This window comes from Xyrauchen texanus, chromosome 3, assembly GCF_025860055.1.
Source record: "Xyrauchen texanus isolate HMW12.3.18 chromosome 3, RBS_HiC_50CHRs, whole genome shotgun sequence".
In the NCBI taxonomy this organism is placed as follows: domain Eukaryota; kingdom Metazoa; phylum Chordata; class Actinopteri; order Cypriniformes; family Catostomidae; genus Xyrauchen; species Xyrauchen texanus.
Window position 1 is genome coordinate 27,657,787 of NC_068278.1, and position 119,673 is coordinate 27,777,459.

The window sequence follows — 119,673 nt, forward strand, 5'->3', positions numbered from 1 at the left end:
TCCGCTATTCCCCCCACGTTGGCGAGTCCGCCTCCACGAGTGCGGAAGGAAGACCTGGGCCGGTCTGCTGGAGCTGCGGGGAAGTCGGACATAGCCAGGAGTGGTGGGGACACTGGTTTGGATCCCCGACGCTCCACAGGCCGCCCCCGATCGGGCAGGAATGTATCGCATACTGGTAAGGGTGAAGGGGGATACACATCAAGCTTTGGTGGATACAGGTTGTTCTCAAACCTCGATCCAGCAACGCTTGGTGCAAGGCGGGGCATTGGATAAAAATAAAGGGTGAGGTGTGTGAATGGGGACATTCACAAGTATCCAGTGGTTACCGTTGAGATACGATTCAAGGGGAAAAGGCATAGTTGAGGCCACGGTTAATTCCCGCCTCACCCATCCACTAATCCTCGGAACCAATTGGCCCGGTTTTAAAAATGTACTGAGGGTAATGTGTGTGGATGGGTCCTGCAGAGTGGTGGCACGGGGTGTGGCGTGTGATACTATGGCTGGGGAGGCGGTGCCGGGCCGTAAACGCCGGCTCCGCGTCAAGATGACGCAGACGAGGGAGTTCCCGTCCTCAGGGGCTTCCCTTAGGGGGATTTTCCTCTGGAGCAGTTGCGTGACGAGTCCCTCAGGCACGCCTTCAACCAAGTGAAAGTAATTGATCGTCAACAGCTCCAGCCCGGTCTTGCGCTCACATACCCGTACTTTTCTATTATCAAAGAGCGGTTGTATCGAGTGACGCAGGACACTCGATACAAAGAGATTACAACTCAGCTGTTAGTACCGAAGAGCCGTCGGGAAACACTCTTCCAGGCAGCTCACTATAATCTAATGGCCGGCCACTTAGGTCACGAAAAGTCTTTGAACCGTATAATTGCCCGTTTCTTTTGGCCTGGCATTCACGGGGACGTTCGCAAGTGGTTTGCAACGTGCCGGTAATGTCAGTTGGTGAACCCACCGGCCACCCCAAAAGCGCCACTGTGCCCGCTGCCATTGATCGAGATCCCCTTCGACAGAATTGGAATGGATCTCGTCGGGCCATTAGAAAAGACTGCACGCGGCCATCGCTTTGTGTTAGTTCTGGTGGACTATGCAACGCGATATACGGAAGCAGTGCCTCTACGCAACATCTCAGCATGCAGTGTTGCGGAGGCACTCTTCAAAATGATCTTCTGAGTGGGGATTCCAAAGGAAATCCTCACGGATCAAGGCACAACATTCATGTCACGTACACTTCGTGAACTATATGAATTATTAGGCATTAAGTCGATTCGTACCAGCGTCTACCACCCACAGACCGATGGACTGGTTGAACGATTTAATAAGACCTTGAAAAACATGATTCATAAGTTCGTACACAAAGATGCTAAAAACTGGGATAAGTGGCTCGAACCCCTGCTGTTTGCAGTACGAGAGGTCCCGCAAGCCTCCACCGGCTTTTCCCCGTTTGAACTGCTGTACAGGCGCCAGCCACGGGGTGTGCTTGAAGGACCTTCGGATAGCAAAAATCAAATTCAATACGTTCTTGACCTTCGAGCAAAACTCCACACTTTGGGACGGGTAACACAGGAGAATTTGCTCTAAGCGCAAGAACACCAATGCCGACTTTACGACGGGCACTCGGCTACAGGAATTTTCACAGGGAGATAAAGTACTTGAGCTGCTCTCCACGTCGAGCTCCAAATTACTCGCCAAGTGGCAAGGACCCTTTGAGGTCACGCGACGAGTTGGAGATCTCGATTATGAGGTTAAGCAAATGGATAGGAGAGGGTCACGTCAAACCTACCACCTCAACCTCCTCAAACCATGGAGGGAGGCTGCACCTGTAGCCTTGGCAACGGCGGTTCCGGAGAAGGCGGAGCTAGGACCGGAGGTATCTCTCAAAGCAATTTGTTTACCCCGGTCCCTTGCGGAGACCACTTCTCGCTGTCAGAGCTTACAGATGTTGCGAGGCTGCAAGCGGAGTTCGCAGATGTGTTTTCTCCCCTGCCCGGTCACACTAACCTCATAGAACACCATATAGAGACCACCCTGGGTGTGGTGGTTCGTAGCCGGCCCTATTGTCTCCCTGAGCACAAGAAAAATGTTGTTAGGGAGGAATTAGAGGCAATGCTCGAAATGGGCGTAATACAGGAGTCGCACAGTGATTGGGCCAGCCCGGTAGTTCTGGTACCGTTTCTGTGTTGACTATCGGAAAGTGAACGTGGTGTCCAAATTTGACGCTTATCCAATGCCGTGAATTAATGAGCTACTCGATTGGTTGGGCTCGGCTCAATTTTACTCAACGTTGGACTTAACAAAGGGGTATTGGCAGATCCCTTTAACTCCAATGTCCTGAGAAAAAAATGCTTTTTCCACACCGTTCGGATTACACCAATTTGTGACACTTCCGTTCGGTTTGTTTGGAGCCCCGGCCACGTTTCAGTGCCTTATGGGCAAGATCCTCAGACCGCACACGGTGTATGCCGGCGCATATCTGGATGACATTATAATTTACATTAATGACTGGCGGCGACATATGCAACATCTGAGGGCTGTCCTGAGAGCGCTGAGGCGGGCGGGACTCACGGCAAACCCGAAGAAGTGTGCACTTTGGCGGGTGGAAGTTAGGCATCTGGGGTTCCACTTGGGTCATGGGCAGGTGCGTCCACAGGTTGACAAAACTGCAGTGATCGCAGCCTGCCCGACACCCAAGACCAAAAAGGGGGTAAGGCAGTTTTTGGGGCTGGCTGGCTACTACCGAAGCTTTGTGCCTAGTTATTCTGATGTCACCAGCCCGCTGACTGACCTTACTAAAAAGGTCCAGTGGACAGAGTCGTGCCAACAGGCCTTCCTTAAGGTAAAATCTGCACTGTGTGGGGGACCGCTTTTACATGCACCTGATTTCTCTCTCCCCTTTATTTTGCAGACTGATGCATCTGACAGGGGGCTGGGCACAGTGCTCTCACAGGTGGTCGGAGGGGAGGAACGGCCAGTGCTTTTATTAGTCGCAAGCTCTCCTTCAGGGAGACAAACTATAGCACCATCGAGAAGGAGTGTCTTGCGATTAAGTGGGCGGTTCTGACGCTCTGCTACTACCTGCTGGGGCGGGCCTTCAACCTCTGTTCCGATCATGCCCCTCTGCAGTGGCACCACCGCATGAAGGATACTAATGCGCAGATCACCTGTTAGTATCTGGCTCTCCAGCTCTTTAAATTCAAGGTGTCCACAGGCCAGGGGCGCAGATGGTTGTGGCTGACTTTCTTTCCAGAAATGGGGGGGGAGTAGGCAGGCCGGATGTTGCCCCGGCCTGAGTCAGCGGTGGGGGCATGTGACATGGGGGGCTTGGTCGTGTGTCGGTCTGCGGTAGAGAGAGAGAGCGCGGTAAGGCTTGTCACCTGGTTTTTAATTATCTCTAACACCTGTGTCTTGTTATAGTGATACGGAGAGAGACATTTAAGGAACGGCAAGTGTCGAGAGGGAGAGAGAGGGTGTCCAGAAAGCACGACAGCCTGAGTGTGCTATTTTTATGTTAATATTTCATTCTAACGGCGGTTACCGTCATATGTACCGAAAACCCCAAATTAAAAGTACTGACCTCAAAACCTGCTTCGCTGTCTCCTGACTCCTCCATTGTTCAAACCAACCAGTTGACAGATATGTTTTTGGAACAACATGAAGGAGGTGAACAATCGCTTAAGGGCAAAATAGTTACAGTTAGATTGGGCTTGTTCATTTTTAGAAGCTTGTCAAGTCATGTCAAGTGGTTTTTATTGTGATGATGAATGTAAAGACTCCTTCAGTTTCATTGTTAGGGAGCTCATTGATACTGTCAATTTGACAGTATGACATGTGCTCTAAAAAACTGAGCCATTCATGATATTTTAAACACAATCTTTATATCTGGCTTAACAAACGAAAGGCCTTTCACTCTCCCTTTATCTCATATAAATGCACCTGTTCTGAGTTCCCTAACAGCATTAACAGTCCTAACAGTCAGATCAAGTCAAGTCATATACACAGAAAAACAGGTTCACTATACAATGAAATTCTTCTTTGTGCTTTCTCCAGGTTTATTTTGGACTTTGTTAACAATATCTGTAATATTTCCCTAATGGCTTAAATAAAGCTTCCATTTCTTAATCAATCAAATGTAGTGTGAATAAACATTTAGGATCTGAAAGACCTAAAATGAGGTTTCAGTAATCTGTGGCCATATGGTCTCCAGGAGGCTGGAGGGCTGTGTTGGCCAATAGCTGTTAGTACTGTTCAGATATTGCACTTGTCTTGTTGTATGTTGGAAATAGTAGAACTGTAGTGGTTATAAATCTAACCTTGTGACCTAAAGGTCCTAGGTACAAAGTTACCGACAAATCCTGACAACATGAGATCTATTGGTCGTAGTTTAAGGTCCAGAAGTCTATCCAGTTATAGAGTGTAGTGTTTAGCCCAAGTGTGGAGAATTGTTTGGGTAATGATGGTGTATATTGCTGAACTGCCAGCATTTATGTGTTAACTAATTTAATGAGACTGCCTGGACAGAGACAGGCTTTAATCTCATTTATTCATCAATTGCTGCTGAGGAGTGTCATACTGTTGTCAGCTGATGATTGTTTGTTTGTTAAATCTTCCTCGTCTGAATTGCTCCCTTGTTACAGTGTTTTTTATGCTGTTGCTCACTGTAGTTTAGCTCCAGTTCTACTTTTTGGGCTAGGGGTTATGCTGTCTATTAAAGGAATGCTCCGGTTCAGTATAAGTTAAGCTTAATCAACAACATTTGTGGTATAATGACGATTACCACAAAAATGTATTTCGACTAGACCCTCCTTTTCTTAAAAGCAAAAAGGTACTGCTACAAAGATTGTTGTGTTAAAGGGAAGAACACAGAAAAAGCATGATGATAAGAGGGACATATCTTACTATTGGCAGATGTTTGAATGGCTTTTGCTGCAGATGGCACAAGAGTGAATGTACACTTATGAGTATTTGAGTAGATTTTGATTTCGTTCTTCGATTTCGTATGAAGTATATAAGGGGCTTTATTTGTTCTTCATCTGTGTTCTTCTTTCTCTTTCTAAATCTCTCTCTCACAATCTCTCTGTCACTTTCACTAATGCAATAATAACTATAGACAGACCAATACCTCTATTAATCAAACAATGGATGAATGAGAATGTTGCTTTGAATGGGTCAAGTATACCTTTTGTAAGCTTTTTCTGCAATAAATAATTGTTCACAAAAGTGATGTTAGTTGTACAATGCCAAATATGTTGTTAGCTTTGGACACCAAATTAAAATAACGTTTCATTAGTTTCATTGATATGCTGTTATGAACAGCACTAATCAGACATAAGTCACACACACTCGCACACAGAACACTAGTAGCATCTGATTCATGTATAGTGTTGAGTCTATTGTGCACAACATAGATTTGTATTTTGTGAAAGAATTTAATCAAAGTACTTCTTGCGAATGTAGTATATAGCTCTGTGTTTTGTCACTTTCAGCCTTGTGTGTCCAAGGCAGGAAGAAATAAAAAATAAAAATCTCTGCATTTTACATTTGTTTTAATATACCGATAGGGATATACACTCACTGAGCACTTTATTAGAAAAACGTGTACACCTACTTATTCATGTGATTATCTAATCAACCAATCATGTGGCAGCAGTGCAATACATAAAATCATTCGGATATGGGTCACGAGCTTCAGTTAATGTTCACATCAACCATCATAATGGGGAAAAAGAGTGTAAAAAATTAATAAATGCATAAACATTGCTTTTAACCTCTAATGCCATAGCATTAGTTCAGATTTAAAATTTCCCAGGTAATGGGAAAAAACAGTGGTCAAAGCTTGCCTTGTTTCCACCTACAGTACTTTCCACCTGCAGCCCTCCCCCGATTTGAGTCAATCCTTGGGTTACCCCTCCACCCACGGTCCAGGATTAGAGCTCCATGCCCTGAGCAGATTGTACTCAATATTGTCCATCTGCATTCACAGTATTACAGTATTAGCCAACCAACCAACATTGGGTTTCCTCTGGACCCATCATGCATCTCTGTCAGCAAATAGACTATAAATTACACCATGATGTGTACGCATAAAACGAGTGGTTCAAATAGGATCTGATGCCACTAGTTGCCGACCCAGTTTGTTACAGCCACTTTGAAGCAGCGATTTGTTGCTCTATTAACCAGTCTTTGTTGGCGATCTGCCAATAGTGTGCGTAAACTAGGGTGCGATCACACCAAATACATTTTTCTGTGCCCCTAGTGCCTCATTAACTAACAAAACATACTCACAACTAGCTCGATTCCACTCATGAATAGATTTGTTGAGCAAAGTCTATTTTTTTTTTTGGCAACTCCAGTATTTTTGTCTGTAATGGCATAAAGAATCACATTTGTCAGATCAAAAAGGAGGTGAAATCAAAGCTTGATCCAACCCATAATCGATGAGTATAGATGATATAGCATTGGCGGGTTGCACTGAGGGCAGAACCTCATGCTGGAGAGAGTCTGTTTATGGCTACTCTCAGCACGCTGTCTGTGATTAGTGGCAGTATGGTCTTTCTTTAGAAAACTCAACCTAAATTCATGTTTCCTCAGTTGGCATCCAGCTTTATTATTTGTCAGTCAGTGTTCTCCAACTGCTTTCTCTTCCTATTTTTCAGGAATAACTTCTGAGCATGAGCTTGTTTGATTTGTATCTTAAGTATGCAAATGTGAAATGAAGGGAAGTTTCAGTATTAAAACATCCATATCCATGGTAAGATCATTTTGTAAATGGCAAGAAAGTGCAGTAATGTGATTCTAACGGATTAAACAAAGAAGAGTTGAAAGACCACCCTTACAGATTGACAAATGCTTGTTTATTCTGGACTTGTGTTTCTCTTTAAATTTGTCCTTCATTTCTTTATCTTTTTTAGAACTCTGAGCTCAGGCCGTTCAGCTACCATTACATCATTGTTTGAGCTATATGCTGGAGATGTGTATTGTTCTAGTATAAAATCTAAGTAATAAAAAAGTTGCCATTTTAATTAATCCAAGAGACCCAAGCACAAACATTAATGAACCTGATTATCCATACAAGGCCCATTCTTTAATTATTAATATAATATATTTAATATATTTTTTTCTTTTTCCCCTTAGGGGAAATTAGGCATTGACATGATACAATGCCTAATTTTCTTGAAAAGTCTATCATTATGTACACATCATGCCATTCCAAATATTTAAAACTTGAAGTCATAAAAGGTTTGAAATTATATGAAGGTGAGTAAATGATGACAGAAATTGAATTATTGGGTGAACTAACCATTTCATATTTCTCAATTCCAGATGTGCAATCCATATTTTTTACAGCAATATTCATGCAGTGAAAAGAAGTATTGGTACCTGTTTGTAGAGCTAAAGCCCATTTGTCTTTATTTTTGCAAGTGAGACATGGTTTCCTTTGTAAACTTTAAAATGCAACACTTTACTGTTGCGTTTCTGCAGTGGATAAAGCTGTGTCCATGTCATGAACATCAAAGAAATGTGTCCTCTTTTGCGTTAATCCCTTTTCTTGGGCTTAAAATATGGGTCAATGCAATGGAAAATAACAGATTTCTTTATCATGAGTCTGTTCATGGGATGTTTTCATTGGCATAAGCTCTTCTGAGTGCCATTGACTTGAGGATGCTGCAAACACTTTGTAAACATGTCTTTGAACTGAATAAGTTTTTGTCAGCTAAAACACATAGCAAACTTAAAGGAATAGTTCACCCAAAACTGAAAATTCCGTAATTGTTTACTCACCCCTGTGTTGTTATAACCACATATGACGTTCTTTCATTTTCTAAACACAAAGGGAGAAATTGTAAAAATGTTGTTCTCAGTAATGTCATGCAGTGGCAGTTTATGGCGACCACCTCTTCAAGCTTCAAAAGGACACACAAGTATAATTCAGAAGTCTAATAAATGATTCCATGAGACTCATGATTGCTATGAAAGCATATGCTAAGGTTTGATTCGAAACAAACCAAAATCGAATGTAATATTTAATAAAAATGTTCACTGATGGTTGATCTGCTGTGTGCTTTCATGAGTCTGCACACAAGCTTTAGAGCTCTTTGAACAAGCTCAACAGAGTGCGCAAGATGGGGCGTTCAAAGGAAAACATGTTTTGTACTATTATTTAGTCAAATTCTTACTAAATAATACTTTATATTTCAGTTTATTTCACACCAAACCTTATAATTTGCTTTCATAACAATCATGAGTCATATGGAATAATTTTTTAGACTTCCGAATTATACTTTTGTATGAAGCTTCAAGAGGTGGTCACCATAAACTAGCTTTGTATGACATCGAGATCACAATTGTTTTCACAATTTCTCCCTTTGTGTTAAGAAAAAGAAAGAATGTCATATGGGGTTATAACATCACAAGGGTGAGTAAACAATAACTGAATTTTCATTTTTGGATGAACTAATATCGGAAGGAATTCCAGGCTCAACACGAGCTCAGTAAACAGCGTTTGTAGCATAATGTTGAGCAGCAAAAAATTTTTTGACTCGTCCTAATATAAAAAACAACAACAAACATTGTGGTTAAAGTGAGGCACTTACAATGGAAGGGAATTGTGCCAGTCCATAAACATTAAGATACACAGTTTCAAAAGTATAGCCACAAGACCTAAACATTTTATGTTAATATGATTTTAGTGTGATAAAATCAGTGATTAACCGGTATTACAGCATTTACCAGATACATGGTTTACTATCGTTTAGGGCAACTAACGATTATTTTGATAATCCATTAATCTATTAGAACGATTATTAGACTATTCGCAGATTATCGCAAAGATTAATCGTTGGCTCTTAACCGATTATTCAGCCTGTGCCCGATTTAAAAGGTTGCATTAAACATGCTTATTAACAATAAGGAAAAAAATCTTTTAAAAATACCCCTAAAATTAACGGGAAAAAATACTTTTTATTAAGTTTAATTCAGTAAAGAATTTACTGCAAAAACACCTATTGTTATCAAGTTTTAATATTTAAAATGGTCTAAACAACTAAATACATTTACTTGAGAAACAACATATAAATATTTAGACTTGCTTTAAGAAGTTTAAATGTATCTTAAATATAAGTGTATTTTGCATATAAGTGTATTTTTTCACTTGATTATACTTCTGCGAGTGCAGTAAAGACAAAGTATACTTCTATTCAAGATAAATTCTCTAAAAGCAAGTATAAATATCAAATATAAATATGCTTCTCAGATGAATGCATCTTTTTTTAAAGGATTTTTAGATATTTAAACATATTTGTATTTGTATTATATATGTAATATTATATTCAACATTCTCAGATAACAAATTTTTTCTTCTGCAGTATAGCTGCTAAAGTAAATGTACATTGTTTTAAAGGAGTTTTAGATATTTTTATTGGAAAACAAGCCAAAACAAAAAACAAATCATAAACGTATTTATGTATAATGGGGCAAAGACTTCCTCTCTCACCTTTCTGTTCACTTCAATCCATCTTTAACTCACAAAAACAAACTCCCTCTTATTAATAAAGCTGCATGTTGCCAATTTTCTTCACGATAAGAAATGCACAGTGACACATATATTATGATTCAATAAGTCACGAGCCATCATGTTATAATCTAGCTGCATTAAGCGTGCATGCTCAAGAGATGAGTGTGCATCAGCCGGATGCATTTTCAGTCTCCCCCCTTCAGATCGGGACATTCGCGCAACTCATAGAAGAGGCACTGACTGCACAGAGAAATTACAGTTTCGGAGTTTGAAGTTATTTACATAATCTGCTGCCGTATTATTTGAACTTTAGCTATAACGCATTAAAAAGAACTGCATTTATGATTTAACACCGGGGTGTTTCCTTTAAAGATCTCCAGCTCCGCTTATTCCACAACAACAGTGCTTCTGAATTTACTTTTTTTAAATTTTTTATAATTCCCTCATAATTTGCGATCCACATAAGCTGAAGCTGTTTGGAAGGTTTAGAGTGCATCTGGACTGTGATCTGTGTAATTCTTCTTCTCCTCAGTCAGGTGCGAACTGCAGTGCTGCTCTCGCACGTCATCATTATAGTTTCATATGATCTCATGTTACGTTTAATGAGATCAAACACGACTATTTGTCAATTTTTTATTGTCAGTGTTGCCGATAATGTCGACTAATTGTTTCAGCCCTAATACCATTACTATGTCATGACAACAACATTGTAATATTACATATATCTTTACACAGATCAGGTTACACTAAAGCACTGTTTTACTAATTACATTGTTTTATCACTACAATCATGTTAACACTTAAAATATTTGCATCTTGGAACTATATTTTTGAAAGTGTGTATTTTAATGTTTATGGATTGGCCTCATTTACTTCCCATGATAAATGCTTTACAGTTAAAATTATGTTTTTCTTTTTTTTAACGAGGAACGAGACACAATATCTTTTGTGTGTTAATAATCATTATGTCACAGATGCCGTCAATTAAGTCTAATTCGTATTTAACCTGGAATATTTGTTCAACAATAGATAATTTGTAAATTAACATTAACCAAGTTTCATACATGCTGTAAAAATAGTGTTCATTGTTAGTTCATGATACCTAATGCATTAACTTTATTATAATATACCATTCTGTGTGTGTGTTTTATATATCTGCATCTGCTTTGTTAAATGAGTTATTCTTATTTGATGAACAAAGACATCAATAATCATGAATGGCATGATGGCAGAAAAATAAACACTTGAATTGGCCATTCAGTGACTCGAGCATAGAGAAAATGGGATGTCATTGTGTTTCTAAGTAGCACAAGAGAGGGGTGAGACTAATCCTATTGCATGTGAGTCTGGGGTCTGCAGACCTTCAGGACTGGGAACGCACGCTGTAGCACGGCATGGATGTACTTAAACAAAAGGAGAGAGGAAAGGACTATAGAAACTAAAGATAGTAAAAGGTAGGAGGAGTATGTTGATAAATGTGTTTTAAGGGCAACACCTTTTTGGATTTAATTTGGAAATTGTGGGGGAACTGTTGTACTGTGAATTTAAGGGAACACTGGTATTGCTATTAAACAGACAAATATGTATGTCACATTCCTTTTGAAAGACAAAGCTTTGATGTACACATGCTTGTATATGCATATCATTGAAATGATTGCATATTGAATGCTTGGTTGCAGATAGATATGATAGATGTGTTTTCTGAATTGTTTGTGACTTATTGAGGTTAAACTCTTGAAAGGGATGGAGGCTGTCCTCTGGTATTAGCTGTCAATTTACTCTTAGTCTGATCCATATAAGACTTCAGTTGACAGTTGGTTAGGCACCCCCCTTTTGTTTGTATTGCTGTGCTAAGTAATCTTCTCACAGTTTAATCTCTTTTTCCTGGTAATGGACATTAATGTAAAGTTGATGTATTGTTTAACATAAGTGCTTTTCAAACACCCAACTACTCGCATTACTGCTCCATTATCTGACATATGAAAGTAGTATATAAGCAAATCTCGAATGGGAACCCTAATAGTTTGTGTGATGCTAAGTAGAGTAATGAATCTGGTAAAACTTCACCTATAAGTGCATGGATAAGACAAAGAACAATCGAAGAGGATAAGTCCAGCAACACTTGTTGAAGGGAGAGATTTATCAGATAAAAACCAACATGTTTCGGCACTCAGCCTTCATCAGGGTTTACAAAGTTAGAACAGTGCAGATACATAGCACTTATTTAAATACATAAAAGATTATCATTCAGGGCTGGACTGCGAAGAGAAATCTGCCTGGTATTTTATATAGAAACTGGCCCAAAAGTGTTGTGCCTTCTTACCAATCCCGTCCTGGTATCATCCAGCAAATAAAATGGACAGGACAATCTCATCTGTCAATCAGGAAAGGCAGTTTCACTAATTAGGCTAAAGAGTAGGTCAACAACAAAATCACACACATCAAATATACATCATGGAGATAATTCACCACAAACAACTTAATACAAGATGTGTAAATATAAAACCTATACATTTCAAAACACATCTGCCAAAGGTGATATGGATCAGACTAGAAAAAGATGGGAGGCATTTAGGATTTTTAATTAAAAATTTTTATTAAAAAATTGTAATTATCCTCTAGGATTGAATGAAGAGTTTGTGATAAATTAATTTTTTATAATTTTCATCATTTTATGTATTATGTCTTTTCCTTTGTATTTTGGTTTTGTATTTGCGGATAGTCTATTAAGTTGTTTCTTGTGAATTGTCTCCATGATGTGTAATTTGATGGGTGTGGTTAAATAACTGCTATATATCTGTTCTGTTCTGTTCTAACTTTGTAAACACTGATGAAGGCTTGTGTGCTGAAACTTGTCGCTTTTTTGTCTAATAAATCTCTCCCTTCAACAAGTATTGCTGGACTTATCCTCTTAGTTTGTGTGATGCACACAGAGGCCAAAATCTCACGTTGTTTTGAGAAAAAAACAAAAAACAAAACAAAAACAAAGTAGCAGTTTGACTGTGGTCTTTGCCTACCACAGTATATATAGTTAAATATGTCAAAAATGTTCTCTACAAGTCCATGGTGCAAGAGTTCTAGCTACCCCATCACATCATCTGGCTGGCAGTTTGAACATTTATTGTCAAGTTACATTCCACATGGTTAAGGTGAAAAAGAACAGAAAGGAAGTTTGCTTTGCCTTTTTGTCTGCTCACTGTGCATCAACTAATCATAACTGCATTTACTCTGCCCAACTGATGTTAAGGCTTGCATGAATGTCTGTATAAACGGCCAAATAACATACATGTAATAGGTGCTCACAAGTCTATTTGGAGCCTTTTCCAGTTCATGAATTGTGTCGTTCAAATAAATCAGCTGGTACATGAGAAGCTTTCTTTGTTGTCATATTAATTCCAATTTCTGTTCCTGTCCTTTTCATAAATGAGGCATGACATGAGGCAAGGCAAGCTTTAACACCATGTTATATATGTGCCTTTAAATGGAGTTCATGCTTGCTAACTTTCTTTGTAATGGCATTTCTCTTTATTTTCTTTTTTATTAGGTGAAGGGTCTGTAGTGCCTGTGAGTCAGGATAGAGCTCAGCAGTCCACTGTTTTCCACTTTAATATTAATGGAATTGAATGGAAATCAGATTTGACATATGCCGAGAAGACCAGCTAATGGCACACATTCTCTTGTTACTCCTCAAAGCATAACCGTGCCCTACTTCCTCGAACTCCCTTATTATCCTTTGTTTCTACAGATGACATCATGGATCTTTGTGGTTTAAGCGTAACATCGGTGGACGCCAGCACTCTGGATCTAAAGTCAGCAAGGCACCGTTTCATTTAGAGATACATACATAAACATAAAGCCTTTTAAATGTGTCTGATTACATCCACCACTGGAAGCCCTGGTATTGGGGGAGAACCTTAACCCAACATGCAGGGGAGGCCCAGGCAGGCCAAGCACGTGCAACTAGGATGCCTATCACCCAAGAAAATGCCCTGAGCCATCTCCCCCTTTTGGAGGACTGGCTCTGGGCTCAAGAGAAATACCAAGATGAGGATGATGAGCCACAGAAGAGCACAGGCAGTCAGGCTCTTTGCCAGGCTGCTATCCGTAAGCTTGTGGAATACATCCAGCTGAACTTTGCTGAAGCTGAGAGCCCTTCGTTCAGTAGTAGCTTATTCAGAGAGGAAATTGATGCTGTGGTGAGTGCGGTCTGCCTTCATAAGTCTGAGGGAGATGGCTCTGAGTTTGGTCTCAGCTTTGGAAATATTCCAATTTTTGGCGACCCCGAGGGGAAGATGAAAGGGGTCAGGAGGAGGCGCAGGAAGGGTGATAAAGGCCCTGTATTGGATGTTGGGTGTATTTGGGTGACTGAAGTGAAAAAGAACAGCCCAGCAGCCCATTGTGGAGATATTAAACTGCGAGATGAACTGCTGTCGCTTAACGGACAGCTGATGGTGGGAGTTGATGTCACTGGAGCCAGGTACGATTTCTGGATTTGTTTACAGTCACCATATACAAGCTTGAGCTGTATGTCATGTGCTATGATGGATAGATAAAAAAGTTTTATGGTGAATGTTTAAGCTAGTACTTTTTTGTATTTCTCTGATAATGACATGCTGTTGATCCGAATCAGTTATTTTTTACCTGAAACTGAACCCTCCCTAGCTTTGATTTGATTCCAGTTAACAAGCTCTTAATCTCTATTTTGATACAATTTTATTTGATTCTGTTTAATTTGGGTATAATTCTGTTGTAATGTCTATTTTGCTTACATATGAAAGCAATCCTCTCAGCCAATGCTGTAAATTATACAGGGAACCTTCTTACTTTGTACATTATGAAAATATTCATGTAAAAAATTAACAATAGGGCCAAACTATGCAGTTAACTTGTTATTTATTTAACAGATTTAAACACAACCAAAATTGAAGTAAACGTTTAAGTAAAAGTAAAAGATTGATCTGTGGACATTAAAAATCAATATTGTGATCATTCATAATAAATTACCCTGCACTAGTCCTGTCCTCTATGAAAAGCAATTGCATACTTTCTGCTTTGTTATACTACAGATTAAATTAATACTTTAGGTTATTTATAGTGCTGGGTAGATTACTTCTGAAATGAAATCAGGTATTTTTTGCAAATTGCACAATTTAAATCCACTGTGTAATCTTTTAGATTACACTTTTTTGGTAATATAATCTGATTACTTTTATATTACCCATTTCACATTTGTTGCAAATCTAATTATTAATTTTAAATGTATTACGTTCCAATTAACACTCCTTTCATTAAACAGTAGTAAACATGAAATCAATATTTATTTGTGCATTGATTAAGAAACTAAATTCAGAATAATACCAAATGCTCTGTATTTGTTGATTGTATTAAGCACTTTGAATGCAGTATGTTCATTTCGGTAGATACAGTACATGGACACATGGCTATATATTACATAAAATTTGCAGTCTACTCAGACCTTTATTTTAAAATTTTGGATCATAATTAGTAAATTACACACTAGTTACTGCCTTTGGTGATATAATCAAGAATGTAATCTGTAAATATGTATCTGTAATCTGATTATGAAAATTATAAAATCTAATTTAATCTAATTACAAGCACTCAATTTTGTTGATGTGAACTTTGAACATGTAGAGCTGGGCGATAAAACAATATAGACATTTTTTTTTTTAAAAATGTAAAAATGATTTCCGATAGCGATGATAAACTTTTGAGTCATTTTCTATATTTAGCCTATGTTCTATATGTAGACGATTGAATCAGGTACGTAGTACTGGGCGGATTACTTGTGAATTGTAATCAGGTACTGATTACAAATTACATGATACAAATTCAATCAGTAACATAATCTCATAGATTAAATATTTGGGGGTAATCTAATATGATTACTTTTAGATTACTTTAAACAATTCTATTTTATTATATGTCACATGCATTTGAGTAGGATAATCATTTTAACATAAAAATACAAAGAGGAAGAAAATGTATTCCATTCTTTATTACTAACAAAAATATCCTAAAAAAAGAGCTCCTTGTGACATTTTTAAAAAGTGCATTAAACATTACATAAATGAAATAAACATTAAATCTAACAGCAATGACAGTGCATGGCCAAAGTTTATAATTCAAAACACTGAGACATCAAGTTAATTTTAAGTGCATAAAACAATAGCAGCATTAAACAATCATAAAATGAACAACAATTAATGACCATAAAATCATCAGCAATGACATTGCCTAGGTCGAAGCTTTCATCTAAAAACACTGAAACATTTTTAACCCTTACTGCTTACTGATAGTGAGCAGTAAGTGTTGCAAGATATGATCTTTTGATCAGCAACAATATTCTAAAAGAGCAGAACATTTTAAAACAGCAGAGTTCCACCGAGTCACACAAGGAACAATTGTGTCAAGTTTTATGTCAAGTTTCATGCAGTGGACTCTGCATCAGCAGCAACTGTAGAACAATGGGATTTGTTCTCTTTGAGATGGCATCTTTGAAGCAATTAAGTTCAATGTGTGAGCTGCACACTATTGGTGATGTAGAAAGACATAATAAAAATAAAACATCTAGTTCAGTTTAAGTGCATAAAACTATAGAGACATTACATGAACAATCAGTAATGAACCTGAAATCAACAGCAGTGACATTGCTTGGTCAAACTTACACACTTACACTTACTTTTAACCTTACTACTTTTTAGTCCATTATCTGGGGTACCTGGGTAGCTCAGCGAGTATTGACGCTGACTATCACCCCTGGAGTTGAATCCAGGGTGTGCTGAGTGACTCCAGCCAGGCCTCCTATGCAACCAAATTGGCCCGGTTGCTAGGGAGGGTAGAGTCAAATGGGGTAACCTCTTCATGGTCGCAATTAGTGGTTCTTGCTCTCAATAGGGCACATGGTAAATTGTGGGTGGATCGTGAAGAATAGCATGAGCCCCCACGTGCGTTGTCTCTGCTGTGTCATGCACAGCGAGCCACGTGATAAAATGCGCGGATTGACAGTCTCAGAAGCAACTGAGACTTGTCCTCTGCCACCCGGATTGAGGTGATGAACCGCACCATCACAAGGACATACTAAGTAGTGGGAATTGGGCATTCCAAATTGGGGAGAAAAGGGGATAAAAAAAAATAGTCCATCACTATTCCTTTGCAGAGGTGAATATATTACTGCTGTAATGTAAAAGGAGCACATTCTCAAAATGTTAATCTGTGAGACATTTGTGCTTCGGAATAAGAATGTGATGCTATTGATATGAAAATGATCAATAAATTATTAACAATTTACTGCCATTGCCGTGTTAATTTGTAATCATGTACTCTATAAAGAAGTAACTGTAGTCTAATTATGAGTATAGTCCTTGAATTTTTTAATCTGATAACGTAATACAATGAAAATGAATGGGTTGAATGGGTTTGTAGCAGGCAAGCAGGCAGCTTGGCAAATAAATCTTTAATATATGCAACTATCCTGCTGTTTTTGAAGTATACCATTTAAACAACGCATTGCATGTCTTAGTGTGAGTCTAAACATTTTCTGCGGTAATCTAAATTAACCACAGATGAAATGACCCTGAATATTCCTTTAAACTGACTGAAGACCCATTCCTAACAAATTGGATGTACAACTATGTAAAATGTTATCTCAGTTTAGGCCTTATCATTTCCAAAATTGAAAGCACATTGAACAATGATGTCACTGGTCTGCAAACAGAGGAAGATAAGTCAGTAATCTATAGGAGGTTTAGAAAATTAAGTAAAAGTAAAAATTGTTTAACATAAAAACAAAAATTAATCCCCTTTGCGTGATAAGAGAACATGTACTCCGCAAGATTTAATCATCAGTTGGTTTCAGTTCATACATCTTCTCTTCAATATAGCTCTGCATCTGTCTTGGTGGCAGCTGGTTGTTTAGATATCAGGGTCACAGCTGGCCTGAGAGAACAGGATCTCCTGTCCGCATCTTTTTGTTTAAATTTCTTTAGAGCTAGTGCTCCCCTGTGTTTATGTACACGTGTGCCCCTTGGTCGGCTGGTTTGTCCCAGGGCATGGGGCTTGGATCATGGCCAGAGAGCCTTTTCCTCATTTGCTTCACCATGTTGACAGCTCTGAGAGATGGCTGCATGTGTTAGTGGACAGCCTTGTATTGTTCCTCGTTCAGGCAACACCTGAACAGGCTGGCACTCAGCTTTCATTTAGACAGCCAAATGTCTGGTCTGTGTCCAACCAAAACAAAGGATAGACCTACGCTGCAAAGTTAAATCCTAAAATGAACAGCTCATACTTAGCATTGCCATTTGTAATGCGGTTCAAGATGGGCAAGGAGGAGGCGGGAATCGGCTGAACAGTCAACAAAGTTTAATGATATAAATTAACATAAAGCAACATAAAACATAAACATAAAACATAACACACATGCATTTCTCTCTCTCGAACCGGCATCTCTGGCTGCCCTGTATCTCGCTCTCCCGCTGATCAGCTGATTCAGCGCTGGCCATGCTCCCTCACGGCCCGGCCACGCCCTCCTCCTCACACCAATCTGCAAGGCCATGCTTTTTTGCCTTTGCCTTCCGTGGCAAAAATAACTGTAGAAAATGTGCTACATTACTTGTAAGTTTGTGTCCCTGTCATGCCAATGACTTAAAAAATAAACCTGATGGAATGCACATTTGCTCTTTTTCCTTCAAAAGCCACTATAGTTTAGCAGTAGTGTTACCTTTAAACTTGGTTTCTTTAATTTATTGATCACTTAATGAACTATACATGTTTCACTGTATTACACTTTACATAAACTATGTTATTTCAAAAAGTCTAATTTCAAAACCCACTGAAAAGTGTTGACCAAATCAGAATTTTTCTCTGTGACAATCGCTTAGTGAATTGAAAGATGTAAAACCAAAAGAACTGTCACAATTATTCTTAACTGGCAACTTAAGTACTGTGCAAATGTATAATTTGTCCAGTTGGCTACTCTATGTCCAGTATAGCATCCAATAGAACTGTTAACTAAGATATCAGAGTGCCAGAACACATATAATAGTCAGTATGTTTACAAGCACTTTAAAAGATATAAAACAACAATTAAAACAATTTGTCTTTTAAAAATGTAATGTAAATTCAGTAAGACTGAAAGTATCCAATTTTTTGAAGATTAATGCCATTTTATCTCTTGTTTGTCCATCTCGACTTTGCAGAAACCCACGGTAGCTTGATTATAACTGTCTATGCAAACATACTCAGTGTCTCAGACTTATATTTTATATAGCCTAGTCCTATGTTAACGTAAAATGTAGACTGCATCCTTCAAATGTTTGTGAGAGTTTAATCTGTCCCTGTAACTTGAGCTCTATAACTAGGCATTGTATTGTGTAACTGATAAATGAAGGGAAGTTTTGCAGTGTTCACACAGAATCTGCTTTGGGACAACTGTCTCCCGTGCGGATGGATGAGAGGATACAGAAAGGGAGGAGGTTCCTGGGAGTGGCATATGGTTTTGACACAAACATATTATTTTCTCAAGCTAAAGAAAAGCTGTTGATGTCAAGACATCTCTTGGAGAGAAACAAAGGCTATATTTATGCTTGTTATTCTGATATGAGAGCCCTGATTTTTTTCCCTGTTGTTATAAGCTACTTACACTTTGTAAGACCTGCAAAACAATTGAAAGCCTTAGTTCTTTATTTTGTTTGTTTTTGTTATGTTAATTCATCTGGGTAACTATATAAAGGGTAACTTTATTGCTGATTACTGGCAGGAAAGAATATTGTGAGCCATTCTGTTGTTGTAGTGGATGAGATGGAGTTGGTTGCTTGCTTACTTTTTGCTTAATTTCCACGGAAGTTTCTTTAAAGCTCAATTATAGCCCTACAAATACAAGTGGCTGAGATCTTGAAATTCAAAGCGCAAATTAGTCAGATTAACTTGAATCTAGGACAGGTTTATGTGTGTGAAAATGTTGTACAACAAAGTAGCATTCCAGAAGACTTAACAGAGCAACATCATTTGTTTGAAGAAGGGACTAATAACAATAATCTTTTGCAAAATGTAACCGAAAATGGGGGTCCCTATCAGTTAGGGCTGCACGATTTGGACAAAAATGTATATTGCGATTATTTTGAAAAATATTGCGATTGCGATTTGAACTGCGATTATGATGGTTATGTTTTCCACATGTTCAACTGCAAAAAGGCTGCTAGGGTTTTCACACTTGAACCCTCTTAAAAAGACCCAAACTGAGACCTTTTTTCAGTTCACCCACAAACAAATAAATATATAAACAATGAAACAAAGTCTTCTTCATAGCCAAATGTTACCATCCACCATGTACCTGTTTTTGTCCATTTTATGATGGGGTCTCAGCCCACTAATCATCATCATTAGTTTTTGAAACACAGTCAACTTGAATATCAGGGATGCTCCAATCAGAATTTTAACATCCGATACCGATCTCCAATTTTCTTTTCATCTCATCAATCGATGCTGATCATTTAACTTTTTCTCAGCAGCTGTCAAAACTGGTTATATGTAAGCTTTCTGCTCAATGTCACTGTTAACTACATTTCCCTGTAGGTAAAACCATATTTGTTGCCTAGTTTTTGCTGTCAAATATAATGTTAATTGATTGAATAATTCAGTATACACAAAATATAAATGTTACTCTTTATTCTAGGCCTTAAAAACTAGTCGGCTTATACAAATGATTCTTTACTGTATATAAGATAGTCCTAAAGAATCAGGCTTAATGTCAAAAGTTGAATTTAAAGTGAAAATTTGGGTTAGTTTGTCACCATTTAATTTAATTATTTTATTGTATTACAGTTTGCAATGCATTATATCATAGTAACTAAACATTTTATATAGATTTATTATATGTATGTTCCTTCCATTTAATTTTGTTGGATGTTGGTAATATTAGTTCCGCTTTCACTTGTTTCCGCGGGGAGTGTAATAACTGCGACGCACGCTCTCTCCTGAGGGAAACAAATGACAGGAGAATGAAGAGAAGTTTCTGGACTCTACAGGTGTTTCTGTTAATGCTGTTTGCTCAGCAATCATTTGATAAAGATGTTTGAGTTATACCCCATCTTGTATTCTGCATTAGTGTGATAATAATGATAGATACCTTGTGGAGACTGAGATGAAAAAACGCTTCACGCAGGACGCGCCAGTTTAGTGCAAATAAAGCGTTTAGCGCACGCAAGTAAACAGAACCAAACTGTGATCACTTCTGTTACTCCAAGCATGAGAGGGAGTTGTGGAGCACTGAACCGCTGTGAAAACACCAACAATACTCTAACTTAATATACACTGGACAGAGCAGCGCAAATAATCTTTGAAGGGAGCAGATTATTTATTTTATTAAATCGCAGCCCTTCCAGTTTAATAATCATACAAGGTCATATCGCGGTTTCGATTTTATTTCAATTAATTGCAGTCCTACTTTCAATTGTTCCAGAGTGAAAATATTATTTTTAAATGCTGGTAGAAACCATTTAATAACTGGTTAATTTTGCAATATTAATATTTTTTTATATATAATACAAAAGACCAAAGGGTTTATCACAGTAGTATTAATGGATTTAGATGACCAGATGTATATTTGAAATATTTATGGGGATATATTTAATGTTAAGAATGTTTATAGAAAAGACAATTTTATATGGGATATACACTGCCTGGCCAAAAAATCTGATCTTAAGTGTACCTTAAGGCAGTGTTATGATCTGTGGTTGCTTCAGTTGGTCTAGGCTCAGCAATGTTATGCAGCAATAAAATGAAGTCAGCTGACTACCTGAATCTACTGAATGACCAGGTTATCCCATCAATGGATTTTTTCTTCCCTGAAGGCACAGGCATATTTCAGAATGACAATTCATCTGGCTCAAATTTTGAAAGTGGTTCAGGGAGCATGAGGAATTATTTTTACACATGAATTGGCCACCACAGAGTCCTGGCCTTAACCCCTCTGAAAGTCTTTGAGATGCTGGAGAAGACTTTACGGAGTGGTTTGGCTCCCCCATTGTCAATACTGCCTTTAGCTCTGATAACGGCACACATTAGTCATGGCATTGTTTCGCCAACCATATGCAATGTCACAACATTTATTTCCATCACTTTCACTTTTGTTTCGAGCATGCTTGCGTGAGATTGAGGTTCTGTCTGTACAGTAGTGTCAGGTGAACTACCGCACAAGCTAACTATGTTGATGTAAGTGTGTAAATGTATGTGGGTCTGTAAAACAAGCATTAAAATGTAGCGTTTTTCAAATGATGCATGAAAGTGAATAAATCTCACAGTTGTTGTAGCGCCGCTAGTGTTTATTTCACCAGGAAACATACAGCAAAACATAGAACTCAGTTTGCAAAATATATAGTGACGTTCATTCTATGAGACTAGGTTGTGAAAGTCCCTTATTTTTAGATTGTTTTTCTTGACCAGGTCCCTTGTTTCAGCCACCTTAGCACAGAGTACTTTCATTTTAAAAAGAACAATATTAACCATGATTTTATTTAATTCAAACTGGTTATCATTTGGAAAGGTATGCCATAACTAAAATTAAAAAAATACAGTTACTGCTCAGAATGAATTGAAATTAAAAACATTTAGTTTTTAGTCTCTGATTTTAAGTATTTAATATGAGAGAGTGTTCTCTGCTGAAAAGACCATCTTGGCTAGTCATCCCTAACATGTTATTCTGGTGTGTTGGTGTCCCAACAAGCTTTTTTACTAGCTTCATTACTAGCAAGACTTCCACCGTCGACCAATTTCACCAGAAAGAAGGGTTGGAGACCCTTGTATCACCAGACCCAAAAAGCAATGAGCTGTAGCCTTCAAACACAAAAAGAGACACATTATGGAAATGTTTTTTGTCATGTTAATGGTTTCAGTGCAAAACCTCTGGGCCCAAATGGAGCTCACCACAAAAAGCCTTCTAGTTTTAATGTGTCTTCTTGTAATTTCGGTCCCTCTGTATTTTTTTCCTTTAACAGCCTGGCCCAGCATCTGTCTGTGGGGAACATGGAAAATAGCTTAGTGGCACTGCTCCAAACAGCCTGTGCAAGTGTTTTCCACGTGGTCAGTGAGAGAGTAGTGAGAAAACAAGATTAAGAATGATACACTTTCAAAAATTACTTACTGGCTGTCTGATCTTATGTTCATCTTGAAAGCTACTTTCAGCGGATTGGCCCTTATACATTAATCTCAGCTATATAAATCAAATGAAAGTAATTTTCCAGAGATTTTAACAAAACAGAAGCCACAAATATCTGGCAGTTTAGAACAGAGGTGTGAAGACATTAAGTTATACCCAAAATAAATTTTTAGCCATACATTTTCCACTGTTTTTAAATACATATACTGTGTTAAAGTGATTAATCGTATTACATTATCCATCTGTCTTCTCAAAACCACAATGAAACATTACAAATTAGTATTTAAACTTGTAATGCACTGTATCCTATATAGTCTGTAGTTCCTGACAGTGTTAAAAATCAAAGCGATTTACTCTTCCCACTCAAAGTCCTATATTTGTGAGCCAGCTGTCTGTGGTTAGTTAACTTGCCACTTGGATGAATGAGACTGCCATCTTTTCCCTGGCATTAACTTTTTCTGAGTTTTGCACTTTTCTCATAAGCGAGAGAAGGCATCAGCTCTCTCTTCTTTGGGGAACAGACTGGTGAGTATTTGTGTGGTGGCCCACAGTATAGCCAACATTTCAAATTAGGGACTGTGGTCTTGTTAAAACATACAAGCTTGTTCTTTGATTGAAAATAGCTTGTAATTATCAGCTCAAATGAAGGTTCTCTTTTGTTTTCTTAATTCTAATGAGAGGAGTTCAAGGATGTAGGGTGTGAATAAAATATGCAATAGGGGCCTGGGTAGCTCAGCGATTTAAGACGCTGACTACCACCCCTGGAGTTCACAAGTTCGAATCCCAGGGTGTGCTGAATGACTCCAGCCAGGTCTTCTAAGCAATCAAATTGGCCCGGTTGCTTGGGAGGGTAGAGTCACATGGGGTAATCTCCTCGTGGTGAGTTGTGCGTGGATGCCGCAGAGAATAGCGCAAAGCCTCCACATGCACTAGGTCTCCACGGTAACATGCAGATTGACGCAGAGGCAACTGAGATTTGTCCTCCGCCACCTGGATTGAGTAACTATGCCACATGAGGACTTAGACTGCATTGGGAATTCCAAATTGGGGAGAAAAAAAAGAATCAAACACTATAACTCACAGAAAGTCTTGAAAAGATGAATAATTATACTGCTCAGAAATCATAATTTTTAACAGATTACATACAGTATTAGCCTACTCTTATGTACAGGCAGGGTTGGGGAGTAATGGAGTACTTGTTATAGGATTACATATTTAAAATACTAAATATTAGTAACTGTAATATCACAGTTGCAGTTTACACCGTTGGTAATCAGAATACAGTTACATTCAAAAAGTATTTTTATTACTGAAGAGATTACTTTGCCTTTTAATGTAATTTGTATCATTTCATATTTAGTCTATTCAGTTGGAAAACATTTATGCATATAAATGATGCGATCTGAGGAGCTTTTGAACAGCATTACATCCCTTGTCAATATTTTTATGTGTATAAGGTTTTTTTTTTTTTTACAAGAAATACTAACCAGTGTAGCCTTTAACAGTGTAGAAAGCTACAAATAATATATTTTCAGCCTCATTCTATGAACAGAATCCACATACGATCAAAAAAGGATGTCATTGTTTATCATCGTTTGGAGCAGCAAAAATAGTTAACCTTGTGTAAAGCTATAAGGATTAGCTCTGTGCAATCCGGATATTCAGGTAATACTGTCTGGTTAGGGAACTAACCATTTGAAGCCCCTCAGATTACATTCCACCATGTCTGGCTCTGTGGTTTAAAATTATGCCCATGGCGACTTTGCTTTTGAAAAGTGATGGCTGAGATTGTAACATTCAAGGTAGTGTTGATGATAGAATTAGGTTGAACGATGATGATTTGCAAGCACACAATGCCAAATGCATGCACAGGACAGTACTGCTAGTTACTGATTTAACATATATATATATATATAACATTACATGGCTACATTTTAATGCATTAATGTGAGTGATCCTGTTTCTTTTTTAATCCTGTTACACATTCCAGAATCAAGTTGGGGCTGTGCAGTTGTGGAATTGTCCATAAGAGGGCAGTGGTGCAAAACTTTCCAGTTACACCTGATAAAATTCCTTTTATCTGCACTTTAGAATTCATTAACTTCATGAAATGGGAAAAGGACAAAATTAAATGGAACTCTGCCATGCCATGAGGCCTCCTATATTTTGTTATTTAACTTTGCATGCTGCTGTACATTTTATGTACAAAATAATCTGGTGGAAAAAAATGATTAATTCCAGCTATATTGTAGTACTTTTTCTCATACCTTGGAAGTAAAAGAAAACTAAAACAGGAATTAATTTGTAAAATTGATAGGGCAATTGACTAGGCAGCAACTAGTAACAACAGTTATATGGACATGATTGAGGTTTTATAAATGTTAGAGATAAAATAATGCAAATGTATTTTAATTAAACATATGATGAGAACAACAGCAACAATACGAGAGCAACTATTGGATGCATGTCCATTTCAAGTGCATGAATATGGTTGTGTTTTGTGAATGATGCTACTGTCTTTGGAAGACCCACAAACCACTCAGTTATGTTAAGAATGTGTGCCCAGAAGGCAGCCCCCGACCGGATGTCCTTCATGATGAAAACCGGTTTTATGAGGAGACACCCAGCCAGTGCACAATCAGGTGCAGGTCTATGGATCACCTTTCAAAGGAGATTCCATTGAGACTTACAGTTGAAGTCAGAGGTTTACATACACCATAGCCAAATACATTTAAACTCAGTTTTTCACAATTCCTGACATTTAATTATAGAAAACATTCCCTATCTTAGGTCAGTTAGGATCGCTACTTTATTTTAAGAATGTGAAATGTCAGATTAATAGTAGAGAGAATTTCAGCTTTTATTTATTTCATCACATTCCCAGTGGGTCAGAAGTTTACATACACTTTGTTAGTATTTGGTAGCATTGCCTTTAAATTGTTTAACTTAGTCAAACATTTTGGGTCGCCTTCCACAAGCTTCTCATAATAAGTTGCTGGAATTTTGGCCCATTCCTCCAGACAGAACTAGAACTCCCCAAAACCCCAGTGTAGGAGAGAGAGAGAGAGAGAGAGAGACGCAAGCACGTGGCCGTGTTGTGTGCGTCTGTTTGTCTTATGTTTAAGTTGAGTTTTACATTAAACCTTACATTTACTGTTCAGTCGGTTCCCGCCTCCTCCTTGCCAGTCCTTGAACTGACACAGTGGTGCCGCAACCCGGGAGGGAGGAGTCGTCGTGGAGTCCTCGCCGCTGCCGTCCGCCAGAGGAGCACAACGCTTAAAGTCAGGAAAGAGAGGAAAGCACAGTGAGGCAGCTTTTCCAAATCTGCTGAATTTTATGTGAAAGGATTGAAAACAGTGACTTCACAGAATATTCTGGGTTCAATACAAGTTAAGCTCAATTGACAGCATTTAATTGAGTCTTTTCCTTCCTTTAAAAAAAAGAAACAAATAAATAAACTAATAAAAAATCTGGGTTCCAGTGAGGCAATTACAATGGAAGTGAATGGGGCCAATACGTAAACGTTAAAATACTCACTGTTTCAAAAGTATAGCCACAAGACATAAACCACATGTGTGTTAACATGATTTTAGTGTGATACAATTGCTTACTAAACATTTCTGTGTAAATTTATAGCCAATTTTATAAATTCATTGCCATGGCGATGTAATGTCATCAAATTAAAACCCTAAAATGACCACAAAAATGAATATTTAAACAATGTTACAGCTCAAAATAATAAAGTTTTAACAGAATTTAACAGCACAAAGTTTCACATTTCTGCCTTTAAACCTCTCTAAACTCTTCTATTGTAAGTGCCTCAATAACCTCAATTTTTGCTTATTTTTTTTTTTTTTTAAAGAAAAGGATGGACAAATCTTTTTGGAACATATAAATAATAAAAAAGGCATGTCATAACCCCTTTAAACTCTGTCCATCAGAATGAATGGCACTGCTATCACCAAACTAGAAAAGTTGTTTATTGTAGTTTCCAAATTATCACATGATGACTACACAACTCCCAGAGTCTGCTACTTTCCATTTCAGTAAAATATTAAAATATAGGCTACTTCCCTTTTACCGGATTGCAGAGGCCAAGTAAAATTAGATATACTGTACAACTTGTGTTATTTACAAATGACACACCAAAGCCTGCATAGTAAAATCCATCCATAAACCTGAAAACATGGCATTCATTCAGAAATCTCGACCGTGAAAACGTTTTTAATCAAGTGACTTCGTTTTCTCAATCTGTACATTATTTTAAAGGTAGATAGCCCTGTAGAAAGTAGTTTAACTAGGTGTAGGTCTGTACAGCTGCTTATCCATTCATCCCACCTCGTGTATACTATACTAAAAGTTATATATCACTTTTACGTTATAATTTAGAAGCGGATTATGTCACGTAAAAGCTGAACTGGTAAAGAGCACCACGTTTCCACCTGATATCATTTTTAGCACCCATTGTAATGTTCACGGTATGGTTATCTAACTATTGCCTCAGGTCAAACCGTATTCTCATGATCTATTTGTTGAACTGAAACTGGCTGTATCTGCTGCACCTGGTCATCGTAACCGCGTGCAGCACTTTTGGAAATAAAAGACACGTTCAAAGTGCTGATGCTGTCTTAGGGCTTTAAAAATAAAAAAAATCTTGTCGCAGCGTAATGAATAGCAGGTCTCGACACGCGTTTTAAAAGCTGATGTTCCTGATACGACGTCTAAAAAACGCGGCAGGTAAACAGTAAAAGTACTGTTAAAAAAAACTGCGAATCTGTAACTGAGATTTATTCTTAGTGTCCTGTTTCGTGAAGGGGCGGGACGTCAAGAAATATCTCACTCGCTAGGGTTTAGATATAAGGCGCTGGATAATGGATCCTAGACGCTCGTGCAAAGCATATGAATGTCAAACCGAGGGGTATTTTCATTTGACTACCTCAGAGCCGTGATAACTGCCCGTATGTCCACTGAGACTGTCCCATGGATAAAAGAGAGCAGCCATGGACTTTAATCAAGCGCTGAACAAGATCACATGAAACGGGCGAGTCGTTGGAGTTATTAAACGTTTTCATGAACACACAGTAAAGTCGCTCAGGGACTTTATGGAAGCAAGCAGCTGATTGGAATTAATATTGAACTCACGAGAGCCAAAACGGCGCGCGCCAGCTGTTGGATAGTTCCTTCACTGCTGGAATTATGATAAGCGGGATCAAGTGAACGTTTCAGGTATGATGAGCTCCTTTTTAATTCGAAGCATTGGTGTGTTCCACCTGTTATTTGTCTGGAGACTAGCTATTGACTGCCTGGAGGAATACAAATCGTACTGGTTATAGATATTTTACAATTTTGTTCATATATTGCAAGTTTTAATAGCAAGCGTTTTGTTGCATGGTTGACAGATGTCAGGCGGTTAGAATTAGACTATATATAAGGGTGAATTGCAGTTCTGTGACTTTGTCATTCTTGTCGAGTGCTCTTGATCAGAAGGTTCTCGTGTTTCTTTTATTGTTATTTTTTCTTTTCTAACAAACATCTAAATGTCCCAGAGTGCAAGTCCTCCCACGTTTGTTGCAGAAATGGACATGCAGGTTAGACACATAAGCCATTTAACAGCATCCTTTTCCCTAAAAATCTGGATTAAAGGAATATTCCAGGTTCAATACAAATTAAGCTCAATTGTCAGCCTTTGTGGCATAACGTAAATTACTATAAAATATCATTTTGACACAGTTACATTGAGGCACTTGAATGGGGCCAATTTTTGGAGTGATTAAATGCAGAAATGTGAATCTTATAATTTTTGTAAACGCGTTTACATTAATTCTTCTGTTAAAACGCATATTTTATTTGTGCTATAAAGTTGTTTAAATCATTGTTACAACCATTTTAGGGTTTTACGTTTGTTGGAATTACACTGTCATGACAATAAAGTTGTAAAATTGGATATAACTTTACACAGAAAAGGTTAGTAAGCGATTATGACACTGAAATCATGTTAACATGCATATTGTTAATGTCTTGTAGCTAAACCTTTGAAACGGTGAGTATTTAAATGTTTACTGATTGGCCCCATTCACTTCCATTGTAAGTGCCTCACTGTAACCCAGATTTGTGCTTTTTTAAAAGAAAAAAGTCAAAATTAATTTATCTGGTAATCAATATTATTTCACAAATGCTGTCGATTGATCTTAACTTGAATTGAATCCTGAATATTCCTTTAAGAATTTGCCAATAGTATTTGATATGTGCCTTGATCCAGTATAGATCTTTAAGAGGAGTGAAACACAGTCAAAGGGAAATATAGGCTGAAGACACATTTACAAGGAAACATATTGCTTGAAATAAGTGTTGTTGCTTCATAAGGTATTTCAGACATTGGTTTGCCTTTAATGTGGTTCTAAAGCTCTTTTAAGTCTGTTCAGTGTTTAAAAGTACTGCCTAATTGAGTATTCTTGAGGTGAATTGACTCAATTTGTTGTTGCTTTTTCATCATTGTAATTGGGTTTTATTATTTTCATGTATCCTAGTGGTCTCTTCTGAGCTCATAGTGGATGAAATCAAAGGGAAATCATCAGATACTCCAAGTGCTGCTTTGTGAATGGAAGTGTTCTATTTCCAAGGGAGCTCCTGCGTAAATAGAGACTATATAAATCTACTTCTCTCTGAATCAAATAAGATCCCAAGCAGCACTACATAAAGAAGTATACACTCCTGTCCTCTCATGGCTTTAACTGCTTTTTGAAACTCGCTTGACAAGGGCTTGAATTTATGAATGAACAAAAGTGCTTTGGTCAATGTTCACAGAATATTTCCTCTGCAAAATTAGGTGCTGCAAGGGGTGATAAGGGGTCTGCTAAACATTTCAAACAAATAAATATAAAAATGTGAAAGAAAAGTCTGACATTACTGAATTTGACATTATTACATTTTTATTGTGCTTTCTAATTATCATTTTAGATTATTCTATTGACAGCCATAGTGGTTAACCGTAAGAAATAAAAAATACAAATTTGTATATAGGCTTGTGATTCTAGGCCTGTCGCGATTTATTAAATAACCGTCTGATCGCGGTTATTTTACCACGATTATTGTGCACTTCAAATCCCAATCACGTTAGTTGAGACTTCTTGTTACTATAACTTACACTAATCAACATTCCCTGGCACTGGGTATTTGTGGACAGATGAGAAGTCTTTAAAATGAGGAGCACATTATACAGCTGTTGTGAATTCTGCTACACAGGAACTTTACATGCAGTCTGCAAAAATAAAAGCTCCATGGTTTAACCCCGTGCAAGTTAAGATTTTATTACAGAAATATTTTGCTATTGTATAATAATGCTAATAATGATAATGATGTCACCAAGTGGACCACATCACAGTGGATGGGTACAATGTGAATATGAAGAAGATTATAATTTTTTTTTCTCACTGTTTTGTTTTTTATTTTTTTATTTTTTTTGTGGCTGAAGTGAAAGAGTTTATTTTATTAAATTTTTCATAAGAGGAATCAAGTGTGAACCCTCAAAGAGGGTATGGGCAAAATGTAAAAATGTTTTGGTCAAAATATATATTTTTGTTTATATTGCAGTTTAAATAACTGTAAACTAAAATAATCGACATGTGAATTTTTGTCAAAATCTTGCAGCCATATCTAGCAGTTACGTATTTTCCCAGAGGTCTGAGTGTTGACATTCTCTTTGTCATTTAGAAATGTTACTGTACGACACATTTGGACTTTTTGACTAAAAGCAAGCACGTATGAGATTTGACACATATGAGAGAAGGGAAGAGTTTTCCCTTTTTTTCCTCCTTTTTGGAGCATTACAGAACCATTGCATTAAAAGAGTAGTTCACCCAAAAATGAAAATTCTCATCATTTACTCACCCTTCATCCAATCCCAGATGTGTATGACTTTCTGCAGAACACAAATGAGTATTTTATAAGAATATTTCTGATAGGTCAATATTTAAGTCAATTCTTGCTAGAAATTCTTCTCCCTACCTAGTAGGGGCCGAACTATTCCTTCAAAGGGGAAAGTACAGTCTGCACTACATTTTGCTAAATGTAGAATATAGAAAAACCTTATGACCAGATGAGTTAATTCAGGCTTTATGAATAACATTTAATTAACTTTTTTATATTTTGTTGGACGTTTTATTAACACAACTGATGTAATGGCATATTTGAAATGTTTGATCATGCCTTACCATGGTGCTTCTTCCAGTGAACAATTTGAAACTTTAAGTTTACATTTATGATTCAACAACATGCTGTTACCTGAATCTAAGGCAATTGTGTAAAGTTTTTTCTTGAGTATTTTTCCACACATTAATTACTTGAGCTCACAGAATAAGATAGAGATTTGCTATGTTAATTTAATCATTTTTCAATAGCTTTTTGCTATGTCTATTTCTTCAGTTAATTATAAGGCACTGAGCCAAATCTTAATCCTGTTTTCTCTAGCACTTGTTATTAATGTGAGTACTCATTCACATGCTGTTCCCTTCAGGTTAATCATGTTCTGACACTTTATTTAGATATTAGGTTGTAGATTGTTTCTGACTTGCATTTGCTTGTGCACTGAGCAATGGTCCTTGTCTATTTCAAAAGAGTTTTAGAGCATTACATAGGTTTTTGCTTGGACCCACACCCATACTTTGCTTTGATATCTTAAATGTATATTTAACCCAAAAATGATAATTCTCTCATCATTTACTTTCTGTTATGCCTTCTCAAAGTCATATGACTTTTTATTCTGCGGAACACAAATAAAGATATTTTGATGGAGAGATTATGTAAATGTATCCATGCAATGCAAGTCAATGGGGACCAACACGTTCAAGCTCCAAAAAAGACATAAAGGCAGCATAAAGTAATCCAAATGACTCAACTGGTTTAATCCATGTCTTCTGAAGCGATGTCCAGTGGCATAATGCGAGGAAGTGTAATCAAGCTTCAAAACATGACCGCATGTCTGTTGGAAGTGTTGGACACCATAGACTTGCATATTTACATCATATCTCCGTCAAAATACTTTGTTCCGCAGAAAATAGAAAGTCATGTGAGTTTGAGGCGGCATAAGGTTGAGTAAATGATGAGAGAATTATAATTTTAGGGTGAACTATGCCTTCAAAGCAGAAGTGAAAGTGTGAGAGAAAGACTGAATTTCCATGACCTGCATCAAAGGTTGTTGACCTTTAACTCTGCTAACATCTTTAAGCATCCGCTTTTCCCAACAAACATCAATCAATAAATATAAAACTGGAATTCAGAAACTCCTTTTATCTTTATTAGAATCACTTATTTAATAATACTTTTCATCACACAGCACTCTGGATTTCTTTATTCTGATTGGTCAGTGGCTGCATACATTCATTAAATATTTCTGAATAATGAGTGTTGTTCATAGCAACTCTGTATAACTGACCGTGCTCATCCAGGTGGTTCCTATTCACCTTATTTAACCCGCCCCTTTTCCACACTCCACTCTTCCGAATTTTGTCATCTAACTTCCTGTTTGTATTGAAGCTACTAAGAAGAGTCAATCAAAATTGATTACGTGTGGCAGCACAAAGTATTTTTCAGCTTGTTCGATAGTGTGTCTACAGCACTCCTTTACGAAGTGAAAATGCTATTGTGGTGTTTTTTCTGTCATTCACGGAGGTAATTGGAACTACCAGATCACATTCAGACAGCTATGATACGCTGCTCTTTTTCATAACACAAGCATTTAATTGTTATACGTGTAATTCTCAATACTGTTTATAATTTCTGTTAAAATGTGTAGTTGATATGAAATTTCCAACAGTGGCAGCTCGTATAATTACACATGCAAGTTCAACATGAAAGAAAATTACAATTGTAGTGTCACCATATCATTTTAAGAGGCTTAAATGTGATTTAAAATAGTTGTAAACGGAATATAAAATAAAATATACACTTTCACATATGTATGTGTGTATATAGTAGCACCCATTTCCCACTTTGCTAGCTAATTGCACTTTGTCATCAATACCATAGATATCTATATAGAGCTGCTAGAACGGAAGTTCAGAGACAAAATTTTCAAGATGGCTGCATGCTATTTTCTCTGGTGCACGAATACTTTGCTTGCATTTGTCTATTGTATCACTCAGTCCTCCTATGAAATAAAATAATTTAAACTGAATAATAGTTCAATTCAGTATTTAATATCCAAGTATTTATTTATAAATACTAGTGCTGTCAGTTGATTCAAATTTGTAATCATGATTAATTGCAGATTTTGAAAGTGCTGAAAATTGACACTATAATTATTTTCCTGTCAAAATGCATTTATTCTACTGTAATTAAAATGAGCCTTACATGAAAAATACTTAATTTCTATCATAAGTCTGGGCTTGTTTTGTACATGAAATAGCACTAAGAGGTCCTTCCTCTATCATTTTATCACAGAAGCACTGTTGTTTGTGTCCATTTACTTGGATAACAACCTCTGCGGCTCGATCACAGTCAACTAGCTTGTTACAACAGTACTGCCCATGGTATGTCTATAGGACTGCCACATTGTGCTTTTTAATGCTAAGCCTGTAGGCTCACCTTGGTATAAGGGCTCTGATGTGTGGGTGTTTGTGGTGTGTGCGTCAGTGTAATGACTCCGGGCGGACACATTACAAAGATTACAGCCTTTACAGCAGTGTTTATGCTGTATTAGTGGTAAATATGTTAATCGTGATTAAGAAAAATGTGCGCGTTAAGCTTTTTAAATTAATCGTATGTGTTAACGCATTCATTCTGACAGCTCTAATACATATTTATAGTTACAGTGTAATAAGCCAAATATAGTTCAAGCAGCCAGTCATTATTGCAAATGAAGGGTGATAAAAGAACCCTTAGGTTTGCATCAGGGAGTGGTGGTGGCGTAGTGGGCTAAAGCGCTGAGCTGGTAATCAGAAGGTCGCTGGTTTGATCCCCACAGCCACCACCATTGTGTCCTTGAGCAAGGCACTTAACTCCAGGTTGCTCCGGGGGGATTGTCCCTGTAATAAGTGCACTGTAAGTCGCTTTGGATAAAAGCGTCTGCTAAATGCATAAATATAAATGTAATGTAAATGTAGGTTGCTGATCACCCAGTCAGGGTTTATTTGGGGAGAATGACTGACTGACTTTACATTATTTGTTTCATAATTGACTATGATTTTATGATCTCACACCAAGAAAGTAAATCAAATTTCAGATATAGCAATACAAATCATAATAAATGCACAACGACTGTTGGCCAGAGATGGTAGAATGATTTTCTGTCTCTTTGCCTCTCCAGCAGACTGATGGAATTCACTGAACTTGGCAAGAGCTCTAATGTGCATCTGCTTTAAGACTAAAGAATTTTCCTGTCACTGAGCCATTGCTGAGCAATGTCACAAAATATCTCACACATAACTCTCAATGGCATTTTGTGTGGGCGTGTGGCGTTATGGTGAATATGGTGGAGAATTAAAGTAAATCAAACCCAATAAATTGGAATTCCTTGCTAGATCTGTCATAGCATCAGTATATTCTTGAGAGTATCCTTGATCTTTTGCAACATATGATATCCAAGTTCACACTTTCATGCACATCTGTTGTAGGTTGGCTTACAGCCATGGGTAAAGACTTTTCGAGAGGTTTTAGCAATAGATATGGATTAGCGTCTACCCAACCTGATGTCTAGACCTAAAATACAAACCATTCACAGGCGCCAGTTTGAAGTGTTTCAAATCCAAGCTTGCAGAAAAGCAAACATAGTGTTGCTGTGCAAAGGGATAAACACAAAACGAGTTTTGACAAAAAACAGGTCTCTTAGTAAGGCTGTCAAATTCAAATATTTATAGAATCTAAGATTCAAATGCCAACATGAGCATTCAAATTTTGGATGTGTGTCAGTGTTGTCATGATACCAAAATTACAGTAGTTGGTTCTGATACCAGTAACATTTCACGATTCTCAGCACCAATTTCGATACCACAGAAAAAATAGGCACTCTGCAATTGAAAACCTTTAGTCTATTAAAATGTTATATTTCAATGTAAACAATAAATTAAAACAATACTATGTTTCCTTCTAGTGTTTCTCCATTAAGTAAACATTGCTTCAGTTTTTTTTACGTAGGGCCTTATGAAATAAGTTTGTTCTAAATTCAATTTCTTTTTCTTAAATTCTACTATTTAAATTTGTTACTGAATTCCATATTTTATTAAAGATAAATGAAATTTTATCACAAAAATTGTGTCTAATCAAATAAATCCAAACTTTAATCAAATGAAAATAGAATACTTTTCAACAAAATAATAAAAATGTCTTCGTTAAGCAATCACAACATAATCGAAAAGCAACATTGGTCTTTTTTTGTCAAATAAAGTGCTGCACAACAGAGAATTACAGTATAAATTAAAACATTGATAAAAACTTCAGTACAACAGCAGTTTTTCTTGTTATATATAGGTTCAAAATAGTAATAGTAAAATACAATTTACGAAACACTAGTAATATATTTGTAGCAATTTCTTACATTTCACGTGTCAAGCTTTTATTTTGAACCAAACTTTTATTTTGGCATTCCTGATTCAGTGTTTCACACTTCCTGATGAGATGTTGTTTATATGACCCAGTGAGATTATTGAAGCGCAGTATGCTGTGATTTAATTGTATAAATAAATAGTCTGCAGGTGCTGTACACATCACATTGAATGAGCACTCTCTTGTGTCATCTACCTCAATAAGCAAATGTGGTGTTTTGATCAGTCTATAATTTCAACATATGAGCAGTTTCACACATTAACTTTGCAGCTGTATATTAATTATTAATTAAACCACATCCATTTGCACACTCAAATGAGCATGTGAGCATTTGAAACAAACTATTTAGCAGAGACGGGCTACTTCTATTTAAATTAATGGGAGAAATTGGAATGTCCAACGGTCAACAGTTGTAGAAAGGAAGTCCCACTTTACTGGTAAAAGGGCCAGTAACCTGAGCATTAGCTATACAAGCTGATTTCAAATATGTTTTTTGATCATAACCTTGACCAACCATTTTGAAGATTTCTGTCTTTTCCCATCCAAGTAGATAGGAGCAGCACATTCATGACTGGAAATAACTTCCTTAGAGTGTTTCAAAGGTTGCCACCAGTGGACTTTTAAATTGACATAGCATCTAAAAAAAATCCATCATTACTGCACAAGATGCTGGGAAAATAAAAAAAACTGCGAGACACAGTCAAAGACGTCTGTCTAGTGCACGCTTGCATAGTAAACGGTAGTGACCGTCTTTGGCGATTTTGTCTTCACTATGTCTTGCTCTCTTATTAGCGTCTCGCTGCATAAGCATAAGGTACATTCATACAACTGTATTTAAAGAAAAACAATGTGGTATGCCTGGTGTTATAAAGCTTGAGTCCGTGGTAATACTATGGCACTGTTATGCGCAATAAGTTGACATAGAACCATTAATTAAAGTGTTTCCCTTCTTGTTTTTCTTTTTTGAATTTTGGCAATATTTCAGTGAAAAAATAAATGTTTGTTTCTCTATTGCCTGTTGATATTCTTATCTCTTAGATCATTTTCTTAGTGTGAAAATTTCAGCAACTACAAAATCCAAACTGCAGTGTTGGTGTAGTTCTGCATTATTTTGCCAACTTTTTATAGGAAAGGGCATCCTCCACTCCACAACAACAAATCACTCCATGTCCACAGAAAAAGGCAGGCTTTGAGGACTATTCCAACCAATCTGTGTTGGTTGCTATTGTCCTTAAATTGTGCATAGGCTTGGCTTGAATAGATGGATTTCCCTACTGCAGCTGTGGTTTAGTCTGAGAGAGGCAATGAAGGCAGAGCCTGTTGCTGGGTTTCTCTGAGACCCATTAGCTTTTACTGCAGCCTAAATTCCTTGTCAGTGTGCCAGAGCTGAGATCATGGCTTGATTTTATTCTAGTTTGGTCTTTATCAGCCGCTGATTTTGCATGCAAGTTTTCAGAATGTCAGGTTTAAGGAGAGATCTCATTTTTTACTTGAGTATTTTCTCTTAGGTGGTACACTGATGTGGGTGATAGTCATATAGAGCTTCATCAGTGCATGACACACACCTGTCGAGAAAGCAAGCCACGGTTACAGGGCCGCATACGTATTTATTTTTTTCTTCACGTAACTATACATCTCTATCCACATTCCTTCTATCCTCTTTTCTGATCGCTTTCCTTAAGGTCGAAGTGTGCTTTTATGTTAAAAACTTTCATATCCCAGCCTACTATGCAGAGACATTTACAAGTAAGCTTTTGTAGGCTGATTTCCCAGACAATTGTAGAGGTTCTGTGGCGCTGTCAAAACATAGCAACGCTGGCACAACAAATGGCTTGATTTTGGAGAAAGGTTGTCTAGTGGGAGTGTTTGGGAAACCTGTTTGAAAACAATGTTTTGCACTTCTGTTTGGTGGCACACACTTCAGCTTTAAAATTTCTTTGTTACTTCCATCAATATCTTTTTCATTCCCTCCATTTTGCTCTTCGGTTTTCATCCATCATTCTGATTCAGAGACTACTGAACCAGCCATGCCAATTTGCTGAACATTTGACCAGTGACCTGAATGAAAGCAGTTATAAGCATTTGATTGATATGAGTATGATAAGCACTATTAGAGTGTATTGTTATGCAAATTTATTTGATTATATTTATTTGATTTGATTCAGCATGTGTGGTTTGGCAAGTCCGAGTTATTTCATGGACAGAACTTACATGATGGCATCACACATTAATCTTGTTTAGAACAGCTTATTCTCATCAGACAAACCTTTTATTTTTTATTAAATCTAAAGTATGTAAACTTTTCATTGTTAAAATACTTTATTCCATCCCAGCTTAATATGAAGAGACAACTACGAGTTAGCCAATCATAGGTACATTTTCTAAAAAACGGTAAACACTGTGTCTCTGTGGCGCTATCAAATTCCTGTGTTTGAGCAACCCGCTTAGACTCGCCCCAACAATGTAACTCAGCCAATGGTTTGAGTTGGGGGCAGGACTTTCTGACAATTTGATCATCAGCAAACCAGGGGTGTATTCAGAGAGCTGTTCTGAAAACATTGTTTATTTTTGCATTACATACTCCAGCTTTACAGGAAAAGTTCACCCAAAAACTTGACCTCATCCGTAGTTCTCAAATCAAAATAATTATATTTTTCAAAAATTCACCTTTTGTGCTCCATGGAAGAAAGAAAGTCAAATGAATTTGGAATGACATGAGGGTGAGTAAATGATAACAGAATTTGTATTTTTTGTTGAACTATGCCTTTTAAATCTTTTTCTGCTGCTGGCACAATGAAAAGACAGTTAGGCAGGCTAGAGATGTTAGGACTTGTTCTCCAGTAGTTCAAATGTAAAATGTGTTATCTGGGAGTACGTCCTCAGTAGCATTGTAGTCATGTGTTATGTGCTTCAAAGAAGATAATGGCTTTCCAGTATACACTTAGCTTTTTAGGCAATCATCTATCTCACATCTACTGTATCTTCTTACAATTGCATACTTTGGAATGCAGTGTAAAATTTCCAGTCAGCCATTGAGACTGGGGCTGTCAACAAACTCTAAAAAGGAGGAAAGCAGATTTGGATTTTTTCTGTGCTGGTTTTGTTCCAAGATATTTGAAATTATTCACTTGAGCTGTGTTGAGATATTTTTTCCATTGATTTCTAAGTGTCTGGGACAAGTTCAGTTTTGAATCCCACACAAAATAAACTACAAAAAAAAAAAACAATAGGAAAACCGATCATGCCAGAAATGGGTCAGTCACTTTTCATTATCTGCTAGATGACAGAGGGAAACACATTAGCACAATAAAGGAAAACTAGAGGCCCATAGTAAATGTTTCTCCCACTGATCAAAAACGAGATCAGCTGAAGCTTAAAAGCAGCTGCGTTTTACCAAACCGACAAATTCCAGAGCTTTCTTACCTGAACATTTCTGGACCTTCCAAGCAATCGCATTGTCAAATATTGTATAAATACTCTGCCTCCTGCATAAAGAGAATTACGCTCTCCATCGACTTGATATTTCCTGAACATTCCTCACTTTGTTGTATTTTTAACTTGCCATTTTCAGTCCTTGAATCCTTTGTACACCTCGTTGAGAAGGCTAAGAACCATCTTACTGATTCTGATCTCTAGAGTATCAGACTTAGCATGCAACCGTAATTATTTTAAACTGATTTGTCTTTTTTTTTTTTTTTTTATATAATTTATTCTTTTTATTTTAAGAACTGTCCTTGTCATTCCCGATGATGAATTCTTATGGTATGTTTGTATGTTGTTGACTAAGCTCTGTAATCATTTAAGAACAGGTTCAGTTGACCATGCTCTGTCATTAGCAACTGGCCAGAGTCCTTTTTTCTTTAGAGTGTTTCCAATTTGGAACATAGTGCTGTAGATAAAATTTATGATCGCGGTTATTAGGGCTAACTAAAGTAATTTGAGGTATAACCACGATGATTGTGTACTTCAAATTCCAATCACATTTTGCCATCCAAATAAGTTTATTTTAAGCGAAAATGCCTTAACGGCACATTTGTGTGTCTCATTTTTCCAATGTTATTGCCTGTGAAACTACAAATAAACTCAGACCGAAGCGGTCCACATCCAGAGCACATTCTGAAGAGTGTGTGAAGATTCAATGCTTCTAATCTGCTCTGATGCATGTGCCATCTGTGGAGGTTCACACCAAACCCCAGTGAAAACATAAACGTGGATTTCTGATAGTGAACAAAAAGCGCTTTGGTTTCACTTGAATTGAACGATCGTGTTATGGCAAATGTTGCTGTAATGTTATTGTAATTTGGTTGTTGCAGGTTCATACAGTGACACAGAGGAGACACCTGTGTACTCTTTTCTTGAAGATGAAAGAATGTAATTACATAAAGTACATTTTAACAGATTCTCTTTTTTCATGAGAAATATGGGCTTGTGAGTTTAATGGGATAGCTTTAAAATAACGTGTGAAAATGAATTAAGGACATAATTAGTTTACTATTGCATAATATCTTATAATATGATGTAATTGCTATCCTTGAGTTCCAAAAATATCAGAATAAATGTCATATGGATCAAGACTATAGTTTTTCAAAAAGAGAGGCATATTTTATCTATTTGGAAATATTTTGACATTTTAAAATATGATTTTTCATATCATTCATTACTTTTTATAAGCTTTAAAAAAAATCATATATCTGTATTTTACTATATGATTCCAAATATGAATAAATGACTTAAGGTAGATTAAACACGCATATTAAGTATGAGAGTTTATTGACATAATCGTGAAAGCCCAAAAACAGGCAATTAATTACCATAATCATGAAAGTTCTAAAACAGACAATTAATCATTATAGTCATGATTATTTAAAAAAAATCATTAGCTGAATTTCATAATCATTACAGCCTTACCTCCAACATAATTTTAGCATTAGTCATAAATGGCATGGACCGTTTTCACATATCCGGGTTTGGAATGTGGAAGTGAACTACAGTGGGGTAGACTTCTATAGATGTGAATAGGAGACTTTAGCAAATATTATTTTTTGCTTTCCTATTTGCTCCAACTGCGAAAGAAAAATTCCACTATTAGGAAATGTTTTACAACTTTCCAGAAGAGAAAATAATTGAGTGGTGGATTACAACAGTCAGTAGAGAAATATGCCAAATTTCCTCTCCCTTCCTCAGCAGCCGTTCTAGAAACGCCATTTCACCAGTGTTGACTCTTTTTACTGAATGCCATTTAAATAATTAAATTATGGAAAATATAAAAAGCTAGAGTTAGATTTACACTGCTAAATTAATGCAGTGTCTGTGAAAATGGTCCATTGGTTAACGATATTTAAAAAGGACATCTGTAAAATTTAAAATGCAAAGGTTAGCATATATTTATGATATTCATTCATAACAAATCACTCTCTTTTACTATTTCTCTTCAGAAACTGCCTCCTCTTTTGTTTCTTTTATTGGTATCTCCCTCCATTGTCTAGCTTGCTGTTTAGGGGATGTAAGCAAATGCTTTGTTGGTGTTTTGCATCAGCACTGTCAGAATGGCTAGTCAAGAGGACTTTTTCATAGAGAGTCCACATTCCCCCATGCTTGTGTACAGATGTAAGTTTGTAAAACTGGGGAAAAATATCACTCAGCCACAATAAATTAGATGTAAGTGCAGGCATATGGATATAGAGTTTACAGAATAGTGAAGTAAATGTTTAATTATTTGACCTTGGGACCCTGACCACTTTCTTGTGAACAACTTTGTCATCAACTTAAACACAAGGTGTGTGCACTCTTTTGTAACAATTCTTGGCTAGATGGCTGTTTGATGGTTTGACTACATCTACCTTTGGCTAGTTTTAATGGATTAAGGTCACAGGATGTGATGCGTTTAAGTGTTTAAAAGCATTATTTAAGATTTATAAATCCTCCATGCTTTGTGCTCTCATAAGGTCATCTTTTACAGTGCCTGACATCATTAAAACAAACTTTGCAAAACAAGCAGCACAAATGATTAACCATGATGATTTTAACATATTAATGCACAATAACAGATTGCAGGTCCAAACCAGCCGAGATGGTCATGTTCAGAATACAGCTAAATAAGTGAATCCAATCACTCATTACAAGAGTCACATGAGAGAAGACTTAAAATGGTGATAAAATATTAAAATGTGAACATGTTTTGTGCAGCTTACAGTTAGACTTGTTAAAAATCTAGGTTGCTTTGGGAGTGATGTTAAGTTAACATGTTTCTCATGACATGGGCCTGTGTGTGTGTGTGTGTGTGTGTGTGTGTGTGTGTGTGTGTGTGTGTGTGTATATATATATATATATATATATATATAGGGCAGGTGCTGCATCATTGTTGTGTTTAAAAGCCTCTAGGAAACCATCAGGTTCTTTCAAATAGACCGGAAATGTAACACCAGAAACTTAAATTGGAAGTCACTGCTGATGTATACAAGAGATTTAAGACCTTATGATTTCTTACACATTATGCTCCTGATTTTCCAACTGCTCATGGTCGCTCTTCTGCCCATGCGGAGCAACTGGTTGGTTTCCGTAGACCATCGATTGTTTCATTTGGCTGAAACGTCGAGGGAAGCTCATTCCTTCGATGGTTGGATCTCTTTTTCCCGGACTTGTTGTGTGGAAATATCTAGGAATATTTACCCGCTTATCACTACGTGGAGTCAATTCATTATATTCTCTACCATCCTAAACAATGGGCGAGCAGTGATACATCGACAGCTTCGGCATTCGAAAGGATATAATTCATCAATGCTAGACCGAAGGAGATTTGCAAATGTATTTTGCTTTATTCTGTTATTATGCTGAGATATTCAGGTAAATCCGGGGCCTGGAGATCTTCAGCAGGTGAGAGTGAATGGTACTCCATTTGTTCCTCATGGAGCTGCAGCATCGGGTGTTGTGAGTTGCTTTTGTCCAATTACTGAATTGTCAAGAAACATTTAAGTACAAGCAAGTGGAGCGATTAAGTGTATTACCAACTTGAGTTGCAATTCAGAAAATCTTTTGTCTGTGGGTCTCCGTCTCTCTGTATCAAATGCTGTGATTGATGTGCATTCCATGACTGAACTTTCAAACTATGTTATAGCACAAACAAATTAAATGATTAAGGGTCTTACAAGCTTAGACGACAGTGTGGAAATGTGTTGTCAGTTAGTTCATCTTCACATGTACAGGCCAAAGACACCACTTTGGGGCCGACAAAACTGGCAATATTTAAACGGTGAAAAACTAAATTATTTCAAACTGTTAAACATGCACAAATTCTTTGGGAACCAAAAGGGTTTTTTGGATGACATTTAAATATTAGAAGTGTTGTGTCTTAGACTGAGCAAATTGAGCAGTTGTTAATTAACTGAAATCTTGATTATTTTCTGAAACATGGTTGACTCCAGCAACTCCATTAAGTGTGTTTAATGTGCAAGGTTATAATATACATAGATGCAATCGTGAGTCTTGTAGGGGTGGTGGGGTTATGATTTATGTTAAAGAGGCTATTCGGTGTAAGCAAATCGAAGCACTTAGAGACATGCCGGAGTGTGTTGGAATTAAAATCATGCTTTCTCCAGAAATTTTCTTTGCTATAATTGTATTGTATAGACCTCCATTTGCTAAGGAGGATTTTTATGATCAACTCTCTAAGGTTCTTAAAATGTATGATGCTAAAGAAATAATTTTAATGGGAGATTCTAATATTAATTGGCTAGATAAAAGATGTAGAAAATAATTAAAGTTAGTTATTAGTAAGTTTCATTTGACCCAAGTTATAAAAAGGACAACACGTATAACAAAGTTATCTCAAACCTTGATAGACTTAGTTTTTTACAATTTATAAACAGGTTTGTTGGATCACAATCTTACACTAGTTGTAAAAAAGTAGTCTAAAACTCGGTACAAAATCTTAGCCAAAAAAATGTGATGATGTAATTCAAGGTACAAATAGTCAGACATTCTGTGAAGACTTTATTGGAAGTGTTTTAGCAACTTTAAAGTAACAACTATGAAGAATAAACATACACAGTCTTTACCTTGGTTGAAAAAGATTTGTGGCAATTAATGAATTTGAGATATGTAGCTCTAAAAAAATAATTAAAATCTGGTCTTAATAAGGATTGTTTAGTGTATAAGGTTCTTAGAAATAAAGTTACGATGGAAGGCTAAGGCAACCTTTTATCTAGATATTATTAAACAGGTAAAGGGTAATACTAAAGTGATTTGGCAATCTATAGATAAATTAACAGGCAAAGGACATCGAAACCATGGAGTTGCAGAGATTAAGATACATGGGATGCTTCAAAATGATGAAACTATAATAGCAGAGAATTTTAATAATTACTTTGAGTCTGCTAATAAATTAGGTGGGAATTTGAATATCTGAGGATTGGAATAGTAGATGAATATTGAATGATAATTTAATGTTACATTTTAATGAAATAGATGAGACAACAGGTAATAAAATCATTTTATCATTAACAAACTCAAAGGCAAAAGATAGTTGGGGAATAAATAGTGAGGTCATTAAAAAAAACAAGGATAGTTTAATTACTCCTATAACTTATATTATAAACCAGTCAGTGAAAGAGAGCGTATTCCCTATTTTTTAAAATAGCTGTGGTAACTCCATTATTTAAAGCAGGTGATAGATTAGAATTAAGTAATTATAGACCTATCAGTATTCTTGCGATAATCTCAAAATTGTTGGAAAAATTGATTGCTGGGCAGCTTGTAAAGCATCTGAGAAATGCTAATTTATTACATCCAATGCAATTTGGTTTTCGCATGAAGTATTCTAGAGAAACTGCTTTTTTGTTACTTTATAGAAAATATTAAGATTAAATTTGATAAAGGCGGGACTGTGGGGGCAGTGTTTTTAGATCTTCGTAAGGCCTTTGATACAGTTAACCATTCCATATTTATTACTAAATTATTGAATTATGGATTATCTTAAATTGGATATAATCTTATTTGATGGAACGTACTCGGTGTGTTAAGGTTAACAATACATTATCTCCACTCAAATTGTGTAATTTGGAAGTCCCTCAAGGATCAATACTGGGGCCACTGTTATTTAGCCTATATATAAATGATCTTCCTTTTGTGTGTGATGTAGGTTTTTTTTTAATGTATTTAGATGATACTGTCATATGCACATGGTTGTAATGCTGATCAAGTTGCAACAAAGCTCTCATGTATCATGCAAAAAGTTTAACTTTGGCTTAAGTCTTCAGATCTTGCATTGAATACTCCAAAAACTGTAACCGTATATTTTATTAAGACATGTAACCCAAGCGCTTTTCCATATGTTTGTTGACGGTCAGAAGTTAAACAATATACAAGAAGTGAAATATTTAGGGGTTATTCTGGATTCAACTCTTTTAAAAAAACAAAAAAAAACAACACGTATACATTGAAATATAATATAGCGACGTTTAGACATTAGAAAATCTCTACTTAAGATGTATCAAGGGTTTATTTGAATGCAATGATATTTTCTCATAAATACTTATTTCTTGTTGGTCGCAAGCAAACAAAATAACTTTAAAGCCCATTATATCACTTTATAAACAGGTCATTAAAGTATTAGATAGGAGATCTTTGCAGTATCATCATTTATTTATATTAAATAAATACAGGTTATTGTATTTGCTTTGAAAATGTAATTGTTTATTCAAATGTTAGGTTTGTTTTTAAAATAGTTCATAACATTGCTCCTCACCCTTTTAAAAGATTTGTACATCTTTGTTCAGAACAGATGACAAGGGTTTCTAGATCTACTGCACGGAGAGATTGCAGAATTCCTAAAAGAAATTCAGCATTTGCACAATCTGCCATTTCATACAAGGCAATTAAAGAATGGAATAAGCTACCTGATTATCTTAAAATTTGTTTAGATTTGTATACGTTCGCCATAAATGTTAAAAATTGGCTTTTAGTACTTCAAACTTGTCATCATTAATTTTATATGATGTTAGAATTTTACTATTAATGTACATGTGTGTATTTATGTGCATAGTTTTTGTTTATATTGTTTTATTTACCTGCCCAGTGACTGCAGATGGAAATTAGCTAGTAGCTAAAGCTGGTGCAAACTTATGGCATATTGAGAAACTACTTATGGCACATTGAGAAACTCTCTTGTGTGCTTTTTGAATGATACAGGTTAGTGTGGTTTGTGTCAGCTTTCTAAACGTATTTAATTTCATGTCAGTGTATCTTATGTGATACTGAATGTTCAATTTGATGGAGAGCTCTATAATCAACACAAGCAAGGAAATGTTTTTTATTATTTTGTCATCAAACCTGTTGGTTAACAGACCATCATTCCAGTTTACCAGTATATGTTGTGACTTGGATGCTGGTGTGTTGGTGTCCCTTGCGGGCTTCTTAACTAATGTAACTAGCAATTCTTCCTTAGTCAACCAGCTTTACTGGAAAGACAATGCTGGTTGATCAGCTAGACTAGCATCATGTACCGACTAGCATGAACCAGTCTGGAATGGCATGTAGATTAGCAGTTTACTCAACAATGTTTTCTTATTTCTCTACAGTTACTTGGCAGATCAGTGCTGGAACGGAGGCTTCATCTACCTGATCATGTTGCGAAGAATCAAACGCAAGGCTCCTCTCCCTCCATGCAATGGCAGCAGTGGGGACAACGGTGTGGACGTCTCCACCGAGCACCGAAACAATGTCTCCTCCAGCCCCACACAGAATGGCAAGCGAACTCGCAAATTTGGTGTCTTTTCCCGCTCCTCGTTCACTCGCGACAGCAAGGATAGTAAAGATAGCCAGGACATTGAACTTGAGAATGGTTATAGCTCCATAGAGACAGAGGTCACATCCCCAGAGAGCAGCACCCCTCAGGACACACCAACAGATGAGAGTCCAGTTATTGGTTCCTCGGAGCTGACAGCGAATCCTTTGAAGGTGGGGAGCAAGGCCACCCTACCTTGCCGATTACAATCATACCACTCTGAAAGCTCCACGACAGAGTCAATAAGTAGTGAAACTTCCACTCAGGTAAGTTTTTGTTGAACAATAAAATAATTAATTTTTTTTAATATAAAGTTAATTATATAACAAGAACTGGTTGATTTAACTGGTTATTCAGTAGGATAATGGCATCTGAACCGAATGAATGCAAGGATCCGCTATAGCTGTGGAAAAATGCCATAGTTTGTCTAAGGTTGCCAATTAGCACTGAGCGGTTTATATATAGCAATATATGCGTAGCAATATTTACCTACATATATGTTTTACTAAGACATATTCAAACTTCTGTTAACATTTTTGAATGATGATGCAAACTAATCGTTTTTAAAAGGTGATATTTAAAAAGGCTATATATGTGTGTGTGTGTGTGTGTGTGTGTGTGTGTGTGTGTGTGTGTGTGTGTGTGTGTGTGTGTGTGTGTGTGTGTGTGTGTGTGTGTGTGTGTGTGTGTGTGTGTGTGTGTGTGTGTGTGTTTTATTTAAAATTGTATAATACATTGAAAATGCCACAAAGACATTCACATTTCTGAACTCAAAACTTAATCCCCAATGGAATAAAATAATTGATTGATGCCAAGCAGCCTACACCACTAGGGGGCTTATTAATTCATAATCACCTTTACTGCAAAAACATCAATGCTTACTTTAAATCATTGCACCCTTGGCCCCACCCACTGGTTCTCAGTTCATAAACCGAGAGAGCAGGAGAGACAGACCTGGTGTGGGATAATAACTATTCCTGATCACCAAAGGGGACCCATCTGGACACATTTTTATTGTTCTTGTATATAAATATGCACTAGACAGACTAATTTGACCATTGTCATGTATATCGCACCACTATAATTAGACGCTGTATCAAGTTACAACTGTGAAAAGGAGACTCCATTCGGTTTCTTTCAGCTGCACTGCATCTTGTTCTTTTGAGCACAAATGTGTCCTGGACACGTTCTTGCACCCATATGTGCTATTTTTAATTGTTGTTGTATGTAAACAGGCATTAGATGGGCATCTTTGTTTCCAGCGATTTTATACTATATTTGATACTATATGTGGGTATCTAGTTCACCATTCTTTGGACTATGTATGTGCATTTTTTTCAGCTCCTATCTTTGCTTGCAAACCAGTCATAATGATTCAAGCTTTTAAAGGAACTGTTATTGAAGGATAGGCCAGTTAAAAACACCACTGGACCCGATCGCAAAACCTTGAGTAAACCGTTTCAGTCATGAATATTTCAAATGTCATGACAGTTTGATAGTTTATGGTGATGAGTTATAACTGTTGTGCTCTCTCTCCCGCACCATCCTCCGCAGTCAGCCTTTATCCCTCTTGGAGGCTTAATTAGCCTGATAAGGGACCGGGTCTGTAGAATCACGACCCGGCCCCACCCTCCGCACATGCCCCCGGCATGACGTACACCCCTCTTTCCCTGGGGAGGGGCGTGACTTTCGCCCTGTCTGCCGGCAGGTCATCCCCATCTACCTAGATGAGGGAGGGGACAAGGGGAGGGAAACGAATAATAAAAATGGGGGGGGTATTTCCTGTAACAGTGTAGTACCCCACAAAAAAAACACTAACATTTAAACGAGAGTGAAAAGGCCAACGCGGATCGGCAGTGAGCGAGAGAGGAGAGAGAGATAAAAAAAAAAACACTTACTCGCCAGTTCTCCGATACGCCGTAGCTTGTTCCTCGGCCACTCCTCCACCCTCTAACGGAGGACAGCCTCGCCTCTCTGAGCGGCTCGGAGGCCCTGGTGGACGGAACGCCCCGCCGCATTCTCTGGGAACAGAAGGGGGTTTCCCCCGCTCCTGGCAGTGGTTCTCCCGCTCCAGGCGGTCGGCACCGAGCCCTTCCCTGCTCGCGGTCGGAGGCTGGTAGGGGACGACTCCACCCCTGGCAACGATACTGACCACTCCAGGCGGTCGGTTAGGACCCCCCCTCCCTTCGCGGTCGGCGGCCGTTCCTCCGATTCCAGGCGGCCGGGCTCCTCGTCCCCCGGCAGATGTCCGCGGCTGCTCCATTGGGGTGGACGGTAGTGGCGAGAACTCTACTATGGCGTATCCCTCCTCCTTCTCGGATTTCGGCACCAGTGTAATGCTGTTCAGTGGAAAGGAGGAGGTGAGAACCGGCTTGGCAATATAAATAATAGTTTTAATGATAAACTTCAAAAGACAGATCTCTCTCTCCCGCACCATCCTCCGCTGTCGGCCTTTATCCCTCTCGGAGGCTTGATTAGCCTGATAAGGGACCGGGTGTGTATAATCAAGGCCCCGCCCTCCACCCTGTCACATTCAAAACCAAGCGTTTTAGGCAAAGGGTCAGAGACAGGGTGGAAAATGTCCATATATTACAAAAATGTTCTGTTTGCAAAAACAAAAATAAGTTCACTAACATTATCAGTGGACCACAGGGAAGATGATAAAATTATAAAAAATAAAATAGAGTATGTCATGACCTCTTTAAAAATCAATACAGTGTCCATGATTTTGCTCAATATTGTATTTCCAGCTAAATTATTGTGAATATTCAGTATGTTGCCTTGCCTCTGTATACTGAAAAAGCTAACAGAAAACAGAAGGGCACTTTAATGTCTTTGTCAACGTCCTTGCCATTGGTTTCCCTTTGAGTAAGGATGAGTGGTTGCTTAATGCTCATTTAATTAGTAATTTAGGCCCCACAGTGTGGCTAACTGCATGTGTTACTGATTTGATCCTCCATTGAGACTGCTGTCGTTCCTCGGAGCATGTAAGCCTTGTGACATTAGACCGAGTGGCTCACTTAAAATAACCATAAGGGTTTTTGATTTTATATATATTCATGTGTCTGTGGTTGTCAGAACTGCTTAAAGGGCTCATCCCAAGAAGCTGTGCAAGTCCGATTTTGAAAAATCACAGGGAATTTCAAAGACCAAGATGGACTGGTTTCAGTGTGATTCAACAACATGCCATTTTTGAAAAGCCACATGAGAGGACAAGGGACTGAATCCACATGCTTTTCTATAACTATCTCCTTTCCATTTAAAACAAAATAAAACCTGAAGCGTTCCCATGCAGATTTAGCAAAAACATGTCAAACTCTTTGAAGTTGTTTTTAGATGGCTTATATTTTTACAGACTTTATATATTTAATCTGCAAATGGCCAATGCTTGTCAATTTACTGGGGAATCGTAACAATTTGGTGGGGGGGGTGGGTTGGTTTTATTGATTTTTTGGAAATAAGTTTCTTATTTTTTTTTTTAGGCAAAATTCTGTAGTTCATATATTTCAAGATTACAATAGATTTTTTGCTTGGCATTAAAACATGATTTAAATGACTAGAAACATCAAGTAATAGCACATCTACAAAGTAATCGAAAAATGATTTTAAATTAAACAATAACTTATGAGTCATTAAAATGAGCCACTACCGTGGAGACAAGGAATATCTCTGCTACAAATGTGTATCGGACCATTTTGGCTTGTTACTGTTATCTTGTACCTCACCAACCACAAGCATAATGAATATTTCATTGTGTATATATCTTTGTAGTTTTATACAAACTGATGACTTATGAGTTATGACTGATTTCACAACCATGTAGATAACGGGGAAACTCTTATGTCTCACATCATCTAACCTCTCAAATGCACATCACTGGATATACAGTGAGATCACTATTTGAGTAATTAACAACATTAATATGTTCATGCAGGTGTGATGTGTAGGAACATGCCAGTGGGAGCATGTACATGCTTATTGTGTCATAGAAAAAGCATGAGAATGTGGAGAGATGCGGCAGATTCAGTGTCAGTGATTCATCCTGCCCAAAGGCTTTCGTTATAAACATGCCCCTCTCCTAGACACATTTCAAAAGGAAATGTGAACAAGTGGCAGCAAGCATGTTTACAATTCCAAGGTGCATGCAATCAAACTGCCATGTCGGGAGGGATTGTAAAGGTATTTTTGTTCCACTAGCGGCACCAAATGGAATTGTTCAAATAGTGACTGTCTCCATATAGGTTATTCAAAGACTTATACTGCTCCCTTTCTAGGCCTTTTTTGTAACATGTTGCAAATAAACTAATGCTTATGTTGTATTTTGTTTTATTTTTAGCTAATGCTAATGTTAGCAAACCTGGTAACCAAGCTACTTTGGGCTGTCTTTCAGGATTTCTGTTTCTGATTTAGGCTCTAGTATAATTATACTGTCATTATTATGACAAACTAACCTTTTTCCTACTAAGCAACAGGTAGTGCCACCCCAAATTCATACTATTAGTTGAGCCAGAAGTTGACATGTCAGACCTCTCAAACAAAAAGTCTGTTTGACAGTGCTACTCTTTGGCAGTTTTTAGGCTCCTCAGGGAGTATAGTTGTCTTTGCACATTAAACTGGGATAGGAGAAAGTATTTCAAATACTTTTAAATAATTTTAACTCCGCAAAGACATACATTAGATCTTCTGATGACAGAATTATCAATACGAAGGGTAAGCATTATGTTATGTAATATCAAATTCGTATGCTAAGGGAATATTTTTAGTAATTGTTTGAAAATATATTTTAGTGTAATTTCAGGACACATCTTTGAAATAGTGTTTAAAAATTCATGGGCTTCTATTCCAGCTTATTAGAAAAGCTTTGATATCAGACACAAGAGCATTGAGTAGCTTAGTGGCTGAAGTGAACACGTTTTGTGATACAAGCAGTTAACATCAAATCAAATCCCTTTATTGTCACTCAACCATATACACCAAGAGCACCAGTGGGTGAAAGTAGTTCCGATCAACATAGCAGTCATGACAGTGATGAGACCTATACCAATTTACAAGAAACATCAGATTTACACAACACAATATACAAATAATAATATACAATGTGCAGTATACAATACATACAATATAGAACACACATTCACAATAAAAATATGATAGCGTATATATATATATATAACACACACACACACACACACACACACACAAACTACTGTAGATTTTTTTTGTACGTCATTCTAAAAAGGAGGTCAGGAGGAAGGCCCCTAATTGTCTTGGGCCACATTTTTTATTTGGATGCTTTGTCAAGTTAAAGGTGCTGTTAGCTGTTTTTTTATTTTTATGAAAAGGTATGCAAAAACATTTAATTCTCCCTAAAAAATATTAAATAAATGTTGTAAGATATCTCATCTGTCTCTGTGACCGCACTAGATACTTAACACAGCAAACAAAAATGTGTCCACAGGCTGTGGTCTCTGATGCTTTCTGCCTGCCAATCATTTTGAACATTCTCATAGTATTGTAGTTTCAGTTATTTATTGAGGTGTAATGCCATTTTTATGCCATGTTGCTCATAACAGTTGTCAGTTGAGGGCGCTATTTTGCTGCTGTTGTTTTTTTACTACTGCTTCTGCTAGATGTCGGTCTCAATAAAGCTCATTTGGTATCTTTTGAAGTGTGGGGTTTTGGATAGAGGGTATGTGGCTAATCCAACGTCTCAGCTTGTGTTAATTCTAGAACGGCTAAATTTGATTAAAACACCTTTAAACAGAACTTAAACTGTTTGAAAAACGCATCTTGAGACACCTGCGTTCTGCTCTGTTCGTATCTAACTTTTTTTTAGTGCAGAGACACACCCCTAAGGATAAATATCCCCTCCTTTTCTGTCCTACAGCCCCATGAGGACAGCCGGATCTGGAAGATGCATATGGTGAAGGGTCAGGATGGACTGGGTATCCAGATCACCGGTGGACGAGGTTCCAAACGCTCTCCTCACGGCATCATCGTGGCCCATGTGGAGGAGGGAGGGCCCACACAGAGGTAAAAATCTTGTATTCGCAAAGGTTTTCATTTGCTGCCGTGGCAACAGTAGGTGCCGTGGTGACACTGTTCAATCAGCATCTCATGCAAAAGTCAGGCAGTCTTGAGTGCAGTCCACGATACTCATTAATCTTCAAAGCCATTTTGACGTCCTTGCACAGACACATGAAAAATATGTCTGCTGCTGTATGACCAGTCTACAAGGTATCAAAATCTTAAAGGGATAGTTAAATTCTGTCATCATTTACTCACCCTCATGTTTTTCCAAACCTGCTTGACTTCAGTGTAACTTACAAGATATGTTAGGCTGAATGTTAGTAACTGACAACATCAGTCACTCTTCTCTTTCATTGTATTGAAAAAAAAATACAATGAAAGTCAACGGTGACTGAGGCTGTCATTATGCCTCACGTCTCCTTTTGTTTCACTGAAGAAAGTCATGCAGGTTTGGAACAACAGATGATGAGTATATACTTTGTACTTAGTTGAATTTGTGTCTACTGATTATTTTAACTGTGCAATGTTCAGTAACGTGATACGGAAGCAGATACACATGGACAAAAGTATGTGGGCACCCCCTTCTAATTAACGGGTTTGGCTATTTTAGCTACAGTCATTACTAACAGGTGCATAAAATCAATCATACAGCCATACAATGTCCTTTGGGAAATGTTTTTTGAAGAATGGGGTATACCAAGGACTCTGTACAAACAGTGAGGTCCCTAACCTATCCGCCTCAAGGTTCAACATGTTGGGCATTCTGAGATGCTATTCTGCTCACTACAGTTGTACAGAGAGTTTTGCTGTAGCCTTTCTGTCAGCTTGAACCAGTCTGGCCATTCTCTGTTGACCTCTCATCAACAAGGTGTTTCCGTCCGCAGAACTGCCACTCATTGGATGTTTTTTGCACCATGTTGACTGTTTTTTTCATTCCACCATTTTCAAATTCTACCAGCAATCATGCCACGGTCAATCACTAAGATCAAATTTTTCACTGATGGTTGATGTGAACATTAACTGATGCTCCTGATCCGTAGCTGCATGATTTTATGCATTGTACTGCTGCCACACGATTGGCTGTTTGGGTCATTGCACGAATAAATAGGTGTAGAGGTGTTCCTAATAAAGAGCTCAACAAGTGTAAATCGATATTTTGGCAATTTCTCTCCAACTCTTCTCTTTCTCCACCCGGTTGTGGAACAATTCAGATTAAACATCAAATATGCACTGGTGCTCCTGCCAATGTTCCAGTCATTTTTCCTCTATGATAGAGTATCAATACTTTTGATCCCTGTATCAATATATTTTTATTAATCTAATAAAATTATTCGTGGCGGTCAGAACCTGCAGGTTCACTATTTCAATGGTTGTCTTTCTTGCTCGGCACAGTCCAATCTCAATACAATTACGTATCGTGATTTTATGAAATTGTGACATATGTATTGTGATTGGGATCATATTGAGAGATGGTTAGTGATACCCAGACCTAGTTTGGAGTGGAAGAATTTTAATGGACTGCACAAAGCCCAGACCTGAACCCCTTTGCACACCTGATGGGTTGAATTGCAATGACCTTTTGTGCCTGACCTCACTAATGCCTCCTACACACTACATGACTTTCATAGATGTGGGATTGTGATACCGTTCATATTACACAACTGTCTGTCTTGTCATTGAAGTAGTGGAGTTTTCAAATTACACAAGGAACTGGCGACAGGGGTGAACGCATTACAAAACATTTCTCTATTGACAAATCCTGACGACTCTACCTGAACTTCAAAACAAATTACATGCGAGAAGTGATACAAGATTTCATTTCAGAATATGATGTGCATGTTTTTAATCGCCTAAAGGTATCATATATTTTATTGGTTACAATATGAAAAGTACCTCCTCCTGTAAAATCTAACTATTTGCTTTCCTGACTGTCCAAGAGAATTGGCAATTTCTCTCCAACTTTTCTCTTTCTCCACCCGGTTGTGGTACAGTTCGGATGAAACATCAAATAGGCACTGGTGCTCCTGCCAATGTTCCACAAATTTTTCCTCCATTTCCTCTGTCCAATGAGACTTTCTTGATACAATGAGACGCAGTCATGCTAGTTGATGTTCTATTTCAGAAACATCAGGACTCCTCCCACTGAAACTTCCCGTGCCCCCGTTTCTTGCTCTCTCATTGGCTGTAGGTCATTGGCTGTAGGTCGGGCTGCAGTATTCAGTCAAAACACATTTTACATTGCACGATTTGGAATCGCAGACAGGTCGAAATATTAAACATTCTAGATATTTTGCTGACATCAGCGACGCGTCAGCGCTTCTTTCAAATCACGTCTTTTTGATAATTCATACATTTGCACCAGCTCGCTAATAACTGTACACCCCGTGTTTTCACATTGACTGATTTTGACTGACTAAACAACATAAAATCAGCTGTCAGCCTCAAGGTAGGTGGAGCTCCAGGTCACACCTTCTGATGTTATGAACCAATGACAGTAAGACGTTTAGAAGCCGGCAAGAATTTTTCCTAAAAGTTCACCCCAGCGAGCTGTTATTAACCACCGAAACAAAAACACCTTCTTTTTGGCCAGATTTAATTCTAGATTATGTCACACCCGTTCATTCTTCGATTTCGTAGGAAGTATATCTGGGCCTTTTAGTTTTTATCTCTCTGTCATTAGGCATAATACTTCTAAACTGTGTTTAAAGCTAAAATGTTAGGGAATTTGCTGACTTGCTTCCCTTTGTTATTCATTAATGCACACTTTGGCAAAGTTTGGAGAATGGACAAGGCCTGATGGTAATCAGCCAAAAGCTGAAATTAACCCTCCTTGCTTCAGAACATTGAATTACTCACCCTAGGTGATTTTTTTCAGTTAAATGGATCCATTCAGAGAAAAATGAGTCTTTGTGGCTTTGCCTCGGGATTGTTTAACAGACCGAAAAAATTAATCAATATCAGAATATGAAAAGAAGATATGTTGGAAAATACTGTACATACACAGCTTCCTCAGAACCCCCACTGTCAGAGGCGGCTATTTTTGGAACAGCACTGGGATTTATTTTTGCAATTTAACAGTAAAAACTTTTCTCCCACACAGCTTGTAATGGGGCCATTTCTGAGAAACATATAGACATGAATCATGTACATTAGTCAAATTGGCTGCTTTCCAAACCTTTCTTTCTAGTTAGTGAGGCACAAGAGGGCGGTAAGATCAGGACTATCATTGCAACATGATGTTGATAGTTATGAAGCTTCCTGTTCTTATATAACATATAAAACTGACATAACCTCAGATTAATTCGTCTGTTAGGGAAGCCCTGAGGATTTTGACTTGCAAGAGGCATTATGCATTAAGGTTTTGAATCATTCTCTCTTCACTGCACACTGTTCATCGACTTGATTGTAATGAAGCCTCAATTGAGTGTTTTTAGAATGATTCTAAAAAGTCTAAGCCTATTAGAAAATTAACAGATTTAGCACAGAGACAGAGATGCCTTTGGGTTTTTCATGGCTGTATCTACACTTTATTTCCACTTTTTTATAAAAGTATGGTCAAACGGATGATTTCCTGCTGATGGTTTTTACATCATTTGTGTTTTCGTCTAGACAAATAAATAGTAAAATTGCATGTGTATTATCTGAAAATTATTTTACACTGTTTGATTTAAATCCCAAGAGTAGGTCACCCCTGCTTTCGTTTTGGGGCATCCTGTTTAAATTTTAATGTGGAATAAATTCTGTAGCATTCTCATGATTCATATACATATAATAGGTTTTATTCCTCTGTCCTTTAGGGGGGTATTTACACCCGATTTAATTTACTATCCGATTGAATAAGCACATTCCATTTACACCTGGTCACATAAACGTGTCTCCGGCAAACAGATATAAAACCGTACTTTAATTCCTACGCTGTATGCAAATAAAACAGAGGTCTCTTCCAGGATTATGCTAATGCAGGGCAGCAAATTTAAAAGATTGAATTTATTATTTGATTCCAAGTGACTTTGCCCAGTGCACATGTGTGTTTGTGTGTTTGAGCGTGCTGTGTCGTTATTAGCGTTAGCAGGTTACAACTGCACATGTCTATTTGGCATTTTACTTCACCAAACCTTGAGCTCCAGATGCGTTATTAAACTAGATTAACTGCGGAGCAAATGCTTACCAAAACGTGGTTGGCATACTATACGGTTTGTTTTGTACAGAGAACAGTTACACCCCTAATGGTTATATAATATATATATATATAAAATTTTGTGGTTGAATTCCCAGCAAAAAATGACTATATTTTGATATATACCTCTGGGCTTGTCGTAGGTAAGATGTGTCATGCAGCTGCGGTTATTGTCAGTGAATAGATTTAGTTTCGTCAGTGATCTGTATCCTACAATGTGCATCCATTTCTTGATTTGTTATGTATTGTGAGAAGCGAGCGCTATGCAATTAATCGGTAGCAGCTGTTATGTTTTGCAATTTCCTCATACTGACGTAGCGCTGTTTGGGTGGAGTAAAGTTTACATATTTAGCTTGAACAGCCAGAAGCATTTACACTGTAACGGCTTTAATCTGGATTGAGTGATCAGATTTACACCTACTGAGCACTTTATTAGGAACACCTGTGCACCTACTTATTCATTCAATTAATCAGCCAATCGTATGGCAGCAGTGTAATGCATAAAATCATTCAGATATGGGTCAGGAGTTTCAGTTAATTTTCACATCAACAAAAAAATTTGATTTTAGTGATTTCAACCGTGGTATGATTGTTGATGCCAGATAAGCTGGTTTAGTATTACTGTAACTGCTGATCTCTTGGTTCATGCACAATGGGCTCTAGATACAAAAACATCCAGTGAGCGGCAGTTCTGTGGATGGAAACGCCTTGTTGATGAGAGAGGACAACGGAGAATGGACAGACTGGTTCGAGCTGACAAAGGCTACGTTAACTCAGATATCCACTCAGTACAATTGTAGTGAGAAAAATAGCATCTCCGAATGCAAAGCATGTCGAACCTCAAGGCGGATGGGCTATAATAACAGCAGAAGACCACACCAGGCACTTTATTAGGACCTTGGTGTTCCTAATAAAGTGCTCAGTAAGTGTATAGGTGCCTTTTGTATTTTAGGAAGTGGATCCCTCTTAAGGGTATCATCATATTTGGGGGTCCTTGGCATCAAAATGTTTGAAAACCCCTGAAAACCCATTATCCATCAATTCTCTACCGATAAATGTCCCATCCTACATTTGATCTAGCTGAATATTGTGTTTCGCTCTGAAATACATCACATTGATGAAGAAAAATGGTTTGCGAAGGTCTTTTTGTGTTAACTGAAGTCAGCAATTTCACTTGAATAGCTTCAAGGTAAAATCTGGGGAGTCCACAGCATTTTTTTTAGGAGAGTATAACCTGATCATGATCTTTGTGGTTATTTTTTTTATTTCAGAGATGGACGCCTGAAGGCAGGTGATGAGTTGCTGATGATTAATGGTCACTCGCTTGTTGGGCTCTCACACCAGGAGGCTGTAGCTGTGCTCCGCTCTACTGCTGGACTGGTGCAGCTGGTGGTAGCCAGCAGGGTGAGTTTCAATTCAAGAAAAGAATCATGAGTCTAAGCAAACATAGTTTTAATTCCTTTATTTTATCTTGAAAAACAAGCCTATACATAATCAATAACGGTGTATTATTGTAAGGAAGTGACTTCACACACCGATAATGAGCTGTTCTTCCTCCATTCATTGGAAGAGTTCTACTTCATATAAATTCCGTTAACTATTCCAGCACATAAGGATGTCACGACCGGCAGCTTGTAGCAGCTAAAAAATTGAAGAGTTGAAGAGAAACGTTGATGGGCTTGCTGCTTGGCTTTCTGAGATTAAGTTAAAAATACTCTCTGGCTGTTCAACGGCACACAACATGCGCTCTCCAACTGCTCTTCCTTCCTTTCACAGGATGAATCCGAAGTGGACTTCCACAAGTACCCATCCACCAGCCTGCCCGACTTAGTGAGCACGTCGGGTCCGGATGTCTCACCTTCCCCTGGGGAGGAGAAGGAGAACATAGAGCCGGACATGGAGGACGTGAGGGCCATCAGTCTTTCACTGCCCACCCAGGACTTGGTAAGTACGCATGCTGCCTATCAGCCTGATTATCTGTCGCTTTCATCTTGTGCTGCCTCCACTGCCCTCACATACGCAGCTGCAGCAGACTGCTTTCCTTTGTGTCTGTGTGTTTATGATTAAAAGTCGGTTTTGAGTAAGGGTGGGCAGTATAACCAAAATCTTATAACATAGTTTGAGTAATTTTATATCAAGGTATATATCAAAATATAGTCATTTTTTGCTGGAATTCAACCACAAAATTTTTATATATATATATATATATATATATATATATATATATATATATATATATATATATATATATATATATATATATATATATATTTGTGGTTGAATATTATATAACCATTAGGGGTGTAACTGTTCTCTGTACAAAACAAACCGTATAGTATGCCAACCACGTTTTGGTAAGCATTTGCTCCGCAGTTAATCTAGTTTAATAACGCATCTGGAGCTCAAGGTTTGGTGAAGTAAAATGCCAAATAGACATGTGCAGTTGTAACCTGCTAACGCTAATGCTCCGCTAATGCACCTGTATGGCTGTATGGACACACTCCGCCTGTGTTTCACGTGGGCATGGTTAGGGAGTAAGGGAATACATGTAATGGGTTTACGTATTTAAAATACAAAATATTAGTAACTGTATTCCACTACAGTTTCAATTTAAATAATTGGTAATCAGAATACAGTTACATTCAAAAATAATTTTGATTACTGAAGAGATTATTTTGCTATTTAATGTCATTTGTTTCATTTAATATTTTGTCTATTCAGTTGGAAAAAATGCATCCATATAAACATCCAAAGTGTTTTTGAACAGTTCTTAAGATGTGTGACATTCATTCGAGCAGACAGAGAAGTTTGAAGTATGTTTGGAGCAGCAGAAATAAAAATAAACATTGTGTAAATTTTCTTGTGAATGTGTCATATTTATCTTTGTATATTTAGCTTTGTCATATTTATCTTTGTATATTTAGCTTTGTGCTAAGCAAAATAATTCTAGCAATTTTACATAACCCGTTACTTGACACTATCATATATTTTTATCAAGAAAATCCACATTAGAACATTCATTCTTTATTCTGTAGTTAGACCTTTGATATTAGGGCAAAACTGTTATTCTTGATAATAATTTTTGCATTGTTTTTCTGTAAAAATATAAAAACATCCTTGATTTTCCAATTTGCTTTATCTTGTTTTAGAAAAAACACTGTGTAAGTTTTTTTTTTTTTTTTTTTTTTGTCTTACAGTACAGGCAGATTTTTTGAAGTCAAAACAAGTGAAAAAAATCTACCAGTACTGAAGAAGTAATCCACAGTATTTAGATTATGTTACTGACTTTGAGTAATTTAATGAAATACGTTTCAAATAAAATTTTACACCATGTATTCTGTAATCTGCAGTGGAATACATTTTAAAAGTAACCCTCCCAACCCTGCTCATGGGTTAACTTTCTACAGAGAGAAGCTGTCCTATTAACTGTTAGTATGTTAAACCAGTTGAAGACATCACAGTTTGCATGCATTAGTTGGCAAAACTGAGATAACAAGCCACGAGCGAAGCCCCTGTGTCATTTATGTCTCCTGTTTTTCTATATGCAGTCAATTACAACAGTGATGGTCAAAATGCATTTACAAAACAGGCACTTTTTGCAGACATTGCTTGTCGCAAGCGCCGTATACTGGTAATGCATCGTTTACGCTGACATCACCTGAGGATATATAGTGTGCAGTGCGCATAGAGCCGCAGGTGAGCACGAAATTGCTCACAGACACACAGGGTGTCTTTCTTTAAACAGGCACTCAGTGCTAGTTCAGACAGACATAAAACAAGAACTAAACTGCTTTGAGTGTTCATAGCCAACGTTATGTTGCCCTTACTACGTTGATGAAGATGTGGGATTTGCGCATACGATTAAAATAAGAGTCGTGTTACGACGTCCATTCTCGTGTTTATTTCTTCTATAGTGATGGAGAGATTCTGAACGTTGAATATGCATTGAGTTTGAAATGCACTTTATGTTGATGCATGTCACGTAATAATGCAAGTATTAAGTAAAATCATTTAGTAATTAGAGAACTATTATTTTTTTTTAGTTACGGAACCTAACGAAAATTAACCATGGTTTTACTATAGTAATATTGTAGTAACCATGACTGTAATAAGAAGGACCATTGTCACCATGGTTTTCTTAGACGAAATCATGATTTTAATAGAATTAACCATGATTTTATGTAGTAATACTGTGGTAGCCATATAGTAACCATGGTTTTACTATAGTAATACATTGTAGTAGCCATGACTGAAGTTTGGACTGCTGTCACCATTGTTTTCTTGGCAGAAATCATAATTTTGATACAATTTACCATTGCATACTGTAGTTTCCATATAGTAACCTTGATTTTACTATAGTATTGTAACCATGACAGTAACCATGTTAATTCTGTGGTTGCCTTCACAACTGTTTGTTTTAAAAAAAAAAAAATAATTCTCCCGAATTTGGAATGCCCAATTCCCAATTGGGTCCTCGTTGTGGCGTAGTGACTCGCCTCAATCCGGGTGGCAGAGGACGAATCTCAATTGCCTCCACATCTGAGACCGTAAATCCGTGCATCTTATCACGTGGCTTGAGTCCGTTTATTTGTTTTATCTGTTGTCCATTTATGCATTTATCTGTTGTTTTGCCAAAATATATATACAGGTGAAACTCGAAAAATTTGAATATCGTGCAAAAGTTCATTAATTTCAGTAATTCAACTTAAAAGGTGAAACTAATATATTATATAGACTCATTACAAGCAAAGTAAGATATTTCAAGCCTTTATTTGATATAATTTTGATGATTATGGCTTACAGCTTATGAAAACCCCAAATTCAGAATCTCAGAAAATTAGAATATTGTGAAAAGGTTCAGTATTGTAGGCTCAAAGTGTCACACTCTAATCAGCTAAACACCTGCAAAGGGTTCCTGAGCCTTTAAATGGTCTCTCAGTCTGGTTCAGTTGAATTCACAATCATGGGGAAGACTGCTGACCTGACAGTTGTGCAGAAAACCATCATTGACACCCTCCACAAGGAGGGAAAGCCTCAAAAGGTAATTGCAAATGAAGTTGGATGTTCTCAAAGTGCTGTATCAAAGCATATTAATAGAAAGTTAAGTGGAAGGGAAAAGTGTGGAAGAAAAAGGTGCACAAGCAGCAGGGATGACTGTAGCCTGGAGAGGATTGTCAGGAAAAGGCCATTCAAATGTGTGGGGGAGCTTCACAAGGAGTGGACTGAGGCTGGAGTTACTGCATCAAGAGCCACCACACACAGACGGGTCCTGGACATAGGCTTCAAATGTCAAACGTCTTACCTGGGCTAAAGAAAAAAAGAACTGGTCTGTTGCTCAGTGGTCCAAAGTCCTCTTTTCTGATGAGAGCAAATTTTGCATCTCATTTGGAAACCAAGGTCCCAGAGTCTGGAGGAAGAATGGAGAGGCACACAATCCAAGATGCTTGAAGTCCAGTGTGAAGTTTCCACAGTCTGTGTTGGTTTGGGGAGCCATGTCATCGGCTGGTGTTGGTCCACTGTGCTTTATTAAGTCCAGAGTCAATGCAGCCGTCTAGCGGGACATTTTAGAGCACTTCATGCTTCCTTCAGCAGACAAGCTTTATGGAGATGCTGACTTCATTTTCCAGCAGGACTTGGCACCCGCCCACACTGCCAAAAGTACCAAAACCTGGTTCAATGACCATGGTATTACTGTGCTTGATTGGCCAGCAAACTCGCCTGACCTGAACCCCATAGAGAATCTATGGGGCATTGCCAAGAGAAAGATGAGAGACATGAGACCAAACAATGCAGAAGAGCTGAAGGCCGTTATTGAAGCATCTTGGTCTTCCATAACACCTCAGCAGTGCCACAGGCTGATAGCATCCATGCCACGCCGCATTGAGGCAGTAATTAATGCAAAAGGGGCCCAAACCAAGTACTGAGTACATATGCATGATTATACTTTTCAGAGGGCTGACATTTCTGTATTTAAAAAACTTTTTTTTTTATTGATTTCATGTAATATTCTAATTTTCTGAGATTCTGAATTTGGGGTTTTCATAAGCTGTAATCCATAATCATCAAAATTATATCAAATAAAGGCTTGAAATATCTTACTTTGCTTGTAATGAGTCTATATAATATATTAGTTTCACCTTTTAAGTTGAATTACTGAAATTAATGAACTTTTGCACGATATTCAAATTTTTCGAGTTTCACCTGTATATATATTAATATGAATATAATACACCTATATATATATATAATACACCATGGTCCTGGAGGATTGTTGTCTCCTTTCACTGTGTACTGTACTGACTTGACTAATGCCACTGTTTACTAAGCAGCCATTGGCTCTGCATTTGTCGATCTCATCACAGATAACAAATTATTCAGTTGTTCTGTGCAAGCAGCTGCGCATCAAATCAGTAACACCACAAAGTGTTAATGTTTAATCATACAAGTTATAGCATTGCTATTGTTTGATGATCAGTGATGACATAGCTAATGCTGGTCATTAACTTCAATGGCAATTCAATTGCACTCTGACAGGACCGCCAACCCAACATATTAGGATCATACATTTTAAGTGTTTTGTTTTGTAGAGCATTCCCCATAGTGCTTGGTTTGAGATCTTGTATGGTGCAGAGTAAAGTGGGTCATTCCCCACCACCCCCACCACATCTTTACTGCGCACACGTTCTTTGCATTCAGAACAAAAATGAAAAAGAGCAGCCTTCCCTGCCTGCTATCTAATTACATTTACATTCCACAACTCATGTTGATAGTAGTGAATTTGGGGCTGTAAAGCTTATGTCTGTTTTTCTGTAGAATTTATAACTTTTAACATATGTTTTTTGTTTGTTTGTTTGTTATCTTCCAGTGTCCATTTCAAGTTATTTATTGTCACTTTTCAAGCTTTCATAAAAATAGCAACCAGGGCTATTTACATACTGTATAAGGTTACATTTATTGTACTGACAATTAGCTCAGTTTCAGAATCGAATCAGCTGCCAACAGAGGCTGCATTTTAAGGCACTATAGGCATGCAACTGACTTGAAGGCTATTCCAAAAGGCAGGCAATTTAATTTTGCAGCCTTGCATAAGATACCAAGTTTCTAAGGCAGCATTCATGTATCCTTCATGGAGAAGGCAGTCTCAGGGATAACACATTATGCTGAGTTAAGTGACAAAATCAATCCAAGATGACAGACAAAGCTAAATACATGTTCATTCTAAATATTTTTAATTCCAGACCAAAAAGTATTTGAATAAAATGTACTATTTTACACAATATTTGTACATTCTGTATATATTTTTTGCTTACTATAATATCTTGGTGGTAGCTTAACAACATTCTAACATCAAGCTTTATTGAAATCGAATGTAAGTCGGGTCACCTGTACGCTTTACATGATTTGTGTTGCACTGATGATTTGAGTGGCAGCTATGAGGCCATTCACACCGAAGAGTTTTGCCTCCGTCTGCGCTGTTTAGAATTTTTATTTCTCTCTCTGTTAACAAGTGCTATATGGATGTCTTAACTGCAGTGGCATGTCCCGCTGTTTTTTATTTTAGCACCTCACGCAGGAGCGCTCTTCTTGAGGAGAAAGACACCAGGCTTGTGTGCATCTCAAGCTGTAGAGAAATGCTACACACATTTGACTTTACGTCGGCAGCCAAATGTTTCTGTGCTATGTAAAAAAAAAATATATATATATATATATATTACATTTTATTTTATTTTTTTAAAGAGACACTAATTCCATGACTGACAATATTGTTTAGTTTATGGAAAAGCAGCTATAATGAACAAACGTTTATTGTTTCTTGTGACTTGATTGTGTCATTATTATATAGCATAATATGCATAGTCCATCACATTATAGCGCAAAAGAAACACCAAAATGAGATTTTTCCTATTTGTCCGGTAAACTTTATCATTGCTGGCTACATTGGGAGGAACCAGCATTTCCTAGCTGAAACTCTGGTCTAAAAAGACCATAAGTTGTGTGTTCCAAAACAGTTATTTTTGAGGTTCCATGATGGTTAGGAATATGCCTTAGAAAGCAGTAATCATAAAAAACTCACTAGGTTTTGAATTAATATTAGGGCTGTCGATGTAATGTGTTAATTCAGTGCGATTAATTAATCGTGTTAAAAACTTAACGCATTTAATCGCAATGCCCCCGGATTGTAATAAGGAAGATTCCTGAGAAATGCAAACTTGTAGTACCAACTGTTTACTCCAGAGGGCAGTAATTGAAATTTCAGCTGTGTGGCAATGCACAGTTTATACAGTGAAGAAAACAACCAGAGAGTCAATTTGATCTCTAATATAGTGAACACTTACAGTGAAGAATATGGAAAACTCAGTTTCTCCAAGATTAATCCTTCACTCTATTTGTGATCAGGTGCTCATTCACGGCCTCTAAAGCAGGAGGTGAATTTGAGCAAGGCTTAATGACTGCTCTCCTCTGTATCCAAAAAAGTGTTTCACCTAGCACGATGTGAGAATGGTGGTTGGGCGGTGCTAAATCTAATTTAATCTACACCCTCATTTCCAATTTGATGACATTTATTCAGACATCCCAAGTCTCCCGGAAGTTCCGGGAGTCTCCCGCGTATTGATAGCGGCTCCCTGATGCCCGCAAATTAGTTAAAATCTCTACCGGAATCAAGAGCGAGCGAGCAAGAGCAGTTAGACTGTGCTCCAAATCGTGTTGCGCGCACGGCAGAGAGGGAGAGAGCGAGAGACCTTGCGTGTGTGTGTGCATCAAGAAGTGAAGACAGAGAGCATCCTGATTGGCCTGTTTCGGTAAATCAACCAATCAATTGTCAGTGTGGGCGGGCTTTTATCTCTTCTCCCGAACTTAATTAATCAGGACAGTGTATCTAGACACAGGAGCGCCATGGCAGAGGGAGAGTGCCTCAAAAAGCGAAAATATAAGACACATTTTACACCAGACTACACGAAAGTGTACCCCTGTCTAATAAGAGTGAAACATAATGACAGTCTTGCACGCTGTACAGTTTGTAACAGTGACTTCAGCATTGCCCATGGCGGGTTAAATGATTGTAAAAGACATGTTGAGGTGAGTTAAACAAGTTTCATTTCATGTGCATATTATTCAGGCCGGCTAGTTACCTAGGCTACATGAAAACAATAAACTCCTTAGACCTGTTTAAAGTTGCAATGGAATATAAATAAAAGCAGTTTACATAAATAGTATAAGTATACAAGTAAACTCTTGTTCTGTGGTGATATGTCGGGGGGTCCGGGGGGGTCCGGGATACCTCCCTGAAATGACTTTTTGCAGGTTGGGATGCCTGTTTATTTCAAAAGTCACTGTCATTGGTTCTAAACATCAGTTTTGATAATGCAAATGGAAAAATATATAAATTTTCATAAAATAATTCTAGTTTTATTCACCCCCCAGTTTACATTAGTTTACGTTCTAGTAACCTGGGTTAAAATAGACCATCTTAACCTCATTAAACAACAGGAAGATTTCACTTCGTAAGTAAATAAAGAAACGCTTGCAATTAGAAGCTTATATGAAATTATCAGGTTTAGAGAGCCTTAACACCTTTTTCCTATGTCCTGTGATGCTTCGCGTGAAATGTGGGCATTACTACCATTGTCAAGTAGACACAGCTGTTGTTGCAGCGTTAATCCATTCAACCTTTTATTGCCCTGTTGGGATTTTGAGGAGAGCCTGTATGATTTCATGAGGACATACATAAATCACTATATCAGTGTGTTACTGAACTATAATAAACTACGAATAAAGCGTGAACTGGCACGCTGTTTCTCCCTGATGCAGCTGAGATTTATTCTAAGCACAAATGCAACATTTCAAGCAAAATTAACGAATGTTTTAATGGAGTACCTGTGTTTAGTTAAGCTTCTGATGTGTGTGCTTGTCAGGTTGGGAAATTAGCACCCACCACCAGCCAATGGCGGGTACTTTTTCAAAGTGGCGCGTGACTTTGCCTTGTATACCAGCCACAGTGGCGGGTAGATTGTAAAACATATTTTTATTGGTTACTACTTAAAACATTCCTTGTAATGGATTGGACAGCTTTTGTCAAAGAATGCTGTTGCTAAGTAACAATAATGCACTTTTGTCGAGTAACTAATTTGATTGGTTTTCAGTGACACACATAGCTGAGCTGAGGTAGGCCTACATACAGTACAGACGAAAGGAAAATTAAAAAAATGTGGCGACATATACCCGGTGTTAAGAGGCCGCCCGTGAGTCAGCAGTAGCTGTACAAACTGTTGAGGGCGAAGTAAATAAAAAGAGAAGGTACTTTTCGAACAAGTGGCGCATTGATGACAAAGGGAAAACGAGGGAATGGTTAGCCTACCTTCCCGTTGAACAGTCCATGCACTGTACTTACTGTCGAACCTATGCATCGTCCGAAAATGCAAACAATTCGTTCGTTAGAGGAACAACTAACCTTAAAATAGAGTCAATAAAAGAGCACGAATCATCCAAGTCTCATATCAAGTGCACTGCCATACAGCTGGCGAAGACGGGACCCCAGGAGCAAAGTGTGGCAATAAAGGCTATCTGCTCTATGCAGTCCGCGCAGTTGGACTGAATGAGAATTCTATTCAGAAACGTCCATGCAATCGGCAAAAAGGGCAGACCTTTTCGGGACTACGTTTGGATGTGCAAGTAAGTAACGTTAAATTACTAACTTGAAGTTGTGTGTTTTGTGATGGCTAGATAGCTATCGTTTTTTTAGTTTAGCGATAGTTTTAGCAGCCGCGAGGATAGGAGCCGATAGCCTACCGTGGGTGCTCCGGAGCTCGATTGCATGTCAGTTAAACTTTTCATCTCCAACCCTATCTGTATTTGCTTTATTATCAAGCTTTCATGGAAAGAGGAGCCAAGAAGAGCCAACTTGAAGATGAGAAGGAGACATCTGAAGATGATGATGACTCTGAAGAAGACTAAAGTGACTTTTTTCACATCACTTTTTATTGATTTATTATGTATTAATTTTGTATTAATAATAAAAAAAAATGATTGAAGAAATTCAAAATATGCTAGTGCACTTTCTTTTATAAATTTGAATTCCGGAAAACGTGTCTAGTAAAAAATATAAGTGGCTGGTAAAATTGGGCATCCACCAGCCACTGTGGCTGGTGGGCAAAAAAGTTAATTTCCCACCCTGGTGCTTGCCATCTTGTCACCCTGCATGTTCAAATTAAACAGACACACTATGGAAGAGCCGTGATGTTCATATCCTTGGGTATGTATCGCTTTTTCAAGTTGTCAGATCGGATGGTTATTTTCTTTTAGATCCACACTCAAGTTTAAACTTTTGTTCAGCAGGTGATTGACTGGTGAGAGGTGGTGCTTCGCTGCCATCCGTGACGCATCAGGATGGTGTTTTAAACCTCAAATGCAATGTGGTTTTTGACTACCTCTGTGTGTGTTTTTGTGATCCAATCACAACAATTTTGCACCCCTTCTACAACTATATTTAGCGCTGGCCATTTGCGATCAGATCATCCGAAATGTGTCTTTTTACCAGCTGTAAAAAACAGGGTCCAAAATGACTGCAGACAGAGCTAGGGAATGCTATAGAATGACCAGCGGAAGTCCCTCCCACATTTGTTTCCCCAGTAAGACCCCCAGGAAAAGGTGGATAGAGTTTCCTCTCATCCCATGTGTGTTTGAATGCTTGTGCATTCTCTTGTCTTGGATTATCCCTCCAGGCTCCAATCTCTAATGAATGACAGAGTGGGAGCTCTTATAGAATGATAGAGACTGAAGGAGGAATAACATCATTCACCCGTGTTCCAGTTTCCCATGATTCTCTGATCTGTTACTTATCGGAAGTGGTTCCTGTCATGAGCTGTGTTTGTTTTCATTGTAATCTTCTTGGCCAGAAGAGAAAAATGTGCTGGTAAAAAGCAGACAAACACAGAGGCTGTGATTGCATTATTTTTCAAAGGGCCTGCCTGCCTCTGGCGTGTTCGGCTGTTTTAAGGCATCTCTCTGCTATCACTGTAATGAGAAACAGCTGTTAGAAATTATGTCAACCAGCTTGACGAGCCACCACTCCCTCTCTCCCGCAGACAAACACACAACCATGCCCCATCACCACATAACACCACCACCCGACTCAGGCTGGAGAAACATCCAGAGAAAGTCAGCCACAGCCATCTTCGCCCCCGATCTGTGGATCAGTTGCCAGGTACGAACGGGTGATCTGTGCATTGTTATTGTTCATGCGGTGGAGCCACTGGAGTGGGGTGTAATCTGAAAAGAGGGTGAAGGCCCGTCCCAGCAGATAGAAGCAGAGGGTGAGGACTGCCCACTTGATCGCCAAACACTCCTTTTCAATGATGTTGTACTTAGTTTCAGTCAGCAAGAGTATATGACTAATGTACAGCATCGGTCACTCCTCCCCTTCTACCACCCCTCCATCCGTCTGTAAAATAAACAGGAGACAGAAGTTTGGAGCATATAAGAGTGGTCCCCCACAAAGTGGAGATTTCACTGTACCAGATTGGGAGCCCACTTTCGAGTGAGATCAGTCAGCAGGTTGGTGAGGTCAGAGTAACAAGACACAAACCTTTGGTAGTAGCCAGCCAGCCCAGAAACTGTCTCACATCCTTTTTGTTATTGTGTACCTGCAGTCCTTGATCGCTGCGGATTTGTTAATTTGTGGACGCACCTGCCCATGGCCCAAGTGGAACCTCAGATACCGAACTTCCACCTACCCAATTGCGCAGTTCTTTGGGTTGGCCGTGAGTCCCGCCTGCCAAAGCGATCTCAGGACAGCTCTCAGATGTTGCATGTGCAACATCTTTATCCATGAGACCCTGGAAAGTGGTGGGGGCCATGAACAAACTGAACTGAAGGGTCATGAATTGGTGTAAACCAAACGGTGTGGAAAACACATTTTTATCTTAGGAGATTGGAGTTAAGGGGATCTGCCAATAACCCTTTGATAATCCAGTGTTGACAATCCAGAGACGTTTGTCAATCTGGGGCATTGGGTGTGTGTCAAATTTAGACACAGCATTCACGTTTCGATAGTCCACACAGAATCGGACCATCCCCTTGCTCTTAGGTACAAGAACCACCAGGCTGGCCCAATCGCTGTGTGACTCTTCTATTACTCCCATCTTGAGCATTGCTTATAATTCTTCTTGGACTACCTTTTTTGTGTTCATGAAGACAATGGTGCGGCTACGAATCACCACCCCCGGGGTTGTCTCAATGTGGTGCTCCTATGAAGTTTGTGCGACCAGAGAGAGGTGAGAACACGTCCGCGAATTCCGTTTGCAACTTGGAATTATTATAATTAACCTTTGTGAGCTGCAACGGTGAGAGGTGGTCTCCACACAGGACCTATCACAGGTGAACTGATTAGGTTTCAGCATCATCTCTGGACCAAGCTCTGCCCTCTCAGGAACTACCGTCGCCAAGGCCACATGGACCGCCTCCCTCCATGATTTTAGGATATTGAGATGCTAAACTTGACATGTTCCGCCCCTATCCATTCGCTTAACCTCATAATCTAAATCTCCAACTCGCCGTGTGACCTCAAAGGGCCGTTGCCACTTGGTGAGTAATTAACAGCTTGAGGTGGGTAGACAAGCACTTTTTCTCCTGGTGCAAATACCTGTAGTAGAGTACCCCTGTCATACAGCCGGCTTTGACATTCCTGAGCTTGGGTGTGGAGTTTTGCTTTAAGATCAAGAATTTACTGAATTTAATTTGTACTGTTTGAAGGTCCCTCCTCCCAAGCATCCCAAATTAGGTCGAGCACGCCGCGCGACCGATGCTCATATAGCAGCTCGAATGTTGAAAACCCAGTGTAGGCTTGTGGGAATAACTGGGGAGCATCCTCATGTACGAATTATGGATCATGTTTTTCAGGGTTGTATTGAATCGTTCTTCCAACCCATCAGTTTGTGGGTGGTAAACACCGGTGCAAATCAGTTTAATACCTTATAATTTGTACAGTTTGCGTAGTGTTCATGATACACTAAACGTAGTACCTTGATCAGTGAGGATTTTTTTTGGAATCACCACTCTGGAGATTATTCTGAAGAGTGCCTCCGCAACACTACATGCTGAGATGTTGCGTAGGGGCACTGCTTCCGGGTATCGCATTGCATAGTTCACCAGAACTAATGCAAAGTGATGGCCATGTGCGGTCCATTCTAATGGTCTGATGAGCTCCTTACCAATTCTTTCAAAGGGTACCTCGATTAATAGTAGGCGCAATTGCACTTTTGGGGTGGCTGGTGGATTCACCAACTGACTTTCATGGCACACCACCAGCGATCATCTCTGTGAATGCCTGGCCCAAAAAAATTGGGCTTTATTCGGTTAAGTGTTATTTCCTGTCCTAAATGTCAAAAAGCACTTCCCAACGGCTCTTTGAGACTAATAACTGGGTTGTATTTTCTTTTGTTTTATTATCCTGCTTCACTCGATACAACCTATCTTTGTTAATTGAAAAATACTGGTATGTGAGTGTGACTTCAGGTGGAACTGTTGACCATCGATTACTCTCACTTGGTCAAATGCGTGTTAGAGGGACTCGTCACGTGACTGCTCTAGAGGGAAATCACCTCCCCCCTTGCTTCATCTTGACGCAGAACAGACGTAGACGGCCCTGACACCGCCTCTCCAGCCATAGCATTGCACATCACACATCGAGACATTATTTCACAGGTCCCCAGAAGGATTTCCCTTAATAAATTCTTAAAATCAGGCCAATTTGTCCCCCAAATCAGCGGATTGGTGAGGCAGGAATTAACTGCGGCCACCACTCTGTTTTCTCCCCCTAAATAGTATCTCAATGGTAACCACCAGATACATGTGAATATCCCTGCGCACACACCGCACATTCACCTGATTATTTGTGTCCAATTCCCCATCTTGTACCACCCACTGGTAGATGTAGGTTTGAGAACGGCCAGTATCCACCAAAGTGTGATACGCCCCAGCTTGATTGGGGCATCCTGTAGAGTGTCGGGAATCTGACCAGAGTGCCCACCTCCATTACAGGCAACGTTCCTGGAAATGCCCTGGATCCCCGCAACGCCAACAGACTGGCCCAAGCCCCGCTCCTACACCCGTGGGGATGGACTCGCCAACCTGGGAGGGGTAGCGGAGAGAGGCAGAGTTAGCAGGGGAGATGGTAGGGGGGAGAAGAAGACCTCCTTACATGGGGAGAAAACCTGGGCTTCAGACCGCCCAGCCTCCTGGGGCAGGAACGGAATGGAAAGAGGGGCGGAAGCAAGTTTTGGATTAGGAGAGAGAGAAGACTGAGAGAGAGACTCCAGATCACTGCTTCCCAGAAATGCTGCCATGTAGTCCTCATCCAGCTGGATTGCTTCATCCAGAGATGCTGGACAGTGGCACCGGACCCACTCAGCCATCCCACGGGGCAGCTGGGCGAAAAACTGTTCCAGTACCACTGTCTATGATGTCTTGAGTGCCGCGGGGTTCCCTCACCAGCATTTATTTTTGGCAGGCATCCTGGAGCTACTGTGCAAATGTGAATGGGCGGCCGTGTTTGCCCAGCTTCAGGGTGCGGAAGTGCTGTCGGCTCTGTTCGGGGGTCCGGCCAAACCGTTGCAGAATGGCTCTCTAAGTCTGCATAAACGAGGGGGGTTTGGGTAGCTCAGCATGTAAAGACTACCATCCCTGAAGTCACAAGTTCGAATCCAGGGTTTGCTGAGTGACTCCAGCCAGGTCTCCTAAGCAACCAAATAGGCCCCGTTGCTAGGGACAATACAGGGTAACCTCCTCGTGGTCGCTATAATGTGGTTCTCACTCTGCTCTTGATGGGGCATGCAGTGTGTTGTGCGTGGATGCCGCAGAGAATAGCGTGAAGCCTCCACACGTGCTATTTCTCCGCGGTAACACGCTCGAAAAGCCACGTGATAAGATACGTGGACTGACTGTCTCAGACATGAAGGCAACTGAGATTCGTCCTCCTATACCCAGATTGAGGTGACTCACTACACCACCACGAGGACCTAGAGCGCATTGGGAATTGAGTATTCCAAATTGGGGAGAAAAGGGGAGAAAAAAAGCTTCACTTCCCCGGAGAGTAGTTGTAACAGTCGGGCCGCTCACTGGTCAGGTGGCCATTCCACACCTCGGCTGAATTCTCAAAGAGATCGAGGTGTGCTTCGGGATCGTAGGCCGGACCCATTTTGACAAGGGTGTCCGGTTGGACAACCGGGGTAGGCTTCTGGGCTGATACAGCAATCCCCTCGTGTCTGACCAGGCTCCGGTACGCCTGTCGGTCCTCTGCTTGGGCCTGGAGCAGGAGTTGAAAACTGCTCCTGCTCCAGCCGCAGCTCGACGAGGGTCTGATGTTGGGTCTACTTTGTGTCTCCTAGCTTCCCGGGTTTCAGCACCAGCTAAATTAATCTCCAGGTTTGGGTATGGAAAAGGAGGATACGGGGAGCAGTGACACAATTCAGGTAGCTCTGTTTTCAGTTCGTTTGAGTGCCTTCCTCTCTGGGCTTTCTTATTCCTCAGTTCAAAGCAACAAAACTCTCAAAACTTCAGATTCACATTAATAATAATAATAATAATAATAATAGTAATAAAACGTGCTATAGGGCACGCTAGTCACTGTGCTCTGGTGTTGTTCTCTCTCTGCCTTCCTCTGGCTAGTTTGGCTGTTTTGATGCGTCTTTATGGGTCTCTTTATTGCTTTGCTTCAAGAAAAGTCTTTCAAAACGTCATAAAATTTCAGTTCTCTCGTCACCAGTTTGCTTTTCACTTTTTCTTTAAATAAATCCACTTGGTTTTTTTTTTGTGTGTTTTCTTTTTCATTTAGTATTTATTTTGGAAAAATGCAATTATTTCCTCTCACCACAAGGTGCCTGTCATTAGTCACCACTAAGCAGCATAAGGCCTATTTTTTTATAATGTATATTTTTTAATTCATTAATTAATAACAATTGCAAAAAGAATCATATGAAAAAGTGTTGGACTTTTTATGTAATTAATAACAATTGCAAAACGAATCATATGACAAAGTGTTCGACATCAAACTTTTAAAGTGTATGTAAACGTTCTGACTGGCAGAGCAACTGAGATCAGAGCATTAGAGTTGGCATGTCATAGATAAATCACAGAGATGAAGGTATGTATCTTGACGGGAGTCTCTTTAAACCAAAGTTGTTCCTATCTGTCCCATGATCTAGGGGCATTTATATGGATTTATATTTGTGGCACAATTCTCCAAAATTATATTTTTGGTGCACATAAATGTATTTTGCACTCGCGTGAACTCTGTTTTGTAAAGCTATGTATGTTCTTGCATGAATTCCCTTTGGGCAAATGAAAATTCAGTTTGCGTTTGAATAAGGTTTATTTTAATGTGAATTTGCACAGAATTCAGAAATGTTTTTTGAGTGTGCAAGATCTCACTCGCTCTCTCCACATACCCACTCTGTGTGTGCTCATAGCTTTCACTGCTCACTTGATAGTTTTTAAATGGTGCCGAAACTTTTTTTGCTTTTAGAAATTGCTTGATTATAGTATGTCAGAAATGGTAAAAAACAGTTAAAGCCAAACAGGTTAAACTTGAAATCCATATTTCATGTTTACAGATGCCAAAATGTTGCTTAAGTTATTACTATGTCAATCACCACAGATTTGAGAGTGCCTTCTGTATTCTGTACATATACACTGAACAATAATTTAGAGGATTCATTCATTTAAGTGCAGTTTTCACTTCCAATACTTTGTGTGTACATGGTCATTGTGGTTTTCTGTTTAGTTTGATCTTAAAAGTATTTCAAGTAAAATGAAACGAGGAGAGTGTAAATAGACCAATTACTTTTTCAGTTTGTTTTCACTCTGACATTCTAGAACCAAACACCTGTTCAAACTTTGTTTAACTTTGTTCCCTTTCTGTGGCCTGCAACTGCACAAGAAGGCAATGAACGGTTGATATTATGTGGGTGTCCTGTGCTGACAGCGTTGGGTGTGACTCAAGAACAGGAGCCTGTTCTGAAGTGACAGGCTCAGTGAATTTGATGAGACATTGGAAGGACGGGGGAGGAAATGTAAAAAAAGAGATGCAGTGGAAAGGATCTGGAAAAATGGCACAGCTGTGACTGTCATGTTGAGTCCTGTGAGGCACGGACGTGTGGGGTTTGTGGAGGCCCACAGGCTCACCTGCGACACAAACACACTAGCGTAGCTCACTCATGAAGGAGACAGATCTAATTTCTGTCAACCGAGGGAAGGGCTTCCTGTTTGCATGCCTGAAAAGAGAGCAGTGGAACTTCCCCTACATGTTGCTGTTTAAACTTGTTTCAGGACACAGGAGCTGAAGCTTGTTCCTAAAGCTCAGACAGTTGGAAAAGGAAAACTATTTCATTTTTTTTTTTTTAGAGCAGCCAGGGTGGAGCAAAATTAAGATAGTGCTGATTTTCAAACTAATACAACTTGCTTCTATCTTGCAGTGCCTAGACTATTCTGTAATTCTGTGAGTTTATCTAGGAGAGTTTAGGATCCATTATGTCAGTCAGTTAGGTTAAATTTTACCCATGATCATTAATAACATTAGATATTTTGCTAGTAGGGGTGGGAAGCAGCAGGGATATTTACATTTATGCATTTGGCAGATGCTTTTATCCAAAGCGATTTACAGTGCACTTATTACAGGGACAATCCCCCCGGAGCAACCTGGAGTTAAGTGCCTTGTTCAAGGACACAATGGTGGTGGCTGTGGGGATTGAACCAGCAACCTTCTGATTACCAGTTATGTGCTTTAGCCCACTACGCCACCACCACTCCATAAGTATGGAGATATGGAGTCATGCGTTCTTTTACTCGTTTCTCATTCATCTTTATTGGACTTTGGTGCTTTGTGTAACAAAATACTGAACTTCCTACTTCATCATAGATGTAACGTATAGATTTCCTGTCTTAAATACTAGACAACTGTTACAAAAACAAATGCAATACTATCATTCTTACACTCAATTTATACTTAAAAAGCCCCTAAAAATCTATCTTGCAACTTCATCTCAATAAAAAAAAAAGCCTTCAGTGATAGTTTACATACATGGACACCTGCAAAGTTGGATAAATACGTAATCAATGGTCCTACTAAATTAAGTTAACTTAATTACATTAATATCCAGATTTTCACGCAAGTGATCCACTCTGCGCTAGTCAGTTCTATCTATCTATTTATCTAGTCAGTTGCAGTTTGTTGTATAGTGGACCATCCACATAATTGGTCTGTGCTGCTGCATTTATTTGGTTAGTGTATTTATCAATTCCCATATTAAAGCATAGAGGGCCCTATTTTAAGAGCACTATGCCATACACACAAAGTCAGTTGACATGGGCAGGAAGTTTTGGTATTTTTGTGCATGCATGCATGCGTGAAGTCTATGCACAAGTTGGTTTTGCAAAATGGCACAAAACACACTAATGGGCTAGGTCGAGTGCAATTTAATTCTGAGGTTCTTCTCCGGCACCTTCTACACCTTATTATATAGTCCTTTCCCTGTCAAGCACCAGTGATATAAACAAATATCTCACATTCATAAAAAGTTTGTAGTGGACTGAATGCAATGAATTAGAATAATAGAAACATGGGCTTACATTCTTTTATGCATTAACTGTGTCTCTGTTGAATGTCAGGCATATTTTTATGACAGTGAGACGTTCCTTTTATACACATGGAAATATGGTTCTCGTCAGGAATTGGATTTATGCTCTGTTAAATTATAGAGAATGTAGTATTATTGAATTAAAGTATTATTAATCATTTTCATCTGCTGACACACAAATAATGTCTAGTATTAACAGTGATTGTATCGGTATTCACCTCTACCTGTCGATTTTGAGTTTAGACTTGGAACTGAGTTTAGAGTTTGCTCTGCAAGCAGACCTGCTTTTGAAACATCTTAGCGCAATTACCTATTTCTCAGGGAAATAGAAATTTGCACTTTGCACCACCTTATTTACATACAATATACACCAGTTTGCATGCATACACCCACAGATAAATAACACAAAAACTAGCTTGCACTGGCATGAAAATTGGGTAAGACGTTGTGCACTGTCGTAGCGCTTAACGCTGCACTTTACACACTCGAAAATAGAGCCCAGAATGTGAAATAAATCATCTTGGTGAAAAAGAAAATCTCATAAAATATAATTACATTTGCACATTATAGGCCACAAAAAAAAAATGTATTACAGAAAAAAAACTCATGTTTTTGTTTATTTTAGTTGCAAAGCTGAACAGGATACACATTCATTGGTTCAGTTTAATTAGCATTCCAGATCACTTGAGCAAAGGCAAAATCACACGACACATTTCCATTCAACTTTTCCAAGAAACCTCTATGAGTACATTTCTTTTCACACACACATGATTTTTGATCTCCGTCTGTGAACATTCCTCCAGCCCTGCACAGTGAAGGACAAACAAACAGGTCACAGGAAATGGAAAAATGTGTACTCCATTTACTTTCTCCAATTTGTCTTAAGGCAAGTTCCCTAATTCCCTCTGCCTTCTCTCGTTAAGTTTACAGAGCTTGACAGACTGGAGGAACGTGGCAGGATTGAGGGTCCCAAGGAATATTGCCGTAGCCCCACATCTATGAAATTCCGCAGCAGATCTCAAGGTCAAACATGTCCAATTGTATCATGTCAAAACACTGCTGAGCATGAAAACTTTGTAATTGGATTAATCTGTATTGGACTGTGGCCAAGGGTGGCTGCACCATTTCTAATTGCTTTATTATAGATTCTTGTACCATGTGAGGGTGTACTAAACTTATGTTTTAATTATGCTTGCTTAATCAGCAAAATAATTTAGAACTATAAACATGGTTCCCACAGTCATAGAATTTCTAAAGTGAATATACATTTTTCTAGTTATGCTTGACTATTATGTTTAAAAATCCTTACCATGCAATCCTGACTGACTGAAAAAAAAAAACATTGAAAAGTTTTGGGAATGTTTTATAAAAAGAAAATCTGTTTATCCCTAACAAAAGTTTCTATCATCCATATTGCTTATAATTAATTTTAGATTTATCTTCCACTTTTAATGCAAATAACTGAATAAGATGTCAGTTAATGCATTTACTAAGTTAATGTCTAGATGATTTCATTACGATCAGGTGGAGGGAGTCGTCTGGAGTCTGTCGGCGAAGACGATGAACTAATCGTGGAAAATGGTGATACAGGAAGTGATATGGCAGAAAAGCCAGCGCGAGGAGGACGCAAGCATTCTCTTCCTCAGCAACTGGACACAGTCGGCATCCGACAGGTCACTACTGCATTCAGCTAATTTCTTCACCTATAAGTTACAAGCTAAATGCCCATACAGTGAGTACATTTTTTGGCTTATTTTCCATCAAGCCATGATTCTCTTTGGACTGTCTCACCTTCCAAAGTACCTAGTTCTAATTCCAAAGGTTTCGACTTAAAACATATCACACTTCACCAGTTTTTATTTACATGAGGCTGGAAGGTTCCCTTGGCTGTGCTTTTTTCAAAAGTCTCAACCATTACTCAAGCCCACATATAGCATTACCGGTAGTTTGTAACTGAATCTAATGAAATGGTCCCAATTTGTTGCCCCAACACTGACCGAATGCCAGCACTTACAGCATTTACTGCATTTACATTCATTTAGCAGATGCTTTATCCAAAGTAACTTACAAATGAGGAAAAATGTAATTGCTAAAAATGACTGAACCTGCTAAAGGTAGCTACTTATTTTCTCAGTTATACACAATTTAAATAACTCTTATAATTAAAAAATAATAATTTTATTGCCTCATTGTTTATTCATACCTTTTTTTTATCATCCTCTTCAGGAATATCAAATTGTGAAGAAATCGGCTCGTTCCCTGAGCACTCTTCAAGTGGAGTCTCCATGGCGACTGGCACAGCCATCCATAATCTCCAACATTGTTTTGATGAAAGGACAGGGCAAGGTGAGGGAGGTCCCACAGCTAGGACAATGCATGCACTACAAGGGTTATTTTTCTGTGGATATATAACATATAAATAGATGTAAATCTACAGCTTACATAATTTATAGATCGGATAAAACTAGGTCTTTTGGTATTTGATCTTGATTTAATTTATTTATTTAGTGATAATTCATGATTTTTACTTCCTGGTTCACTGCAAAAAATCATGGTTACATTTTACAATAAGGTTCCACTCGTTAACATATGTTAATGCATTAGGTATCATGAACTAACAATGAAGAATTTATATATTTTTTTACAGCATTTATTTGTTAATGCTAGTAAATAAAAATACAATTGTTTGTTGTGTTAATGCACAATGAACTAACTAATGTTTTACTTTAATATTTTACTAATGTCAACTTTTGATTTAAAAAATGTATTACTTTGTTGAAATTAACATTTAACCAAGATTAATAAATGCTGTATAAGTATTCTTCATTTTTAGTTCATGTCAAATAATGTTGCTAACTAATGTTAAAATAGAACCATATTTTAAATTGTTACCAAAATTTTCTTAACTGATTAATTTTCTTAATCAGTATTTTTGGCTTTTATTCTGGTAAAATTATCTAAACATCCTTAAAACAAGATACATTTAATTAAGAAGCAACATCGTTAATTGTTTATTTGTCTTTAACTTTGCCAATGGTGTAAAAAAAAATATATATAATAATAAAACATATGTGTGTGTGTGTGTGTGTGTGTGTGTGTGTGTGTGTGTGTGTGTGTGTGTGTGTGTGTGTGTGTGTGTGTGTGTGTGTGTGTATATGTGTATGTATGTATGTATGTATTTATGTATGTATGTATGTATGTATGAAAGCAAGTCTTAATATTTTATGGAATTTTCATGTTAATTATATAGTTAATCTTGTTTTAAGGATTTATTTTTATTTTTGCATTGTTCATGTTGTAGTGATATTGATAAGGATATAGATCAGAAAGAGAAATGGAAACCTCTGTGTAAGGACCTTTTTATGTAACAGAAACCGTATACATCAGCACCTGTACTATTGTAAACCCAGGCTCATAGAAATGTATGACTTTGAATGTGTCCAGGGTCTGGGGTTCAGTATTGTCGGGGGGCAGGATTCAGCTAGGGGGAAAATGGGCATATTTGTCAAGACCATTTTCCCCAATGGAGCAGCTGCAGCTGACGGGCGGCTCAAAGAAGGTAGACACACACTCCTGGGCATGATACAGTAGCTCTAATGCATTTGAAACCATTGGCCATCAAAGCAGTTGGACAATGAATCCAAATGGCATGAAAATAATTAGCTTTGCTTTCATAGTCTCTGGCTTTTATCATATGCTTTTCATTGGTGAATATCTCTATTTTCCCTTGTCTTTTTTTTCTTCCTTTTTTCAAAATTAACATTTAGTAATCCCTTTTCAGTTCCATCCCAGTATTTATAAACAGGAGGAGATATTGGCAGAAGTGTATAGTAATTTTAAATGCCAAGCTCCAAAAAAGAAATAAAACACCTGTAAAGAAGTTCAATGGAAAGGAGGAGGTGAGAACCGGCTTGACAATATAAATTGTATTTTAATTATAAACTGAAACAAAAGACACAAACAGACACATGACGGACATGTCCGTAAACGATCTCTCTCTCCCGCACAATCCTCCGCAGTCTGCCTTTATCCCTTTCGGAGGCTTGATTAGCCTAATAAGGGACCGGGTGTGTAGAATCATGACCCGGCCCCGCCCTCTGCCCTACCACAACACCATAAAGGGTATCATAGATGTAGTTGATATGATTGGTGTGCTTTATTCCAAGTCTCCTGAAGTCATACGATACCTTTGTTGAAGGACCAAACCGTTATTCACTGATAAACTTCTGCTCCTCCATCGCTTTGATGAATGGACACATGACATTAGAACCAATGCCATTTGGTGGCATAACGTCTAGACTGAACTGAATTATTGAACAAAATTAACTGGGTGAAATTTTCCTTCAACTCTTGCTTCTTTATTATGTCTCTTTCAGGCGATGAGATATTGGAGGTGAATGGAGAGTCTCTCCAAGGCCTCACGCACCAGCAGGCCATTCAGACCTTCAAGGTAAACTGCAACGGTGCATGAAACCACAGAACAGAAACCTTCATCTAGATAATTGAACTTAATTCCATGCATTTGAATTATAAGCAGTTTGTAAAGAAAGGAATTCCTGGAAGTGCAAATATTTGGCTCTTGCTTTCAATAACATTGATTATTTTAGATTTTCTTTGACCCAACATTGTTGATGTACAGTAAACATATTCAGTGGGGGTTTAAAAGTCTAAGACCATGGAAAAAATCGGGAATTCAAAATCTAATTAAAAATAAAAAAGTTATTAGGATTTTGAGACATTTAAAACAAAGATATTTGGACCCCCACTGTACGCTAAATTTCAGCAGCAGCTGGCTTCTTGGTATATTTTTGGAGTGGTGGCGTAGTGGGCTAAAGCACATAACTGTTAATCAGAAGGTCGTTGGTTCGATCCCCACGGCCACCACCATTGTGTCCTTGAGCAAGGCACTTAACTCCAGGTTGCTCCGGTGGGATTGTCCATGTAATAAGTGCACTGTACTGTAAGTTGCTTTGGATAAAAGCGTCTGCCAAAGGCATAAATGTAAATGTAAATATTTTTCCCATCCATTTTCTCCATTTCAGCAACTGAAGAAGGGAGTGGTTACTCTAACTGTGCGGACCCGTCTGAGAAGCCCCAGTCTTACCCCTTGTCCCACACCTACACTACTCAGCAGATCCAGCTCTCCAAACTCAAATGCCAGTGGTGGGACACCGGCCCCTCCTAGCTTTGATGATGGGGACTCTCGTAAGGGGCCGGGTCCCAAAGATCGCATTATCATGGAGGTTACATTAAACAAAGGTACAATTGTGTGTGGTTATGTCATGGTTCCATTATATGTCCAAATAATCTGTCCTGCCAAACTGAAAACTGTTATTCTTGGATCGTTGTACTTCCAAGAGGCATTCTCATTAGGCTATTTGTGTTTCTTTAACATATTCAATTCAGGCTCACCATATATTTCTTTGAAATGTATTATATTATTTCTTTGTGCATGCACATCTTTTAAATTATGATTTACTTTAGGGCAAGTGAGTAATCTAACCTTTTCACCTCATCAGTTGTGTGAAATATCTCAGGAAAACTTCAAATGTTTAAACACATTTTTTCCAGGATATCTGAAATACCTTTTACTTTTAAACCAGTATATAATAAGAAAAGAGAGTCTTGCATGTAGTGAACTAAACCTTTTGGCAATGTTGTGTTTGTGTGAATCAGAGCCAGGTGTGGGTCTGGGTATTGGTGCCTGCTGTCTAACACTGGAGAACAGCGCTCCTGGGATCTACATCCACAGCTTGGCACCAGGATCTGTTGCCAAAATGGATGGTAGACTCAGGTAGGTTTTTGGTCAGATTGGTGCCCCACACATTTCCACATTTCTCAAATACTGTATATTAGCTAGAGAAAAGTGAAATTTTGCCCAAAGCAAATGTGCCTTTTTATTTTATGAATAGTTATAAACATCAAATATGTTGGCTGTGATTGTGTCACGGCAGGCTGCATTTTGGCTCTCAGTGTGGACAGATAGGGTCGGGAAGGTTACTTTTAAAAAGTATTCCGCTATAGATTACAGAAAACATGCTGTAAAATGTCATTTGTAATATGTTTGATTATTCAAGGTAAGTAACGTAATATTGATACTTTGGATTACCTTTTGTAACACTGGCAGATTTTTTTAAATTGTTTTGATTATAAATAAGTGAATCAAGTAAAGGCTATAAATAGCTAAATGATCATTTAAAGCTAAATGATCACATGACAATTTACACAAGGTTAACACAATGTCAAAACCCCTCAGAGTGTACACGATGACACAATGATATGTGGATTCTGTTCATAAAATGAGGCTGAAAATATATTATTTTTAGCTCTCTATGCAATGTTAAATGGCTGTGCATTTCTTGTAAAAAAATAAATAAAAATACCATAACCGCATATAAACCATTGACGAGGCATGGAATCGTGCATTTAATGGATTAATTTGTCAAAGCATTTCTAACTGTTTTTGTAAAGTTGTAGAAACCCGATGTAGCTATTCTATTAAGCTCCCAAGGGAAAGTTCCTCAGTGACGTCATATCCACCTTTTCACTCCAACTGTGTGAAAGTGCTCATATGAATGAAGCAAATCATAAGAAAGTGTTTCACTGCTGTTCAATAGCTCCTCAGATTGCATCATTTATATGCATAAATGTTTTCCATCTGAATAGACTAAATATTAAATTAAACAAATTACATTAAAAGCGAAAGTAATCTGTTCAGTAATCAAAATGCTTTTTGACTGTTAATGTATGTAACTGAATGTAACGATTTAAATTGTTACTGTAATGGAATACAGTTACTAATATTTAGGATTTGACATGCGTAGTGCCGTTGCATGTATATTCCATTACTCCCCAAACCTGTGGACAGACAAATGAAATGGTTAGGTCATGGTGTTATTCTCCTTGATGGCTATTGCAGTTTCAATGTTTCATACTGCATACAGTATGTTGCCATGTATAAAAAATACATTTACTTAAGAATGAGCGGTGTTGGTTTGTCTGAAGATTTTTCATCTTAAGTTCTTCACTTATAGTTAATTAAGGAAGGGAGAGGCTGGAATAAGACCCCACGGGGGAAAACAATCTCATAGATCTTTATTTTCCCAATAGAGCCCACAATCTGCTTGTGTCTGTGCAAGTGTTTGCATATCCCTCTTCATGTGTAAAACATCCAATAAACCTAATTCTGTCTTGTTTGTTTGTTTGTTTGTATATATGATTTTTGTAATGTGTTTATGCTTCTGCCAGTTAAGATGAAACTTTCTGACTGAAAAAAATGTGCAACAAATCCAGAAGCCCATGCATGGGGCCTCTATGTCAAAAGATAGACTGAGGTCCTGATTGTTGGATCTGGTGGTTGCAGCTGTCTGAAGGGAAAGATAAGGCTACAACCAACTGCAAACATCAGTTTTTACAACAAATGGAATTTGTTTATTTGTTTGTTTGTTTTTTTCACTTGAATTAAACTTTGACACCTTACCTACTTTCACTGAGCACTTTATTAGGAACACTATGGTTCTAATAAAGTGCCCAACGTGGTCTTCTGCTGTTGTAGCCCATCCCCCATCTTGCGCATTCTGACATGCTATTCTGCTCACTACAATTGTACAGTGCGGTTATCTGAGTTACTGTAGCCTTTCTGTGAACTCAAACCAGTCTGGCCATTCTCCATTAACCTCTCTCATCTACAAGGCATTTCAGTCCACAGAACTGCTGCTCACTGGATGTTTTTTGTTTTTGGCACCATTCTGAGTAAACTCTAGACACTGTTGTGTGTGAAAATACCAGGAGATCAGCAGTTACAGAAATACTCAAACCAGCCCGTCTGGACTGAGACCACATTTTTTTCCCCCATTCTGAAGGTTGATGTTATCTGAAACTCCTGACCCATATCTGCATGATTTTATGCCTTACACTGCTGCCACACGATTGGCTGATTAGATAATCGCATGAATAAGTAGGTGTACATGTGTTCCTAATACATTTCTCAGTGATTGTATATCTAGTCTTTATTATGTTATACAGTGGAGATGACATTGAAAATCTGGGATTCAAAATCTAATTTAAACAAGTTTAAGGATGTTATGATGTAAAATGAAATGTTGTGACATTGACCATGTTAACTCCTTTATAGCATAACGTGGATCATCAGGTTTTGCTGAAACTTGTGCAGTCCATGACAGCTTGTGTGCTTGGTGTCCAAATACTAATAAATTCTAAAATTCATGTTTTTATCAAATACTTTATAATAAAGGTGTGTGTGTGTGTGTGTGTGTGTGTGTTTCAGTCGAGGAGACCAGCTCTTAGAGGTGGATTCTGTGAGCCTGAGACACGCAGCCCTGAGTGAAGCCTATGCCATTCTGAGTGAATGTGGACCCGGCCCAGTCAGCCTTATAATTAGCCGACATCCTAACCCCAAAGTAAGAACCAAACATAGGCCTACACACATATGGATCATCATGCTTCCTTGTTTGATCTCAATCCAACTATAACTCTGATCTAACTCTTGTAAAAGATGAGTTTGGGAACCAGCAGGGCTGGACTGGGAAGAGATTCCACAACTACTACAGTCCATGTTCTGAAAGTCTGAAAGTATTAGCTACTTTTCGAGTTACTGTATTCTGTGTTTTAGTTAGTTTAAGATAGTGCATTGAGTGCAAGTGCTTTTTTACAGAAACCGCATATTCACTGTGCAAGTTGCGCATTCGGTCTTGCACGTAACTTGCTTGCTAAATTAACCTGTTCAAGTCTGTGCAGATGTAAGTTGTAATATCGCATAGAGATTAATCTCATGTATTGATAAATAAGATTGAGTGCAGTAATTAATCTTTTTTAAAGCAGTTCCTTTTGCCGTTGTTCAGCTCTTTAGGTTGATGCAGCTCGAGTGGAGAAATATACAACAAAATAAACATTTATTTCTAATCATGAATAGCACTGATGAGATAAAGCCATTTGAGTCTCTCTCGTTAACATGCGCTCATTTACAGAACAGCTGGTTTCCTGAAAGAGTCGTTTTTTTTTAGCACGTGTTCAACACATCCTGGATTATTGGATTCAAATTTTTGCTAGATATTTCTTCTTCTTCAGACGATTCTACTGTTTGTGCACTGTTAAGTAACAGTTTTATTTTTTTCTCGTCAGTATTTTCATGTTTGAATTAAAATAATTTAATTATTGTCATATTATAATAATATGTTTATTTTATATAGCACCTTCAATCTCAAGGTCGCTTTACAGGATGAGAGAAAACACAAAAAAACAATACTTGTCATGTCTTTGTTATTATTGTCAACAAAAAGTGTCATCTGTAACACTGTTTAAGGTGATCTTAAACATTCTTAATCTTCAGCTCTTGTAGCTCATCTAGTTAGTCTTTCAGCCTGGCCAAGCTGAAAAATGTCCAAAACCCCTCCAAAACCAGCAATCAGAACTGCCTGACCAAAGTTTGGAGAACAGCAAAGGCCAGTAAACTAGCTTAGACTTTGCTTTTTTTTTTTTTTTTTTTTTTTTTTCAGCAGGGCAACTACTATAGTTTAGTTTAAAACTAAATAAGCCACAAACATATGTGTGATGATTTGGTCACACTCCCTTCAGTGTGGTTTTTCATTCCTCTCCTCAGTAACTAACACCCTCTCCCTTTGACATACTGGTGCAAGTGGAAATCAAAAGCACCATCCACCTGCTAAAGTTCTAATTTGCCCATAGCATGAAACATTGAAGCTTGCCAAAAAGTAAACAACATTTATCCCCTCCTTCTGCTAGCAGAGCTTGGTTTTCCTCCATCTAATGAATCAAGATGTTGAGAAATGTGGCCAGGGAGGGGTACAGCAAGAGGTTTTTAGTGGTTAGAATATGCTGACTGTACACGCTGTCTGATAAATGATAGCTAGTGCTAATGTGGCTTGAGAGGAAAAGTGTTAGCACTAGCTTAACACTTACCATGTGACACGAAGTCAGAAATCTTTCAAGAAAAATGTGCCGTTGTTTTAGTGGAGTTGCTCTGTTAGTTCAGCTTCTGATGTGTGTGTGCTTCTCATCTGTGCCTCTGCATGTTGATATCAGACTCAATGAAGAAGATTTGTGAAGTTCTTAAGCTTGTGTATGTATCCGGCTTTTTTTTTTCTCCCCTTTTATCCTCAATTTGGAATGCTCAATTCCCAATGTAGTCCAAGTCCTCATGGTGGCATAGTGACTCGCCTCAATCCGGGTGGTGGAGGACGAATCTCAGTTGCCTCCGCGTCTGAGACTGTCAATCCACACATCTTATCATCTGACCTGTTGAGCTTGTTACCGCAGAGACGTTGCGCACGCTATTCTCCACGGCATCCACGCACATGCCCCACCGAGAGCGAGAACCACACATAGTTACCATGAGGAGGTTACCCCATGTGACTACCCTCCCTAACAACTGGGCCAATTTGGTTGCATAGGAGACCTGGCTGGAGTCACTCCAGGGGTGGTAGTCAGCGTCTTTACTCTCTGAGCTACCCAGGCCCCTGTGTCCTCCTTTTAAAATGTTCTGATCGGGTGGTTATTTCCTTTTAAAGCAGCATGTAACAGGCAAAGTTTAAACTCTTGTTTTAGCACAGTGGTTGATTGACAGGTAAGTGGTGGCCCTTCACTGCTGTTTAGGAACGGATACAGGACGGAATAGTGTTTGCCCCTACAATGCGATGGGGCCACATGCATTTTTGATCACATTCGTATGTGGCATATGTGCAAATTGGCCCAAAATGTTGTAGATCCTGTTTAGACCTGTATTTAGCACTGAACATTTGTGATCAGATCACTCGAAACACATCTTAATACCAGGTGTAAACAGGGTCTATGTGTGCAGATAGATTTTTATAAATGATTGTCTTTTATTTTTGGATGGTACAAATATTAATGTTTTTGTCTTAGTCCAATGACATATCTGACTTAAGGGTCATAAATTAACTGTAACAGTTTTCCTGTGGGGATTTGTCAGTTTAAATGTGTTTTTAAGTGAGCTGTTTATTTTGTTCTTGAAAACCAGGGCATTTATTGGACATTTATCAATTCTGTTAATTTTTTATTGAAAGACACTTGCAGTGAAGTCAACAATACAATTCTCCAGAAATTGATCTTGTTAAACCAGACTGGTATAAACGCTCTCTCGATCAGGAAACCAGAATTCTGCAAAAACAACAGTAGATCTGCCTTAAGCAACTTCCTCAATGTACACAATACAGGACAGCAAGTGTTCACAGCCAGTCGATGTCACAATACCAATAATGCTCTCCATTATGTAAATGTAATCAATATTTAATGTCAAATGCATTAAACAGAAGCAATTACAACATAATTAAGGTTTTCTTTGTTTAATGGGTTAGTTTGATGTCTGAATTATAATAATTTCAATCGTAGTACTATTTTCCAAAGGTTTACGGTGATAAGAAATGGAACCTGGTATGAATATGACAAAGACTGTAAGAGTGTTTACATTTGAAGAAACAATTTAGAACCAGTGTAAAGCTGATTCTATTCTGCTTAACTCACAGTGTCACCTGGTGGTCAGTGCTGACATTTACAAAATATGAATTTTTCCTATTTGAGGCTACTTGTGTTTTAATTGGTAACACAGCTGACCCTTTACAATAAAAATGGAATTAAGGCATAAGCTACTGGTTGGAACCATGATTTAACACACAGGTGTTTTTCCATGCTCCATGGGATTCAAGTTTTTTATATCTTATATTGCTCATTGCCTCTTTCATCCGCAGGTGTCTGAACAAGAAATGGATGAAGTGATCACTCGTTCCACACACAGAGATAGCCATTCTTCCCATACATTGGGTAAGATGCTTATCTGTACTGTCTGCTCTTACTGAAGCCTTGATGGTATCTCTCACAACTTTAAAATGGTTTTTAGCTTTAGTTCATGGGTTTCAGTTTAGTTCAAAGATCTGAAAAGCTCTGTTTCAGGTTTGATTTCTAATGTTTGGACAATATATTAACAAATCATTCAATAAATGTATTAAAAAATATCTGTATTTAAATTCTGACCATCATCTGTGTTCTCCTGATTGCCTTGAGAAACACAACTGAAAAAATATTTGTTCATCAGCAGGGATTACAGCATGGCTTGTTTGAATATGAATCTAGGCCTTGTTTTGTTTGTTGTCTGTTCTCATATTTGTTCTCATATTTTCTCATGTATGACATATGTTCTCATTATTCTTTGTGCTGTCTTGCACAGGCCTGCCATCCAAGAGTCTATCTCCTACTGTTAAAATCAAACAGGGTGGTGAGGTTAACCCAGCTCTCAGCTGGACCATGAAGAGATTCCTGGAGCCAGCGAGCAGGGTATACTTGCAACTCAATTCTCAGTGCACAGGGATATTCACTTTATCAGAAGTAACAGATTTACATTTAATTTGAGTTATACAATTTGGCTGCATTAGTTTGCAATTAAGCTGATTTAACTCATTGCCAATGTGACTTTCTCTCTTTATCTGTCCCTGCAGCAAGGCTCGCTGAGTTCAGAGTCAGAACTTTCTCAGTATTTTTCGGTTCACGATGTTCCCAGTCAGTCTTCCCTCTCTGAGACCATGGCGATGGGATCCAGTTATGATGAATTGCTGCACAGTGGCAGGAGCTGTAATACTTCCATGGAGGAATCGGCTGCACCTCAGCCACATGGTAGCACCACTGAATCACACGTGTCATGTACATTTTCCCTGTGTATAAAAAGATAATTCACAATGCGTTCGTGTTTGAGAAGCATAATAAAGAGAAGTCTTTATTTACACTGCGCATATATACAATTTACTTTTCAAATCCGGTCTTTAGGACTAACTGGTCTCGCTATAAATTTGCAAGTTATGAAATCAGATTCATTTGTTCAGTCTGTGTAGTCAATATCTGGTATATTTGCATTGGTTTCTTAGTAATGACTTAAGCCTCAGCACAACACAGTTACATAAGAGAGTAGCTGTTATTTGTTGTGGAAGGAGAGGATGGAGGCATTACTATATTTTCACATTATTGCATAATGGCAATACATGTGAGCATATATGAGTAAATTCATAAATAGCTACAGACACCAGGCCTCTTTGTATATGGCATATAATGAGTACCTTTACATGGGTCTTTTGGTTTCTAAAATGTTACCTGTAAGTAGAGACTTCCTTTCTACATCCATTGACTGTTGGGCGTTCCAATTTCTCCCATCATTTTAATAGAAGTCTAAAGTCTAGTCTAAATAGTCTCTAGTACAACATATCTAAACTACCTAATGGTTCAGACTGAAACACATTTCTAAAGATCTGATTTTAATTGGATTTCAAACCACATATCAGTAATTTTGTAAAAAGTTGAATTTTATGAGTTTTTATATTTTATTTTTTTTACTAAATTAATTTGAGTGAAATTAGCCCAAAAACATCAAATTTTACTGCTTGTCTGAACAGAGCCTAATTAATTTTCCTAAACTTTTCACTAGAGCTATACGTTTATCTCTCCTTTTATCATAACAGTCTACAGGGATGGTGTCTTTAGAGGCTCAGATAGTAGTCCCACAACCCCAGACTGTTGTAAATCCTCTACTGGTTTTGGTCGTGCTGGAGACCCTCCCCACCAGGCCAGCGTGGGCAGCAGCCCCAGTTCAGTACACAGCCCTCTTCTCCACCACCATCAGGCCATCTGCTATGAGCAAGAACCCAGTGATGATGAAAATGGCCTTGAAGAGGACAGCGGCCCCTTCCGTCATCTCCTCCGTGGTGTCCCGGAGGGAGGCCACAACCACCACCACCAGGAGGAAGACTCTGGTATTGTAATAGCCACCTCATCTCTTGATGATGAAAGCCAGGACAGCAGCAAAAGCCACAGACAAATCGACAGCGAGCCAGCCACTCCAATCAACGGCAGCTCACTAGAATCGGAGGATGGGCCTAGTGGGCCACCTGGTGCCGAATCTCCATTTATGCCCATTCCCTGTATGGAACACAACTCTGGGGCAGCTGGAGGAACAATCCTAGGCGTGAATAAAGAGCCTCATCAGGAAGAGCAGGAGATCAAGCTGGAGCACAAAGCCGTGACTCGTGTGAAGAGCATGATGAGCATCGAGTGCCCCAACCCTCCTCAAAGGGCCAAGATTGAGGGGTCACCATTACTCCCATCAATGACTGCTCAGGTCACGCAGAGCAACACACAGCCTCCCTGCAGGCTTCTGCACTGCAAGAAGGGCGAATCCAGTGAGTTAGCTGGGGTCTGCACCATTGAGACTATAGTTCTCCAGCGTAGTGAGTCAGAGTCTTTTGGTCTGGATCTGGAGATTAAGTCATCTCCTCTCAAGGTGCTGATTACAGGGCTGAGACCAGGAGGTGTTGCAGAGAGGGTGGGTTGGAAATCAATTGATGTTTTGGTTGATTTTCATGCTTTTTTTTCTCCCCTAGTCTCCCCCAATTTGGAAGGCCCAATTCCCAATGCTATTTTAAGTCATCGTGGTGGCATAGTGACTCGCCTTAATCTGGGTGGTGGAGGACGAATCTCAGTTGCCTCCGCGTCAATCGAGACCGTCAATCCGCGCATCTTATCACATGACTTGTTGAGCGCCTTACTGTGGAGACATAGCGCTTGTGGAGGCTTCACGCTATTCTCCGCGGCATCCACCACAACTCGCCACATGCCCCACCGAGAGCGAAAACCACACATTATAGTGACCACGAGGAGGTTACCCCATGTTACTCTATCTTCCCTAGCAACCGGGCCAATTTAAATCACAATTTACTCGCCCTCATTCCAAATCTGTATAACTTTCTTGCTTATGTGGAACACAAAAGGAGATGTTTTAATGAAGATTCCTCTGCATCTTTGCAATACAATTACAGTAGATTTTGTCAGTTTGATCACTTTAAAGCTTATTAGACCCAAAAGTATCATAAAATTAGTTTATGCTGCTCATGTTGTTTTTAGTCCCACTGGGAACAAGCTTTCCTCTTATCCCTCTTGAAGGTAAAATGGGCGTCAAGACTTTCAATGAAAATGTACTTTAATTCTGTTATGTTTTTCACCATAACACATGGCATACTTTCAGAAGACTTTTAATATGATGCATGAGTAGCATGGACTACTTTAAAGATACTTTTGGGTCCTTTTTAAGCTTTAAAGTGAGGCATTATCTACTGCCTGAAAGACATAGGAGCATCTTCATTATCAGATAATCTTTTGGTTTGCAAGACAGTCATTCAGGTTTAAAACTATATGGGAGCAAGTATATTATGAATTTTCATTTTTGGAATTTTTTAAAGGGATGGCCAAAAATCTAATTATTTACTTTCCCTCATGCCATCCTATATGTGTATAACTTTCTGTCTTATGCTGAATACAAACAAAGATAAAAAAAATACAAAGATATTTAGAAGAATATATCAGCTCTGTAGGTCCTCTCAATGCAAGTGAATGGTGACCAAAATTTTGAAGGTTCATAATGCATATAAAGGCAGCATAAAAGTAATCCATATGACTCCAGTGGTTAAATCCATATATTAAGAAGTGATATGATAGGTGTGGGAGAGAAAATTACTATAAATTATTCTCCCTGCCCAGTGGTGATATGCACATGAAAGTGGAGATTTACAGTAAAAAGGACATAAATATTGATCTGTTTCTCACCCTATCATATAAATTCTGAAGATTTGGATTTATCCACTGGAGCTCAGTTATTTATTATAATGTATTTTTTTGCCAGTTGTGAAACTTTTTATATTTTTATATATATATACACTCACCTAAAGGATTATTAGGAACACCATACTAATACTGTGTTTGACCCCCTTTCGCCTTCAGAACTGCATTAATTCTACGTGGCATTGATTCAACAAGGTGCTGAAAGCATTCTTTAGAAATGTTGGCCCATATTGATAGGATAGCATCTTGCAGTTGATGGAGATTTGTGGGATGCACATCCAGGGCACGAAGCTCCCGTTCCAACACATCCCAAAGATGCTCTATTGGGTTGAGATCTGGTGACTGTGGGGGCCATTTTAGTACAGTGAACTCATTGTCAAGAAACCAATTTGAAATGATTCAAGCTTTGTGACATGATGCATTATCCTGCTGGAAGTAGCCATCAGAGGATGGGTACATGGTGGCCATAAAGGGATGGACATGGTCAGAAACAATGCTCAGGTAGGCGGTGGCATTTAAACAATGCCCAATTGGCACTAAGGGGCCTAAAGTGTGCCAAGAAAACATCCCCCACACCATTACACCACCACCACCAGCCTGCACAGTGGTAACAAGGCATGATGGATCCATGTTCTCATTCTGTTTATGCCAAATTCTGACTCTACCATCTGAATGTCTCAACAGAAATCGAGACTCATCAGACCAGGCAACATTCTTCCAGTCTTCAACTGTCCAATTTTGGTGAGCTCTTGCAAATTGTAGCCTCTTTTTCCTATTTGTAGTGGAGATGAGTGGTACCCGGTGGGGTCTTCTGCTGTTGTAGCCCATCCGCCTCAAGGTTGTGCGTGTTGTGGCTTCACAAATGCTTTGCTGCATACCTCGGTTGTAACGAGTGGTTATTTCAGGCAAAGTTGCTCTTCTATCAGCTTGAATCAGTCGGCCCATTCTCCTCTGACCTCTAGCATCAACAAGGCATTTTCGCCCACAGGACTGCCGCATACTGGATGTTTTTCCCTTTTCACACCATTCTTTGTAAACCCTAGAAATGGTTGTGCGTGAAAATCCTAGTAACTGAGCAGATTGTGAAATACTCAGACCATCCCGTCTGGCACCAACAACCATGCCACGCTCAAAATTGCTTAAATCACCTTTCTTTCCCATTCTGACATTCAGTTTGGAGTTCAGGAGATTGTCTTGACCAGGACCACACCCTTAAATGCATTGAAGCAACTGCCATGTGATTGGTTGATTAGATAATTGCATTAATGAGAAATTGAACAGGTGTTCCTAATAATCCTTTATGTGAGTGTATATACATATGCGCATTGCATCTGGAAAGTATTCACAGCGCTTCACTTTTTCCACATTTTGTTGTGTTACAGTCTTATACCAAATTTGATTAAATTCATTATTTTCCTCAAAATTCTACAAACAATACCCCTTAATGACAATGTGAAAGAAGTTTGTTTGAAATCTTTGCATATTTATTCAAAATAAAAAAACAACTTTAAATATACTTGGGTCCTGCAGAGCACTGCCTTGAGATGTTTCTAGAACTTGATTCAGTTGATTGGACATGATTTGAAAAGGCACACACATGTCTATATAAGGTCCCGCAGTTAACAGTGTGTGTCAGAGCACAAACCAAGCCATGAAGTCCATGGAATTATCTGTAGACCTCCGAGACAGGATTGTATCGAGGCACAGATCTGGGGAAGGGTACAGAAAAATGTCTGCAGCATTGAAGGTCCCAATGGGCACAGTGCCCTCCATCATCCGTAAATGGAAGAATTTTGGAACCACCAGGACTCTTCCTAGAGCTGGCCGCCTGGCCAAACTGAGCGAATGGGGGAGAAGGGCCTTAGTCAGGGAGGTGACCAAGAACCCGATGGTCACTCTGAAAGAGCTCCAACATTTCTCTGTGGAAAGAGGAGAACCTTCCAGAAGAACAACCATCTCTGCAGCACTCCACCAATCAGGCCTGTATGGTAGAGTGGCCAGAAGGAAGCCACTCCTCAGTAAAAGGCACCTGAAGAACTCTCGGACCATGAGAAACAAAATTCTCTGGTCTGATGAAACAAAGATTAAACTCTTTGGCCTGAATTGCAAGAGTCATGTCTGGAGGAAACCAGGCACCGCTCATCACCTGGTCAATACCATGAAGCATGGTGGTGGCAGCATTGTGCTGTGGGATGTTTTTCAGCGGCAGGAACTGGGAGACTAGTCAGGATCAAGGGAAAGATGAATGCAGCAATGTGCAGAGACATCCTTGTTGAAAACCTGCTCCAGAGTGCTCTGGACCTCAGACTGGGGCGAAGGTTCATCTTCCAACAGGACAACAATCCTAAGCACACAGCCAAGATAACAAAGGAGTGGCTACGGGACAACTCTGTGAATGTCCTTGAGTGGCCCAGCCAGAGCCCAGACTTGAACCTGGTTGAACATCACAAATGCTCCCCATCCAACCTGATGGAGCTTGCAAAGAAAAATGGGAGAAACTGCCCAAAAATAGGTGTGCCAAGCTTGTAGCATCCTAGCAAGAATTGAGGATGTAATTGGTGCCAAAGGTGCTTCAACAAAGTATTGAGCAAAGGCTGTATTCACAATCCATGTGATTTTTTTTCTGTTTTTTTGTTTTTAATACATTTGCAAAGATTTCAAACAAACTTTCATGTTGTCATTATGGGGTGTTGTTTGTAGAATTCTGAGGAAAATAATGAATTTAATCCATTTTGGAATAAGGCTGTAACATAACAAAATGTGGAAAAAGTTAGGCGCTGTGAATACTTTCCGGGTGTATGTGTGTGTGTTTTAAATGTTGTACACTGACTTGAGACATGACAAGACATACTCTGGCGATGTAAAAAAAAAAAAAACTGTGCAGAGCACTGCCTTGAGATAGTCAATACTAGGTTTAGGGCAGTTGTCCATATATACACATCTGGTTGTGGTCAGAGGCTTGGATGAACTATCTCCAGAATTAATCTGAGGTATGTATTTTACACATTTCTCTCGTATTTATTCATCAGGAAGCCTTAGGGAAGATGAGTGTTGGCGACGAGATTGTAACAATTGGTGACACCCCTGTGTGTACATCCACCTATCAGGAAATCTGCAATCTCATGCACAACCTGCCAATCAAATTAACCTTAGAGATTAAGAAGCCAGTCTCAGGTGAGTAAGAGCCAGAATGTCGATTGTTTCCTGAAGTCTGCTTGTCTGCTCATTTATGTTCTACAAGAAGGTTGATCCTTTAAACAATTACATCATAACCTAACAACCCATTTTCTCTAATCCGATTCAGCATAATATATTTTACCCAAACAGCTCATAATTTAATTGTGTAGAAGTTATAACTAATCAAATCTGAGTTTGTTATGATAGAATAGTGGTCAAAGCTGTGTTAGTGTCATGTTGCTGTAGATGGCTAGGTTTTGGCCATATCCCCTCCTTGCTCCCTGTGGGCTGTGGTGCTCCATCATAATCAGTATGCTAAAGCTGTTTCCATATTGTATAAAGTGTATACAACAGTTTAAAAAAAATCTTGTTTATACTTCACAAGAGATTGTTAGGACAGGTAGAATTGCTACTGCAATAAAAAGACCAGTCTGTCTTTTCCCATGCTGCCTTAAAGAGATAAGAGTACTGCAGACTTCCCCTTTCTGGCAGTATCCTTCACCAGCTCAAAGGGAACTGCAGGCTGCTGGCTATTTGTCAATGGTGACTATTGATTATTTTACTACAGTAGCCTCCGTAGATATGTAGATTAACAGCGCTAATGCTTCTTAGATGCCTTTAGTCAATTTAGAATGTAGATTTGGTGTTATTGCTCTGACAATTGTGATGCAACCTTAAAGTTTACAATTTTCTAACACATTTATAAAAATATATTTTACATTGTTAAAATGTAATCTTTACTATACTGTATCGTTCTTACTGGTAGATCTTTTTAATCATATCCTTGATTTTGGCATACAGAGCAATTTCCTCAACAAACAACTGTTCAATAGAGTTAGTATTTTTGTTATTTGTCTGTTTGTCGGTCTACACCGGTATGCCACCTAATGTTCATATGTGATCAACAATACATTTTTTTCCTATTACATAGAAAAAGCATATGTTCATATACAGTGGCAAGAACCCTTTGGTATTAGCTGGTTTTCTCATATTAACTGGTCATAAAATGTGATCTCATCTTCATCAAAGTCACAAGTATAGATAAACACAATGTACTTAAGCTAACAACACACAAACATTTATAATCTTACATGTCTTTATTGAACACATCCCATTAAACATTCACAGTGTTTTGGGAAAATCAAGTGAACCCTTGGAATAAATAGCTGGTCGATCCTCCTTTGGTAGCAATAACCTCAACCAAGCATTTCCTGTAGCTGCGGATTAGACCTGCACAAAGTTCAGATGACATTTTGGACCATTCTACATACAGAACTGCCTCAGCTTTGCCATTTTTTAGGATGTCTGGTGTGAATGGTTCTCTTGAGGTCATTCCACAGCATCTATATTGGGTTAAGGTCTGGGCTCTGACTGGGCCTCTCCAAAAGGTGGATTTTCTCTTATTTTGAAGCCATTTTGTAGTAGATTTACTTCGATGTATAGGTTAATTGTCCCTCTGCATCACCCAACTTCTACTGATACATTATTCTGTAGGATATCTTGATAAACTTGGGAATTAATTTTTCCCTCGATGATGGCAAGCGGTCCAGGCCCCAAAGCAGCCCCAAATCATGATCCTCCCGCCAGCAAACTACACCATTTGAGATGATGTGTTTATGTTGGTATGCGTTGTCCTTTTTACACCATACGTTGTGCTGCATGTTCGTCCCAAACAATTCAACCTTGGATTTATCAGTCCATAAAAATTTTTCCCAGTAGTGTTGTGGAGTGTCAAGGTGGTCTTTGGGAAAACTTCATGTATGCAGCAAGGTTTTTGTTGGAAAGCAGCGACTTCCTTTGTGGTGTACAGTCTGTTTAATGTTTTCTGTATAGTAGACTCATGAACAGAGATATTAACCAGTTCCAATGATTCACTCTAGGGTTCTTTTTTACATCATTAAGCACTCTGTGGTGGAGTCATCTTGGCTGGACGGCCACTTCTAGGGAGAGGAGCCACAGTACTAAATTGTCTCCATTTATAGACAATTTGTCTAACTGTTTACAGATGAATATATAAGCTTTTCGAGATAACTTTGTAACCCTTTCCAGCTTTTCAATTCTTGATTGTTGGTCTTCTGAGATCTCTTTTTGCAAGGCATGGTCCACGTTCGCAGATGCTTCTTGTTAATAGCAAACTCAAAATGCTTGAGTGCTATTTATGTCAGTAAAAGTAGCTCTAACCCACACCTCCAATCTTGTTTCATTAAATAGATGCCAGGTTTGCCAACTCCTGACTCTTAATTAGCATTTGGTGAAGTCATTAGCCATAATTTGAATTATGTATTCAATATGTACAGGAACAATACAATAATTTGTGTGTTAATAGTTAAAACGGATTGTTTGTTCATTATTGTAACTTGGATAAAGATAGATTAATAAGACTTAGATAAACTAGATTTAAGACAATTTTATACATAAATGCTGGTAAATCCAAAAGGTTCACATACATTTTCTTGCCACTGTACAATTTGTTTACATGAGCATCTATCAGCTGTATGATATTTAAAATAGCTTGCACTTAATCATATTGAATGCACCATTTTCAAGTCTCCCTCTTAGTTATATACAAGTTTGTCTGTTTAGATTTGTGAATGGAATATTAAGAGTGGTGTTCTTCAGTTAAAACTGACTAAAGTATTTGACAATATGAGCTGCCTCCAGGATGCCAGTACTACTTAATAACTGCTAAAAATCTCTTCTCTGCGGATTGTCTTTAACATGTCTACTGCCAAACCCTGGAAAGGCTCAGAGAGAGACTCGCTTTTTTCCTAAGGGGAATTGTTTCAAGAGACATTAGTCCAAAGTTTCCTGTGGAGTTTGGTACTCTGGTGTTGGCTTTGATTAGACTGAGTATATACTCATTTCACTAATGAACAACAGACAGAAGTGTTTAGAATTAGTGAAATATCAAACTGTGGAATGAACGGCATGGGCAGTGGTCTGAGTGTTTTTTCAGTATTCATAATTCGATACGCTAATTTCATGGCACATTCTATGGAATGGAAAAGGGTTAGGCGGAATAGTTTTCCAAAGGAATGTTAATTTATAAAACAGGCAATTTCTCTTGGCATTGCATTTATAATTTATGACATGGGTAAACATGATCTAAATTCATTATATTCAGCCATTCTTTTTTGCCATTCTGCCGTATTTAGCTTATTTATTTTAGTTGTGAATTGCCATTTGTGTTTTTCCAACTGTGGTGATCAACTGATCTAAAACATTTTAATGATTGTGCAATTTATTTTCCCCATTTTCATTTCCAAGCAAGAACATTTTTTAATTTGCAATCGTGATGTTTTTTTGTCCACGTTTGCAGCTGTAGATCGACTTTCTAGCTTGATTATGTCCTCTGGCTGCAAGGGCTCATCAAAATTGGAGGAACCCAGACCTCTTCCACAGGAAAAAAGCAATATGGTCAAAACTCCAGTTGTGGCTCAGGAGAGCCCTTCATTTGAAACAAATGCAAAACATGCTGTAGCAATCCACAGCAACAGTGTGCCAGTAACTAATATTGATGATGTAATAACTGAACTGAACTCTACTGCAAACAAATGTAAGGACCAAAATATCTCAGGTTTCATAGACACAAGTGCAAATAAAGGAGAGTGCAGTAAAGCGGAAGATAAAGGGTGTTCAACCACAGCACCATCACAATCAAATCCTCTAGATTTCTCTGCACTAGATGTGGGGAATAACGGTTGCCATTTTCCTGTAGGAAAGATATTTTTAAATAATTACTCTAGGAACTTTAGTCACCTGGAAGAGGACATTATACTTCTGGAGAATGGACATGGAGAGAAATCAAGTATGTACAGTCTGGTTGAGGATAGTGACTCTGAGAGCAATTCTGCCACTGACAGTTCTGTCAAAGTAGAGAAGCCTCAAGGTCACTGTGAGGAACCTCAGGACACTGACTCAGATGAGGAAGTGGTTGAGCTCTGCTTCAGCACTGCGGTCAGTCTGCCTGAATTCAGCCAATCAGAGGATAGATCTATTTCACAGGGAGACAGCATCACAAATAGACAAACTGTTAACCTGTCACTTGCGGGCATTGATCTCCAGAACCCTCAATCAATCTCCATGCCAAACAAGGATTTACCGGAGAATAATAATTCTGTTTCACTCGCTGTGTTACAGGGCCCACTTTGCCCTCAGTTGTCAGATTATAACCATTTGAATGGGGACACCAGAAACAGTCCCACACAACGAGAGGCAATGTGTGTGAGAACTTCACCAAGCACTGCGCCCTCAAACTGTGACGCTGATGAAAAATGTGAAACCATTTTGGAACCTGTCAAATCTTGCAAGACACCAACAGGTGTCAGTTGTCCCACTGTTATTCAGGGCAACCGCCATGTCTCTCCTAGGAGTCAAGAGAGGACGGCTAAGTTGCACTCGGCTGCAACTCTGTCTACAGAGAAACCCAACACTGTAAAAGTGCCACTAAGGTCAAATGTGTCGGAGCCAATGGCATCAAATCATGCCAATGGCAAATCTAGTGTGCTGGCTTCCCCTAAACTCACTCCAATGGACAAGGAGAGAGAGAAACTTCATCCCATGCTTGACTCTAAATCATCACTTTCCCAGAACCAGAGTAAATCCACCACTTACTGTGTCAGGTCTTTGGGAAATAAATCCCCCAATGACAACCCTGTTTCACCCCTGCTGAGATGTAGACTTAATCTTGACAATAAAAAGTCAAACACTACTTCTAAACTCAAGGGATTGAGTATTACAATTAAATGTAAAGAGCAAGAACAGTCAGTCTCCAGATCACTGAGGGCAGAAATTCCAGTACAGAAAAAAGCTCTTATCTCCCCAAGTCAGTCTCCTAAACTCCATGCTAGAAGAACTACACTGACTGGTAGCCCAAAATCAAGCAGAACTTCTTTGTCTTGTAAAACTGACCAAAGTCGACCAATTGAGTCCACTGCCTTAAAGGCAACTTCCACCGAAATCGCCAATGAAGAACTCCAATCTGCTATAGAGGAATCGGTCTTGGATCAAAAAGAGCAAGTCTCTAAGCCTGAGGTCACTCTGGCCCCCACACAAAGAACTTTCATCGAAGTACGACTTTTATCCTCTTCAATCCCATCTTCTTCATCGTCCACACCTGTCCTGATGCGCAAGGAGGTTGTGAATACAAATTTGGCCTCCGTGTCAGACGATCAAGTCGAGTGGGAGGAATCTCATTTGGAACACTCTCTAGGAGCACACGCAATCTCATTAGAATCAATCAACTCTTTATCTAGTCGTCTGCAGCATAATGGTACTATTAGGACATGTGAAACTGTTGAGAAAGTGTTCTGCAATGGCCAAGAAGAAAGCCCCCAAAGGAACTCAAATAATAAAGAGGCTGCCACTAGTCTCAAGACGAGCAAATCCAAACTCTACCTAAGAGCACTAGACCGCAGAAGCTACTCTATGGATCCCAGTGGTTCTCTTGACCCAAACCCTTTCTCAGTTCGACAACGAATCCAGTCCTTTGAGAATTTGGCCAGCTTTGATGGTTCTGTGATAAGGTGCATAGACATTCCTTCTTATGCTATTAAGTCTAAACCACCTCTCAACCAGAAGCTGTCTGGGTACACCGGATCTGTTAGCAGTCAGCCCGGTGGGAGCCATTTTTTGAGGAGGAGTATCAGCTCTTGTGTGGACAATTTGAGCTCACCTCCATCTCCATTGCATCAACTACAGAATTCTTCATCCAATCCAATTATAACCAACACTGAATTGGCTCCTTCTAATGGAAGAACAGAGCCAGTTTTGAAGGAGAAACCCAGAAATGAAGCCTCTCAGAACCAGCCCACTGTTCACACACCACCAGTGCTGCGATCCCGCAATGCCCGTGCAAATGGAGGCCTGTCACGCTCCAAGCTAAGAGAGATTAGGGCACTAAGCATGCCTGAACTGGACAAGCTGTGCACAGAGGATTTTTCCAGTGACCCTGGCAATGTGATCTTTAAGACTGAGCTGGAAATTTATCCTTGCAGATCCACAGACCCAGCATCACACAACCTGCAATACACTGTTGTGACCAGGGTGAACAGTGTTGACACTGCAACGCCTGGTTCAACCAGCAATAGGGAGCAACATGAAGGCCAGGCCACAGGACTCTCGTGCTGGTCTATAAGGTGAGTGAAGACTATTATACATGTGTAATGCTAAGAATCTGTGTAATGTTGTTAGGCCTGTATGGTTTTAAATTTGGCTTGGTTTGCATCTTATGACGCTGTAGTTACATTCTGGATATATGCTCCTGATGAAAACTTTAAACCAATATTTTCAAACATTTGTTGATAACATTTTAACACTTATTTCTGGCTAGGAAAAAAAAGTTGCATCACAGCTGATTTCTGTTTTGTGTGTTTCTTATGATAGTTTGAAAGAACTTGAATCTTCTCCCTTGGACCAAAATAAGGTACAAGATGTTCTGTGTTCCCTCACAACTAAACTGGATGCGACAACACTTATACAGAGGACAGAATCTCTCTCAGAGGTACTTAATGGCTCCATTTTCACCTGGTATTAAGATGCATCTTGGGTGATATGATCACATATTTTCAGACGAAACACATTGCTGTTTACACCTGGTTGCTTAAATGCGTCTCCTGTTACCAGTTTTGTTCGGATTTAGAGGGGAGGGTCTCTGATTGCATGACGACATGCATCAATCACTAGTCGACATTATCGACATCGTCGAAAATACAAAATTTAAAATTCGTTGTTGAATAGTCGTTTGATCTCATTTAACATATCATAAAATCACAATAAACTGTAACAATGACGCGTGAGAGCAGCAGTTCACGCCTGATGGAGGAAGAATTACACAGATCAGTCCAGGTGCACTCTAAACTTTCACTGTTTATTTTATGTAGATCCCAAAGCATTAGGGGATGGTTTAAAAAAAAAAAAGTTACATTCAGAAGCATGTACCGTTGGGGAATAAGCGGAGGCGGAGCTCTTTAAAGGAAACATCCCGGCGTTACATCTTAAATGCAGTAAAATTGTATGCGTTATAGCTTTATTAAAGTTCAAATAATACAGAAGCAGATCATGTTAATAACTTTAAACTCAGAAACTGGCATTTCTCTGTGTGGTTGGTGCCTCTTCTATAAGTTGTGCGAATGTCCCAATCTAAGGGGGAGAGATTGAAACTGCATCCGGCTGAGAGAGACTCTGCCTCGGGGATGCTCCTCCCTCTAGCGTGCACGCTTAATGCAGCTCAATTAGAACTAATTTAATCATAATATATATATATATATATATATATATATATATATATATATATATATATGTCCATATGCATTTCTTGTCATGAAGAAAAATGGCAAAATGCAGCTTTATTAATAAGAGAGCACTTTGCACATTAGTTTGGAAATTGTTTTTTATTCATTCTATTGTATGCTTGTTTATTTAAAAAATTTTTAGTACTTGGTAAAAATTTTAATTCAAAGTTACAAAAGTTGAAGTAAATCTTATATAAGTGTTCAAAAATACTTAAAGCATACATTGTTCAGTTTTATTATAATTAAAAAATAATATATTTAAATTAAAGTGTTGCTCAATGGCATATTTTTGTTCTTAGTTCAGCTGTGAATTTGTTAATTTTGTTATTAAAAGAGTATTGTTCAGTAACCTGTTTTTGTGTTTTACTTTGGTACCGAAAATAGTATCAAGTACCGTGAAATTTCACTGGTATTGGTACCGACTACTGAAATTTTGGTACCGTGACAACACTACTGCCTCCATATGTGGTTTTTGTGATCTGATCACAAAACGTTTTAGACCCAGTTTAGACATGTATTTAGCGCTGACCACTTGTGATTGGATCACTCGAAACGCATCTTAATGCAGGTGTAAACGGGTTCTATAAGATTTCTCCCACATACATTCCTCAAAGGGCATAGAAAAGTGTAACAGTATTTTTATTCTCATATATATTATTTATTATTTATGCTTTCAGAAATAGAACAGTCAATTACAGAAAACCTTTTTGTTCTGGTTTATTAACATTTAAAAAGCTTACAATGTTTACATAATTGTCACGTTTTGTTGTAGTACAGAATAAGTGCTCAACAAAAGCAGTGGTTATTTTTATGGGCCCTATTTTACAAATTTTATTTAGCCAGGTAAAATCAGGAACAAAATTATAATCTTTCATTAATCTATTTGTACCTAGGTTAAAAAGGACATTTACTTTGTCATCTTAACTAAAGAGCAGGGATCTGGACTGGGTTTCAGCATCGCTGGAGGAGTAGACCTGGAGCAGAAATCTGTTACGGTAAGCTGTTCTTTTTTAAGCAGAAAATAAATAAATAAAATGCATTTTTATATATTTTTTTTATAGATAAACAAAGGATTTATAGATTTAAAGACAAATTGTCACAATTGGTAGTTAAAGAAACTGGTTCCTGTTTAAGAAAGGGAGATCCAGTGCATCAACTCAGAATTAACAAACGTCATAATCCACTTTTAGCGTATCATGATACATATCCGTTTTGAACAGGTTCATCGAGTGTTCACTCATGGGGTGGCAGGGGTTGAAGGTTCCATTCACAGAGGAGATAGGGTTTTGTCAATAAATGGGACCAGCATGAGTGGGATCACACATGGAGAGGCACTGTCCTGTCTTCATCAGACCAGGCTGCCAAGACAGGCATTAGTGGTCATCCAGAAGGGCAAAGATACTGAGCCAACATCACCTAGGCCAGAACTTCCCCTTCAGGCTAGACATTGCCCTTCACCTGTCCAAAGTGGCAGCTTCTGGGAAAATAAAGCAAGTAAGTGACAGGAATGATTGTTAATGACACTTAAGCCTCTCAGAACAAATATGTGTAAGGGATAATGTATAGAATATGGAGTATAGAATATAAGGGATAATGTTCTAAAAATATACATTTCTGTGGTCATTGTAGAAAAATATTTGACTGCAGAATGCCATGATCAACCAATTAGAATCAAGTATTCCACAGCACCATGTAAAATTAAGTGATACATGTGATTGACTTGTTGGATTTTTATTGTGGCTGTATAATGTAATAATTTCAAGAAAAAGTATTCTGTCACTAATTGGCTGTTGGTAGGTGTGGAGGTGGGACCGGATGGGGCTTTGAGTGTGGAATTACAGAAGACTGCAGCTGGTTTAGGCTTCAGTCTTGATGGAGGGAAAGCATCTGCACATGGAGATCGACCACTCTACATAAAGCGCATTTTCAGAGGTGAGTTCTGCACTTGTCCACAAGGAGGAGACACATGGTTTAATCTAAGGTCTAAGAGAAAGAGCTCAGTTCATCACAGAGCCTAATAAGTGGGAAAACATTCAGGACACAAATGCGTATTCAGTCCTTTTAGTTTAGTTCATTATGGGATGTCTCTTAAATATTGTTTAGTAAAAGAAAAAGTGCAGACTGTGAGTTCTCTTTGTCACCACTCAGGAGGAGCTGCTGAGCAGTCCCGCATCATTGATGTGGGAGATGAACTTCTAGCCATCAACGGCAGGTCTTTGCAAGGCATTATGCTCTACGATGCCTGGAACATCATTAAAACAGTCTCTGAGGGCCCTGTCCAGTTAGTCATCAGAAAACCCAGGACTTCAGTATGACATCTGATCTACCTACACATATTGCGTGTATCTGATGAAGATGCCAAACCCTTGTGGTCTTATTGTACATTTTCTGACTTTGCATTGCTTTTTATATGTGTGTAAAGGGATTAATGGAAAGGAGGCGAGAACCGTCTTGATGATACAAATAATATTTTGATTTATAAACTGAACCAAAAAACAAACACACACACAGGTGTCGGACAGCTGTCCGTAAATCTCTCTCTCCCTTGCACTGCCATCTTCAGTCGGCCTTTATCCCTCTCGAGGGATAATTAGCCTGATAAGGGGCCAAGTGTGTGGAATCACAACCCGGCCCTGCCCTCCGCCCTGCCATAATGTGTTTATTACAGGATCTCTGTGATAAAGAATTTGTTGCACATAGATATTTATGCAAACGAGGCTTCTGCAATATTGTGGTGGGCTCACTTACAGTATGCAGGATTATGGTATTTTTTTTGTGTGCCCTGACTTTGAACTTTTTATCACACAAATTTTGAACTTTGTCCTTTTTGACTTTTTGAAGACATTCAAAACATAAGTACAAGAATTATGAGTTATATGTTATTAAGTGCATCCCTTGTACAATTTAATTTAATTAATACGGGTCTGCATAGCCGTAGACTGGTCATAGTGCCCATTATGACCCCTGTCAACCGCATACAATGGGCACGCAAGCATCAGAACTGGACCGCAGTGGAAAGGGTCACCTGGTCCGATGAATCACGTTTTCTTTTACACTACCATTCAATGCACCAGTGATGGCACCAGGATGCACTGTAGCGAGACGACAAGCACTGGTGGAGGGAGTGCGATGCTCTGGGCAATGTTCTACTGGGAAACCCAGTAGCATGTGTACGTTAATTTTAAAAATGCCACCTACCTAAACATCATTGCAGACCAGGTACAACCCTTCATGGCAATGGTATTCCCTGAAGGTAGTGGCCTCTTTCAGCAGGATAATGCACCCTGTCACACTGCACACATTGTGCAGGAATGGTTTGAGCAACATGACAAAGAGTTCAAAGTGTTGCCTGTTATCCAAATTTCCCCAGATCTCAATCCGATTGATCTATGGGATGTGCTGGACCAACAAGTCTGATCCATGGTGTCTCCACCTTGCAATTTACAGGACTTGAAGGATCTGCTGCTTAGATCTTGGTGCCAGATACTACAGGACACTTCAGGGGTCTTGTAGAGCCCATGCCTCGGTGGGTCGACGCTGTTTTGGCAGCATGCGGACAACCAAGCATATTAGGCAGGTGGTCATAATGTTTTGGCTCATCATTGTATCTACAGTGTTTCTGCAACGATGATTATATGGTATAAATGCAAACCACTTCATAGTAGTGTGTTCCTGATGCCTAATCTGATGGATTAGTTATTTTGAGCAACATTTGAGCAATTAAAGTAAGCTTTTGTTTTAACAGGTTAATAACTTAAAATTAATTTTTGGAGTTGATCTTTCCTCTGTTATCATTGAAATGTACCTTTTAATTTCATTGTTTCTCTTGATAATTTAAAGCCCTTTTTGGTTTTAATTAATTCATTATTTTATCTATAAGGTAAAGTGTGTAATTTTTGCACCACTAGTGAGATGAAGCATATTAGCAAAATAATGACTGTTTCCAAAAGGTTTTCCGAAATATTACTTATTACTTATTGCTATGGACCCTTTTCAGCCTGTAATGATGCATTTCTGCCTTATTTACCATGGCATATATATTTTTTTTTTTAATTGCTGCGATGGGGTTTTTACAGTAAAATTGCCATCTTTCGCTCTTTTGACTCCTGTAATCCACCACTGTGTATTTTTTCCTTTTTTGGAAAAAAGTGGAATCGTGGAAACGTATTAGTGGAATTTTTCTCTTGCTTTTGAAGCAAATGGAAACACCAAAAACGATATTTGCAGTCGTCTCCCATTCACCGTTATATACGTTTTCCCCACTGTAGTTCCACATGTTACAAATCCATAAATGTGAAAAGGGTCCATTGTTCAATAAACCGGTTATTAACATTGGAAATATACAGTTATTATACAGAGGTCCTTCAGGTCTGTTTGATAATTTTTTTTCAGCTGTGAATATTTTTCATGTTTACTCACGTCTGAGACTTTAAAGAGAATTGTTTCCCTTATAAATCAGTGCTGTTATTTTATTGTACTTGAATTGTCTTATGTACATATTATGGATCTCACTGATATTAATTTAATTTAGCTAAGTATTAAGCACAAGTGTGTAAACTATGAGGTATATGAAATAAGTGATCGTGGCTATTTCTATTGCCTATTAGACCTTTTTTTCTGCCCTTGTGAATAAAGAATATTTTGTACAGTAAGGGAAATGCAACATTTTTTTCATTATTTTTACCTATTGAATTTGATAGGGCTACTGCTCTTATTGTATATATTAGTTGACCTGTTTTCCTCATCCACAATTCCAGCTACCTTGGTGACCGTGCTGTTATTGTTGTTAACCTAAACAATGTCCATAGTAATGAAAAATGCACTTAATCAAAGGAAAAACAGACTGATTTAAACTTCGATTTAAACTCTGTAAATACAATATATTTGTCAATAATGTCAAACCTCATTGGTTCTTAAACCTTTTGTGACCAGACTTAACCAAAGGTGATGACACTACAACCAATTAAGTTTGATATTGCCATATTTGATTTACCTAATTACTGATTTGATTTGATGGTGAATAAAGAGTTGCATTTCGGTCTGTTCATCATACAAAGTGATCATATGCCTTCAGAAGACTTTGAATATAACATAAGTTGCATGGACTACTTGTATGACATTTTGGATGCTATTTTAAGCTTTTAAGTGAACTATTCCTTTAAAGGTGGTACCTGGCTCCAAACTTGACCATGGTATTAGTGTTCCTAAGAACCATTCACAGATATTTACTATTTAACCATTTTTATATTTTTGTTTGTTTGCTTGTGTAACGGTTACAAACCTGTTTTACCAGAACATCATACCTGTAACCTTTCTCTAGCTTTCCAATGTACTTTTGATCATTACAGTATTACCAGACCCTTTTCAGACAAAGAGAAGATGAAGTACTTGATGTCATTATAGAGGAAGAAAATGGTCCTCAGCTTTTTTTTTGTGAGATGCCTGAGTAAGCATTTTTCTAATATAAAACAAAATGATGGATTCATTTATGGCACCTAATTTGATTGGAACATTTACCATATTAGCATTTTTCCATTTACTTGATATCTACTTGGTAATAATAATGATGCAAGACCATTGACACAAGCGCACAAAGGGAGTCCATAAAGGGGGGATTGTTTGCAACTTGTTCCAGTCCAGATGGCAGCCACAGTCTCCTTGGAACTACCACCACCTCGCTCTACTCGCCAAGGGTTAGTTAATTGCTGGCAGACATCGATCTTCTCATAGTATTGCTTTGTTCACTGTGAATATCTGTCTGTGATTCTGCCATCGCAAAAGGGCTTGAACATTGAAACTGCAGCTGTTGTGACTGTCCTGGCATTTAGTAGGACATTTGTAGAGGGTTTCTCTTTATCAGCAGACAGCCTTTATCAATATGCAGGACTATAACCATAGAGAGAGTTGATGTAACTGCAAATAACTTGAGACCACTATGTGAACCAAAGCGCTATCAATACAATTTGATGTAGAACCTCCATAGTATAAATTATAGTCTTATCAAAACTGAAGGCATCTTTACGCAGCAGAGTTAAGGCTGCTCTGAACTGGATTCATATTCTGTATAAAGACACAATGCTTAAAAAAGACAAAATATCTGCCAGCTCTGACCAACCACCCAGCCTCTAATGTAAAAATTATCAATAATGGCTACATCAGTGCAGCCTTAATTAGTCATTCTCATGGAAGAGTTTATATTCTATTATATATATTTCATATTACTTTTTAAAATATATCTTTTTTTTCTTAATTGTATGTTTCCGATTCACAATTATATATTTAAAACATTAATTTCATTATATTATATCTCCTATTGTAATTTCGGTGTAATTGCATTTATGGTGAATGGTGACCAGACCTTAGAAGCTCAAACAATCACATAAAGGCAGCACAAAAGTAATCCATATGACTCTGGTGGTTAAATCTGTCTTCTGTATCAATGCAATCACTTAGGGTGAGAAACCAATCCATATTTCAATCCTTTTTTACTATAAATTGCCACTTTTAGATTCACTTCCAGAATGTGGAGATTTATAGTAAAAAATAACTTAAATATTGATGTTTAGGACACCCAGACCTATCATATTTCTTCAGAAGACATAGATTTAACCACTGGTGTCTTATGGATTACTTTTATGCTGCCTTTGTGATTTTTGGAGCTTGAAAGGCCTGATCACCATTCACTTGCATTTGATTGATCTACAGAGCTAAACTATTCTTCTAAAAAATCTTTATGTAAATGTACATTTTTGCAGTATATATGGTGCTTCAGATGCTGCACATGTGATTCCTTTGCTGTGTAAATATGGCATGACATTTTTAATCTTTACATAATTTTTCATAATTTCTTGAGAAATGATATATTGTAGCCTATCTTCAGATTGTACTGGGGTTGGAGATAGAGAGAAAATTTGTCATTTCACAATGTATGATGATAACTAAATGATTTGCAGATTCAAGTTTATTTGAGTTCAACAGTCAAATACAAATAAGGTGACAGTTTCATTTCTCACATTTAATGATGTCCATTTTAACAGTCATGTGATTGTAAGCAACAAGACCAGGATCTTGACAGCAGAAGAAAGAAAATGGCATATTGCAACCTTGCTACAAACTTTAGATGTACTACTTTTTTTTACTTGATAGATAACATTGATTTTGCAGATGATGCTTATGCACACCAGATTAAATGTCAGCTGTGTGGGTGGGAGCAAAACTGTGGGGCATGATCAATGTATGACCTTTGTGATGTGACACAATGGAAAAAGTAAGTAGGCTTAAACATACATATTTTAATATTACTGTATATGGATATTTATACATTTCTATTCATAAATGTGGGTGTGGGTGTGTGTTAAATGAACAGATGTAAATGTAAATTTCTATTTAAACTAATAACTAAACTACTAAATAATTACATTGCTAATACGAAATACTCAAGAGGGACAGTCACACAGCCCTTGAAATTTGATATTGCTTTGAAGTAATCTAACATGTGAAGTTGACTTTCTGCCTCCCCTTTGGGACTGCTGTGCACTCACCAAATCTCCTTTGTTCCTTTTTCAAAGACTATTCTGTCATTCTGCAAATTAACTTTCCCTAAAATCTTTCCAAATGTGCTCTCTTTGAACCTCAAATGTTGCCCCTTCATAAATTCAGATTCATACTCTATCACAAGACGGACGACAAGGGCTTATACTGTATCTAAAAATGTTTCTTGAGATTATGGTGTGCTTGCATCATTTTTGTCTTTTTTATTATATTTCAGTAATGCATCCACCTAAATAAATGTGTTATAAGAAGTGGAATTTTATAGTTACTTGCTTTGTATACATAAATGTAAAAATATGAATTCTTGGCTAAATTTCTTTGCAAGATAATGTAGTGTAAGTTACTCAAATTGTTCAATAACTTACTCAGACAGAGGATTTCTCAAATATTGTTGAGGAAATCTAACTAACATTCCAGGTAAGTTGTATTTTTTTATTTGGACTTGAAACGGAACAGAAACATCAATATACTTTTATTTAGTGTTTTATTAATGAAGACTCCCTTTAAAAAGTCAAGCTGATTTATAGATGCTAATGAACTTCAAACGTGAACCAAGATTTTTCTGAGGTTGGTAAACCGATTTATGTTTTAGGTAAAAGCCTTAAACCATCCAAAGTATATAATAAGCTCAGGGGGGTATTCTAGAAAGCAAGGTTAACTTGAAAACTCTAAAAACTTTTTGTTTCTAAAAACTTAGTGATGGTCACATTGTATTAATAGACCCTTTTTCAATTGTGGGATATACCAGAGTTGTCATCATTTTCCATTTAATGTAATGTTTTTTAGTAGGCCACACATGATTATTCATGTGCATTATAAGATGAAGATCTGCTGTAACAGAGGCGGACAATGATAGGCATTAAATCTCCATTGTGTTCTTTTCTCATTTGATGTGGCATTAAAACTTTGGTATGGAATGAAATTATGTGGTTTTAATTGAAGCTCATGTGTCTGACTATACATTATAGATATTCATGATCTCAGCTTTAGGGAAAAGTAACTAAAATCTTCCTTGTTAAAAAGAAGCTGTAAAAGGTCCCTATTGAAAGGCAGAACAAAAATGTAATTTTGAGATGGACCATGTACAGCTTCTGATGGAGTAGAGGAGGCTGATACATCTTTTCAGTGAATCACCTGACCACCAGCTAAAATGACAGCATGTCTCATTTATATTTTCAGATAATAAAGAGAGTACAATGAACAAGTCTGGCAATGTGTGCATTTATTTGTACCGTAGCCTACATGAATTGGAGTGAAAAAGATCTCTAACTTCTATATCTGTGGTCTGTGAAATGATCACATATTATCTAGTTAGTGAAGAAGAATAACGAGTGATTAATTGCTTAAGCTTTTAATTGGCAGACATTACCTTTATATTGATACTATGGAATGACATTTTATAAATAACATGAATATTCATTGACTGAAGGAACTGTAAATAGAATGTGGGTGCTATAATAATTTGATTCTATGAAATGTATAGACAAAGATTATTTATTAGAAGGGCTAAATATAAATACATAAAGCCCTGTCTTCACAGTGAAGAGTGTTCTGTGTAAAAAATATTACAGTATTAAAACCTTTCCATTAAAGCTGAAGCACAATGTACACAGTTCGTTCACTTTTGAATGAAAATCTGCGGTGTGAGACTGGAAATGATGGAGTAAAGAAGATTTGTGAGGTAAAGTAAAGATTGCAGTTTATTGTAATATTGCTTTAAAAGTATAATATTGTATGTAATCTGAACTTCCACGCCCACTGTGCCGCTATTAAAAGGGCACGCATGCGCTGACAGCCTCACGTACTAACGTACTAACATCTACCTGAAATAAACTAAAACTGGAACATAACCTACTCCAGAGCAGGTTATGTTCAGAGAGAAAGTTGCTATGGCTTCTAACATCAGAAAGCTGAGGTTATCTGCTTATTCTGAGTAAACTTACACTGGGTAAGTCACTTAACCTGCTTTCTGGAATACCCCTCAGAATTCCAATATCCCAATTAGCAATCATGAGTAGTTCTAAATATCGTCGCTTGTCCAATCAGAATAGAGGACTGAAACGTACTGTTGTGTAAATTGTAAATGCAGTATTGCAAGTTCCATCAAGAAACATTCAGATGATCGGTGGTCCCTGTCTGCTCACTGTGCCACACAATGGTGGTTCCTGCAGGCTTAACTAATCGATTACATCACTTATAGTCATGGATATTTGGAATGCTGATCTCATTACAGGACCAGTCTATAGAATGGGTTGGATGGCTAATGAGATGATCTTGAGTGAATGAACAAATCCCATTTATGGCTTACAAATGACATGCATGCACACTAGGTGAGGAGTGGCTCTGTGCCTACCTAACAAATCTGTGTCCTTTTTTTGTCCATCTGGGAACTAAATATGTCTGTTACATATTGGTTTTGGAGAAAGAGGGTGAAAATGTCAATGTTGTGACTGAGATTGTCATTCAATATAACATCTGCTTTAGAAGTTAGAAGTTTGGAACAACATGAGGTTGAATAAATTACAGAAATTTCATTTTGTGTGACCTATCCCTTTAATTAGATAATTTACAGTTACCAGGGTAACAAGATTTTTTGAAAAGAAAATCAAAATTGATTAAATAAAAAGCCAATTTCCTGGGCCTGGTGAAAAAGGAAAATATACATGAAATATAATCTACTGTATAATGTCAAATATAAATGAACTAGCGAAGAAGCCTTGTAAAGTATGACTCCCAAAACAGACCTGATGCAAATATTCTGCTGAATGATTAGGTACTAAAAACAAACTCGTTTCTCAACAGAGAAACAGCAGATATATTCAGCCTAAAGCTTATGATGGCAATGGAGAAATAATATTATTGATAAACTGGATCTGTTGTATCCAGTCAGATTAATGTCAAATTAATAGTAGAGATAATTATTTATTAAAGCTTTTATTTCTTTCACCACATTCCCAGTGGGTCAAAGTTTACATACACTTTGACCCAAAGGCAATGCTATTTGGTAGCATTGCCTTTAAATTGTTTAACTTGGGGTCAAACATTTTGGGTAGCCTTCCATTAGCTTCTCACAATATGTTTCTGGAATTTTGGCCCATTCCTTCAGACAGAACTGGTGTAACTGAGTCAGGTTTGTAGGCCTCCTTGCTCGCACATGCTTTTCAGTTCTGCCCACAAATTTTCTATCGGACTGAGGTCAGGGCTTGACTTTGACTTTGTCCTTAAGCCATTTTGCCACAACTTTGGAGATATGATTAATTTGGATCACAATTTTGGGTCATTATCCATTTGGAAGACCCATTTATGACCAAGCTTTTACTTCCTGTCTGATGTCTTGAGATGTTGCTTCAATATATCCCCATAATTTTCCTTTACAACATGATACTGCCACACCCATGCTTCGCAGTTGGGATGGTAATCTTCAGCTTGCAAGCCTCACCCTTTTTCCTCCAAACAATGGCCATTATGGCCAAACGGTTAAATATTTGTTTCATCAGACTAGAGAACATTTCTCCAAAAAGTAAGATCTTTGTCCCCATGTGCACTTGGAAATTGTAGTCTGGCTTTTTTATGTGGCTTCTTTGAGCAGCCTTTAATGTGGACATAGGACTCATTTTACTGTGGATATACATACTTGTCTACCTGTCTCCTCCAGCATCTTCACAAGGTCCTTTGCTGTTGTTCTGGGATTGATTTGGACTTTTTGCACCAAACTACGTTTATCTCTAGGAGACGTGTCTCCTTCCTGAGCAGTATGATGGCTGCATGGTCCCATGGTGTTTATACTTGCGTACTATTGTTTGCACAGATGAACGTGGTTCCTTCAGGCATTTGGAAATTGCTTCCAAGGATGAACCAGAATTATGGAGTTCCACAAATTATGAGGTCTTGTCTGATTTCTTTTGATTTGTCCATGATGTCAAGCAAAGAGGCACTGAGTTTGAAGGAAGGCCTTAAACATCCAAAGGTACACTTCTAATTCAGTACACATCAGAAGCTAATTGTCTAAAGGACTGACATAATTTTCTGGTATTTTCCAAGCTGCTTAAAGGCACAGTTAACTTAGTGTATGTAAACTTCTGACACACTGGAATTGTGAAATAGTCAAATAAAAGTGAAACAATCTATCTGTAAACAATTGTTGAAAAAACAGTTGTTTAAAAAAATTACTCACATCATGAACAAAGTAGATGTTCTAAATGACTTGCCAAAATTATAGTTTGCTAATATTATATCTGTGGAGTGGTTAAAAAATGTATTGACTTAATGACAACCTAAGTGTATGTAAACTTCTGACTTAAACTCTATTTGGCTCACTGTGAAATTGGGATTAATGAGCCAAGTTCAGCAAGGAGTCAACTAAAATGATGTCTACCCATGCAGTCTGTCCCACAAGCACAGGAACAGCTCATCATCTCTCTATCTGCCTGATATCTCTTATTCTTTCATGCTCTTCTCCCTTCATCTTTGACCAGCTGGCAGTAAATACATACACATTTGTATTTATTTTTATTCCTGGAGTGCTCTATCAGTAGAATTCCCCTCAAAAGTATCTTACATTGAAATTCACCAGGGCTCCTTTATCAACCTCATAATGGTAAAATCACTGAAAGGAGCACTGAATGATGTGTTGATGGCGACACGGAAGAGAATCATTAGCAAAGTGCTGCATTGCACATCAGCAGCAATGATTCCATCAACATTGCATTGAGATGAGATGCCATTTCAGTGAAAGAGAAATTGATGAGTATGTCTGTATGTGTGTATTCATCAGAACATGCACTAAATTCTCAATCATAGAGTGTATGTAGAAGGAGGAAATACGTGTAAGGCTCAATGCAGGAAGATGGATTTTCCTGTCACTGCAGTCATAAGCACAGGCCTTGCCTGCTCCAGAACAGTTGGGCTAGTGGGATCTCCTTGGAGTGACTCCAGTCTGGTGAGCCGCCAGCCAAAGTACGGATGGAGCTGTTACTCAAAGTGCCACTAACATAGCCATCCATCTTCAGGTTGGATGGGCTACTGTGGCCTCAACTTTGCCCCTCCACAGCTTGACGTCTCTGGTGTGAAAGGAATCTCGGTTTCATTCATGTAATTGTTGGAGGCTAATTTACAAATCTAATTTACTAATTTTGTTATTATTGTTCTTATTCATCATTGATCAAGTTTGGTTAATAACCATCAGACATTTGTGAAGGTATCATAGTAATACCGTGGTACTTTAATGCGTACCATGGTACTGAATGATTTCCATATTCATGTACCATGGTATTAAATGGTAGGAGAAGATGGGATAAGATGAGGAAGATTAGATGTACATTTCCTTTTATGACATCTGTTCAATTAAAATATGGGAGTCTAAGGGGCCATTTACACAACAACGTTTTGAACTAAAAACTTTGTATGCATTTTGGCTGTTCATTACACGACAACGGTGTTTTGGGGCCTGAAAATGCAACCTTTGAAAACGGGTTACAAAGTGCAAATTTTTGAAAACGATGCTGTTATCATCTCTGTGTAAACATACAAAAATGCAAATTTGTGAAAACGATGACGTCATGCGCACACATATTACGAGTTCAGTCTATAGGCATGAAATCCGAGAACTTCGTCTTTACCTTCAGGGTGAACGTACTCGTATATATTATACGAGTACTATTCTAATTTAGTATTTAATATATACGTATGTATATATTAAAAAGGCTTGTACAGTGTATAACTCATAGAATAAGTTTATCTTTTAGATGAATGTCTTTGACTGGGATTCTGTAATTTGATTTCTCTTTCATTATTCAGTTAAAAAATTACTAAACTAAACTAAATTGTGAAAATACATAATTACATAGAATACTTAAATTTAGTTGTATTTTTTTTTTCATACATTTTTTTTTACATTAAAGCTGCAATATGTAACTTTGTGCTCTCTAGCAACATCTGTGGCTGAAACTTAAAATTGCAAATAATTTGGTGAAGAAAACTTTACGTCAGTAGTGTTTTGGCACTGCTCTTCTGGCAGATGAATCTGATTTGTTATGATTTGTGCTTATTTGGACATCGCCTATGTGTGATCCTGGCTGGGAGATATTCAGAGCCGGAGTCATAACATGCTATTTTCATGTTGATATTATGTTATACAATGAAACATTTAAAACTGAAATATTACTTCCTTTGATGAAGATAAACAACACTCTTATTTATATATTTTGAATTAATTAATTTTACACTTATAGCACTTTTATTACACAATACTTTAAGCGCTTTTACATAGAGAACAAGGAACTCCCCTCAACCACAAACAGTAACCAGTATATCTTAATATGATTATTCAATTGTTTAATCTATTATTAAAGTTTGTATTGTACTACACTTATCAATTTAAAAGGTAAAACTTGTGATTATGGCTGATACAAGTTCAATGGAAAACTTTATAATTTTTATATTATATTTTTTTGTTGATAATGCAAGTGAAATGTAATACTATAATATGTCTATGCAAAGCACATATGGTGATAAAATATACTTTATTAAATATGAAAATAATATGCTTAAATATGCAATATAACAGTTACAAGAAGTCAATTTCAGGAGTCATAAATACTAGTAAACATGTCACAGTAACTTTCCCCGATAGCATAGATCGTGAATGGTTTTCACACAAATAATGTTCGATTCATAAAAGCAAGACAAGCAATGTAAGACAACATATCCAAGCATTATAGCAGGTAAACAACTTAACAGATAATGTATATGTATATATATATCCATCTGGACTTCAGTGATGTTGTCCCAAACTGTGTGAGTGACTGAACTGTGAAGTTTCTCCAGTCGGAACACGTGACGGCTGGCACTTCTTTCCTGTGTTTACAGACATGGTGTAATAACACAAGAATGAATGACATTAGCCAGCGATATCGCGCCAAATCTGAGCTGGTAGCTAAAAATACAAATATTTTATTGGTATACAGTAGTGAATCGGGGTAAAGTGAGGACATTGTTTTAAAAACTGAATGTTGTACTCAATCAATAATGGCTATTTGTTCATTTTTAACCAAAAATGATTATGTATTACAGCTTTAAATGACAAAAATACACTGTTAAGAATGAAAACAGATGTATGTTATTCTGTAAAATCTAATCTAATCGATTTTGGGTGAGAAAAGACCAAAATGTTACTCTGTTATGTGTACTTTTTCACTGTAAATCTTGCTACGGCAGTCTCTAACAAGTAGGTATAGCTGCAGGCCAGAGACTTCCAAAAAATGGTGCATTTGGAAGTGATGCCCAGTATGTAAGTAACACTACTTGTAATGTCTTTGACAGAGTGGGGGCAACTTACTAAGTTTGTCTATGGGGAGGTCCTGCACTGCTTCCAAACATGGTAAAGGTTAGGTTAGGGGCTCCCTATATATTTACAGGTGGTTTGGAGCTCCTGCCCCTTTTTGGAGCTCTGCCTGGAGCTCTTTCCTTCTCATTTCTAGGCACAACCACGATCTCGATTACACTTCCAAGCGGCATCTAGTGCTCTGAGGTGCTAGAGAATGTAATCAAGCTTGTAATCATGATCGCCAAGAAGACTGCTGATGTCAAGATTTATAGAAAAAAGGAGTTATATTTTGGTCTGTTCTCACGCAAACCATCTGGACTTCTTCAAAAGACATTGATTAAAGAACTGGAGTCATATGGATTACTTTTATGCTGCCTATATATACTTATTGGAACTTCAAAGATTTGGTCACATTCACTTGCATTGTATGGACCTACAGAGCTTCTAAAAATCTTTGTTTGTGTTCTATAAAAGACAGAAAGTCATACACATCTGGGATGGCATGAGGGTGGGTAAAGGATGAGAGAATTTTCATTTTTGGGTGAACTATTCCTTTAGTCCCTGGAATTTGGACCAAAACTGTTTGGGTGTAGGAACAGAGATAATGGTGATAAAGTGTGTTGTACAATCATATTGAGTTCATGAGCTATTCCAAATTTCTCACAGTTTAATGGGTAAATGCTTGGTTGATCTAAAGAAAAAGTAATAATAAAACAAAACATAGCTGCAAGAAGTGATGACGGGCCCAAGCACAACTGGTCCATTTCCACCCGGTTGCTTTCAGAAAACAATGCGAGGTGGACACATGCATTTGGTATTTCAAATTATTCGAAACAATTCTAAAGCAATTTGTGTAAATATAAGAGGCCTATTTTAAAGTCTGTCTAAGAGCCACACTTCCTGCTGCCAGGTGGTGACGCAAAGACCATGACCCAAAATAGTCAAATCCATGGGTTTAGCCCCCAAGACTAAACATGTATCTAAATTTATATCTACATCACATATTGCACACACAGGATATGAGATCACTTCCTGTTTCCCATTTTTTGCTATTAATTGAATACCTTGCCATGGCAACACCTTTTGATATATCAAAATCTATTCACAATTTATCACACTCAGTGTCTTGTCATAATGTTGTCTAAATGTGGTTACAGTTTCATGAATCATCTAGGAGGAGTATTTAAAAAGAGACTGCAATGTTTAAAAAAAATTAAAATGGCCAACTTCCTTTTGGTTGGACATAATGACTATAATTATTAATGTTGTCCGGCTATATATGTACCAATTTTGGTGACTGTTGTTGAAAATAGGGGTGCTACAGATGCCATCTTACACACCCATTTTCCATGTGTGAACTTTTGCCCAGAACTAATGACCAATGACTCTGATGTGTGTGCAAAATTTAATGAAATTTTAAGCATGCCAAGTGCTAGGGCTGCACGATTATAGCAAAAATCATAATTGTCAATTATTGCCCTTGATATTGTAATTGTGATTATTAATGTTGGTTAAAATATAAAATTAACATGACGTCACAAAGCAACCAACCATTTGGTTCTTCAGAGTAGCAGATTTCAATGGTGGATATGAGCTGCACTCCAGTTTCTTTTAAGTATCTTTTAAGCATTATATTGTATTGCATTTTAGATTGTAATAATGTTTGTTAAGGTATGGCAAATAAAAATTATTTTAAATTATTGCTAAATTACTGCTTAAATTATTAGTCCATGTACAGTAAATAATAGGCATATTCAACATTCAAACTTAGAAAGTTGATTTAAATTGACCAAGTGAATCTGTTCAGTAAGTCCTTTGGTGGCGAGAAGGGTGCCCATTCATCCTGTTAGATGTTCAACTGTGATCTTGTTCATGTAAGATCATCGTTAGATAATTTTTTGCCTCAGTGGGTGCACTTTGGAAATTAAAAACAGTAATTTCGATGAGTTTGTTTGATTCGTGAAAATTTTAAATCTACCAATACGACCTGCGTGGCAAATGGGTCTTATTAGAGCAGACGCGATAACAATGATGGTGATTCCTGAAATATGCTATTCATACCATATTATTTATGTTGTCTACACCTCCAAAACACACTTAGAACATTTTTAATAAATTGTACACAGAAATCGAGCAACACGACAAACTCTCCCATTACAATGACTGCTGTCACTCACTGCAGGTTTACACGGTTTGAGATCTGCATTTCGAAGCGAGCGCGAATGCTCTCATTAAAAACAAAGCTGTCTAGTCAGCAAAACAACTGAATTCTTTACACCATGTCTGTGCCTCAATTAGAACAGGAGTGTTTTAGTTTTGCCCTGTTGCTCATTTGCAGTGTATTTAACATCTACGTTCAAGCGGTGCAATGTGCAATGAATCCAAAATAATTACAGCTTCTTTTAAAGTGTCAGGTGATGTTTCTTCAGTATTAATTTTTGTGTGACACACGAAGATAGCTAGAACATAAGCATCTGGGCGTTAAGATGGGTTAAAGCTTGCGCATTAGGATCAGTTGTCTTCACTGATAGGACGGAGGACTAGTCTAAGTGGCTTTTGATTTGTTTCATTGCTCAACGGACGTGTTAGTGATTGGTTAGAATACTCAACCGCTGCAAAACACGTTGTAAATAGAAACCATTGATGCAACAGTAGCAGACTTAAATAGAATGCTGTAATCATTAGTTTTCACGATTACATAATCGTGGGAGCCATAATCATAATTGCGATTAGTTTTTCGATTAATTGTGCAGCCCTACCAAGTGCCTCAAAACACCCAAATATAGGAAGAAAGGAATAATAACAATTAATGCATTGGCATGGCAACAGTATTTAAGATAT

At 38.0% G+C, this 119,673-nt stretch overlaps 1 protein-coding gene across 2 annotated transcripts; it reads left to right on the forward strand.

Annotated features, from left to right (window-relative positions):
- The first annotated feature begins 13,476 nt into the window (after positions 1 to 13,476).
- LOC127623693 (PDZ domain-containing protein 2-like) lies at positions 13,477 to 106,930 on the forward strand. Of its 2 annotated transcripts, none has more exons than XM_052098148.1 (24): positions 13,477 to 13,988; positions 45,797 to 46,268; positions 51,890 to 52,035; positions 57,481 to 57,613; positions 57,986 to 58,153; positions 76,761 to 76,860; positions 77,362 to 77,510; positions 78,064 to 78,183; positions 79,282 to 79,396; positions 80,214 to 80,287; positions 80,880 to 81,096; positions 81,514 to 81,631; positions 84,125 to 84,257; positions 87,582 to 87,654; positions 88,058 to 88,164; positions 88,326 to 88,500; positions 89,337 to 90,196; positions 94,518 to 94,662; positions 97,985 to 100,802; positions 101,050 to 101,167; positions 102,851 to 102,952; positions 103,178 to 103,451; positions 103,755 to 103,889; positions 104,106 to 106,930. In XM_052098148.1, the coding sequence occupies exons 1-24, from the start codon at positions 13,477 to 13,479 to the stop codon at positions 104,270 to 104,272; spliced, it is 7,431 nt and encodes a 2,476-aa protein (XP_051954108.1). In that variant the 3' UTR covers positions 104,273 to 106,930. The 2 variants fall into 2 exon arrangements, with proteins under 2 accessions (XP_051954108.1, XP_051954115.1); XM_052098155.1 differs by lacking the exon at positions 13,477 to 13,988 and adding an exon at positions 27,564 to 27,911.
- Positions 106,931 to 119,673: the final 12,743 nt, after the last annotated feature.

Excerpts from the sequence above, each read along its gene's own strand:
- LOC127623693 (XM_052098148.1), top strand. The coding sequence starts at position 13,477 with ATGCCTATCACCCAAGAAAATGCCCTGAGCCATCTCCCCCTTTTGGAG. Across the intron at positions 88,165-88,325 it reads TCCTGGAGCCAGCGAGCAGG|CAAGGCTCGCTGAGTTCAGA; the intron begins GTATACTTGCAA and ends CTGTCCCTGCAG. Across the intron at positions 103,452-103,754 it reads CTTCTGGGAAAATAAAGCAA|GTGTGGAGGTGGGACCGGAT; the intron begins GTAAGTGACAGG and ends GGCTGTTGGTAG.